Source organism: Platalea leucorodia (genome assembly GCF_965183815.1).
Source record: "Platalea leucorodia genome assembly, chromosome: 9".
Taxonomy (NCBI): domain Eukaryota; kingdom Metazoa; phylum Chordata; class Aves; order Pelecaniformes; family Threskiornithidae; genus Platalea; species Platalea leucorodia.
Genome location: NC_138831.1, coordinates 29,413,172 through 29,557,350, shown reverse-complemented (window position 1 = coordinate 29,557,350; position 144,179 = coordinate 29,413,172). Strand labels below are relative to the sequence as shown.

Below are 144,179 nucleotides of genomic sequence, written 5' to 3'. Positions count from 1 at the left end.
GTTTGTTCTGATAGTTAGCTTGCTTTTAAAATGTACTCTCTATTTATCTCCCACTTACTTTGAGACATTTGTTATCTTCATGTGTTTCTGTGCTTGCTTACGAAGTTCTTTAGTTGTTAGTGTAATGCCTTTTTATAAATAAGCGTGTCACCCCTTGATCCCCTTTTAGGACAGATTAAACATATTGAACTCTTCTGTTACTGTAAGGTGTTTTTTCCCAGATCTTTACACTTCTTCCTCACTACACAGCTGCTTACAGTCCATGGTCACAAAAGCCCTGGGAGCTCATGCAGTCAGTCCTTTTCAGGGCCACTGCATTGTCAGGGTACAATCCCCTAAGCTGTAGATACTTCCATATTTTGTTTCTACATGTATGACCCTGCATATTGCTCTATTAAAACACTTTTTAAAATCATCTCAGTTTACCAAAGTGCTCTCTGTGTTGTGCTGACAGATAAATTGTTATTTATGACTTTGCTAGTCTTTGTTTCGTTCGCAAAAGGAATCGGCAAAGACTTTGCATGTGTGTGGATCCTCAGAAAGTTAGTTTGAATGTGTTTCTGTGTGTATTTGTGTGTGTGTGCAGATGCACATTTCTGTTTGCTTTGTTATCACTGTTAAACGTTGGATCCAGAGCTATTATTTCTGGTCCCTTTTTCCCGGATCAACTTTGAGAACAACTCTACCAAGACAGATTTTCTTGGAAATCTGATTTCCTGTTTGTTCCTGTTGTATTTTAAGAATAGGGGAGTCTAATTTTAGCTCTGCAAGAGGCCAGGTCATGAAGCTTTGCCAAATGGAAAACCTGTGCATTCCCAGGAAAGCAGTAACACCTACGTTTGCTAGGTTTCTGCATCACTTGTACAAATGGATGCAGTTTAGGTGCTAGTTTTTGTTAAACTGTGAACAAGGGAGTACTTTGATTCCACTCAGTCAATTTGCAGCAGTCTTTCCTTGCTCTGAAATACTGTCAAAATCTCAGTAATCCATATCCTGCCTCTAAAAACATGCATTCATTGAGTTTAAAATTATTTCCACTTCGTTTTGTGTTCAGAAGGCTGGCAAACCAGTGTATTATCTGGCAATTTGAACTGACGGTAGTAGTTCTCTTCTGTAATATATATCTGCAGCAGTACCAAGGTGAGTAAGTCAATAGAGTACTGGTCCATTTGGTCTCAGACTTTTTGTTAAACTAATGTATATGCTCCAGATGTGCAATCATATCTAGAAAATAGGTAGGGTGAGGCACATAATTTCTGCTGAAGTACAGAACTGTTCTTATGATGAGGGAAATTACAGGGTAATAATTTCTCTGGCATTATTGATATGAGGGCAAGAGAGAAGATGATAAAATCTGCTTGTTGATACTGGTTGCTAGGCAGAGCAGAGTGATAGTCTTTGCTTTTCCTGTTCAGATCTCTATGGCCAGATGTTCTTCATGTAGCTGTGAAAATGAATGAGTGAGGATCCTAGAACACAAAGAGGTACAAAACTGGGGGTCATTTTCTGGTTTGTCTCCAAGCATTCTTTGCACTGAAAAGATAACGTATATTGCTCAGTCTGTGCCATACCTCTGTCCTCTAGTTTAAAAATGGCAATGACACTACTCTGCTTTATGGTTGTGAAGAGAGAGAAGTAATGCTAAAATGAATTCACACTTGTGATGCATTCCTACAACAAGGGGATGGAGGGCAGTGTGACTCGATAGATTAAAGCTGCTTCCTAAGTAATGCTAAACTATTTTATTTGATCTCTATTAATTACAAAGGAATCCAGCTCCAATGGCATTGCTTATTGTGACTGTAGGAAAAGTCAGGAATCTACCGACTATATATTGTTTCATTCCCACTAGAATGTCTGTTTCCAAATAATATAGCAAATGGTTACAGTCAGTCAGACGCTGCTACTGTACCTCAACTCACCAAACATTATAGCTGTTCAGAAATCCAGGGTAATTGTGGTGCACACTTCGACCCTACTTGTCAAAACAATCAGTAACTCAGGGAGAGGATATCTACCAAGACTGCAGCATATTCCTGTGGGATATGGAAACTTCTCCCCTGTGTAACAGAGGACATGATTAATTCTGACTGTGTTGACACAAGAAGGTTATTGAATAGGATTTCCTTGTGAATGGGCAAATCCATTCCCAGCAGAAAACTGTTACAGAGATGTCAAACATACTCCCATTGTATTCTGAAAACCCACACCAAGGTTGCATAAAAACAGCTCAGGGTGTGTGCAATTAAAAGTTACAGAGAAGCATCAACAAACTTGTGCATTTTGTAGTATTATGTAGCTACAAAACAATATGGAGAAGACTCATTTTATTGAAGAAAAAGGTTAGCTCTACAGCTGCCCTGTGTCTCCTCAGCCTCTCTCTCTGTGTTTTCAATAGCAACCATCCATTAGTCTCTAAAACTCTGGGATTTTGGTTCGTGCTGCCATGTGTCCAGAGACTCTGGTTCCTACTCAAGGCAGTATATAATCACATTCCATATTTTAAGTGGCTTAACAGGTCACTGGCTCAGTCCGTGCTTCTCCAGACACAACTCCCATACCATCTGGAATGAGGTCAACCCACAAGGGAAGAACAGGTGGCAGGTTAAAGCTGAATGAGGCAGCCATGATGCTGCCAGGTAGAGAGATGTCTTCCTCAGTGCTTGTAGCCTCTGCTCTTCGAAGACACATGCCTACACTTGACAATTTAGTGAATCAGGAGACTGGAGGAACCTTTTCTGGCAGCAAGGGGAGAATTTATTTCCCCTAGTGTAAAATTTTTGCATGTCAGATGTTCACATCAAGGCCAGCCACAACATAGCTCGCTTTATAGCCACTGGAGAGAAGGAGACACTACCAGAGTGTCCAGCCCATTACAGATACAGATACACATGTTTAGGGTGAGGAGTTGTGCCTCCATTGATTATGAAGAGAGACGAGTAAATGACTTAGATCTACACTGCACACATCCACGTTTGGTCAAACAAATCATACATCTGAGTGATGCATTTGTCACTATTATCCTCTAGAAAGAAACTGAGGACCCTGACAAACCTGATCACTTTTTGCTTCAAAAGCAAGGTGTGCATCATCTTGACATTTGACAACAAATCTGCACATGTAGGTGGGTAACAATTGACCTGCATATACTTTTCCCCCTACTGAGAGGATGTAAGAACAAGTAAGTGACAGATATTACTCATGGTGCTCTAAGCACTGTTGAAAGATATTTTGGTGCAAGGTAATGGATATAGTATAGATGTGTAGAATTCCCACTGAATTCACTAAGATTTAAGTGTGCATTAAAACTGCTGGAGTGCTGCACTGACTAAGGTGAGCTCCCCTTAGACAGCCGTCGCCTTTCTGTTGCTCCATTAAGCTCACTATAGTCAGTGGAAAAGCTTGCAGCTATTAAAAGTCACAGAGAGGTAACTGTTACATCTCTATGAAGTTCTAAAATCCTCCTTTAGCAACTGTTGAAAAGGTCTGCCCATGACTCATAAAGGCTTCTCTTTTTTTATGTTTCTGGCAGCTACCTTTTAGTGGACGGAGCAGTGCATCCTTCTGGAAGGTATAGATAGCTATGAATACCATTTGGTATTTTTCTGGTGCCACAAGAGGACTAGATACATCAGCAGAAAGTATTACAGCAGTTAACAGGATTGGTGTGATTGCAGGGGCCTTCTTTACCATCTGGTTGTGTAGATTCCCTTGGAAGAGTTTACTGCTTATCATGGTCATAATACAAAAGAGTGCTTGATAGAGCACAAAGTCTCAGAACAAATAAGAAAAAAAAAATTATTTCTGCCATCTCATTCATATATTGGACACCTTCTAACTAGAATATAAAGAGAGCTCTGTGAAGAATCAAGACATTTTGTACATTTTCTTGCCAGAAGATGTGTTTGGCATATGGTAGGTTTTGGAATTTATTGATTAACTCTCTGAGTCCCTGCCACAGCTTTCTAGGAGCATCAAGCCCCTTAGGAGATTATCCGTTAAGATACTGGATGCTATTAGGAGTCTCATGGTTAGTGGAAGAATGATATTAAGAATCTCACTGTTAATACAAGTTCAAAAACTCAGTGCATAGAGCCATGGGAAAGGAACCAGTTCAGAATGTTTTCTGTCCTCCAGAAGTCAAGAATTAGGCTATGGGGTTTTTGAACTTCAAGTATTAACTAATATTTCATATATATAAGTGCTAGATGTAACGTACATCTTACAAATTCTTCAGTAGCAACTACTATATTAAACCCTGTAAATACATAAATCAACTAAACAATGTTATTATTTATGTTGTTGTTAGTGTGAAATCCGAGAATCATCCTTTTACTTGGACAGATCTTACTGATCAGGTAAGATATTTTCCAAGTAAAACATAAATTACAAATAAATTTCAGTCTTTGTTGCAAAGAATAAATAAATGAGCAAATATATGTGTTGGTCACACAGCACTGCACAGTTATAAGTCATACCAGGAACACAAAACACTATAACTGGAGCTGTAAGCAGACCTTTAAAAGCAGTGGATTTAGTCCTTAAGTGTTTAAAAAGTTAATGAAATTGTTATTTTCAGCATTGTACTTATTTTAGAATTTCGTGGGATTCCAGGTAGTTGCCTGATCTGTTTAGTTCTGCTTTCATACAGTAATTGGTTATATCATTCCTTCTGCTCCTGAGGTCTGGAGGTGGAAACTTCACAGCTCAATTAATCACAGCGTTTGCTATTTTTATTGTCATTGTGGGATTTGGAACTGGTTAGGGTTCTTTTCCTGCTCTTAGCAATGTTTGGACCCATTTGTGTGTGTGTGTAAGAAAATGCCCCAGGCCTAAAGAACCTGTACGTTCTCAGAAGCATAGTGACTGATATAACGATTTTGGAATGCACAGCTTTAAGCATTGGCTTCAATGATACTTAAGTACATTTGTAATGCCAAGCATAAATGCTACTTTTTCATCAACTTGGATATGAAAATAAGCATTTCTTGCTGGTACAACTTCTTTGAAATACAATAATTTAACCTTCAAATATTTGCTTCTTGTTGTCTGCAAGGCAAGTTCTCACTTAAGCAGTTAACCTGTCTTCAAGAGAAAGGTGTTGGTGACTGAATGGCTGCTTATTTGCAGTGAATCTTTTCCAAAGCATGGTCAACTTTTGGTCTGAATATATGGGCTTCAACTCTGCTCTCAATCTCACTGAGTAAATACACAGAAATTCATCCCAGTATCATCAGTGGAGTTACTCTAGAGTTTCTTATATTAAATCAGTTTTTTTAAAATTCATTGTTCTACCTTCTGTGGTGGCATAAGGAATTCAAATTGCCTTTACCATCTGGAGAGGACGGTTGGATCATTTTTCCCATGCAAGTGAACAGCCCACTGGTAGAAATCTGATATATTTTAAGTTTGCCTCTCTGACTGGGCTTGTCAGCTGCAGCAGTTTAAATACCATTTCTTCAACAATATAGTTAAATCTCAGTGTTTTTTTCATTTGAGTCTCAAAATATTTGGTACTTCTTGAATGCAGCAGCTTCCAAATGTACAAGGCAAACATCACAGATTCACATTGTTATTTATTTTAGGGGGTGGTGGTGGAAGATAACATTTGTAGCTGTAGAAAAACATCAAGTGAATTATTAGGCAGTGTGGAGGGTTGACCCTGGCTGGACACCAGGTGCCCACCAAAGCCTCTCTGTAACTCCCCCTCCTCAGCTGGACAGGGGAGAGAAAATACAACGAAAAGCTCATGGGTCAAGATAAGGACAGGAAGAGATCATTCACCAATTACCATCACAGGCAAAACAGACTCTACTTGGGGAAATTAGTTTAATGTATTACCAATCAAACCAGAGTAAGGTAATGAGAAAATAAAAACTAAATCTTAAAACACCTTCCCCCCACCCCTCCCTTCTTCCTGGGCTTAACTTTACTCCCGATTTCTCTACCTCCTCCCGCCAAGCGGCGCAGAGGGACAGGGAATGGATGTTGTGGTCAGTGCATCACATGTTGTCTCTGCCGCTCCTTCCTCCTCAGGGGGAGGACTCCTCACACTCTTCCCCTGCTCCAGCGTGGGGTCCCTCTCACGGGAGACAGTCCTCCACAAACTTCTGCAATGAGTCCTTCCCACATGAACTGCTCCAGCGTGAGCCCGTTCCACGGGGTGCAGTCCTTCAGGAACAGACTGCCACAGCATGGGTCCCCTGCGGGGTCACAAGTCCTGCCAGCAAACCTGCTTCAGCCTGGGCTCCTCTGTCTCCACGCGTCCACAGGTCCTGCCAGGAGCCTGCTCCAGCACGCGTTTCCCATGGGGTCACAGCCTCCTTGGGGCATCCACCTGCTCCGGCGTGGGGTCCTCCATGGGCTGCAGGTGGATATCTGCTCCACCGTGGACCTCCATGGGCTGCAGGGGGACAGCCTGCCTCACCATGGTCTTCACCACGGGCTGCAGGGGAATCTCTGCTCTGGCACCAGGAGCACCTCCTCCCCCTCCTTCTTCACTGACCTTGGGGTCTGCAGAGTTGTTCCTCTCACATATTCTCACTCCTCTCTCTGCCTGCAATTGCTGTTGCCCAGAAACATTTTTTTCCCTTCTTAAATATGTTATCACAGAGGCGTTACCACCATTGCTGATGGGCTCGGCCTTGGCCAGCAGCAGGTCTGTCTTGGAGCCAGCTGGCATTGGCTCTATTGGACATAGGGGAAGCTTCTAGCAGCTTCTGACAGAAGCCACCCCTGTAGCCCCTGCACTACCAAAACCTTGCCACACAAACCCAATACAGGCAGTCATTATTTTTAAATAGATCTCTTGGTTTTGAAGTGATAATGCTAAAGTAGAAATTCTTTCTGAAAAGATACTGAAGCTGTAGCTGTAGCTTCAGTATTGTGCAAAAGCTGGTCTGAACCTGAGCGAGGCTGTGAGGGCATCCTTGTACACATGTAGTAGATGGTAGAGAAGTGTGATGGAAAGAGAAGAGAGAATAAGATGATCAGGTGAAAGGAAAAATATTCCTTAATAACATTAACTTGCTTTCTTTTGGAACAATGAGGTAGGACAGGTAAAGATTTTGGGATGCCATTGACAGTCAAGGAACAAAACTATTCATTTTGTACTGACTCCCAGCATATTTCTAGTCCATGTTACTCAGCATCTCTTGTCTTATGCCACAAATTATATCCACGTGGGTTGGGGGAAGGAGCAGGTAGACTTCTGCTGTGTTGTGAAATTCCTGGTTTCACTTCAGAAGGTTTCTTTCTGTAGCTGCAAGGAGTAATTTCTTATGATAGCTATAGATTCTTTAGAAAGACTAAGTCCTTTCCACAGATTCCAAAAACAAGCAAATTCCTGGTATTCTGGATCTAAGGAGTGGGTACATGGAGGCTGCATGCAGCTTTGTTACACATGTCTGTCTATCTGAATTGCAGTGGATGTGATGTATGAATATCTAAGTGAAATTTTTTTTAAAAGTGTGCTATTTAGATTGGGCATATATTGTATAAGAAACCCTGCCACTGATGTGTATTTCTTTGTTCATTACCTATATACAAACATATACATTTATATAAATGTACACCTATACATGCATATCTATATAGACTCTGGAAATGAAACCTCAGTTATGAGCTTGGTTGCCAATCTGCCTATATGATTAGAAGATAGAATGGCTGAGACTTCACATTACTGCCAGAGATGGATCATTCTATTTTCTGAATGCTGCAATTTGTGTAGTTCAGTATTGTTTCTTGCATTATGTCTCACTTGCGGTCTAAGAGTGCAGTTAGGGTGAGATGTGTTGTTCAGCAGCTTGAGATTGCTCATTGTTAGTACTAGTTGGGGGACTTGCTTTACTGTATCCCAAGTCAGTAGATGCCTGAGCTGCAAGGGAAGGTTTCATGTCATTCATTTGTTTGCTGTTTAATGAACATCACACTTCAGACTCCTTTGAAAATGCTGTTTCTACAGCCCCATCTTTGTTTTGACCTGAGATTAAATACTGGGCCACCACTCTTAAGTTCAGCTTGAGCTGAAAGACCAAGTCAGAAAAACAAATACTTGCTGGTGAAGGAGGACAAAAGGAAATGTATATCATACTCAGACTAGTGTGGTGTACCAAATATTGTCAAAGCTGGACAGTATTATTGCACATACTTCAAGGCTAATATAGACCTCAAACAAACTTGAAAGAACCCCAAAAGCTTCACTTCGGTGGGGAGAAAAAAAGTGAAGATACATGGTGTAGAAAATGGCTTTTTATCCCAGTTTGATTATCAACATGGTGCCTCTTTGTCCAAGACATCATCATCAATTACACCTTTTCCCCCCAGAGCTGTTTGTTTACTGTAAAAATCTATTTTCAGAGCTATATGTAGTATCAACAACAAGAAGAAAGGCAAAGAAACCTGACATTTTACCCTTCAGGTACAGAGAAAAGGATCTATTAGTGGTAGGGGATGCTATTTTAGAAGCATTACCACTGTCCCACTTATTCACTGGTCTGATCCATCCATCTACCTTTCAAAAACCTGTAACAACGGCAGGAAAAAAAGCCTTTAGAAATATGTGCGTGTCTTGCTCCTGTATAATTGGTGTGTTGGGTGACTGAGCTCAAAAGACTTTTTCCTTGTCAGTCTCTGTCCTAGTTCCTGCACTGCTGTGAGAGGCGGTCCTCACCATGTTCCTGCTGTGTGTAACACAATGCTCAAGCACAGCTGCAGAAGACTTTGGGTCCCTCTGCCGTATATTGCTGTCACTGACAGCAGGAAGGAAGATGAACTCTGTTGAAAAGCATAAATGCACATAGTGCCTTTTTTAACTGCAGGGAAAAGTGTCATTTATTTCTAACTGCAGTGAAGGATTTAAGTACTGTAAGGGCCAAAATCCCTGATCTGTGTAAGCCCTGCTCCACACAAACTTGCTAAGGCTTTTGGCTAATTTTAAGGCTCCATGTTTTAGGGGCAGGGTGTGAGGGAGTTTGAACAGCATGAAGTTTGATCTAGTTTAGATTGTCCATCGAATAGTTCTAGAAGCTGGAAGTCACTAGAATTCAGTGCACAAATCCTGACCTTCCTTTTATCTAGGTAAACTTAAGAACAAGGAAGCAAATGGCTTATGAGTATGTGTGACAAATAATCCTTATAGAGTTAGATCTGCTCTGGCTTTAAGGCAGTTTTGTTTCTGGAGATCTTCCCCAATGTGATAGTTACACTTGAAATTTGCTTTGCTTAGTAACTGTCTAGCATTTAGACTGGAAACTAAGATAGTGTAACCTTGGGGAAGTCATGACATTGCATATGACCCTATTTGCAAGTTTGGGATATTAATCCTCTTCTTGAAGAAGTGCAAGAAAAAGTATATTAAGTTTCCTAGGGTGAAGGCTGCTGGGAAAGTCAGCATCATTGCAATTCACATGCTTGAGTGAGACATGACTACAATTTGCTGTGAGCTTTGCAGCATTAGCAACATTTTCTTCATTCTATTGTACTGAGATCTTATAATTCTATTACTTTAAAATCAATATGACATGAAGGCAAATCACCCTATGGAATGGAAGCGTACTTCAATGCATACACTCATCCTTTTTAATATCTTTAGACAGGAGTACATCCCATTGGAAGTAGTTCATGCCTATGTTGTGAAAAGCTTAATGTGGGAAATTGAGGCACTCACATCCTTCAGATTACTCACCTGTTCAAAAGCTTGTCCCGTTTTTCAAACTAAAACACTTCCATTGAATATGTATGATTTTCATAATGGTAAATATTTAGCAGCCCTGAAGAACTCCAGACTTTTACACATCTATCAAATGACTCAAGAAGAAAAACTTGTCCTATCCTTGCATGTGCCACTGTAAGGGAGAAAGTTTGCTTTCCATGGTTCATGCAGTTCTTAATAGGCAAGCCAGTTTTTGTCTGGGAACAGAACTGAAATCACTTAATGCTCTCTATCCAGTAATCAAGAGAAGACATTGGTTCTGGCTCTCTACTAATGTGAGCAGTGTGAGCTAGATTTGTTCTTGAGGCTCTGGTTACTCTCTAGTCGCTCTGTCTTCTTTCTAACCCTATCTGAAATTCCTAAGACACTCTTTATCATATCCACCATCCTAGATAGTCCTGAGACTATAATTTCATTTTGTTACTGACAATGAATTACATGATGAACGTATGCAAAAGGAGAGAACTATGAATGAGAAAGTAATTGTGGAAGAATTGCTTTTTTAATTCCACGCACAAGCATCCCTGTCCCTCTCATCCATACACACCTTGCCCTCATGAAGAGGTTATAGGTGAAATTACTAAGTTTCAGGGAGCAGCAAGAGCAGGGCTGTTCCACAAGGAAAGGCAAGCCAGCAGCTGAGGGAGACCACAGCACAGGCAGAGGCAGCGGCAGCATCCTCACCAACGGGGCACAGTCCCACAGTACCTCAGCTGGGCAAGCAGGAGAGGGCTGGTGACAGTAGCAGGTTCCATCAACAGTCCAGCCATCTTCAGGCAAAGAACAACTGAGGTCCAAGGTCAGTCCAGGAAAGCCAAATAACAACTCAGGGACAAGCATGGAAACAGGTACGCCTACAGTGTAGCTCAGGCCAGGACTGGGTGCCCAGGCCTGAGCTTGAATGGAGCTCCTGGAGCAAAGAGCAGAGGTTGTTTGGGTAGGGCTGGTGGGGCAATTAAGGCCTATTGGTGCACTGAGGACCCTGACACTACCAGGTGAATAGTGACCTGTCTTTAAAAGATTAGCACTCGCTTTCCTGTCTCCTCACACAGTGCTGGCTGGCATTGTGAATGCAGAGCTGCTGCTCCCTTCATTCGAATGAAATGAATCTACTAAAGCCAGTCGCAGCCTGACCATTGCAAGCAATTTATGGTAAAGCAATTCTATTGTTTTCCAAAGTGTCATCACAAGCCAATTTGAAATCCAGGTTTATCTTCCCATTTCTTTAACTGCTGTTTCCTGCAAATTCACAGGATAGAATAAATGAAGAGCACATAGTAATAAATTACTCTTGTTGAGGCTGCTTGGTGTCCAAAACACTGCAGACAGAAAGAGATGTCACATCATTGTTATGGTGACAGTGAAGTCAGTGAAGGATGATCCTTCCCCCACCCTCAGCTCTAGTCATGAAAATTCAGCTATCATATCTCTTTAGTCCGTGATGTATGCCAGCTGCCACTCATTAAGCAGCAGTACAGAATTTGCATCCATCCCTACCACAAATGATTTACTAACCAACAACTGAGAACCTTTTCTAAAGGAAATAACTTGTTTCTACCCTCCTTTATGCATACAGCAGCTTGAGTCAGGGCTATCTTTTCTTCCTGAATTCGGAACTATTTATTTTTAAGGCAACCAAATAGCTGACTTATTCCTAACCACTCTAGTGTCTTCATATCTTACAGGCTCTTCCATGGCCTGCTGCTGAGCTGTCCTTTTAGACATTGTGTCTTGGCTTCTGCTCCACAGGATACTTTGCTCCAATTCGAGACTAAAATATTAGGCTATTCCCCGAAAGAGAAAGTAATATTTCCGTCAGATGCTACAGCTCACTGATAAGTCCTTTCAGTCCCATACAGGAGAAGTACTACAGAAGTTGCTCATTAAGGGAGAAGCTATGTTTTTCTCATTTGGTGTTGTTGTGAGGTGCTGTTTAGTCATGGGCCCTGTGCCTTGGGCCTGCCTGAGGCATTGCATCTAAAAAAACTGTTTTAAAATATACTTTGCATCAGATTCCTGAGAGTTAAAGACGATCTGACAACATTTAGTGCCATAACTGGTCTTCTTTGTGTCCCCTATTTTAGCACATTCTTAGTAAGAGAGCTTTGTGATAATCTCTCCCTAATCCTGCTGAAACCTGATTTTTACTAGGCTGCCAAGGGCTGTGATCTGTAGAGGTCGGATTTGGCATATAGATGCACTCAGGAGCATGGTCTTTCTTACACCTGACAGGGTCTTCCTAGGAAGATCACTCTGATTCTGAGCCTCCTCTTTTTGACTCTTATTTTTGACTACTAAGAAGAGTCTTTGAAAGCAAGGGATTCTCCCACAGATAAGCCATGATCGACTTACAAGCCTATTGGTCTCCCTTTTCCTTTTTGATGAGAAATGAGCCCTACTTCTACCTTCAGTTTACTGACAAAAGAGAAGGTGGCTGCCTGAGTTACAGCTTACATCCTGCAAAAGGCGGCAAATGTTCCTATGTAGGTAAATACATTGAGTCTTGTACCAATTTGAACTAAACTACAACCAGTGGCACAAGAGCAGAGAGGTGCTGCATCTTTTTGTTCTACCAAGACATCTAATTTCATAGGAGAGAGTATAAATATTAACAAATAATTGGTGTTCCAGTTAATAAAGGAACCCATTTCCCCTCGTCCCAGGAGCAGACATTAATTTCTGTAGAAATCCAGCAATCTCTGACCCAGAGAACAGATCTGTTCACTATTTATGACCTGCACTGAACGGTTTTCTAAAAAACTAGAGAGTCAGGGATTTGATTTTGAATGATTCATGAAAATCAGAAAACAGTCGATTCCCAAGAAGGTCTGATAAGTATTTCACAATTGCAGCAGCATCCTCACAGACTTTATTCCTGTTGTTCAGGTAACATCTTTGAACTCCTTATTAGTCTGTGGTTTCTTTCTGTCTTGCCCATAACCTTCCTGACTGAATCCAGGGACAGGCAATTCTGTCATTGTCTCTATTAAGCTCACAGCATTCGTTTCTGAGTTACCACAACAACAAGGATTACGTGACAAGCAAATGAAGAACCAGTCAGATAACGGAGTTTTTAAAATGGGGATTACTGGCACTGAAGAAGTAATGGCCTCTTTGATGCTGTTACTATCTATAGCACAAATCCTTCTCAGTCTTTGGACTATTGACCTGACACACTGAAAAGGCTCCTTTGCAGCCCCTATTGTCCAAAGAAAGGAAAAAGCCTTGAGCACAGACATCTTCAAGGCACAGGGAAAACACAAGGCCAAAGATAAGCTTGGTAATTTGAAGGCATTTTCTTTCTTTCGAGCACAATCCCAGTGCTTTAGCAGAAACTGATATTCCGATTTTATCTGTGTTGCTTTTTCTCTAAGGTGTGCACTCAATACTTTGTAATTTCTAAAGATATCCCGAGCTGATCTCCTCAGGGCCAGAGCAGGAGCCTTGCAAATCAGCGTCTGCTGAAAAGGACTGTCTAATGAGATTTTGGAAAAAAACAGTTGTCCCTGACACTTAGGCCATTATACCTCTTGGAGTGTCTACAGGCCTCTCATACAGTATGACTGGATATATACCTTTGCTACCCAAGAATAAACAATTTTGGATTTTGGAATAGCTAGGTTGATTGTTCTTGGTTTGGGAGATACCAGTTAATGGCAGTGGAATAATTTGTAGAACAGTGAGAATTTTTAGCCTTTGTCCATAACATAATCCCTGCAGAGCTGTTAATGTGAAGAGAGTCTTCTCTGAATTCTGCAAATATGAACTGTTTGTGCTTTCATCCAGAGATCTCTTGAGTTTTTTTACAAATAGTTTATCAATCAGGTTCATAATATTGTGAGGAAGAAGGGGAATGTAATTCTCCCTATTTTACAGATGTAAGGTGAAATTCTTTCCTGAATTAGGGCAACATTATGCTTTATAGCAGAGGTGTGAAGACTGCCTGCAGGAAATTAACAGGTGTAGCTATGCTTCACATATGTACACACAGACACACACGCTCCCTTGCTAGGTTCCCTGATTAGTCTCTGGTTTTGTGAGAGCTCTGTGGGATATCTGGCAATTAGCAAGTGTTGGACTAGTTTCAGTTTGCTCTAACTTATGTGGGTAAAAGAAAACTGAGGGGTAAGGTTGAAGGCTACACTTGTATAGAACTTACCTCCCTTGGTTTTGACTCTGCTCCTCAGCTGCATTCAAGGACGGGCACATGGAAACTAAGAATAGTGGGACTCATTCAAGTGCCTTTTTGTACTGATACCTTATCATCACTGTCACCATGAGTCTCTCTTACATAACAGATGCTGTCACTCAGTGCATGAACAAGCCTCCCGCTGATGCTAACACATTTGTTATGTTACACTGCCCAAGTTCACAGAGGCCGGTGCTTCTTTTTTCTTGACAGCCCATTGTTGCCTGTTTGCAACTAAGGACTCAAAGGAGTTGTCCAGGAACTTGAAGTAGGTGAAGTGTACTTCTACAGCGACTTCAGTGTTTTTCAGGGCAACTGTTCTGTTTCTGTGCTCCAGTTCTGTATATCAGAGCTGTTTAGGCATAGTGCTCAAGACCTTCATTGCCACAAGTTTTGAACATTTCTCTCTTATCAGTTACACTGTTCATGTAGCAGCAACATCTCACTGTTGGGAAGCTCTCTTAGGCTTTAGCCTATGCTGCCTTTACTCCATTTCCTTTCCCTTCCTTCTCATTATAGTGCTTCATAACAAGTAAATTTCCCTCCCCCCTTGTATTCAAACCCTTCAGCTGTTGGTAGGTGGCTATCACGGGCCCCCAGTCATTGTTGAGCCAAACTATACATATTTAATTTTGTTAATTTAATCTTTCTTCACAAGTCAATCCCTTCAGCTCCCTAATTACTTGTGTTGATCTTTTCTGAACTCCCTACAAAATCTCTCAATGTCTTTATGATAAAAAGGACCCCATCACAGAAACACCATGTTATGGATGCAATTTTACCACAGTGGCAAAGAAGACATTTTACTGTTTCCTTGTTTCATAATACAATGCCGCTGCAGATTCTCCCTCAAAATTGCTTTGTTTTCTCTTCTTTTTTGCTTATATATTTTAGTGAAAACTTACCTCCAATTTTCTATTTATCCTAAGGCCTCAGGTCTTGCCCATGGTTGCACATAGTACATAGGACTTTGGGAAGCTATTGGCCTTAAGTTATTTAGAAGAACAATCCAACTTCTTTTGATTGTTTTTTGTGTGTGGGAAGGATGGTGGTCTTATTTATCAGGGTGGATAGAGCTAGTGGCAGGAGTCCCTCAAGGCATACCAGTTTAAATAGAACTAAATTCAGGTAATCAGTCATGGCCAGAGCTGAGAACAGGAGACAGGAACTCTGGTTACTCATTTTCTGCATCAGCCTTTGACCTCACACCTCAGGTACACAGGCACCTTCCTGACTGAGGAAAGGCCCGTGTCTGAAACTGCTTGCTTTTAACTGCCCGTGGCAAGCTAAACAGAATCAATTATAAATTTATGTTTATCTAGTGTGCAAGCACACCAGAGCTGGTTGTCTGCAAGCAGTTGGAGGGAAAGCAAAGTTTATTCACAAAAGCAGCTATACACATTCTAGACTGCACTGTGTGAACTGATCTGTTTAGATTGGAGCTGGTTTAGGTGTTATCATCTCTTACATAGATAGTGTCAAGGTGAAACTGTGCAAATAGAAAATTAGTTGAAGTATCAAAGTGTCGTAACAGAGAAACAGCGTTGGTATATTGAACTGGGTTGGTACTCAGGAGACCTTGGCCCTACACCTGCCTTCACCACTGAATGACTACATGAGCATGATTAAATCACCTTCCCACCCCCATCCTCTCTTTCCTCTCTGACTCTTTATCTAGAACATCAACCCTCTGAAACAACAGCTGCCTGTCAGGGTATGTTTTAGGCAGTGCCTAAGAGAGCAGGGCCTGGTTTCAGCTAGGATTCTGCTTTAAATCACCATAATGAAGCCTATCACAATAGAATAAGCTACAGAAATAGAGCAGAGTGATAACCCCCTCAGTAAGTTATTTGAACTACAACAGGGCTAAATCCCACAGAATCTGCTGAGGACAAGACTGGCAGCAAAGGGAATTTAAGTAATGTAAAACATGTATGAGCTAAGATACACTGGGACAAGAATAGATGGCCATAAGCTGGCCACAAGTGAAATTTAGGCTGAAAAGTAGGAAAAGAGCTTTCTAAGCATCAAGCCAGGGATGTTCTGGAAGTGTTTCCCACTAAGGAAGCTGGAGGCAAAAGACCTAACTTTTTGTACTAACTATAAATGCCCTCTTTAAAGTTTATTAGTAACAGGATATAGGGCTTGCTTAATACTTCATTAAAACATGGGCAAGTCATGAAGTTTACGGACAGGTTCCTACTTCACATCTTCCTTTCTCAAAGCTGTGTCAGATCTTCATTCCTTCTCTGTTCTTTTCTAGCTTTAATTTCTACGATGAATTTCATTCAGTTAACTTGAACAAGAATCTAAAACAAATTTGTGAAATAAACTAAGTTCAGATCAGAGAGTTTGACCTGTCCATTCTAAACCTGAGAAACCGTGGCTTCGCAGTGAGGACTTTTAACAGGACTTTTGTTTGGAGCACATTGCCATAATGGAGATAATTTGTCCCTTGATTGCATCAGTCCACTTAAGGAAGTTTGCAACTTAAGTGTACAAGCAAATGCACATTCTTCACTATCAGTAGGAACTGAGTCTCTGCTCCCCTGCCTGCCACATTTCATTTATGCAGCATGCTCCCTAAGACTTGCCTGTTTCTTAAATAGGTCAGTCAATATGTAAAGTGGAATCTTAGCTGGTTATCGCAGGTGAGAAAATCAGTGTCTTGGGTTTCAGCACAATCTGCTGATACAACCTGGTGGGAAAATTACTTCAGTGTAAAAAGCTACTTTTGTGAAGGAACAAAGCAGAGAGGAATTTGAATCTACTTCAGAGTAGCTGAGAAACTCTGCTTGGTATCTGCCTGCCCTTGTCCCATCTCACAATGCATTTGCTCTAAAGCATATAGCAGCAGAACAAGCCCAATACTTCTTGGACTGTAAAATCTCAGGAATTCTGCCCGAGTTCCTCACTGTTACTCTTGGGCCAGTAGCATGTCTCTGACAGGACTGCTGGATGTGAAGTCCAGTCAGAGCCAATCATGACCTCAAGGCCCAGGCAACACTTTTTTGTAAGAAAGAGCTGGGTTTACAGCATCTTTTTCCAGAAGGTTTTGCAGGGTAATGCTGACTGGCAGGCAGGACAATCTTACATAGAGCCTGCACTTGAAGAATTAACACAGTATGTGGAGTGGAAAATACAGTCTGGATCAGTTGTTTCTGTTTGAGGGCTTCCTTCAGTCTGTGATTCACTGCTTTGTCCTTTCTCACATGATGGGTCGTCCTGGAAGGCAAATCACAGTTGCTCTATCCTTTTTTACAGGGAGTTATGTATGCTGCTGAAATTAGAGTCCTGAGACTCCTATAAAGGTACCATCTGATACTGCCCAGTCAGAGCCCAGTACAGAATGTTCTTCAGGGCTTCCAGCACTTCTTTCTGAAAACATCTCAGCAGCTTTCCTGGCAAGGAATCCCTTCCCTACCTTACCTTGCTATTTTGTATGCTAGAATGAACCTGATCAAAAGGTTACTGCTACTGAAAGAGGGAAGCTTTATTTCCCCAGCTACCTCCTACGCTCTGCTGCTTTTACTGCCTCTGGCTCTCATCAGGTGCTTTAATGAACTGATCTAGTCTACTAATCTGTCAGATAACTAAAGAAGCAAACCAAAAAGATAACACTTTTTCTGGATTAGAAATGTTTGTTTACGAAGGTCCCATGAGTGCAAGGAAAGGGGAAGGGAGAGCAGAGATGGAGGATGAACAAAGCCTCTTCTCTTTCAGCATCTGCCAGCTGGTAGATCCATGTGTGAAACCACAGCTGTAGTTTCATCCTATTATTTTCTTAAACATTAGGAAAAATTGAAAACCTAGAACCAAATTTCGTGGTTCAAGGAGATCTCTCTCCTAATTATGCAAAAATAGCTAGAGGGTAATGATCACAGACCACAAAGCACATGGATGTAGTTTCTCTTGTAATTCTAGTTCTAGGTATATTTTGGCAGAGTTCAACCCTTAAGAGTGAGTATTCTTCTCCTTGGGTGGAATCTAGGCTAGGCTCATATATTAAAGGAAAAAAGAAGAACTAGCTTGTCTCAGTGAAACACAAGGTGGTGACTGTATGTCTGTAACGCTGTTAGAACTTCAACTTGTTATTCTGGATGCATGCTGTTCTCTTCTGCTTCATACTTAGCCTGGTTTCATCTGTCTGGAAGTGGCAACTGCACAGGTTTCATCAATGGATTGAAAGGTTGTCCAGCTTCACTGCGAGTGCCAGCCTCAGAAACCCAGTTATATGACGAGTTCCTCGGTTACTCACAGCAGCTAACCCTGCCGGAGCTGCGAGAGTTGGCTGGGAGAACCATTGTTCTGCTCTCTAGTGGTAGAAGCACAAAAAAGCCAAAAATGTTCTGCTTCTTCAGAGCAAACTTATACATGCATGCCTTGTTCTTACAGTGCAGACCTGAAAATGGCTGCCAAATTCCAAGTTGGTAACTTGGAAAATGGTAGTATCTAAACTACCCAAAAAAGAATTAGTTTAATCCAGTATATATGTATATGCATAATGTTACCTGAGAGTGTCAGAGCAATCTTTATGCTGAATTCTGGAAGCTTTTAAAGTGAGAACTTTTGTTCTCTTAGGAGCCCTTGCAGAAATGATTTTGCAGAATGAAAATGTCTTGCTGCCATTAGCAGTAGATGGCCCAGGACACACAGTTGCTCAGTTTGGTTACAGCCAGTAGATAGCAGCAGTAAGCAGACTCACTCACCAGTTTGCTGCCACTTTGTGCAGGGATAGGCAGAGCAGCACCTGGTAAGCAACAGATTCTGTTTCACGCCAGAGTTGAACAGCCCTGTGACATGGTTCGTTAGGGAATAAAAGTGGCGTGTGAGGCCGTCCTGCATGCTGAAAGAAATTGGCGGCCTGCTGCAGTTGGTCATCAGCATTGTCTGCCAGGGGCATCTCAAAGGCCACTCCTGGCAATTCATGGAAACACAGGGAGGTGCTGCCTGAACATGAGCCAGCAGCGTGCTCAGGTGGCCAAGGTGGCATCCTGGCTTGTATCAGGAATAGTGTGGCCAGCAGGACCAGGGAGATGATAGTGCCCCTGTACTCAGCACTGGTGAGGCCGCACCTCAAATACTGTGTTCAGTTTTGGGCCCCTCACTACAAGAAGGACATTGAGGTGCTGGAGCGTGTCCAAAGAAGGGCAACAAAGTTGGTGAAGGGTCTAGAGCACAAGTCTTACAAAGAGTGGCTGAGGGAGCTGGGGTTGTTTAGCCTGGAGAAGGGGAGGCTGAGGGGAGACCTTATTGCTCTCTACAACTACCTGAAAGGAGGTTGTAGCGAGGTGGGGGTCGGTCTCTTCTCCCAAGTAACAAGTGATAGGACGAGAGGAAGCGGCCTCAAACTGCGCCAGGGGAGGTTTAGGTTGGATATTAGGAAAGACTTCTTCACCAAAAGGGTAGTCAGGCATTGGAACAGGCTGCCGAGGGAAGTGGTTGAGTCTCCATCCCTGGAGGTATTTAAAAGACAGGTAGATGTGGTGCTTGAGGACATGGTTTAGTGGTGGACTTGGCAGTGATAGGTTAACGGTTGGACTCTATGGTCTTAAGGGTCTTTTCCAACGTCAATGATTCTATGATTCTATGAGATGTAGCTCCCTCCTTGGGAGAGCAGGGGTCCTGTAGCTAGTCATAGCTAACCGATCTCTTGCAAGGGTCTCTAAGCAGGTGCATTCTGTCTTTTCAGAGAGTGGAAAACTGAGAGATCAGCCAGTAGAACTGGAGGCAAAACTAGAAATGAAGTCCTTACCCACCTCCCTACCTGTTATGTCAGGGGTGGCTAACTGATTGTTTAATTGTGGCTCATGCGTGTCCACTGAGGACATCAGCAGTATTACACATCATCTGTGATCCCTTATGCTGGCATAGCCACCATGATCTGCATGGAGTGATCTGTGTAACTATCACTCCACCTGAGGCTGGGGTCATGTAGCAAAATAGTTGAGTTCCTATTAAGTTATAGGTGAATCTGGATTTTAAACATGCAAACATTTAGGAACAGTGATGTGTACTGGAGCCTCTTGACAGCCCTGTATAATAAAATAAACAAAAAGTTCTCTTTAAGGCTTGCTTTAATGCAGGCAACTCAGAACAGATGAATCAGTGCTGGAAAATTGCAGATTATTCCTTTCTCCTTCCCCATCCAGTGGAAAATAAGGAATATAAGCTTCTTCCTACAGTCACCTGCTGACATGTGAGTAGTACATGGTTTGATACCTGGATAGGCAATCCTCAGCTTAACTGCCTCAGTTGCTGAAGTATCCATTTTAATCAGTGTTGCACAGCACCCTCTTCTGCTGAGAGGTGATGAGAAGTGGAAATCCCTGGTTTGTCTCTCTTTTCCTGTCTCTGATAGGCATTTATATACTGAAGAACAAGGTAAGTATAAAAACTCAATTACAGCAAATAGGGGAGAATCCATAAAGGAATGAGAAGCTGGCAGCCGCACAGATGGGGGTTTATCTCCGCAGCAGAATCCTGACACACGACATTACAAGAACATAGAGTGCTCAGATGAGTTATGAAGATTGATATTTATGATGATGACTTTCAATTGTGTTATTTAAAAACCCCACCTATTTTGTAATGAAAACCTGCTGGCAAGATCTGATCAAAGAGGTGAAATTGCAGGAAGAGTAAAATAAGATCAGTAAATCAAATGCTTTAAATCATCAGCGAGGCGCACTACAATTAGGGTTGAATTCAAGAAGGCAGAATTCTTGGAATTGCAAGCATAAATCCCTGTCATGCATGTGCTGCCATTTCTTCTGGGAAACACATGCTCACCTCTAGCATTTCCAAACTGACCTCTGTCAAGGGCAAAAAGATAACAACTGTCTCCTAACATAATGATTCCCGTTGACTGCGGCATGTTTCAGTTCAACAGAGGCTACACAGGCTTTGAGGATCCCCATTTTATTACCTTTGGAAGGCTCTCAGATTTTGTGTTTTCACATCGGCTTTTACACCAACTTACATAGAATATAGTCTGTGATGTTCATCTGCAGAAGTGGCCCAAGGTGCGTACAGTCGGGTAGGAGCAGAGAGACCAGGTGGCTGTTGGTGGAGGCTCAGAGACCTTCACTGACTTTGCCTGGGAGATTGTTCGTTGTTATTGATCTGAAATGCAAAACAACCTTGAAACAGCAGTGCTTTCTACCTTTTCTGACTACAAGCCTTGTCTCTTTTTTTTAAATTCCACTTGCTCTATTTGTCTTACGAAAACTTCCAGTTCCTAATCATATACTTGCCAGTGTACGATATCTGCAGCACAGGAATGAAAGGTGAATAAGGTCCTCTGAATAATGCAGACAATCTCTTGTATACAGCATTATTATCTCTTTCCTTATACATTGAAAGAAAAAACAGTGAGACTATCTAGTCATAAAGTTCCAGCATGGGATTTCTTTTTTGGTCAGAGATGTCTACTTAGAACATTCATATCAGATGGAGATTGAAGTGGGTCATTCCAGTTTCAATGGTCGTGGTAGCTGGAAGATCAGATTTCATGAAAACAAACATATTTTGGAATGCATTTAGGGAAGTGCTTAACAAAAGCTGCTTTGAGTTCAGTGACAACAGCTGGATTTTGCTTTTAAGAGGCAGTGTTGAACAAGCACAAGTGGAGAGAAATAGCTTGTTCCAATGGACTGATTATGGGATGAGGAATTAGGAAATCCTGTATTTTAGTTCCTGGGCTGCCACTGCTTTGCTGACAGGCCTTGGTGAAATCTAGATTCTCTGTAGTGAACATCCTACTTATTTCATCTCATGTAGCCTTAAAACTTGCTTCAGTGAACAGTCACGAAGGCTAGCAGTTTGGTACAGTACAAATGGGCCTTGCTTAGAAAATTAAGCAGTGCATATGGTTTCCCTCTTTTAATTTTTAGTAGAGAGGAAAATACTGGTAATCGGCATTGTCCCAGCAGTGCACATGGGGGTGATAATATGTGTGAATTTCCTGTTCTCACTGGGGGAGAACACAGATCTAAGAGTACTTCGGTCTAGTTTTCCCCTATTTCAGGAAATGCTCTCTCTTTGGTCCCTTTATAGAGAGAAACTAGAATGAAACAGCGGATTTATAAAGAAAGAACCCCTCAAACTAATTTGGATTTTTGGGGATCTTTAGCTTTTTAACTTTCTTCATTTGTAATATGCTGCAGGATAACGATTAGGAAGTGACAGCAAGACGTTACAGGTTTTTAATTCGGGGTCCAGCATTGACTTTGTTGTGGTAATCTGGGCAAGGTAACAATTTTTCCTTCTTTCCCCTACACAGAAACTAGACAGAGGGTGCTGAAGTGACTTTGTGCACCTACTCTAAGTAGCATCTTTGGTGCAAAGTAGAGTGAACTTACTTTAGTAGCTCCATGATTTTCATTCTGTGTACACTGAAAAACTGCTAGAGGGAACTTAGTAAATGCATGGGTAGTTATTATTCAGTCTTCAGAATGGCTCCATCCAGTTCTTTAAAATGCCAGTTTATTAGTCATTTTACTTAGCTACAAGGCATTAATAAAACATGAAAGGCTAAAGCTAACTTCGTTGCACTTGGAAATCCATGCAGTATAGTTACACAGACTAGGAAATCTCATTATTTTGCATTCATTTTCTACAGGAAAATGAACGTTATGCATCAGCAAAGTTTACCATTTGTGGGTTTTTGGATTCACCATTAGGTCACACTGCCACACTCCCAGCAAGGTATCTGCAAGAAGCAGAGGCGACCCCTGAGAATCCATTGCGAGTCTTTCTTTGAAGCAGGTCCATATTGAAACTGGAATTGTGATGGTCCAACCTGGTAGAATCTCTCAATACTCAGCCCATAAAAAAAAAAGTCTGTATGTACTCCCATTTCATGTGGGCACAAGCATCTGAGAAGTGTGTGTAAACCCTCAGGGGATAATGACCCAAAGGCCATATGACACTGTCATTTTCCTTATAGGCATATTAGGAGTTCCATCAAGAGTATGAGAGAAGCCAAGGAATGGGAAGGAAAGGTATTATCTCAGCTTCAGGCACATGTGACTAACAGTTCCCCTCCAGGCTGATTTTAATCAGAATGCCAGAGCTGGCACTGAGAAGTATCAGAAGTGTAAGCAAAACACAGAGCTGAATAAGGAGGATGGTACAATTTCAACAAGAGCGTGGAGAGATCTTGGCTGACTTGCAAAGCTATGTAGTGGGATAAGACTCAATATTAAGCAAGCATTATGCTATTGCCGGATCAAATAAGCAATACACAATTCAGTATTCTCATCCTTTCAGTACAGTAACTACATGATATACACCTTCTGTGTAGACTAGGATTTACAAAAGTGAACGTTCATGCCCCTGTTCTTACTGCAGTTCTGCTCTGGAGGGAGATTTTCCACTCCCAAGTAATGGAACAGTGTGCATATGAGGGCTGGCTGACGTTTACAGAAGATGTTGGCAGGGACAGAATAAGGATATTGCAAGTCAGGTGCATTGTCAGGTGGGAATTGTGGCAATAGTATTGGCAGCTCTTAGAAAGGAAGAAAGATCAATCCATTTCTGTTTTATAATACTGGTTTTATAAAGGACATATGCAGCACTTGGCTGCGATCCTATTAAAAGTGAAGCACAACAAAATCTGTGAATGGCTAGCTATTTTTCCCAGCTTAGAAGGAAATTTTTAATAGTCAAATAGATCACTATAACTAAAACCAGAATCCAGAACTTCGGAGGACCGGAAACCTCCTACAGAACATGAACTTGGGTAACTATGATCTAGTTCAGTGTACTTGGGAAGTGTCAATGTGGCTTCTGTAAAGGGGAGTCCTAGCAGTTTACAAACCTCTGGGACATCTTTGAAGAGTCATCAATAAATGGAGTAAGGGTGATCTGATTTATACTGTCGTTTTGAATTTTCAAAAGGCTTTGGCGAATCCAGTTTTTGAGGAACCTAAGCAACCAAAGAGGATAAGGGAAGGTCCTAGCATGGGTAAGTAGTTGGGTAAACAAAAGAAACATGGTAAAAGTAAATTATCAAGCCTCACAGTAGTGCCAACAGAGTTCTTTAGGGATTTGTGCTGGGATGTAGGCAGTTCAGCATATTCATAAATGACCCAGAAAAGGGTGTGAGCAGTCTAGCCACTATTACTGGTCATTTGCTTTTCCAGTTTTCCAGATTTTAATGTAGAAAGGAACATTATTAACATTTACTCTAGCCTCCTGTGTGACATGATCTAGGACTAACCCAAATTAATTGCAGATTCAAGTCTTGTATCTGAGATTGAGCTAAAGCAGATCTCTTATTAAAAATATCTAATCTTGTTTTTAAAATTTCCTGTGACAGAGAATCTATGAAAGGCTTCATCATGTTAATCTAGAGGTTAGTTGCCCTCAACATTAAAAATTATTAACTTAATTCTGGCCTGAAGGTGTGTAGCTTCCAGGCATCATCTCTTTTGCAACTATGTCTGCTGGTGTGAGGATTCCTCTGTGTTCAGGTCTCCACCTCTCCATGTGGTTACTTACAGATTATTATCAAATAATTACTTGTACTTCCTTTTGCTTGACTAAAAAAGATTAAGCTTCCAGGATCTTTTCTGTTAAAGTATGTCTTCCAGTTCTTTTCCACTGAGCAGGATCTTCAGCTTAGATTTGGTGCTAACATCTACCTCAAGCAGCAAAGGCAGTCCTGAGTACAGTTTAACCACCTTTTGAGAGTCTTCTGCACTGAGGAGACCTTCCAAGAAAAGGGGAAGGACAGAATCACCAAAGCAGCTCTGATACCACCCTCCTGTAGAGCAGGGAATAAGTGCATGGTCAAGGGCTACACATTCTAGCTAGCTTAGACTAATAAATCTGCCTCTTGTGAAAAGACAAACTAAGCTAGCAAAGTCTTTAGACTACTTAAAGTTGCAGGAAGATGTTTTAACAAATCCTGTGTCAGCCCTAAACTTGATGGGAAGATGAAGTAATTTTGATTCTCACATTCTTTAGGTCTCACAGCAAGACTCAGTCTTCTGTATTTATTCCACTCCAGACTTCTCCCTGCTAGAAAAAGTTAAGCATTCTCTAGTACTGAAAAGTGTGGGTGGCAAACACCTGATCTGAACCTTTTTCCCTGCTGAGAAGTTTGAATTTAAAAAAGCAACAACAAAATCGTGAGCTTTTCCCCCCATTACTCATGAACTGGGTATTTTTATCACCACGCATTTCTAAATAAATCCTGTCACCTAATCCTGTTAAGTGAAACCTGCAAATCCAAGGAAGTAGAAGTCTGTTGCTCCACTGAAACAGGGATTTGTGAAGGGTTTTGCAGAATGGTGAAAAGCAAAGATGGAATTAACAAGCACAGAAGTGGCTAATTAATAATATATACATTTTTTCTTCGAGCAGACTTCGAACAGCAGCCTGTCAAGCATCCACTATGACATGAAGTTGCTTAGAAGAGGGAAAGTGGTATTTGTTGTTGTTCTTTAACCTTAAGTGCTTCCTCTGGGGGAGAGTATGCACTGAGATGTTGCCAGCTTCACAGTGCTGTTTAGTCTGACAGCCCTCTATGAGAGTAGCAGGAGAGAATGATTGCAGTGTCTAGGTCTGCTTTACTAGCTACTTCATATATATATGTATGTATGTATGTATGTATACAGTTTTTTTACAGCAGTAGCAAACAGGAGCAGCAAGCAGAAAGAAATGATTTTGCTAGTAACTTTCTGCTAGACACTGTAGGAACATGTATAACCTGGGAAGCTAAATGGACAGATGTCCTGTGTCACCTTAGGCAAGTTTTTTATGCCAGACCCAGTGAGGGATATAGATGCTCAAAGGTGTTGTGTATTGCAGTGTGTAACTCCTGGCGGCCTGACCAAGCCCAGAGTGGGACACTGAGCCTTTCTGTCCTGTGCCCTGGTGGCTCTCCAGGGACTACGGGCCGGCCTGTGTGCTGAGCAGGAAGCAACCTAGCCACGAGGGAAATGCTGACAAAATCAAGTAGCCACAAATTGCTTCTTGCCATCGTCTCACCACAGTTCAGCCATGTGTGGGGCTGCATTTACCTTCATATCATCTAGAACCCTGTCATAAAGATTTAAGCTGTTTTTAAAAAAAAAAAAAACCAACAGAACAGTGCTCACTCTTTTCTCCTAAATTGCAGCTGGTGAAGCAAATGCCACTTTCCTGTTCCCCTAGTGTCCCACAGGAAGCATCTTGGTGAAGTTGCTCCATTGAACAGAAGATTTAAGATTCCATCAGTCAGTAGGAGAGCACAGGAGGGAATAAGATTCTGTAAGCTAATGGTTTAGGGGAAAAACAGGAAGGCCTGACTTCTGCTCCCAGGAAGGTTTCTACACATCACATGGGAAAGGGCATTGTCTAAAAAGAAGACAAGAGTCCAGGAAGCAGCATCTAGAACTGCTGTGTATTGTCCTGCCCTTGCATTAAACTGCACAGAGCAGTAACATTAGATGCAGTGTGAAGTTTTCTCATTGATTTCACTGAAAAAAGCTTCAGCATTCACAGAAGAGCCAGGTGAGCAGGATCCCTCCCCCTCGCAAAAACACACGCGCACAAACACAAGACTACCATCCACTGAGACAAATTTATACAATGATGAACTGATACTATCAAGGCAATGGCCTCAAGTGTCTGTACAGCTTTGTTTAAACTCTTATGCAAAGGTCAGTGGAGTGTTGAAAACAAATGAAAACACAGGCTGCGAAAATTAATCAGCGGGGAGTCCCTGGGTGGACTTCTAGAACTGCCGCAGCATGGGGCAGGGCTGGTCACTCCCTGCCTGTGCAGAGCTGAGCACAGCCTTGCAGCTCAGCTCCAGGAGCATCTGGGCATCTGACATTGTTTAATCGGGGCCAGCTTGTGTGGCACTGTGGAAGATAAATACTTGCTTAGTCCTTAGTCTGTATGCCCGAGAACTAGGGAGTTGCCTGCCTGATAGATACTAATTAGTACAAGGGCATGCAGTCTGAATAGATGTGGCTGGCAAGGAGCATCCAGGGAAGGAGAAGCACAGATAAGAAAACACTGAATGAACCTCCTGCCTCCACCCTTCTGGGTTTACTGGGTATTTAATCTTTGTCAAGTGTACAGCACTTGCATATCCTTTTATTAGGAAGTCCAAATCCATTTTATTATTAGTCCAAATCCATTTTATTATTAGCCACTTGGGTAATACGTTGGTTCCTAAAATACCATTTAAAAAAGAGAACAGGAAAAGTGCATTTTCTCTTTTTTCTCTTCTACACGTACAACCTTCTTGTTCTCAAACCCAGCAGGTTTTGCTTTAACTTTCAGAAAAAGGAAATTCACTTTTTGGTAAAGATGAAGTTTTCAGAATGTCAGCTTAGTTGGTTGAGAACAAGAATGACCATAAAGAAGCTTATAATGGAAGTTCGTACCCTCCTTAATGGTAGCATTGCAGCACACCTTTATCTTACAGAAAGGCGAATGCAATGGAGATAATTCTCTCCCTGCCCTCTTTCTGTGTTCTTAGTTTCTTCTATTCCGCTTTGGATCCACCCTTCTTTGTCTTTTTTCCCTGCTCTCTCTCCTCTCAACAAAGCCTTCTCTAAAACTAAACAAGCAAAAAGGAAACGCACAGCACTGAACTGGCATTTGAAGACCATCAGACTGTTGCTTACTGTGCTGCTATATTCTGTTCCTCTGCTGTTTAGACTGGGAGTGGACTACCTTCCTCTGCTGGGGCTTTGGTATCAACAGAACTTTCTAGATGCTTCAGTAACACTTATAATTAAACAAAAGTAACAAATGACAGACAGAGGCCCAAACTGGACCTAGAGTGCTTTTTTGATCCAGAATTGAGGTAAAAGCTTGATTAGCAGAAACACAAATGTGCATGTGTAGACATAGGCATGCGCAAGCTCAGGAAATAATCTCCAGATTTAGGATAACCACAAGATCTTTCTGGTGTTGAGTGGGTTACATGCAGTGCCACTGGTTTCTAAAAGCAAAGCCCAGAGAGAGGACGCCTTTATTTTAATCTCATAGAACTATTTGTAGCCTTATCAACTGAAGCCTCTTCCCTTTCCTCCACTTATCTACTGGCCCACTGAGGCACTCGGCATTGCTGACAGTTGCAGACACTGCTGCTGAGCAACAGACATGGCGGTGGCACAAATGACTCTTTTCTCTTGCAAGATAATGGGAATGTCTCGAGGACTCAGACTGGCCTAACCTGGTTGCTTGTTTGTAGAGGCTATACTTGTGCCAGTAAGGAATGAAATGCAGACAGAAATACTGTATCTCCCTTGCCTTTGGCCTTGTTTTTATTGGCAGTGAAATTCTCCTGGATTGATGTTGCTGAGTGGGAGGGGTAACTACGTGAAACATCCTTTTGTGGGTAGCAGCATGACCAGGGGTATCTGTAAGGGGTAATGATAAAGTAGGATACTCTGCTTGAAGCTCTTCTAATGCCATATTGTTTAGATATGCTAGCTAAGCTTGCTTTTGCAATTTTGCTATCTTCAGGAGTTCAGAAATCATGAATAAGCATGAAAATGTCTGAGTTTGTTCTCCAAAATCATGAAATGACTTTTAGCTGCTTAGCTGAGGAAATTAAGCTCATACAGTCATGCTTTGTATCCATCAGTCTGCCAGTTCCCTCCTTCTAATATTTCAACCTGTTTGATGCTTTAAAACAAATTTGACAGAGGGATTTGGTCTCAAAGATAGTATCTTCCTACATGTTTGTGAAAGTAGGTAGCTGGAGTAAAGAGAGAATTCCTGTTGAGTCACAAAGTCATAGAATTAAAGGATAATTTAGGTTGGAAGGGACCTCTGGGGGTCTTCTGCTCAAAGCTGTTGCAGCCTACGCCACTGGCATCAATAAATTACTACGCATCAGGGAATCCATATATGACAGTACAATTATGAATTATAGAGGAAAAGTTTATATTGAATCCTGCACATTAGACAGGTGAGACTCCAGTCACAAGGCATAAATCTATGGGACATTTCTTTCATAGCTATTTTGCACACAGAGCATCTTGTTTCTAATTAGTCTCTTATTTCAAATTTTTAAATCTTCTGCCTGTCTTCAGCAATTTGCTGCAGGGAGGCATTAAGATACATCCATTAGGATTATGAGTTCTTAAATCAGAGCTGTATAAATGTTTGACAGGTGGTATGGCTGTGAAACTTTGGTTTGCAATCGCATCAACAACATGATGTTGAGCTTGTTTGATTCACTTACTGAGGAAGAGAAAGAGTTAAAGTCAGCCGTGACAGAATTCAGACCACTGAGAGCAGAGTCTGGACTTCCCAAAGTTGGGGGCTGCCATTACTGTTGTTGGAGACAATAGCACGTTTCCCTTCAAATCCAGCACTGCATGATAATCAAAAATAGTACAGTTCATGTAGACAGAAGATACATCGGCAGGGACAGACTTGTGAAAAGGGATCCATTATTCTTTGTGAAGCTACAGCTCATTAAATGCTGGTGAAAGGCGCTATTTTGAGAAAGAGTCGTTTGATAGTCACTGAACTGATCCAGTTTGAGCAAACCTCCCCATGCTGTCTCAACTCACTCCTGAATAATTCCAGATGAGGGTAGAAAAATAAGCTAGTTCTTGGGCTTTAAATAGAAATTTGATGGAATAGACATTTAGAAGGCAAATTTTACTGAAGTCCAAGATACAAGCTTAATGTGAGCATTTCAGTGTGAATATTGGAAAATTCATTGGTAGAGTTTAGACCATAATGTAAAAATGTAGATACTTTGTAAACTAAAAGTAATTGTGACTGAATCATAGAGTTGCTCTAATCTCAGCAGCTTCTCAGATTCTATGTAATTTCTCTTCCTTATAGCTTCATACCTGGTTACCTGTCTATTTTTCTATTTCTATTAAGTTTTCTATTCTCCAAGGGGAATATTAAAGGTCAGGTGGCAAGATGCTCTTGCTAATCAATCTGTTTCTAGCTATGATTTTTAGCCACTTACTCCAGTGAGGATTACCAGCTTTTGCAAAATGTCTAAACATCCTAAATATCTCAGAGGTTTATTTTCTGCATAGTCTGTAACTTCTTTCCATAGATACCAACATGGCTGATTCTTTGGATAACATTTCCTTTTTTGCAGTCCAGTGGCAAAGCTGTTTGTTAGTTATAAGCACATTCCCAGCAATCCCCCTATATCTTAGACAAGTGCTCCTATTTTGATCTTGGTTATAAAGGTGAAGAGAGAGGGATTGCTCCAGATTTGTTTACCACTGGAAGCTGGAATGAATACAGCTTCCCAAGTACTTTCTGATTCAAGCTTTTCTGTCCCGTTGTATATCTCATCTCTTGCTGCTGCCTTTCTTGCCAGGCTCCACAGTCCGTTGTTGTTAGGGTTCTGTTTAGTATCTCTCTGCTCCCACTGATGGACTTTGAACCATTGTTTCTCCCAACCCAAAACAATTCTTGTACAGCAAAAGTGGACTTCTTCCTTCCATCCTGACATCCAGCTCTGTGGAACTCTTCTCTCTCCCCCCTGCCCTCTGGGGTGACTCCCCAGAGTCCTGCATCCTGGCATGGATCACATTTCCCATTGCTCAGCTGTTTCCTTTATCCTGGCCAGATGCTCAGGTGCCCTCTTCTCTGGGCCTTAAATAGGTTTCAACATATGTTCCAGCAGTTCAATCCCCCACTTTACAGTTTCTAAAGGAACATGACAGAACAATAAGAAACCACTGGCTGAATTTCAATGAGTACAAGTGTGACAGCACACTTGGGTAATTAATAGGGGCGAGATAGGATTTGTGTATTTATGGTGATTATTTCTTTATTATCTTCTAGGTATGATGTGAGCTGCAGAGGCAGCGAGTGCAGACTCTGCCACTGAAACTCTGAGGTAGTATTTCCCTGTTTTGTAGTGTTGAATATTTCATGAATTTCAAACGCCAATTATGAGTTACTTGCTGCCTGCTAGGAACAATAGGCAGCTTTGAAAGGACTTGCTCCCATCCTTTCAATCTATACCACATGTTTGTTGACTCCTTTTTTATCTGAGAATCCAAGGGTTCAAGGGTGATGACTGAAACTCTCACCCAAGCAAAGGTGGTCTTAACAGGCCAGCATGCAGAAAGCTTGCATTGCTCCTTTCTGTACCCTGAGCTAGAGAATATCAGTTTTTATGGCTCTCAGTCTATTCTTCTATAGGCCTGAGCTCATTAGGAATGTGAGTTTTCACATTTGCATTGCAGCACTGGATTTTTATTAAAATAGCACCACATATATATGTACATATATATACAAGCTGGCAAAATTCCCTAAGAAACAAATGAATCTTTGGCTGCTTCACCTGCATTCTCCCTGCTAAATCCATTCCCTTTGTATCTATGCCAATTCTTGGAGCAGTATCTGACAAACATTGTTAAAAAGGAGATCATTTCCTTCAAAAACAGTTCTCCCTTTTTGTGGCAGGTGGGTTCTCTATACCCCCTCTGAATGTACTGTGCAGCCAATGATAGGCAACACTTAGTCCTACAACAGTCCTAGCTTTTCTGAAATGTTCTAAAAATGTGCCTATAAAGGTCCATTTGCTGACATGGAAAGCACTGCCATAATGCCAACAATAAATAATGTCCATGATAGTAGTTTCATACCATTAGACAAGGATAATTCCCAGCCTCCTGCACTTAGTTCTTGGAAGGCTCTCAAATAAAATATCATTACTTTGAAGTTCTCTGGACACAAAATTGTCATTGCATTTTAAGGACTGTAAAACTTCCTCTGAGTTTGGTACCTATAACTCCTGGAGCCAAGTTTTTAGAAGCGTTTAGGAACCCACACTTGGAGACAGAGTTACACAAGAATGCGCCTTCTGGTTTTTAGCACTTTGGGCTACCTGCTTTGGGCTGTCTGCTAGACAAGGCCTAGATTCAATACAGCACTTAGGTTCTTACTTCAGGTTAAGCTTTTTTGTTTGTTTGTTTGTTTGTTTGTTTCAAAATGGGTCTATAGTATTTGCTAAAATGATGTGCTTGAAAAATTGCTTCAAAACAGGTGTGATACTGAAGTGAAGCTTAATTCTTTATAGATGTAAAGGTAACAAACACGGTCCCAAAAAAATAACTTAAAAGAACTTCTCTGTATCTGAGGAATCATATGCATCGTATATAGACTGGACACTGGTGGCTGGGATGTGCTAGCCAGAATTCTGGGCACGGGGATATCTGCATGCTTCTGTAATTGTGCAGCAGTGTGCCAGCAGCTTGAGTCAGTCTTTGCACCTGATAATTTTCCTTCCTAGCTACAGAAGTGATAAAGGAGCATTCTGCTGCTTGCATGCTCTGTTGTGTTCTTTCCCCACTTCAGGGCTGTAAGAGAATCTTATTTGTGTCATCAAATAAGGCAGCACTCAGAGAATAACCCCAGAAAGTCCAGGAGATAAAGTGTGGGTATTTTCTGAGAGCCAGCTAGAATACCTATAGCTGAAAGAGGACGAACAGCTTGATTCCTTGAGCACGTCCTTTATTGCTCTGTCATTCTCTGGGAACATTAGGGACTGTGTTTGAGAAGCTGCATCAGTTTCAGATGTTATGCACCTCATTAATCAAAACACATCCTTTTGGAAGGCAGTTGATTGCAGCTTAGGCACAGAAGTGCTTACACCTCAGCATCCCTAGTGCCTGGAGGAGGGAAGAAGAAGAGGAAAAAGACCTTTAATGCTATCACTGGCTTAGTTCACATTATCCAATCTACAGGAGCATTTGAAAATTGAGACTTATTTCCCCCAAAAAGCTTGTTCTACCAGAAATTGTAATGAAAATAATAATATTAAATAATATTTGCACTGGGTAGCTCCACTGTAGAGTATTTCAAATGAGTCACAGCCAGTCGAGGTTGTGCCAGGAGGTGGGAGGAGAAGAGGAGCAGGTGAATGCTTCGGAGAAAGGATTCGAGAGAGAGCGAGAGAGCAGGCAAACAAAGATGAGGAAGCATGTGCTGTCTCTGTGTATGGTGAAGTCACTGCTGATGGCTGCATTTCCTTGAAGTAAGAGCTTAAGTAACATCCTGCTGCTTTAAATGCCAGAGTTATCTTAGGCCAGTGACAGGTGACTCCTGGAAGGGAAAAAGTGAATATTTGCTTATGAAAGCAGAAGCGCAGAGATCGGGTCAGGATTTCCTCACTGCTTGCAGTGGGCATTCGTTGCTTGTGTTCAGCCTCCCTGCCTGTCTGCACAGTTCACGTGGTTTCCTTTTCCTAGGAGGTATGATTTTAAATGTATAAAACAACAAACATTCTAGAAAGCCTCAGATATTGAATCTATGCAAAACCAGATGCAAGCAGTCTCTCATATGGCTAAACAGATTCTTGATTTAACTCCACTGGTTTCAAAGGCTTTGCACTAGTAAATAATTTGAACTAGTTCATCAATCTAAGAGCTTCTTAAACGTAACAGAGTAAATAGCCATTCCCAAAGAAGCGCAGGGCTGGACTGATTGCCACCTCTTTTCCTCCTTTTCTTCAAAAAAAAACCTCTCAAAGAACAAAAAGTAGGGAAAAGCCTGTTTAGCCTTTTTCCACTGCTTCGGCCTCTATTATACGAGGTGCACTGTAGCGAGCAGCAAAAGGAAGAAGGATTCCCATCCCGAGCTGTTCCTTTCCCAGGACCAGCCTCCCGGCAGACACGCTAGCCGCGGCGGAGCCGCAGAAAGTGCTGACTCAGGTGCCCACTGCGAAGTGGGTTTCCCCGTGTGGTAGGGAGAGCCCACGCATCCCACACACTCCTTCCTCGCCCTCCCAGTCCAGCCTCCCTCAATCCGGTAGGGGAGCTCTTTGAGATGCGGCTTGCTTTTTTTGAATGACTTCTACAGATACAACCCCGCAGGGGAGGAATAGCACCGTTTTGCATGTCTAACGGGGAAGCAAGGCAGCAAAGGAAAAAGAAACCTTCCAAACCTTCGGTGGTTTGCAGACAGGTACAAAACACAACGTGTTTCCCAGCAGGCAAACTTCTGCTAGAAAAGACAGGCACTCCCCAAGCCCCTGCTTTGCATGCAAGTGAGATTTTCAAGGTGAACCGCTGTTTTTCCTTTAGATTTGGATTTGCCCCTTCCCACAAAACCCCTTGTGTCTTCACAAGCAAACCTGCAAAGAGGCAGCCACAACTCCAGAAGGAGAAAGAATCGTCAGCATCTAAGAGAAAAAGGAATCTTCTTGTTCCGATTTTTTTTTTTTTTTTATGATGCTGCTATTTAAATTCACGGCCGCCCGGTAATTTTTGCCGTTAAACCAAGGATGGCATTAAGCCTGGCACTGTCGGCTAAAGCCGAGCCGCGGGTGACTCTTGCTCCGCGGCAGGAGTTCTGCAGCGCCAGGGCGACGCGGTCCTGGCAGCCCGGCGGCGGCAGCAGCAGCGTTGCGGCGCCCGTTCAGCCACACACACCCTTGGCAGCCAGGCGTTGCCCTTTTAAGAAGCCCGGGTGCTGGCTCAGGTAGGCAGAGCCTGTGTGCACTAGTCGCTCCTATGGCAACCCAATAGAATGGGATCGCTTCATGAATATTCCCAGGAGCAGGGGCTGCATGAGGAATAAGTGATGACAGTGATGTAAGCAAGCAGTGGCTGCTGCAGGTTGCAGTTCATTGTGTTATTGGCCGGCAGGTTGAGGAGTTTGAGGCACCCGGGCTTGAGCTTCGCTTTCCGCATGATGTCTGCCCGCCGGGAGACACAGCACATTTGCATCTCGAAGCCAACATGGCAAGGCGGCTGCTGCTGCTGCTGCCGCCCTCCCTCGCCTTCCAGCCAGAAGTGTGTGGCTCTCCTCTAGACTTCTTGCCCAGTGCTCTGGATCTGAGCAGACAGGGATTGCAGTAAGACTCACCAAGGGGAGACAAGCAGCAAGTAGCCACATCGGGACAACAGAGAAGGAAGGGGGGGGGGGGGGGCGCTTTTTTGCCTTCCCTCTTTTTTTTCCTGCCCTTCTGGATGCAGAGCCTCTGTTTCGATGCAGAGCCCGTGGATGCCACAGTCTGGTAAGGAGATGACACGCCAGTCTCTGGTCCCTGCTGTCCCTTGAGCTGGGGGCAGGGGCCTGGGGGCAGTGACGGTTCCCCTCCTTGGGCAGAACGGGGGGGTCTCTCCCTCTAACTGAGCAGCAGCAGCAGCAGCAGCAGCAGCAGCAGCAGCAGCATCGGCCATGGACAAGCTGCCCCCCTCCATGCGCAAGAGGCTCTACAGCCTGCCCCAGCAGATAGGACCCAAGGCGTCGATCATGGACGAGGAGGAAGACAGCGACAAGGACACCCGGAGGAAAAGCATCAGGCTGAAGCCACTGCCTTCGCCCTCTGCTGGGAGCACCCGGGCACTCGGGGGAGACCCCGGCAGAGGGGGGGACCCCGGCCTCCTGGAGACGGAGGCAGGCAGCAAGGGCGCCAAGACTAGCACCAACGGGGACTGCCGCCGCTTCAAAGGGAGCCTGTCCTCGCTGACCAGCAGGCACCTCCACGACGCGGCCGAAGAGAAGAGGCTGATCGGCGGGGAAGGGGAGCCGGCCTCCCCCAGTGAGGACAAGAGCCCCCTCGGCAGCGGGGAGCTGGAGCAGGGACTGCCAGCGCCCCCAGCACCAGCCTCCCCCCCGGAGCCCCAGCAGCAGCCCCCCCGGGCTTGCTCCTCTACCTCCATCAAAGTGGAAGGAGGTGGAGGGTGCGACCAGATCACCCCAGATGAGGAGCAGAGGCTGGGCCAAGCCGGTTTCATGCAGAGGCAGTTCGGGGCCATGCTCCAGCCGGGGGTCAACAAATTCTCCTTGAGGATGTTTGGCAGCCAGAAGGCCGTGGAGAGGGAGCAGGAAAGGGTTAAGTCTGCCGGGTTCTGGATCATCCATCCCTACAGCGACTTCAGGTACAATCCCCCCCCCCCGTCTTGGCCCACTCAAAACTAGCTGGCCTGCCCCTTCCCCTACCACGCTCAGACATTTCTGCACAGAGCACACACCCAGACGTAACTTTCCTTGCTAATTTCCGAGTCAGAGGAGTTGGGGGACACATCTGAGATCTGCTCCAGTCAAACAGTCTGCAGGTTTCATTTATATTTAAGCTTAATTTTAGTGTCCTCACACTATTATTAATTTTAAATAGTGTTTTTAAACCAGCAAATATCTTTCGCTTTGTCTTTGTATAAGGGAAAGCCTCTCCGTAAGTTCAATGTAAATGGGCAAAAATGTTCCCACCTGATGCACAACTCTAGACTAAAAGCGTGGTGTCTGCTACTTAACTAGTCCTGCATCTCCAGTTCAGAACGTATGGTCTGCCCGATTAATGTTTCAATTTCCATTTTCATACGTCAAAGTCCTCTCTGTTCTCCTCTCCCAAGAGTTAGGGAAGGATTTGCTACTGTTGCTGTTCTGTAGGGCTTCTTACTGCAGCATCGCTTGTCGGGAATTCGGGAATTGGTATGTGCAGGGTATAGCAGCATTCATTAAGAAGGAACTTAACACCTTCAGAGTCTTAAAGAGAAAGATTTTCTCTTTTGTATCCGAAAATCCTTATTTGCAAAATTAATTTGGATAGGGCATAGTTAACATTGTCTTTATGGAAGTAATGGCTTGCTTTCACTCAAACAGCAACATTTCCATGAAGGTTAAAAAGGAAATTAACTTGTAAACCCTAGAGCAAATTTTTGTATAGTTCTGTGTAGCAGAGGGGTTGTGTTTGGGTATTTCTGAGTAAAGTATTGTCTACTGCACAGGTGAATTGTCCTCTGCAATATGTATGTAAAGTACTGCAATCAATAATTAATTACTTAGTGCAATCAATGGCTAAGGTTTATTGCTTCAACTTTAATTACAACTGGCTTACATCTCACATTTAAAAGCACACAGTAGAGGAGCATTGTTCAAACACATATCTATCAAACTACGTGATTTTATTGAAGTCTTGGACTCTTCAAGAAACCTTGCATTATTCCCTAAAATGCAGTTAGCAAGATAATTGCAGGAAGGAGTTCCAGGGTGGATTTGGGTGCCCAGAGACAGAAACGACAGAAACCTCTTGACACTACCTTTTAGGGATTTAGCAAGCAGTCCGCACGCTTAGAAGATTCAGCACTGGCACTGAACAGATTCCTTGATATTTGCTTGGATTAACAAATGTTATTAGAAGGCTATGTGAATTGGAAGACTGCACTGTCATTTAAATTCAGTGCATTCAAGTGTCCCAAGTGCACAGCTGACCGAGCATATGAGGGTTTCCAGTAGCTACATCATGATACATAGTCCTTGCAAGTACAATCTTATTCAAACCCAGATTGGAAAGAGTATAAAATTGTCTCCCAGTTGTGACTGATCAAGTAACACCTCAGAAACGCAGTGAAATGTGAAAGTGATTAGCTTTAAAAAGAATAAAACCAATTTCATACTCTTGGCTATAGGTCTTTGTACTATTTGCCACAAGTCTGGAGTTAAAAAACTAACTACTGTGCTTTCTTGGGTTATTCTAGCAAGGTGTTCTCTGTGTGTTGCACCCTCAAGGAATTTTGGATTTAGTCTCTGGATTGTATTTGGATTTATGCAAAAGTAGTGTTCCGTTTGCATATTCTTTATGTATCTGTGTAGTGGATTTATTCCCTTCCATCTTTATGACTACATTTTCAGCGTAGAACCAGACTGGCAAACATCAGTAAAAGTACTGTAGCAGTAGCTGAGGTAACCACCTTGCCCAAGATGAGATGGTCCTAAGAGTTTGTTTTTTTAAGATTCCTAGCGAACCAGTGCTTATTCCTTAAAACAGCACAATAAATTATAAGGTAAGTTTTTATTTCTGAGGTACTTGGCTATAGGGCCACTCCTAGCCTTACAGAAAGGAATGAAAATACGCAAGCAAGCTAGACTCTCCCAAGCCAGATGATCATACTGAGTCTGCTAACACTCAGATGTTCATATGTATGCAGATATATATGAATGCATGTATGACTCGTTAGTATTAATAATAAAATCCTCCCAACTGTAGCTTTGCATTTGTGCAGAGAAAGCACAGTGAGTTCGATATCTGTACCCTGGTGCAAGACACTCTCTGCTTGGGGTCAGATTCCAGGTAGGCTGATATCTTGCCGCTTTGCGTTTCTCCTAAATTGATGCCAGAAGCCTAGCACACAGATATGTGCTTTCTCCCTACTATTATATATCAGCGTCAGATGGGGCAGTGGTATTGATTGTACAGGGAGACAGCTGAAGAAGCCAGGAGGAGTTGGATGCACTACTGTATGGTCAGTATGTTTATTTTCTGGGGAACTTTCTTCACCTGTTTCTAGGTCACTTGCAGCATATCTGTTTGAATATGACTGCCACTTAAAGAAAATGCGTGGGCTTTCATGAAAAATGACCTATGAACAATGGCTGCCTTGAAGGAGAAGAGTGGGAGCTTTCCCAGATTCTGTTCGGGTTTTGTATTCCCTCCTTCTCTGAATGCTACTAAAGCATCTCTCTTGGAAACAACTCACATGAATATGAATAACATTTTTTGACCTCTGAAATGCAGCAGATTGCACCAAAGAGCAGATATCATCAAAATATTTGCAAGAGCTATATCCTTGACCCAAAGGACTCTATTTTCTGCTTTGCAAATTACGCAGTGCAATGCGTGATTGCTCCTTGTTATAGATGGGTGCAGATTCTGGAGTGTTAGGATCTTGTAAGAGGCATGAGTCTCCATTATCCTGCACTTTGCTGTCACCAAAGCTGTGCAGTAGCATTTGCTGTACAAGTTTCAAGTTAAATATTTAAATATTTCGACCCAGATATCTTGTTTTCTGGGGTTTTTTTGGAGAAACCAGTTTCACCTCTGAGAGTGAGGTGCATCTCCAGGTGTTTGGGTAGAGCTCCAGACCTCATGACTCCTGTCTCAGTACGGCTTGAGATGTGAACTTTTGAATGGAACACTCCAGCCCTATTTACTGGAGCTTGATTCTGCTGTGAAATGACATTGGTGTAATTCCTCTGACTTCATGGAGTTGCTTCTCCTTCGCACAATGTGAGAGGAGTTCCTGTTTTAGAATAGAACAGAGGCTTTCATCATAGTCCCATTACATTATCATTTTAGCATCTAATATGGCTAATTCCAGCGACAAATCTATGACCCTCCAAGAGTAAAGCAAATTAATATAGATTAAGGCTCTGTTGATTTCTGCTTTTAGTCCATTGTGAGGGGAAAAGACACTAAATGACCTTATAAAAACCAAACTCAGTGCCCCTGAGTACTCATGACTAATGCAGTGGACTAGTTCTAGAAGCATTTAAAAGGTGTCTTAGCAATTTCTAATGAAAATAAGAATACTAGCTCCTATTCTGATGTGCAGATGTATATGCTAGTGGCTTGAGTGTATTTGCATCTGTGGTTGATCGCACATTGGTGCAGAGCTAAACTGTATTTCCTAGATCAAGATTTATCTGCAATTTTGAAAGCTTTTTCACTGGGTAGATAGAATTGTAATTTATTGCTTAGAGGAAGCATTGACCCAGTACAATTGGTTTAATAAAAAAATTCCAGACAAACAATGATCTATCTAGTTTGTAGCTGACTGAAGCATATTGGTTGTAGCTGCTACCCAGAATTGCTTGCAAAAAAGTGTAGCATGCTGCTTTTAGAAAGGCCTGAGAACAGATACACTATCTGAAGGACCAAAATAGTCCAAACAGTGGATGTAAATAGAACTGCACATTATTCACTGCCCAGTAATCTATTAACTTCTTCACAGAAAAGAGAAGCTGCTGCCTCCGTGAAAACAATGGAAAATATTCCACTCAGTAACAGTCCCAACTTCTTATTTCGGAATATTGCTTTCCACTGTTCTCCCTTACTTGTAATACGTGTCTGCAAACAGATCCTTTTTTTTTTTTTTTTTCATTTGCTTCCTCTGCCACAGCCTCCTCTCTGCTTGGGAACACGGGGAGATTTCTGTGGCACCAAAAGAAATAGATGCTCAGGTGTGATGTATAAGGTAGGGGAATTCCTGAAGAACAAAATCATTCGCTCCCCTTCGTGCTGCTCCAGACCTCTGAGCAGTGTCATTCAGACTGCCTTCTCGTGGGGAATCAGTGGGATTTACTAACTATAGTACTAAATACTGAACCCTGGTGGGATTGAGCAAAAATGGGAAGGATGCATGTTTACCTTTTCCACTCTCCTGAGTAGAACTGATTTCCAGAGTGCCTCACAGAGTGCTGCTCTGTCTGTGGAGATTGTTTTCATTTGTAAGCTTTTCACTATTTTGTTAGAAGGGTAAACAATTCGTGAAGCATACAGCACTGCTCACTGACTTTGGCAGTTCACTTAGGTGGGTGTTGCTCTCCCTGCTCTCAGACAATGACGCCCTTTTCTTTACCTGCTGCCCAGAATGCTGCTTCATGTGCTGGCCTTGCTTCATGCCGATCCACATTCGGAAGCTGCCCACGACAGCAAACTCTGATCTTGTGACTTGCCCAGTGCTCATAGCAAAGTAAAATGAAAGCTACCCATTGTGTGAGCCTTATGTACAGCAAATTGAAATTCTGGTTCAGTGAAACCTCTGCTTAGAGGGAAAGGTCGGGGAAACAGTTGCATTCGTAACAGAACCTGTGCCTGTCATTAGAAACAAACACAAAGTGCAAATCAGGCACAGGTTTATTGGTAGGCAGCTCATAGATTTGGCTATCTATCTTCTTTTCTTGTTCATGCTGATGGCAGTTGCCTCAGAATAGTATGGGGACACTGCTAGCTGAGGAAGGGGAGATGCTTTCTTGAAGTCAGATCTTTCTGTCTTTACTGCAGACAACTTTCCTGCCAATTCCCAGAGCAGTTTTGCCGGAGCAGAACAAGGGGATCCAAACAGGAATAATATGAGGGATAATACAAATCCCACTGAACAGCATGGATTGAACTTCTGTTGTCTTCAGTCGACTGTGAATCAGGGTGCAGGAGAAGAAATACAGTTTTGTGACCATGAACTGCACCAAACTAGTGCAGCCATACTTCCCATGTCCATAGGCAAGTCATCACATGCTTCATGCCCTAGTTCACATGTCATGAGGTGGAGGATAAAAAATCCCACGCTAGGCGATCAATGTGGGGATATAGTTTTTTGTATGAGACATGTTCAGATGCTACAAAAGGCAGCATTTGAGAACAAGAAGGCCTCAGTAAATGAAACACCTCAGTGTATCACCACAATATATTTTAAGACTATGATCGTATAATATTACAGTATTTTCACATATGTTCATGTGCAGAAAATGAGATGAAAGAGTATAAATAAATGCTAAAGCAAGCACTGAGATTTAAGGAAGTGCCATGATTATGATTTTCTGCACAAACTTAATTCAGGCCCTTCATACAAATCTCTGCCAAGAGATGAACACATTGTCTCTTCCACGGAAGCCCATGCCTCATTCAGTGCACACAGGGATGGTTCCTTTGTGAAAAACTATTTAAAATTTTCTCCATCTCTCCTTGTAAGATAGCATACCGTATTTATTTCGTCTTATTCAGATCGTATCTGAAAAAACAGGTTAATTTCTTCATGGCCTTTTTTTTTTTCTTTGGCACTTATAAAATAGTCAACTATAATAGCAATAAATGTTCATTTCACTTGCCAGCACTTTGGCTAGGAAACTGGTGCTATCATCCCTGGTTTATAGCAAGGTGGCAGAGACTCATAGAGATTAAGGTCAGAAACATTCATTAACTTGGTGTAGTCAATTTGAGGACCTGTTTTGCAGAGTACGTAGCATTACACAGCATACCTTATGTTCAGAGCTCTGCCTCTGTGGGTGCTTAGTAAGGAATCAGACATTGCTGTGACCCAGAAGACAAGGGCACGGAGGTAATGACTACCTGTTTTAAGGGTAATGGGTGCTTTAAGAGGATTGGGACATTCTGATTTGCACCATTTCTTAGACTTGCTTGGTGAGCAGCCAGACTGAGAAATAGGCATGCCGATCCCACCCACCCTCTTCCCAAGCCTCTGATGTTTGTTAGTTTATCTGTTGTTATAGAAAAAAATCATTGCTGTAAACAATGACATAGTGTTCTCTTTAATCATCACCTAAGAATATTATTCTAATTGCAGTTTTGGATTGAGTGATTTGCCTAACACCTCTGCAGGAACTTTTTGGCAGAGACGGAATCTCCAGGGCACCGCTCATCTGCCCTAGCCATCACATCTCATTCTGCAGTTCCTTATCTCTTTTATTGCAAACCTTCCAGATTGTGCAAGAAATGAGCTCCTATAGAGAATCTCTTTCCTGCACACATCTGCCTCAAGCCCTTCCTCTCCTCTTGAATAAAGCATGAATTCCATGGAAAGAACTGTTCTGAATCATGTAATGACTGTAACATAATACATACATACAGCTAACCTCCATTCTGCCATTTCATAACCTGAGTTTTGACTTTGCAGTCTAATTTTTAATACAGTGGTTTTGTATAGTTGTTAAGGTTTTAAAAAACAAATCAATCCCCATCCTCATCATAGTAATATCTCTGGGTTCATTAGCAGGTATGGATCTTTTTGAGGATATGCTGCCCTGCCCTCTGCTCCGAATTAAGCAATGGCCATAGCAGGTAGTTAGAGCAAAAGAATAATGATGCACCAGGTTCTTGGGTTACTCTCCAGGCTTCGAAAGGAAACATACGCTGCTTATTACAAACTCTCTGCTTGTTTTCTCCCCAGTACCTAAGCCTGACGCCTTCTGCCCCACTCTCTCCAACCTGTTGTTTCCCCCATCCCTCACTTCAGGTTTGTGTTTCTTATCCCACCAGTCCCATCTCCATTTTTTAGGCTTCTCATGGCAGGTTTCTTGTCCAGCCAGTCCCAGGTCCTAATACCCAGCTTATCATGTGATCACTGTTTTCCACCTCACCTTAGTTTTTATTAATGCGTCTTCCCCCGCTCCCCGCAATGTTCCAGTTGCAGTATGTTGTATGTAAGGTATGCACCTTACTCAGTCCAGTTCCCTCCTTTGCCAGTCTCCATCTTTATCCTTCAGTTTTTTTCTGGGTGAGTGTCCCCAGATTAGTTTCCTCTCCTTCTATATATTCTTAGTTGCTATCGTCCCTCTGACTCTTCAAACAATCTGTTTTCTCACTCCCTGCTTTCCTTTCTGATTTAAGAATGGATTATTTTGCCTAGTAATTTAAAAGCCTTCCACATTATCCCTCATTCCATCCTTGGACACTACCAGCCCAGCAATGTTTAGACAAACTCTACCCATTTTTTATTTTTTAAACTTGAAATACCTCAATCATTGGAGATAAGCATTTAAAGTGATGAATTTGTATTGAAGCACAATCTCCGCTGCATTAGTGTGAAACAGATTTTATTTGAGGGAAAAATGTGTTTTCTAAAAGTGTTTATTGGTAGGCACACATAGAATCAGTGTAGGACTTTTCAGTGCTATGATAAGCAGGTAAACTTAAGTTTTCAATACAGTGTTATTTTGATTAGGTAACTATGCTAAGTGCTTTCTGTTGCACTGAGTTTTTTCTGCTGTGGAGTCACTGCTGCTGCACTGAAATCCATTTATTATACAGATAAAAGAGCGATCTTTGTCTGGAGATAACATAGTGTCATTTTAGCTTGAAACCATTGAAATTTGTCTTTGTTTCTGATGTGTTATGAGCATCTCATTAGCAAGCCCACGAATCCCTCAGTTTGCTCCTGAAACCAACTATCTGAGCTCTCATCTCTGCCAGAGCACAGATTTCTTCCTTTCTCTTATTTTTGAAAGCTGTATTGGTGCCAAGGCAGTTATAGGTCAATTGAGTTATTGTTGGTTCTAATTGGCACTCTAACAAGCTATTAAATCAATTTACCTACAGATGAATGTCACTCAAAAAGAAAGGTGCCAACTCCTTTTCTGTCTTTGAGAACTTAAAAAACATTTCCACTGATGCGTGTAAGGGAAAGGCCAGTCCATAGAGAAGTGGCTAGTGAGAACATAAGTTTTCACCCCTAAATATTTACGCCGTGAGGTCCATGGCTGAACAGGGTCCAGGCTGTTCCTGTGTGCGGAGGGGTGAGACTATTTCCAGAACTCAAGGCCAAGAGGAATAATTAAGAAAATCACCAACTCTGATAAATGCTCTTATATCCCTTCCCTGGTTTGTAACAGAGCATGGGTTTATTTCCATGTGGAGAGACCTACATCCTCTTCTCCTCCTTTACTAGTTCTCAGTGTCCCACATGCGTTCCTGTGACTGCTGATGCAGGTGTAGTATCCACAACCGTCGTTCAAATCAGGCAGCACCTGGCTGGTGACATCATTACCTTTTTGGTGTCCAGTGGACTATAACTTCATGAGATTTACTTGCTCTGTGTTACAGAAAAGTCAGAGTTATTATGGTGAATAGGGTTGATTTAAGTTCTGTTCCGAAACGTTTAGATAATCTCTTCCTCTAGCAGCAATACAGTGCTCATTCCCACAGTACCTGAGCATTTCTTAGTGAGACAGTTGTAAAACAGTTGCTCTTCAGCCTACAAGTCAGGACAACGTTTCTTGACCAAGTGGCACTGCAAGTTCATCCTGGGGTCTCCAAATCAAAGCTGGTTTATATATGACAAGCAGTAAGAATTGCTCAGGTATCCTTGCTTAAGTGGGCAATATTTTTTGGTGAAGCACAAGGCAGATGAGAACGCAGCTTGGCTCTGTGCAGCTCTACAGCTCTGCAGTGCTGACAGCACTAAAACCAGGGTTTTGTCAGCAGACAAAGCAGTTAGGACTCCACAAACAAAGAAGAGAGAGCAGATGTGTGCTGCGCTAACAAGGTGCTATTATAGAGACCTTTTTCTGCCCCTTTTCTGTGTTGAATGGTTTGCTATCTGGGAAGTCCCTTTACAAATTGAAATTCTTCATTCCCTGCAGTATATTCACAGTGACTGACATCAAATATGGTCACCCAGTATTAGCACCAGACTGTAGTAAAGCCAGGCAGTTAACTCCTGAAGAGATGCTGCCTGCAGCAGGGGAAGACAGTGCCAGTGAGAGCAAAGCAGATGAGCATCCAAAGGGGAATTCCAAGGTCAGCTTGAGGGCCCACCGCTTGGACATTATAGGGGCAAAACTGCTTCCCCAGCGATGCGCAAAAACTAATCTAATTTGTGGTGACTCGTCCAAATGTGCTAATTAAGGTTTTAAATCTCTGCCTCTTTGGACGGAGAGGTTGTCTGTGTTTATGCATCTATTGTTAAACAGCTTAGAGGCAGGAGAGGTGCTGCAGGTTGCCAGCTGACTCTAGTGTAGGAGCTATAACTCCTTTTTTTTCCTTTTCACAGCTGTGCTCAGGGTTCTTGTGACTGCCAGGAAATCAGTAGTTGTACACTGGGTAACTCCTCATCCCTGTATACAGCTCCAAAGAGACTGTATGCAGAGGAACTCTGATGGGATTCAGCTTTCCTGGTGAGAGCTGCTGAGCACTGTTACAGTCTGATGCTCAGTTCCACCCCCTGCATGTTTGAGGGATGGAAAACCTAGTGAAGTGCATTTGGATTTGCCTGAGTGTGAGAAAGAAATGTCTTGCAAAGTTATCAGCGCTCTGAAGCTTGTGAGGGAGATAACAGCTGCATTCCAAAGACTTGGGGACTCCACATTAATAAGTCCCTTCCTCCCAGCCGTTGCTTCACACGTGATTTCAGGGCAAGATGCTAACTCATCACAGCGCTAACATCATTGTTACCCAGTGCAATCTCTCATCTGCAAAGGAGTTGTGTGTGCACGTGCGTATGTGCGTGTCTCTGGGGGCGGGAGGAAGTGGAAGCCCCTAATTACCCAGCCCTGCTCTGTGTGTTCTTTCACCTCTGTCCACCTTTGTGACTCGGCCGGAGGGATGGTGCAGAGCACAGGGGTGTGGGCTGAGTGAGCACAGTGACATCTTGGCTCTCTGCTGAGAAGCAGAAGTTGCATTAGGCATAGTGCAGCAGTGCAAAGGTGACGTTTCGTGGCAGTGTCAGGGTTTGGACTAGCTCTCCCAACAGCCAAAATGATAACAGAAATGATAATGATGACTGACTTTATGTAGCTTTTTTAACAATAGCAAAGCCACTTTCATTAAGCACTAATTCTTGATCTTTCCCCCTTTGCTTCAAAGCACTGATGCATGCACAAGTTATACTTCTATTAATAACAAGAAGAATATTTTTTTCCATCCCTGGTTTTCTGTGAATTGTGGGGAGGATGGAGGAAAGAACAAGTCTAGTCTACAGATCATGGTGTGTTCTCCTTGATGCCTATACAAACTATTTGTATCATTCTCCCATGCTCATTTAACTGTAGATACGCTTTGAATCATAAGCAATATATAACAGATTGAAGGACAAACTGGAAGACAGGTCAGGCATCTGATTTTGACGAGCCATCCTGAACAGAAAACTCTGTGCCTTGATTTCTCCAACTTTGAAAAAGGGTGATGGTACTGCCAGGGGCCATGGAAGATGCTATAACTGACTAGATGTCAGCAAGGGTGTGGTTAATATCTACAAGGCAGTTTCACGAGAATTTCTTCATGATTATCCTTTTCGGTGTACTGCTCTGGGTTTGGTTACATCTCTTGTCCATCTTTTGTTAGGACCACAAAAATGAGTAGATCTATGTACTGTTAGGTGATCCATGTACTGTTAGGTGATTTCTGAATAATTGGTTCTTTTGTCTTGATAAGGAAACTGGTTACCAATGCCTGTACAGTTCCATGTGTGATGCTATATTGTGTGGCACATTTAGAACTAGGCTGGAAAAAGACAGAAAAGAAGCCTGCACGGGAAGGGAGACAAGATGAATTTTACCTTTTGTGCCCCTAAATGAGAATTGTGCAGCTCCTGCATGGGGTTTGGAGATGCTCTAAAAAGAAAATGTTCCATCTTTTCCTCACCAGTCATGTGTATTGCAAGGTATGCTACCCTTTTCTTTGGGAATATGTGGCTTCTTGACTTTAGTAAACACTCCTGAATAAAGGGTCTGGCACAGGAGCTGGCAAGATGCCTGTCCTTTTCTGTGGTGTCGCAGCTTTAGAAAACATCCTCTAAGACTGCTGACTGTTGAATCTCTTGGATAATCTGTTGTGACCTTTGGCTTATAGTGCAAACACAGGTGTGCTTCAGATCATGCCAGCCATGGTTAAGGTGATACACTGTGTATGCTGTGGTTAGAGAGCAGCTAGGTTTGTTCCACAGTTGGGAATTGGAACAAATGCCTGGGTCGAAGACGTACTTAAATCAAACTCCAGATTTGGCAATGACTGTTGGCTCAACCCTGACTGCATTTGGAAAGTTTCTGGTCCTCAGTTTTGCAAAACCTCATGTAAAGTTAGATTGTTCGGAGCTTCTCTCGGTGTGTTCCCATTATGACTGGGCTCCTCTGCTGTCTCTGTGCAGCACAGGCACTCCTCTCTCATCTACTCCTGATCCATCACTCCAATGGGGCAAATCCCTCTGGCTTCTTGTTGTCTACATATATTGATCGAAAGTTGGGCCGAAGCCTTCTTAACAAGGGCAGCTCTGCTGGTTGCGTGCTCCTTTTGCAGCACAAACAGGCATTTAGGCTAACAGTGGCAGATGTGGGTATGGCCTAGGGCTCCTGCTTTTGAACAGGGGATCTGGAAGCCTCATCTGCAAGTAAATTCACACAGCAAAATCTGCACTGCAGACAAAAAAAAGATTTGCCTTGACATCATCTGCCCTGCTCTGAGATCCGCAGTCAGTCAGGAGAGCAATGCACAGCTCCCAGCCTCTCTAGCTCAGTAGAATTAAGGCTAAGCTTCATCATGAGCTAATGCAAGCTGTTCCCACCCCAAATAATTGGCTGCTGGATGGCTTTGTGTCTGTCTAACCATTTCTGCATGTGGGTGGATGTGTTATATGTGTGTGAATGAGTCTGCTTTGGAAATTAATACATAACATCGGGGGTGCATCTAATAATACAGTATCTCGTGAGTGACGTGGCTGTGAGAAGCGTAAAACAGAACTAAGCATGTCAAACATCTGTACAGAGATCAATCTCCCTTGTACCACAGGATGGTGATTCCCACGTCTAGACCACCACTACCTCTTTTTTGCTCTTCCTCCCACCCTAAAACGCCTCAGATGTCTTTCCAGTCCTCTGTTTCCCATAGCTGAAATTTAAAAGCAGGAAAAAAAAGCAGTGAAATGTCTCAAAAGCTCAGTCCCCCAGTCAGCACAACCCTCTTTGCAGGGCAGAGCACCCCATGGTGAATAGGAAATGACAGAAGTGTTGGCTTGTCCATAGAGATGAAAGACAACGTCTATCCATGAGCATAGCTGTTGGAGACACTGATGTATAGAAGTCATACATGACTTGGGAGCTGGGAGATGTAACCCCTCTGGGACTTGGCAGCTGTTATAGGGTATTATTTTCACAAGGCTGAGCTGTTCTTAAACACTTCCTCTAGTGTAATCATCACACACACATTTTCTCAGTAATGGCAGGCCATCAGCATTTCTTTCCAGTCTTCTTAGATAAGATGTACAGAGACAAGCTGTGAAAGAGCTGAACAAGATGCCTTGACATTAGTCATTCACATTTCCTCAGCTTGGCCCACGAATAAGCTTTAGGCCTTGCTTTCTGTACACACCCTTGTGGCTGAGTTTTTTTCAGGAAAGAGTACCTCTTTCAGGTAAGTGGAAACTTGTGCCTGCCCCAAACTGGGATACTAAGATCTGTAGTCCAGTTCGGGAAAAAGACATATGGTTGGCTATACCTCCGGTTGTAATGGTTCAAGGTGGAGCATAGCTTTCCTACAGCTGGTCAGAAGAGCAGGTTTCTTCACAAGCTCTTTGAAAAATTGTTTTTTAAAGGAAAAATACATATGGTCCTGGTTAACTCAGAAAGCAGAAGGGAGGATATTCCAAATAAAGTAGTTTTGTAGTAATGTAAACTACCCTGATCATTCAAAATCCATGGCTGTTGACAGAGCAGAATACTAGCCTTTATAGGCAGCCAGATAACACTGCGAGTAATTTTAGTACAGTTTAAATGTTGTGCTTCAGCTTTTTTCGTACCCTGCCCTGAAGCAGTAGTTGTATGGTGTTCTGCTGTGTACTGCGTAACTGCTGCATTTCACCCCAGAGTTAGCCTTGCTACAGTGCTGGGTAAAATTATTTATCCACACATTGGGGTTCTTGTGGATGCAGAAGGATGCATTTCTTTGAAATTATTTTTTTTCAGTAGACGTATGGAGCCAAATTACTCAGTGAGAATCCATTGCGGCTAGACACTGGGAATCAGTTTTACTGCTTGCAGCTAGTTCTGGCCTGTCTCTTTTGTATATGTACCTCTAAGGCACATATGGGCACTGTGTCTAGCACTGTCTGAGACCTGCTAATATTACACTACAGTGAGAGATACCAGATTACATTCACATTGTGATGTTTGTGGAATGGATCTTCAAAGCAGGATTTAGTGAGGCTAGCTCTCTTTTGCTACAGTGGAAGTATTTTAGAGCACTGAATTTTCTGCTGTTCACCCACAAAATAGCTATTTCTGATTCAATGATGTCTTTCATAAAGGAGATCCCTAATTTACGATCTGAATATCTAATGAGCTAAAATGTTTTTGGATATACTTGAGAGCAGAGCTAATCTGCTGTCTGCCTTTCCTGGACTCCAGTGAAAGACCTTCTGCTGTTCCCCACTGAAACCAGGGAGGACGAAGTTTGTTGGCTCAAGTGACTTGCAGAGCTTTCTTCCAGGTACTCTCATCACTAAACCATCTTTATACTTCTCCTTCTCAGCCTTCCTGTGATCTATTGAGTGCCAGCCAGTTGGGCTGAGTCATATCACATATATTTCTGGTGGGATGAATTTGAAAGAACACAGAGGAAAACCCTAGCTTTTCCCTTACTACTAAGCTTACTTAAACAGAAGAACTAGATTAACTAAAAAGAAGAAAAATGTAGAAAGCATGTAATCGAGCATTACTGAAGTGCACAAGTCCCCTGCTAATTTACATAACATGCTAGTACATCCCTGCTTCTCCTGAAATCAAAGGTTAAGTCAGTGTCTGCTACAGTGGCCTTGAAATTGGGTCCTATATGTGTAGAAGTAAAAAACTAACAGTATATTTCATGTTTTAGAGAAGAGGGCCTTTGAGAATGCATCGTGTTGCTTCTTGGAAAAGCTGGAATTCATTAAGACACTGCTGCCATCCTAGGTACCCAAAACAGGGCAGGGAACAAACATGCCTCTAGGCACCACAAGCAAAGGATAAGACATGTCTTTTCTTTTAAGACATAAAATTTAAAAGTCTGGAATAGTCTTTTGTGGCTGTAACTTTCAGTATCCAAAGCACGCATAGGTTCTTTTGGGCTTTCTTCTTCCAGACTCTGGGCCAGAAGTACATCTTTCTAGATTGGGGAGGAGGGCTGTGGCATCTGCAGAGTGCCGTTGCTGATCTTGCAGTTGCATGTGCTTCTCTGGGCTTCAGGCATGAATAGACCCTGCCCTCACTGAAAGAGGAAAAGAAAATAGAAAGAGCTCTGTAATGAGTTCCTGCCTTGAAGTAAGGGGATTTAAAATTTGAAACAGGATCAGGTAGATTTAAAATATACACTTAACCTCATTTGTCAGTGGAATCTGCACCTTAAATAGGCAGCAAAGTGCTCAAATATCACTGCCTTGGAATAGATACCTGTCCCACTGTCCTTTTGGTAATTGTTTACTGTGTCAACAAAGCTACTTGCATGTTTCAGTTATATCTGAATTCTGTAGAAATTATATTGGTCATATGGCCAAAAATCCTTAAAGAGATTGTTATTTCTCATTCACTTTGTAGCATGTCTGAGCCCTGATGCTGAAGTGTAAGTACGGGGGGGGGTGGGGTGGGGGGTGTGTTTTCATTTTTTATTGAGTTTTCACGACTATCATATCTGCACTGTCCCAGCTGTTTGTAGAAATAGCTTTGTAATATTTCTGTGAAATAGCAAGGGTATTTATTCCGATTTTATGTCTGGAAACCTAATATACAGAGAAATGACATTATTTTCTAGAGAGGTGCTCACAGAATCTGAACTTGAGTTGTGTAGACAACACAAGTAGTTCCTCAGTGACAGGACTGTCCTACCTTTTTCTGCAGTGTCCCTCTAGCTTAGGGCGGAAACTGGCAGGCTAGAGCCTCCTTGTTATGTATTGATGGAAAATGGGCTGCATCAATCTGAATATATTTCTGAAACAACTTGTTTCTGGCAGGTTGTTCATTCTAAAAATATATTTATTTCTAATTGCTGAGCGGAATGCTTAATGAATTCTTCCTTCCCAAGAACAATTAATCAAAGAAGTGATTTAGGGCTGGCACTTGCTCCCCCAGGGCTCAATGGCTGTGTTCCATTGACTTAAATAGAGCAGATCAAGCCCAGTCCATACTGGAAAAGATTTATCTAAGCATTTTTTAATGGTGCCCATCACTATTTGTCTGGATGTCTCTGGCAGAAAAATACTGCATATATTGGAGGAGCAGCACTGGACGTTATAGTAGAGTTACAGCAAGCTGCTATGTTTTGCAATCAGTGTTTTCCTGTTTTGTATATTTTTTAGAGAGAGGTATTATGCAAACTCCCATTGATTGTAATGGGGATTTGGAATGGTGAGGGAAGAAGGGGCTGCAGTTACAACGTGCTCCAGAAGGTTTCTTGACTGGAACAAATGGCTGGAGAGGACCGCATGGCTCACTGAGACCCTGCAACATGGACTAGAGCTTCGATAAAGGAGAATCCCCTGAGAATCCCCACCACACAACAAGGAGGTGCCCTTTCTACAAGAGATCAAAAGTCAGGAATTTGCAGCATGTCCATCCATCAACATCCTGCATCTAAGGCAAAAGCCAGATATGTGTTAAGTGAAAATGCCCAGATGCCCTAGCACCTACTTCCTTTACAGGAGTGTTATGTAGCATGCTCCACGCCACACAGGAAGATGAAAAGCTAAAATGGCTCGTACCAATCTGATGTGAGGGGAGAGACCTTACATGCCCCGAATCTGGCCATTGAATTTTTTTCTGTATAATTGGTGATTCAAAGCTTTCTTTTTGGGTGAAGAGTGTGTCTGACTGTATCATTTCTAGGGGAGTATGTATTTTAAATGTCCAGTTCCTGAGTTTTCCATTGTCCTACCTCAGAGCATTCACCAAGTCCTCCTCATTTTTCCCTAAGTCTCCTGCTGTCCTTAAGCTTCTGCTGGGTTTCCTTATTTCAGTCAGTTCAATGCAGAAATGGTTGCGGGGACACCAAATAGTAGTTTCTCAGAAACTGAAAAGGGCTTTGCAGCACAGCAGCTACTTGCATAAGGAACTACCTTTCTGTGGAGGTGAAGTGCTAAGTTGTGAGCTGAGTTGAGTGCCCTTAAGACACTGGAGTGGACGTCAGGATTCCTGGTCTCTCTTCTTTCTGCTGTGGACTTCCATGTGAGTGAGGCACTCAGGAAATAACTGCCTCTCTGTGCCTCAGTCTCCCCAGCTGGCAGATGTTGATGGTGAGACTTGGCCACCTGCCATAAAGTACTTTGAGGTCAAAAGGGAAAAAAATCTCTTGTGAGCTACATACTGTTTCAGTACATGCAGTAATTAATTCAGCATCCAATGTTTGGAGGGGATTGTGGATTCACGTGGATGCCTTAGATAAGCATAGCCTTAGCACAGTATGTTTCTTCTGAGACCTAAAATAATCACAGGCAATTGAACTTTTTTTTTCTTTAACTGCTGCCTTTTTAGAAGGTGATTCATCTCTTGTCTGGGGTCTTGGATACCTGAATAGCCCCAAGATCCCAGCAGCATTAGTCTTTTTGAGGATTCATTGTGCTCCGATCCAGCCTGAATTGCCAATCCAGCCAGCTCATTGCAAACAAGAGTCTGATGTTAGCAGCAGGAGAGTTGGGGAGGAAAAATATTTTCTGCTTTTGAAACTGAAACACACATAGTCACTACCTCGCTATCATTTTAGATGTCTTACTCCCCTCCACCCCCATCTTCTCTTCCCCACAGAAAGAGGCTTATGGCTGGCACTTCGTGCTGAGGCTTGTCTGAAACAGTGATGCCAACATTAACATTTCCCACCAGGGCTGAAAGTTATGATATAAATCAGTGTTCTCCTTTTGATGCTCATGGAGTAATACTGAATGGTAGGAGCCAAAGTTTGGAAACAGTACAAAATATATACTCCATCCATCCCAATCCATGGCTCTTACACATTGCTCCTTTGGCATTTCCTCACCCTCTAACACTTGAAGCCATACTGCTGTTCACAGAGTAGGCAGAAAATTTGAACTAGAGTGTTTATAATCCAGAAGCAATGCCTGTTAAAGAAGGCATTTGACTTGGGTGTGTAAGTTGGGAGTGAACTCTGTCTTCCAGGACTTCTTACCCCTGTGCTACTTATGTAGTGGTTATCCACTAGGTCTGTGGTGAAGCGTCCTTGTCAGGGATGAAAGCTACATGCCCGGAACATGTTCTGTCACTCTGGCTTTCTCTCTCCTCAGTGAGCATGTGGTTTAGCAAGTTTTGAGCCTTTAGAGTAACACATCTTTGAATATGATCATTCCAGCAGATCCTTGGAAAACCCCAAACTACTTTCTCTTACCTCTTTCTGGCAGTTTTTTGGATTCCCATCCTGCCATTAAGCAGGAAGGAGGTTAAACTTTTCCTCCCTGCCCCATCTGGCATATCCAGGGCTCACACAGAGTGGTAGGAATAAGCATGCACAGGTGCTGAAGTCTGGCAGATGCTGTTGCGTGTCTCAGACATAAATCCGGGTAACTCTAAAAGTTGAAGAGATAATCTGAGAGAGCACATGTGCCTTATCCTGCAAGCACAGATGTATCTCACTGAGTAAATTGCTTCATGTAGCTGAATGACAGCTGGATCAGGCTGAGGTTTGATCCATCCTGAGGCACAGGAAGCCCTTCCTCTGTTTTTTGGTCTTTCACCATAAAGTAACTGGACGTAAATGGCCAGCTACTCAGCTAAACAACATACATAGTTGTTTCTAAGGCTGCTTAAGTCCACTGGTGACCTGCTGCAGAAATGGTTGTCCTGGTGGTGCATGGTTCAAGGGTTACAGTGGGTACCCCAAACCTGGGTCTCTAGGAGCCTCTATGAGAGCCTAGGTGTTGCAATAAGAGACCTTCTGTTTTACCCTGCTTTCCATTTGGGGAGCCTGGAGTTGTGATTCCTAATCAACACCAAGCTGTGGCATAGCAATACCTAGGAGGAACATTTTTAGCATCTTGGGTGGCTAGAAGTTTTTTTCTCAGCCTGGCAGATGATGTAGCTATCTGCTGCATGCGTTTGTCACCTCTTTGTGGCCTACCGCAGAACATGAGGGCATAAATTTGTCAGTCAAAAGCAACACAACAGCTAGCAGAAAGCAGAGCAGTGTCCCCTACACTGTCTCTGACTTTCTAAACAGTAATTCTTACCTAGTTATGTGACTTATGCCATCTCTCTGCCCTATTTTAGTGTTTAATTTTAGTAAACTTGGGTTCCTAGTGGTAAGGCTGACATCCTCATCTCATGTAAACTCATATTATGTCAAGAGACATGTCAATACAAAACAGTTAAGAATCCAGCCCGTCATCCTTGTAACTTACCAAGAAGATAAATTGGTGGAAGATACCTGTTGCATCAGTTGGTGTCGTATGTCCTCTGCCACTCTTGCAGTAGCACTTATTCTGAACTAATAGACATACGTACATATATATCTATATAATCTATATAGATGTAAAGTCTGTACCTGCAGCACTGAATCGTGTAAGTGTGAGTTGCTATTAATACTCTGGCAAGTAAGGGTGAAAGATCAGATTCCGAGAAGTAGGCTTTGAAATCTCCACCTCCGTGTCTCCAAGAAATTGGAGTCTGGGCACTCCAAAATAAGACACAGTCCCTTTCCTTCATATACTTGTGTACAGATCAGACCCTTGGCCCAATATTGCTGCTTTTTGAGACAATTCAGAACTCCCTAATGCAGATCTACCCTTCTAACAGACTGCCCAAACATTTGAATTTGAGTCATCTTAGATGTTGGATATGGGCCAGGGCCTGAACTTCATAATGTCACAACTTAGGCATGTCTTTAGGCTTTAGTCCTTCACATTCCACAACATAGTCATGATGACTTGGAAGATGCAGCCCGTATTGATCTATCCGTTCTCTACAACAACAACATATGGCACGTTTCCATGGCAATAGGTCCCCCTAAAGGGGCTTCCTTCCTTTCCTCGGTTTATTGGTCTTTTTCATTATTAAATCATCAGAGATAAATGCATACAGAGAAGGGTCAACGTCTGGATCAATGGACAGCAAACAAAGAGGAACTTTTCCATATTCATACAAGCAAGAGATTTCAGAAGATCAAACAATGCAGAATTACCAGGCCCTTAGCATGTCAGTCTCATGCATAATGTATTCTGGGAGCTCTATGAAATCAATACATATCTAAAACCTTGAAAACCTTTGGGATTCAGCATGGGGGGGCAGAGGAGGGGGGAATCAAGAAATATTTATGAGTGCAGTAGGGCGGGATATGATGAGAGGGTTAAGCTCTCTGGCCTGGGCTTTCTGCTGTGAGCGCACTTTCGGTTAAATGCTACAAATAGAAAATTGTACTTAGTTCTTTGACTCTGGAGTATGTAGTGTTGCACGTTCCTTCTGATGAAGTTTGATGAGACAGCCACGGAGTGGAATACCTCTTATGTAGTAACGTGGCTGTGTAGGAGGTAATCCCAGACCACCAGCAGCTGGTATGCAATCTTCCCTCAACAGGGAGCTCAAATGGCCTAACGTACCACCAGTAGGGAGAGGAGTCCCTCCAGACAGGTTAGAGCTTGGTTTGCCAGTGGTTGCGCTGACCTGGTTTCCTTCTAGAGGAAACGTGTGCTTATAAATCTCTCACTGCATCTGTACCATGTTGTCTTCCCAATCGTGTCTCCAGCCGCTGCTGCAGTGAACTTCCACTGCAGAACAATTTATATCTTTGATCACCTCAGTGGTGTTATGAGGACAACAATGAATTGACTAGGTTCAGTGTGTAAATGTTCTTCTTTGGGGCTTTCAAAAAGAGAGGGAATAAGCTTTCTACAGGTAGTACCCACAAAAATTTCACTGCTTTTGCAGCTTGTTCCAGGGGAATTCTCCATGAGCTAGTAATAGCTGCATCCAGGCAAGTGAGAAAATATTAGTAATGCTGTTTTTAGTTGGAAATGGGATGTGTGGCCTCCATACTCCAAATTTAGACCAGGAACAAACGAAGTCTCTTGTGGCTATCTCTGTTTCTATGTGTGCATTTCCCAAAGAGAGAAATGAAATCTTGTTTATTTTTACCTTTCTGGGAAGACTGAGTTCTAAGTATAGATTTAAGATATGGTTTAATTTGTTAGGACAATATCTGCAGGCAGGAAGGCAGCGGGCATTGAGGAGAGTGGTCAATTGACTACTTCGTGCGGAATCCACCATGACTTTTCTTATTCTTGTGACTTGTTTATGTTTCAGCATTTTTGGAAATGAAGTGCAGGAGGATATTGTTTCTGTGTGACACAGTATGTCTGCAGACCAAGGACTAGGAGTAAGTGTTTCAGTACGTTTGCATTTATCGAATGGCAGATTGCACATAAAACTCTTGAAAATGCTTATGCAGTTTCTCTTAAGCACGCTGCAGGGTTAGGTGGTAGATGTTGACTTTACAGATTAGATGTCCGGAACTCCCATTATCCCAGGACACATGCAAGCCAGGCAGCAGCACTGTAGCCTCTGTGAACTCTTTTGTCCTGACATGCCTCAGCCTGTAATGAAACGACACCCCGCAAGGTTTGCTCAGTCTCCATGAAACTGAGCTTAGCGATACCACTTGCTGTGTAGTTCACATACACCGTATGGCATTTGGAGGAACTTGAGTGAAAGATAGCACTATCTAGTGGTTAGTGTGCTGTTGTCTTAGCCAAGTTACTTAAATTCTATCATCGTCAGCTTCCCTATCTGAGTGAAAGTTAAATACACTTATGAGAAGGGGTGTCAGCAGCTCTTTGCGATAAGGTTCCATATTTTTTTTACATGCTTGAACAATACTTTTCTTAATGTGGTCTTGGTTCATGACTGGTGCACTTCAGCACAAAGATAATAAAAGGGCTTGGGTTTTCTGAGACAGAAAAACAAGAAACACAATGAAGTTGTCCCAACAAAGTCACAGAACATCAGGACTATCTGCCTTGGCTGATTCACAAAGCTTCTTTTAAACTGACTAGATGGAGGCCATAGAAATGCCTCTCTCTTGCTAAATCTAGTTTTTGTGAAGTACAATCACCACTAGTTTTTTGGTGGCTCCTCTAGCAGCTCCCATAGGCAATGCTGAGTGTGCCAGCTACCCAGAAGAGCCCTGGAGGGGAGTCTTCCCTGGAGGTCCCGGCATATGGCATGTTCTCCCTCCTTGCAGAGGCCAGAGCCCACGCAAGGCGAAGGCTTTGCCATTTCTCCTTAGCTAATACTTGATGAAAAAGGTAGCTCCCCTGGTAGTGAGTTCATGTTGCATTTTGCAGTTTTTCACCAGAGACAGTGAGAAGTGCAAGGTCCAAGGCTTTTATAGTCACAGCAATAAAAGCCTGGGCTTGTCTGAGGGAGCTGCCCACTGCAGTGCTGTCTGTGGTCCGCTCTGACTGCACTGGCAGCAGGGGCTGTGCCAACAGCTACCAATGCTCCGTCAGAGCATTGAGCTGTTTCATAGTTCAAACACGTTCCTTGGTAGATTACCTTGGACATAAGGTCTACTTTACTAGTCCTCAATTCTTTTGAATTCTCCTGTAAAAATCTCTGCCACGCAAATCTTCTCTTTAAGAAGCCTGACAGTAGAGTGGGTGTATTGTAGGTACTATCAAAGAACTAATAATTTAAGCTAACTCATATTGATATAATGCATTGTGTTTTGTAAGTTAAAGAAAGGGCATAATTCACAATGTACTATGTTATAATTGGTTAAATGCATCAGTGCCTCAAACGTGTTGTTTGCAAATTGTCAAGTATTGTAGCTGGAATAAAAATATCACTAAGTAATGTGTATATTTATATTTTTACAATGAAAAAGAAAGGAGATTTCCCCTTTGCTGCTAATGATCAAATTACAGTATATAACATGACTGGAAACCTCTTCTGAAACTAGGGAACCATATTTTCTGGATAGTAGTTCTACCTCTGAATAAGTTACTTAAATCTTTAGTATCTCATAGTCTATCTATTTGTAATATAGGATGATAATACCTTCTTAATTATGTCTGTTGGGATTTAATTAATGTATGGACATTACTTTGAAAAAATGCAGGGTGTTGATTATTGTTTAATAATGTAGTGTTAGATTTAAAAACTGATGATAGAGAAGCAATAAAAAGCTAACATACTACCTTGCCTGGACTGCAAATGCCATTTTAAAGTAAAGTATTACATAAGCAATAGCTTTCTTAATTTTCCACTCACCAAAATCCATGTAATTATATTTTAAGGTAATAATATGAGCATATGGGTTAAACTCGAAACACGGTATGGAATTCTGCACTGTTCAGTGGGGATTAGGTGAGCAATTATGTAGACTGGAGATAATCTAAGTCAAAGGCTAAATACAGACCTTGGAAAATATCTTGCCTCAAGTATAACTGACAGTTGAATTCAATGAAAATTTTGTCAAAGACAACACATGAGTTTTAAGAAATCTATCTGCAAAGCGCTCCAAGGCATACACCTCGTTTGCAGCGGACACTGTACTGTGAGATAGCCCTAATCATACACCTGCTTATGTAAGCACTTAAAATTCATCACTAGCTAATAGTCCATTTACTCCTGATAGGAAAGTGCAGAATTGTATCCTATCTTAGTAACTCACTGACACCGCTTACTCTCTGATACCCAGCTGAGGCATCATGATGACTCTGGTATCTAAGTTCAAAAGAAAGATGAATAGTTCAGACTACCAGCTGCACAGGGCTCCCAGACCTGCCTCCTTACTGTCATCATGAGGAGATAGTTGGAACATCTTCCTTAGACCCGTAGGTGCAGGTAATCTGAGTGTAGCCCTTAGCCACTGTATCAGCCCTGGGTGTATCTCCACTGTGTATTTTCCATGTACTTGCACAGCAGCAACTGGCAGCGAAGTTGAATTTGGTGCAGCCCATGTTCTGTCACAGACAGGGACAACCACAGCTGAATGAGAAGCAGCCAGAGCTGCCAAAGCAGGCAGCCAGGGAATTCTAGAGGAGGCTGGGACACAGCAGAGCTCTTTTCCTTGTGCTGTCGTAATGCATGGCTAATTATCAGTGCTCTCGGGCGTTTTATTCAGGATGGCAGAGGATACATATTATTTGCATAGATTGGTCAGAAGGAATTAAAACTGTTTGTGTTATTCTTTAGCTAGGTTCCCCTAATCATTTCGCATTATACAGCACGCAGAATATTTTTGTAGGTCATTTGACTCTTTTTTTGGTGGGTATTAATTTCAAAGAATTTTTCAAGTGCACAGGTATTTGAATAACTCCCTATAAAGAAATGGATTCTTCTAGCAAGTGAATTGTTGGACTCGGTAGCTGGTTAAGTGTCCTTAGTGTGTTTAGGAGCAGTGAATCACCATGTTCCTCCTATTATCTCTGTGAATAATGCAAAGTTTGTAACTCTCCAGTAGAAATACACCTACTCATATCTGGGAGAAGTAATGGCTTCCAAAGACAGGGAAGGATCTCTTCTGGCTTTTTCTCTTTCTCTCTCCTCTGTGTTCAGATACCTATGTGAATGGCTGCTTTCTGGAGTAAACTTTCCTCCCACCATTGCTGCTCCAGTCACACTGACATCCACTAATGCTCTTTACAAAAGATGATTCTATTTCTAGCCCGACTAGCGGTCCTGGGAATTAAAGCGCGACCTCTTTCCTGTCAGGATAGTTGCTGGTAAGCACAGCAGTGTCTAATTCAACATGCAATACAGGAGGGGGGAAGGGAGCTGCCACGCTGGAGAAAAGGGCAGATTTTCATCAGCTCTCTAAAGGAATACTGTAGCAATTCCTCCCCATGCAAAGCAGAGGATGGAGATGTCATTTGTGACTCAGTAGGTGGCACTCTGTTTCTTGAGTCAGCACCGAGCTAGTGCTCCTGCCTGGGCTTGGTAGAGCAATTGGATCTGTCTTTGGTTATGGTTTTAGCAAGATGTGTTCATTAAAGACCTGCTCTTGTAAGGTGAGGAAGGTTGGCCACGGTGTTTGAGCTAAATTCCATTGCTGGTGAGAATATCCTGGCTCTGTGGCATTTTCAGTTAGATGCATTTTTATTTTTCCTTCCTTTCTGTGCACTTTCAGGCAGTGCCTCAGTTCAACCCAGAGCTGATTGCCTTTCAGCAGAAGCTGAAAACATCCAAAAAGCTTTGTTAATTTAGAGATGAGGTTGCTCAAGTCTATTTTCTCTTGACAGTGCAAACACTAGAGAGCAAGAACCGAAGTTAAGGCCACAAATGTGCCCCACTCAGGGGCAGGTTTTGAATGCCATACTGACACGGTGATGCTGACTGGGCTAACCTCTGCAATTCACTGTTTTCTCTTCAGTTCATCACAATCCTTCCTGAGCTCGTGCCCTGTAACTGGTTACACTGCATCATGGAATAGTTTTGAAAAATCAAGGTTTATTTAATTAAAAAATGACATCCGAAAGCAATATTCCTAGCCTGCTGTTACATTATGCACTAGACAGAACAGGAAGATGATCTAACTTTCTGGTCAAAACCCACAAACTAATACCTATGAAGTGTACATACTATCAAATCAACTCAGTGACACCAACTATGCTTAAAGAACATATATTCTTGAAGTGCATTTGCCACACTAATTCTCAGACACATTCTGTTACAACGAAATAATATATTAGTAATTAAAAGATCAGAGGTAGCAGTGCATGTTAAAATGTGATTTTCAGATCTAAGAAGCATGCATGGAGTAGGATGTAGTATAAAAAACAAGTATGGTTGAACAAGATATCTGGTTTATATAGTGCTGGCAGTTCCCTGTGCTGTGAGCTGTTCAGTTGCACTGAGTCAACTCTAATAAAACAATACATTCATGTTTATTAATTTTTTATGTAGGCTTTTGAAAACAGGACGAGAAGTGAGAAGAAGACAGGATATCAGAGGAAGATGTCCATGAGATGCGTCTCTGTTAAACTCTTTTTCAAGCCATATGAATAGCTTCAGATCTGGTTAGACTCAAGAATCAAATTCAGGTCCTAACCCTTATTTAACCTCAGACTTCCGTGGACAAATCCCATTCTTTTAATTTTGCCATGTGGCTTCTCTATCTGCAAGACAGGGATAATAACTCTATCTGCCTCTCATGGGTGTAGCAGAGCCAATTTCATCACTGTCAGGTCTGTGGAATCCCTGGGTGAAAGGAACAAGAGAAATACAGAAAACATGGATTATTAATAGCTGGTGCTTGCCCTTACATACATCACATGCACTGTTAGTCATTCTGGCCAATAATTTACAGGGAGTGAAAAGATGTTCCTCAGCGTAAATACAAAATGACACATGGATGATGTTAGACCTCTGAGGTGTTGCAGTCCCTGAGAGCCTATTCAGTCTAAATGCAATGATGCCACCCTGAGCAGATTGTACTTAATATATGGGTAAAACTAAAATGTGCAGGAGCTGTGGTATCTTAATAGTTACGTTTTAACTTCTAGGCAGTTTACATTGTAAAGGCAGGCGAATTTCCTGTGCTGGAATTGGTGTGCAGACCAAATTGGTGGTGGTTTTCAGCTTTTTCTGCCTCCTTCATAGAGTCCAAAGGTTATCATCTCCTCCCTGACACCTGGGATACCCTTTTATTAGCAGGGGTGCATTGGACACAAAAGTTTACCTTCTGTGTTTTGTAAGTGATGGCTTTAAAGGTCAGAACTGAGGGGAGCCTGTGACAATAATCTTGAGTCACTAATACACCCTTGAGGAGAACTGTGGTTTAAGAAACACATGGCAATGAATTTTAGCACTTCATCTTTGCTTGTCCACATTGCAAACCATGATTCTCTGTGGGCAGTTCAGCGGTAATAGCAGACTGGGACTGAAGAGCGTGTGTGAAGTGATTTTGAAGATCTTAGAACTGGCATAGCAAGAAATGCTGTAAATCAGGATGCAGGACAGCTGACCGTGGTATGACCATGCTTGACTATAAGAGACTGGAGTGGCAGGAAGTGTTACAGTCAGGCTGAAAGCATTTTACTGGGGTTGTGTGTGTGGAAAACATCTTACTTAAGCTGTGAGCCATCCTAGCCACTGTTGTCATTGTCCCCAGTTGCCACTAAGTATTGAAATCACAAGCCAATGTAAAAATAAGAGGCACAGAAATCCAAAAATCTCTAAAGAAAGCCACTTACATTTACATCTCTGCATGTCTGGCCATGTCTGTCTCATGCCATTAATTTGAAACTTGGGACAAATAATTTTCTTTGTGCATATCTCCTTCTGTATCCCCTAAGGCAAATTAAAGATGTCTGGGACGTTATTTATTTTTGGTAATAATATACACACTGCTTCCAGACTTCCTGCTATTGTGCGATTATCTAGATTAATTGACTAGGAAAGCTGCAGCATTATCTCAGGCCCTTAATAAGGAAGACCACAACATGGATTTATACAGTATAAACGCATATTACTGTGTGTCATGGCCTTAGAAGCATATGGTCAAATCTCATTGCTGAGTGTCTACCAGCACCAACTGTACCTTTATACTAAGTGAAGGATTGCATGCTGCCTTGCCTGCAGGGGCATGGCACCTTGAGAGCAAGAAAGAGATAGTTGATGACATTTTCAGAAACCTTGTTAGCGGATAACTTTGCTCATACTGGAGTTAGTTCCCGTCAGCCTCTGCTGAGTGTTTCTGAGAACTGCTGGTGCGCTGCTGGCTTGTGACCCTGTCTGTACGTGTGTAATAGCTGGCATCTTAAATATGCTTTTAGGTGCTTTAAAGTGTTATGTGCTTAGCAGGGAGAAAGAATCTATACAGAGAAGGCTTTTAAGGCATATTCTGGCCTTTTTGTTTTCCTGCTGAGAGTTTAACAAATTGGTGTAGTTGCCTCGCTATAGTGATACTGTTCCACAGCAGCTCAGTCTGGACCAAGGCCCAGGCTTAAGATGAACAACTCTTACCAAAGCTAGATTTTGAGGATCTATTTCTCCTAAAACATTTCAGTGATTTTGACTGTAATCTGTCAGAGAAGCAGCACGTGTGTGTCCTTCTTCAGCAAACCCAATAGTTTCCTTCATTACATCACTGGAAATCCAGAGTCACTCTGTTGACTTCACTGCTATTGAGATGATTTGTTTAAAGGAAGGCTTAATTCTCTCCCTTGTGTTAACTTGCTGTCGCCTTTTTTATGGTCTAGGAAGTTAGGCTTATTTGGTACTCAAGAGATCAATAATAATATAAACACCATGCTAATTTGTGTGACTGACTGGAAGAGCCACTGCAGCTTTCTGAATGTTGCATCTTCAGGTTTAAGCAACCAAACCTGATAATTGGTTTGTTCTGTGTACTTTGCTCATTTGCTGTGACAAGTGCATCTTAATACAAGGTATTTATGATACCTCACGATATTACAGTAGCCGCCCTGTAGTATACAATGTAGAGCTGATGAAAACTTGGCAATGTGAAACCCCAATACATTGGCAGTTCTACATGTGAAACATTGGGGACTGGAGCACCACTATGCTGGGCAGTGAGGCTCCTTTGTGAGACTCCTCAACAAAGTATAAGACCCAGAAAAGTTTTTAGTCCGAACTCTGGGTGAGTTGTGGCAACATTGTGTGATTGTGTATCTTTTGCACTAATACTTGGGGAAAATCTTTTAAAAATCCCAAACAAATAAATTAGGAACTATATTCACACTGTGTGTGCCTTCAAAACCAAAAATGAATGTTGTTGTAAGGCCCACTGGATAATATTGACTTGTCACTAAAGTGAAGATAAGCTTCTTGGAGACTGTGCTTCATGGAACAGTAGTTAAATATTGTCATTTCTTACTTTAGAAATGAAATAAGATTTCCAGGCACATGACTCCAAGCTTTATTGCTTATTTCTGTACAACACAGGAGTCTACAGAGTGTGGGCTAAACTCCTAAAGTCCAGGCTCAGTGTAGACTTGGGTCAGCAAGAAATCTAAACTGAACACTGTAGATCACAGCACGGTCTCCAGTTCCATCCTGATCCCAATGCTATCAGTGCTAGCTACTTCTAAAGAAGGATCAGACAGTAGGAGCAAGCCCTAATGATTTTAATCCCACATGGCTGTATTGGCGTACGAACTCTGAGGCCTTCCAAATACTTGTTCTCTCTCTCTTTACCTAACAGTCGTTGTAGTAACTGCAAGTATGTCAGTCTCTTCTTGGGTGGCTCTGAAGTCCCGGTCGAAGTTTTCAAGTGGGCATGTCCAGCCATGTACTCAAGTCCTTTCTGCACCCTCTAAGCCAGAAGATGAATGCTCCTATGATATTAAGTACTTAATTAGCAGCTTGTGCGCTCTGAGTACATCAGGCAGACTAGCAGAGCATAGGGAATGAATGACAGTAGAGATGTATAAAGCACATTAGTTCTGTTGACCTGGGCTCCCTGATCTCGCACTCTATAGCTGATCTCACATGTCTCTGTCTTGCTGTCCAGGTTTTATTGGGATTTGACCATGCTGCTCCTGATGGTAGGGAACCTGATCATCATCCCTGTGGGCATCACTTTTTTCAAGGATGAAAACACTACCCCATGGATTGTCTTCAATGTGGTTTCGGACACGTTCTTCCTCATCGACCTTGTCCTCAACTTCCGAACAGGCATTGTGGTGGAGGACAACACAGAGATCATCCTAGACCCACAGAGGATCAAGATGAAGTACCTGAAGAGTTGGTTTGTGGTGGATTTTATCTCCTCCATCCCTGTGGACTATATCTTCCTGATTGTTGAAACCCGCATTGATTCTGAGGTGTACAAGACAGCCCGGGCACTGCGCATCGTGCGTTTCACTAAGATCCTCAGCCTCCTGCGGCTTCTGCGGCTCTCCCGGCTCATCCGCTATATTCATCAGTGGGAGGAGGTGAGCAGAGGCTGTGATGCACTTGCATCCTAAATCTTTTCTCCACTTATGCTGGTATTACACAAAAGTGCTTTCTTTGAATGCCCATTCTCCTACTTTATGCCAGTGTGAATGCTAAAGAATTGTGTCTTGAGTCTAATGCTTTGCTTTTAGCGGTTTCCCGAGAGGGCCTTCAGCATATTGTTACTTCATCGCTTGAGACTATACTATTTGCTTCACAATCATAATATATCTAATCTGTGGAAATGGTGCGTGGACTGGGAGGAGAGTAAGTACAGGTGGACCCCCTGCAGGAAGTGTGTAGTTATAGAGCTGCCTGAGTGGACCAGTTAGCCAGACAGCAGGGTCTTGCCCTCTCAGAGACCCAAAAGGTCCAGAAACAGTTCAGAGGGAAGGTCTAAAGACAGCTGATTTGCAGAACCTGTAGCATTTGTTTACCCAAGCATCATCTTCTTTTACATGCTTATCTCTTGAATAAATTGCTTGGTGACGTATTTATGACCTTCTTGCTTTCTAAATTCTCTGACACTATGTTAAGGGGAAGAGGAAAGAAGAGCAATCTGCAAACAAATAGGGTCTCTTTAAAGGCATAAAGGTCTGGTGAAAAGCAAGAGCCCCATTACCCCTGGACCCTGTGCTGTTCCCAGAGGAATTCCAATACGCAGGGTGAGTTGTCAGGTGTAATGTGAGTGAAGACACAACCTTAGAAGTAGCTTGAAAATTAGTCATTTTTTCCTGTCTCTGTGCTCTCTAAAGCAGAGAGAAAGCTCCCTGCAGCTTTCTCCACATGTCAGGAGCATATTTTCAGGACAAGGAAAGCTGGTCAAGGCAATTTCATCTTCCTCCCCATACTTTCTCTTCTGCTTTGGAGCAGATCCTGATGCAGAGCATGATCTAATGCAGAGTGTGCTCCTGGGAATGTGAAGGGAAAGCAGCCATGCAAGTCATGGCTAGATTGCACTGAGCTGTCAGAACACTAATTCATGATAGAGCTGAACTGTTTCCTCCTTCCAGCATCACAGACTTAGAGGGAGAGCACTGGTGCATACTTTACAAATTTCAGGCTTCATCTTTGTGGTGTTACAATTTGTGAATGCTTCACTTCCAGCAGAGCGTAATGCCTTGCTGAAGTTTGGGATGACATTGTGCAAGGTGCTGCACAGATCTATAGGGAGAGACGGCTACAGCCCTGAAGAATTAACTACTAGGTTAATTTGCTTCATAGCATAGGCAGGCAGGAAGTGCATAGAGAGATGCAGATAAATAAAGCAGAACTGTCTTTCCCGGTGTGACTCAGTAAGTCAGAGACTGAGCAGAGCAATGAAATACCCCAGGTCTGTTGTCTTGTCCCTTGGTTGCATTGCTTCCCTGTCCTCTAATCCAAGAACACTCAGGAAAGGCGAGTTGGTGGCTTAGGCTATTGTTAAAGTAGCTCCTTCATACAGATTTACATGTAGGCACAGCAGTGCAGAGCTCTGCGCTTGCTTGTCTCTGCTCCTTGACTTCCTTTCCATAAGGTGGCTGAAGAGGATTTAAGTATATTTGCTGTTGATTGTACTGAATTTGTTTTAAAAAAATAATGAAATGGAAACAAATCAGTGCCCTTTCCCTGTCTTGCTTCTCACAGAGTGTCACTGAGCAGCCATTTCTAGTTTCAGTCTTGAAATACAAATCAGTGGGGCATTTTGCCCTTTTGCTGCTGTCATGGGTACTGGGGGACAGCACAGCCAAGCACTCTCTGGATCCCCCCTGAAGAACAGACTCCCTGGAGTGATGCAGTGCTGCAAGTGGAAGGGACAGATGGTGTTGGATTGCAGTTTGAGACTGCAATGCAGACACTGTTATGCATTGCAGAGCCCAGCAGAGCAAACATGATAGTCTTTTTTTTCAAACAGGGCTCGACCCAAGCAGCAGTTCCCCAGAGAAAGTAAGATAGTAGGAGGTTTTCCACCTTCTCGAATGGGGAAGGGAAGCAGAGAGAAGGGCCAATCCCTTATCATTGGTGCAGTGCATGCTACAAAGCAACAAGGTGACAGGAAAGAGAAGTTCTTCATCTTTGCATGGGAGTAAATGGTTGTGCTCCCTGGAACCACACTGACAGTTCTTTCTTCCTCTTACTCTGAAGTGCCTACAGATGATCCATCTCTGGAAGTTCACGTTCATCTTTCCTCACTGCACAGATCAGCAGTGGTGATCTGGAAGTGTTAATTCCTGTAGGACAGAGCAGTGTTGGACTAGATTTTCTCTGGGTGTATGCAAGGAGCAGGTTGCTGTGCAGAGTTAAAGAAGAAGGAGAACTGTTGGGAGAGGGGGTTGCTGAAGACTTCTGTTCTCCTTTGTTCCCCCACACTATGCCACTCTGCATCTCATCTGCTAGGTAGTTTCCTTCTCTCATAGGCTCTTTACATATGATCAGATAAGCTAGAAAAAGAGTTATGAGTAGGGCACGCTGGTCCACTGGAGAAGAGTGTGTGTGCTAACTATAGGAATCTGTGTAGAGCAGTCTGAGGCAGAGTTAATAGAGGTGGATGGACTAGTCAGAGAGGGCATGTGCCGCGTTGTGTCTGGGTAGACCATCCCGGCTCACCTGTACTGAGCTGATGCAGTGACGTTTGATGGAGCAATCACTGCTGCCATGGGAAACGTAGCTCCTTGCTTATAACTAGTGCTGAGACTCTGGGTCCTGTATGAGGAGGAGAGGGGGATCCAGTGTACACAGAGCTGTTAATCTACTTACTCTGCCTCCTAGATGAACATTATGTCTGTGCATTACTGTAACTCTGAGTACAGGGATAAGTGGTCACTTCCTGAGTTCACAGTGAGCCTCTCTGTTTCTTCCCCTGCAATTGTCCATGCTCTGCATGAATTTATCACTCACCCTGCAGTGAGGAGAGAGCAGCCTTCTCTAAGGCTGCAATGCTGTAAAACAGCCAGCTACTCATCAGTTCCAGATCAATGCTAGTCATGAGTCTGTGGGCTCGAGAGCCAGTGGTTTGAAGTGCCTGCACTATTCTGGCTCAGCAGTGGACTACTCTGACATCCTCCCCGAGATCTGAAACAAGTGCTTTGAGGACTACAGCTGGGCAAACACCCTAAAGAAAAAATAAAAGAAAAAAAAGAAGAAAAACAATCATCTAATGCACGCATGTTCACTGGAGTACGAAAATAAGCTTAATTCCAAATGTAGCAGTTTCATTTGCATGAGTGGTCCAACAAATGAATTTACCAGTAGGACACAATATAAATAGAGTCATTTTGAAGTGTCTGCCATATCTACCCTGCAGTAGGAAGCTTGATTGCAATGTAGGAAGGCATACTTGCACTGGCTCAAGTCTAGCTTGCCTGAATATCGTATTATCAACTTCCGTGTCTGGTAGTTACCAAGTCCACGAGCAGAGATCCAGGAGGGCTGGCATGGTCTGTGTCTGGAGCTGTACTGCCAGGATTAGAACAGACGTGGGTACTCCAGTCATGCCTTGGTCATACCCAGGGGAGCGCTTGTCATCTCGGCCTTTGTACCACTCCAACAACTCTTCAGGGTATCTGGGTTGATTTGTGGTTCTTGACCACATGAAAATGGAGGCACGCTGTTGCTCAGAGTCCAGAGTTGGGCCTTTGCACTGTCGTCTCTGAGAAACTGTTCAGAGAAAGCAGACTCTGAACATTAACATCCTACAAAGCTCATCCGAAGGTCACCCAGCAGAAAGAATAAAAGCAGAATAATACCATGTAACCCATATACCCGATGGAAATGAACCAATGCAATTCAGATTGTGAGTGTTAAACGAAAAAAACTCTTTAGGTTTTCATAGGCAAAAATGATTGAATATTTTGTTTTTCTAAGAACAATTTGATGAACTTTCCCTATTTTATGCACAGCATCTACCCCCGTGTTTGGTGCCAGGATGCAGTAACCTATATTTAAGATCAAACTATTTTGATTTATGAACACGGAACATTTATTGGGACAACAGTAAAATCCTACTCCTATAATTCCAAATAGCACATAGGCTTAGACAACCAATATATTTTGATCTCAGAATCTGTGTGAGGGATTATGATGGGAAGGAAGGGAAGTAACTGGTTTTAATATATATCACAATGATAAGATTATTGTGAGGCGATTTTTGTCAGAAAAAAATTATAGTTTGCAATTTTGGCAGCTGAAACCTGGAGAAAAGGACAATTTAGTGATTTTCAAACTATTACATCAATGAAAACTTGAAAACTTTCTTGAATGCTGTCCGTTTCTTCCCATGAGTTTCCATATTACATAGAAGCTTTAGAATGGAGGGAATGCATCTTCTCAGGTCTGTTACTGGCCACAGATTACATCATCTGAAAGATGACATTGCTTTAAGAAGATTCGGAGATATTCAGACAACTGATTCAAAAGCTAGAGGGCCTGTGTGAAAGGACTAGGAGAGAGCTTCCAAAGACTATGAGGATATGGCTCCCAATTGGTTTTTGTCTTGATTTGAACAGCTAATTCCCTTAGTTTCTTCTGACCTGTTTGTAGCCTTCCTTAAATTAAATTAAAATAACGTGGCTAGTGGCCTGGAGGATGTAATGTTAGGCCAAATCCATAACTGATCCTGAGAGGGGAGGAGATGGGCAAAATGATTGTTATCAAGAAGCACAGCAGGGTCCCATTCCATGAGCAGTTCAAAATAGCTTAGCAGATTTTTTATCGATATGATTTGCAGTTCTGTCGTGTTAAATAGCAAGGCAGACCCATGAGAGTAACTCATTAAAACCTCTGGCCACCCTTGAGTAAAATCAGACTCAACAAACACTGGTAATGTGGAAGGGAGGGGGAGAATGGGCTGAGTTTCTTCCTAAATTTGCATTACCTCATTTCTGAAGGCAGCATTATCAAGCATTTGTCTTTAATGTCATTACAGGAGCTTATTAGAACCATAATGCAAGTTACAGTAATTTGCATTCTCACTGCACAAATTGACCCAAAACTCGAGCCTCTTTTCCTTCTAGAGAAAATCCCAGCTGCACTGGAATCAATGGCAAAAAACTCCTGTTGACATATTAGAAGAAGGTCATTCAAGATTTTACCACAGCCGTTTACATTGAACTGTTTTCACTTGTGCAGCACAACATCCTTGCAGAGGGAGGAGAGACAACAGAAGGAAACAGATGTTCTTCGTTCCTGTACAGACATTGCATTTGCCCTCACTTGCCCGTGGGCAGCCTGTGATCCATCCGCTGCCCTGTGCCGTGTTACCTTTCAGGAGAAAGAAACGTAAAAAAGCTTTTTGGTGGAATTTGTCTTTAGCAGGAAGTTCTACTGCTGTAATGCAAATTAAGCTTCCCACCTGGGCAATGGGAATACAGTTTCAAAGAGAATATAATAAAAAATAGGTTATAACGAATTATAAGGAGCCAGGCAAATATTTGAATAGCTGTGCAGCTACAGAGATTGCCATAAAAAGGAAAAAGCCTTTTATTTTTTTTTACAGTCACCTTCTGGGAGTGCTTAATGTGTCTTCTGTCAACAGGATGGTATGATATGGGGAATAAATGGTTTGAGGGGTTGGGATTAGGGCATGGAGCCATTAGTCTCTAGGTCAGTAGTTCAGATCCAGCTTGTAGCAAGTGAACGTCTTTTGCCGTCTCATGGATGTTTTTTCTCTGATGTGTTCTTAGTAGGCAGGTGCCTGTGTGACAAAATCGTCTAGGGGACTGGCCCTGGTAAGCCTCAGGCTCCCCATAGCAGCAGTAATGGGGTTAAATTCCCCCACACTTCTGAAGTGAAGTCCCCACTGACCAGGGTGTAAGGCGTGTTAATAAGAGGGCCTTGCCTGTGCCCAGCCTCTGGTTCTGTGTGTCACAAGGGCCGTCAGTCTGGGCTTTTATGCTGGAATGGAATTATAATGGTTTTCAAAAGAGATAGGCTGATCTCCTAATGAACTCTAATCACTGTGATAGCTGGTTGCTGCTCCATCTTTTCATTTTCCTCTTCCCTCAGACTCCTCCTAGCCTGCTCCTTACGTGTCCCTTCACTGGACACTGTTTGCCTTTCTCTGGCGGAGCTCACGTCTCTGTATTTCTCTGCCAGCACCAGCTGCCTGCCGCTCAATGCCCATATCTTGCCAGCTGCCTGTCATTTTTCTTCAGGCCATTGTTTCTGGAGGGGGGGTTTCTGGCAGGCTTTATTATTGCTGTTGTGTTACAATAACAGAGGGTCCTCAAAGGAGAAGTGCTGGAGTCTGGCATGAGGAGATTCCTCCTGCAATCAGTGTCATTTTCTAAGATTTAATACCATGGAGGCTTCGCCCTTTATTGATGAGGCATGCTCCAGCTGCAGCGATGTAGGGACCCTCGGCGCTCAGCATATTGACACAGCCTGCCGTGTTGCTGTCATACAGCATCATGGCATGCTTATGGAGGGTGTTGTGACCTACATCAAGTATGTTTGTAACAGGGAGAGGGGTCTGGAGAACCCTGTACTCTGACTGCAAAGCTTAAGGAAAACTTCTGGGAGCCTTTTAAATCACAGAAAAATCCTGTGAGCTCAAGAACCAGCAAGGGCAGTGCCCGTTTACCTTAGATGTGTAGGATTCACACCTCAGTAGGGCTGTGCCCCATAGAAAAAGCACTGTGAAGGCCAGCCTGAAAGGCCCGTACCCTCCATGGAGCTGGACTTGAGCACCTCAGGTTGTGTGTGTGCCCCAGCCAGCCTGCACAGTGCTCTGCATAGTCAGGGCTGAGCCTCATGTCAATATGTCATACGGTGTATATGTGATGTACCTATATACAGTGCTGATGTTAGGAACAGCTGATACAGCTTTTGAAGCCATTCAGAGGGAGAGTCCTGTTACCATTTGTGTTGCTGATCCAATGCCATATCTGGTTTTGTCTTTTAGCAGTACGGGAATCATGTTCTGCCAAACTCACCCAATACTTTAAGGCCCGTGTGTCTAAGGTACATTAGCCTTGGCAAGTGGTAGCAAATTAATTGCTCCTCTTGTTGAAGCTTCTTCCAGGAAGGCAGTATTGATTGCATTCATATCAAGTGAAAAACTTTAATGAGGTAGCTGAAGAGAACAGCATTTCCTCGCCTTGCTTTTTGTATTTAGCAGGACAGGGTTGGAAAGAAACGTGCCGAATCTGTGAGTTGTGTTAATGAAGCAGGAGCTTGGCCCAAATAGGACCAAGGAAAAAAAAAAATCAAGTTGGCTAGTGGGGGAGGAAGAAGAGGGGATTTGGGAGTGTAAGAAGGAGCATGGCAGCGTGGAGCTGCTTTTTGCCAAGAGAGATTGCAGTCAGTTAATTCATCTCCCCACAGAGCATCCTCATGCGCTCTGAGCCAGCCACTGGGCAAGGGGAAGTGCCAGATGGGGACCTGAACAGCTGCTCCTGCTGGAGTTGGAGTGAAAGGGAGAGCAAAGCTCTGCTAGGAGGAAGAGAAAAATACCCCACTCAGGGATAATTAAGGGCTTAGATTCTGGAAAAGAATCTGTATCTGAACAGCTCTTTAGATATGTGTGTAGCGTCTTCTGTCTGGTTTGCTTTGCTTGTCTCCCCCTTTGAAACTAGTGGGCACTCTGAAGCACCGCTGGACACCAGAGGAATCCATGGTAGTAGGCACCTACCTAGTCCATTTTATTCTAGTAAGTGGATAGGCCTGGTGGGAGACAACAACCAATTATCAGTACACCTCACTGTCTGTAGATACAACACCCTGTGGCAAGTGCTGTTGTGTTGAGGAGCTCAAAGCAGAGCAGAAGCCTGAATCCCTCTCCCAGACAAAGCTCACTAGGATGGAGTGCAGTATTCAGACCTCAGACTCCAGCACCACTGCTAGATAATACTGTGAGTTGAAGAATTCCTATGTGTTGCCATGCAAACAAGGTAGCCAAAGGCAAGCTTTTGCCTTTCAAAGGTGCTGTGCAGTGAGGAAGGGGGATAGCGCAGTGTCAGCCATGCCGAAAGGTCAGGACCCATCCTGCTGGTGGGGCTGCATGAGGGCTTAGCTGGCTGAAACGGCCTGACCCTGGCCAGCCTGGCTGGGGAAAGAAGGAACGCTCTTCCACAGGGCAGCAAAACCTGAGGCCAAGCTTTGGCTCTGAGCAATTCTTATTTCCACTCTAGAGAAAAAGTTGCCAGCTACAGTGCAAGACTCTCTGCAACACACCATGTGTGGGGCACTGGAGCTGGAAAGCCTCAGCCCTGAGAACATGTTTGGTTTTTACCCTTTTCTTCTTGCCAGAAATATGATAATGCAATGCAAACCAGCCTTACTTTCCTCACTAGTTTGAGGTGAAAGGAGGAAGAAGTCTTTCTCAGGAAGGACAAGCTTCACTCCTAAGCAAGGCACAGAAAAGTGCGAAGGTTTAATGGGCAAGAGCCTTATTGATGAAGTTATTTTCTGAGCACCGCTGTGAAAAGAGCTGTTTGGAAGACAGTTTCAGGACATGCAATTATCCAGTTTGCCAGCTTAATGCATTCAACTTAACCTCATTTTTGTGAAGCAGAAATCAATGTGGTAACTTTTTCAGAGCTGAGAGATGACATTTTTCCTTCTCTCATAAAGATGCATATTTTTAAGCTTCCTTTCTACTTTAACTCCTCCCTTTCCCAGCTTTGTTTAAGTGGGAATACCCCAAGGGCTAGAGAAAAGGGTGAGGCAATTTCCATATTCCCAGAGTCACATTAGAATGGAAAATGTTTCTGAAACCTCTTTGCAATATGGGCAGAATTTTCCTTATTGCCTTCTTGGAAAAGGACTTGGACGTACATCTATGACCTCAGTACAAGAACCTTTTTATTCATTTCATTCAAGCACCACTTCACCAGGGAAGAATTCTGATGTGTTGTTGACAGTGCTGATCTTCACCCCAGTTTTTCGTTCCAAGGAACGTGTGTCCCATGTTCTCTGCTCTTCCAGCGTCTGTCACCTTCTCTACTCCCACCTGGTTAGGGATATTTTGGTAACTATTCCTCCCTTGTGTCTTCTCCCCTTCCTAAGCAAGAAGTCCTGCAGAACAGCAGCTGCCAGAGCTGTGAGCTGGATAATGTCTGTCCAGAAGTTCCTCAACAAGAGTGTGCCATAAAATTGAAGACAAGAGAGTAATTGCCCTGCTTTTGATTAATATGCCTTCTCTCCTACCCCTGACATTTCCTGAAGTGAGTTGCAGCACACATATGGTATTCTAGTCTAGTGACACATGCAAAATCCTTGCAGAGTAAGGATAAAACTTTACAATAAAAATCTTCAGCCAAGGCTTACTGTGCTACCACCTTACCCATCGTGATTCTCTTATGTTCAAGAAAGTAAAAGTGCTTTACTTTTTTGATTCTTTCAGGTAAACGTGAGTTGTACCTCTCCCCCTCCTCCTGATCAGTACCCTGTCACTGGGTTTTTATCATAGAAGTTGAGAAGAGCATTTCATTGGGACCCCTTGTTTCAAGCATTTTGTAATGGATTGATGGCACAACGGTCCCAAAGAGCAGAGCAGCCAAGCCCACCCCAAGGCTCCCTGAGCAGCTCAGCGCGTGACTCAGCAGTGCTGCTGTTGGATGCACTGCAGCATTGGAGGGACGGGTGGTGGCAGCCAGCCACACACTGTGCAGCGCTGAGCTGGGTCAGCTGCAGAGGAGCCTGGACCATGCAGCACTCTCAGTTCTCACCTCAATGGTTCTCTACACGATCTGGTTGGTCAAGGGCAGAATGCAAGGTTATATTTGCATATACAGAGGGAAAGCGGAATGAAGACTGTAGACTGGCTTTTTAATCTAAATACAAAACTGTTTTCCCTGACAGTGTAAAATGGCAATGGTGACTCTATCTACCTTGGCAGAGCCATGTAGCAGGCAGTTCCCAGCTGAACTGATGGTGACTGTATCTTTGCCATTTGCTCATCCAGTATTTATGAGGGAGAAACCAGAAATCAGGGAGGGCCTGGTCACAGGAAACATTCTGCCTTTTGTGACAGCTGGAAAAAGAAAGTGAGAGATGTGATCTGAAAATAGAAATACCAGAATTATTCTTCTAGCTTCCTTCTAGGCTTAGGATAAGCCATGTGCCTGTAGTCCCACAATGTTCCTTTCCGTAAAATGAAGATAATAATGTAGTCACCTCACAGATCTTAAATAACTGCAGTTCATTCACGACTCTGAGGTGCCATTAGGCCTGGGATCTGCTCTGACATAGACCCTGAGCAATCCCATTGAGATATGACATAAACATATACTTCTCCGCTAAGTACCCTTTGGCTGGTCCTGCCCCCAGGGCAGGGGGTGCACTGTTCCTACTCTTCTCTAGAAACAGAGCCCTAACCCAAGGTGGGACATACATATCTTTATCTTAGCACACCCTACTGGCTCATGTGGCTTTTCATTATTCTGTGTTGTATCTAATATCCTCTCTCTTGACCTGCTGACTTGGGGTCATCAAGGTAGATGAGCACAGAAGAGGATGGTATCATGGTTACTCTGTATGTTTAATCCCTGAGGGTTAGGAGAAGGTTGGGGAATATCATAGAATCATAGAATCATTAAGGTTGGAAAGCACCTCTGAGATCATCGAGTCCAACCTGTTAACCTAACTGCGTGGTCCACCTCTAAACCACGTCCCTAAGCACCACATCCACACGTTTTTTGAACACTTCCAGGGACTGTGATTGCACCACTTCCCTGGGCAGCCTGTTCCAATGCCTAACCACTCTCTCCGTGAAGAAATTTTTCCTAATATCCAGTGTAAATCTCCCCTGGCACAACTTGAGGCCATTTCCTCTCATCCTATCACTCGTTACTTGGGAGAAGAGACTGACCCCCGCCTCGCTGCAACCTCCTTTCAGGTAGCTGTAGAGAGCAATAAGGTCTCCCCTCAGCCTCCTTTTCTCCAGGCTAAACAACCCCAGCTCCCTCAGCCACTCCTCATCAGACTCGTGCTCCAGACCCTTCACCAGCTTTGTTGCCCTTCTCTGGACATGCTCCAGCACCTCGATGTCCTTCTTGTAGTGAGGGGCCCAAAACTGAACACAGTATTCAAGGTGCTGCCTCACCAATGCCAAGTACAGGGGCACGATCACCTCCCTGGTCCTTCTGGCCACACTATTCCTGATACAAGCCAGGATGCTATTGGCCTTCTTGGCCACCTGAGCACACTGCTGGCTCATGTTCAGGCGGCTGTCGACCAACACCCCCAGGTCTTTTTCCACAAGGCAGCTCTCCAGCCACTCCTCCCCAAGCCTGTAGCGTTGCACAGGGTTGTTGTGACCCAAGTGCAGGACCCGGCACTGAGCCTTGTTGAACCTCATACAGTTGGCCTCAGCCCAACAATCCAGCCTGTCCAGGTCCCTCTGTAGGGCCTTCCTACCCTCCAGCAGATCGACAGTTCCACACAACTTGGTGTTGTCTGCAAACTTACTGAGGGTGCTCTCAATCCCCTCATCCAGATCATCAATAAATATATTAGCCCTCAGCCTTGGGGAACACCACTCATGACTGGTCGCCAGCTGGATTTGACTCCATTCACCACCACTCTCTGGGCTCAGCCATTCAGCCAGTTTTTTACCCAGCGGAGAGTGCACTTATTCAAGCCGTGAGCAGCCAGCTTCTCCAGGAGAATGCTGTGGGCAACAGTGTCAAAAGCCTTACTAAAGTCCAGGCAGACAACATCCACAGCCTTCCCCTCATCCACCAAACGGGTCACCTAGTCATAGAAGGAGATCAGGTTGCTCAAGCAGGATCTTCCCTTCATGAACCCATGCTGGCTGGGTCTGATCCCCTGGTTGTCTCGCACATGCTGCCTGATACCACTCAAGATGATCTGCTCCATGACCTTCCCCGGCACCAAGGTCAGGCTGACAGGCCTGAAGGATCCTCCTTCCGACCCTTCTTGTGGATGGGTGTCACATTAGCTAACAGTCAACTGGGACCTCCCTGGTTTCTCAAGTTTGGATCCAGCCAGGATAGATCATCAAGAAAGGATGATGGTCTGTGCAGTGTATAAGTGGATTGGGAGTAGAAGGAGACAGGACAGAGGGGAAATCTTGAGTTAAGGAATGAGTCAGGTGTGGGCCAGGAGCTGAAGACAGCTGGAGACAAATTGGAAAAGAAGTGACTTGGTGCAACGCTAGTGGAGGAGAGTCCAGCAACACTGGGGAGCGAGCTCAGGGAGGGGAAGTCACTCTGCAAAATGCTGCCCAGCGCTGGGGTGTGCACACAGCCATACTCCAGGGAGCAGGGAGCAGCTGGGAGTCTGCCCTCGCGTAGGATTACTTTAGGTCTGGCTCCACTCTCGGGTGGTGGAGCCTGTGGAGGGTGAACTTTGAGAGAACCTCTCTCTGCGCTGGCAGTGACAAGCAATCAAACAAGCAGCAGCAGCGCTTCCTTGTAAACACTGGGGAGAAACTGTGAGGATAATGTCCCTTAAAGCAGCTGACAGGCCTGCTCTTCCTCAAATCCCTGGAGGGGGTGGAGAGCAGTTAAGATGCAGCAGCTGTGTTTGTGGGTTTTTTTTTTCATTTAGATATTTTTTTTTTTCACCCAGCAAACTGCCGGGTGTTAATTCCTCTTGATTTGCTGTGTCTCAGTGCAGCCCAGTTTGGAGAGACTGTCCCTCAAATAGGGTTGATTAGACTCCTCTCCAGTATGCATCACTCAAACATCCCCTAATTCCACTTTATCCCAAGAGTGCAACTGGCTTTTCTGATGCTACAAAGAATTAAGCTGAAATTGTGAAGTTAATTATATAAACTTGGTGCAGCCAAAGTCCAGAGACCTCTGTCAGGGCCTAGCAGTGATCACCAATGAAAGGTCCTCAGCAGAGAAACAATTTCCAGTTGTCCTCTCGTCACCACCACTCAAAACTGGTCCCATCTACTGGGCTCAGCTCTAACTGATTTCTGCAAGTAGCAGGATGTACTTAGGGGAGATATGTCAACATGACCACATCACTAAGAAGGCTTTTCCCTTTCAGTGCTAAAGGGATGCAACACTCCCACCTCCCCCAGATTCACCAATCTTATAAATCTTCCCTGAAAAGTACAAGTGGTGGGTCAAGGGAATTGTGCCTCTGCTACACTGGAACGTTGTTGTAGCACATCGCAGAGGTCAGAAAAGCTTGGTAGCAGCCCTGACAAATGGCTTGGCTGGCAGAGCCTTACCATGGCCCTTACCTGGCCTTATGTGCCACAGGGGTATCATCTGAAGAGACCATCTAGAGAAAGCCTAGCCAACTGCACACCTCCCAGGGGCTCCCTGCAGGCTGGCAATATCCCCCACAGCTGGAGGGGGATATTCTTCTGGTTGGTTTGTGTAAATGTGTTGTAATGCACTGATGAACTTTGGGTATCATCACATGAGCCCAGCACTTCTTCAGTCTCCCTATATCTCCCTATATCTCTGTCCCTGCCTTGTTCTACAGCATCCATGGGAGATGCAAAGTGGAGCCACTAATAAGTATTGGGGAGCTTGTGCCATGATCGCCTTCCTCTCTATTTCCACATTACTCTTTCATGCATAGAAAGGATTAAAAGGGCAGTCATTTGCATACAGGTGGAGAGAGGAAAAAAATATGTGTAATTCAGGTTGGTTGTATCTTCTCCAGCAGGCTCTTCCCCCTCCCCACAGGCCTGGCCTGTGGGTGAGCCTTGCTCCTGGGCACTCCGAGCACTTCCACAAAGGTCTGTTTCCTGCCAGGATGTGCAGGCATCTTACCAACTGCCTTTTTCAGTCGATAAATCACCTAAAGCTTGTAGGTATGACGAAGGACAGATAGATAGAAACTTATCCCTTTAGCTCTCTTCCCCCCAGACCTGAAAGACATGTTTGTAAGTTGTCTCGAGCATAAGGCAGACTCAGTCCAACTCTGAAATGTGAAAGAAATGTGGAGGAAGGCCAGCAGGGTGGGAGGAAAGCAGAATGAAGAGGGCTTCTGTGAAATGAGACAGTAGAAATGAGAGATGGGGAAGGCCTCCTGCATCATCTAGTCTGTCCTCGCACAGAACTGTCTGTTTGATCTTAAAGGGCTATTGTCAGATAAGTTTTAAACGTGTCAAGTATCAATACCTTGTCACTTTTTCTGAGATGTTCATCTTGCAGCATTGTCTTGTATACTGTGCATGGGATTACTTACTTCCCAATGAAGCAGATTGCTGTGCTTAGCCAGGGTCTGACTGTGCTTTGGCCCACAGAGAATAAGGGAGCCAGAGAGTGGAGAGCTGGTCTTTGCTGTTGCCGGGGGGGAGAGATTGGCTTCTTCAGCATGGAAAGCAAAAGGAGAGATCTCTCTCATATCCACTATGAGGGAGAGGGGTGAGCATGTAGCAGTCGGCATAACAGATTGCAGCTCTGTCCTGCTTTGCTGCCTTAAACAGTGCATCCCATGAGTGCATGTGGGTAGAGTGCAGCTATGCTTTAGGGGAACTTGAGGGAGAACTTCCTGGAGCTTCTCTCATGACCCATGGCAATAATGTTGCTGTAGAAGACATGCAAACACATGCTGCTGCTGCTTCTTATATACAGATTTTTGCCCCTCTCCTTGCCCTCTTCAAGGTCATTTTAGCAGCTAGCAGGGAAGGAAGAATGCAGCCCATTTCAGGAAGATGGAAAAAACCCTTCAGTTTCCATCCTGGCTCGCTGTGAGTGCTGGGAATGCGGACGATGAGGTCTGGAGCCAGGCTGGAACATGTTCCTCTGGCCTTTACCCTCTCCTTCCGCCCCCCTTCCCGAGGCACAGCATGCCGCAAGCTCCTACAGGAGATGGTTCCTTTAAAAGGAACCTTATCACAAACCACTCTCCCCTTATCTGCAGCCTTCAGATGTGGACGTGCTGCACAGAGTGCTGACTGGGGACCTGCAGCAGCTGGCAGCAGCTTTCCATCTGCTGCTGAAAAGAGGAAGCTCTCTGGACCTCCCTCCCAGCCTGTCTGCAGCAGTGCATCCGCTAAACCAGCCATGCACAGTCATGGGAGAGGCATCCCTTTTACTTTTAAAGATTCACCAGCATTGCAGAAAAATGCATATGTATCTATCTCTGCTGACTTTGCTGTAGTCTGGGTATCAATAGCACCACAGAAGGGGGATCTTACATGTTAGAGCAGGACCATACCCCGACTGAATACTGACGGGCCTTGGTGAGATTTGCATAGCCCCTGGGGAGGCTTGTACTGCTTCATCTCCCCTGCTCTTTGTATTCAAGCAAACCTGCTACTGTGGGCTACGAGTCCACCACAGCAAGCTCCTGAGGGTGAAAGTGTTGGACTGCTCTGCCATTTCCTTGCCTGATAAATGTTGCCCCAGTCTGAGCAATTGCCGGCTGCAGGATGTGCTGCTCATTTCAGCCTTTCCTTCCTACCTCTGCAGCCTCTGGCCAGCAGCAGCAGACGGAAGGGAAGCAGCCTCAGAGCCCAGCATTTGACCCTGATCAACTAATGGGGGTGAGGGAAGGGAGAACAGCCAGTGCTACAATCAAGTCATTTGTGTGAAGCAGTGCCTCTTTTGATTAGCTAGCAATTTTTCTGGTCATTTAGAGGCAAAGTTGCCTGCATGTGTTCCCTCCTTCCTCAGGGAGACGTGAGCTGTAGGACACCACCCCAAAACTTCCTGTACTGTTTTGGAAGGGGGGAGAAGCTATTCTGTGGAGAGATCTTTCAAATAAAAGAGGGGGAGAGGATATTTCCACAGTGATTGAAGTGGAAAGACCAAGCTAAAAGGAATGGAACATATTTTGTTCCAGACAAGGTATTTCCTCAGCATGAGGACTGGGCATCAGCATCCCACACAGTGGCTTCTTGCTCCCATCATTTGTTTGCAGATGGTCCAGAGCTTACCCTGTCTGACAGCTAACAACCAGCTCCTTTCCTCTGAGGCTGGCAGTTCAGTGCACTGTGGGTTATTTTTTGGAGCCGGGAAGGTGGGAAGGTTGCACCGATGTGCCAGCTTAATTGACAGCTGGCACAGAAAAGGGGATGTGCTGATGGATGGTACGCAGTGGCCAACTCCAGATGCCAGCACTGGCATCAGAAAAGTGGAAGGAGAAAGGGCCAGGAACAAGCCAGGGTGGTGGTGGGGAAACAAGCCTGGGACATAAACATGTGAGGGGGGTTAGTGCATAACTCTGTGTTGAAAGCCTGGGAAATGTGGCAGACCAGGTGGCTGGCTGGGAGGCTTGACTGTGAGGGCAGCAGAATGCTCCAAGTCCTTGGTCTGGAGCCTCCTGGGAGCAGGACAGCAAGCTGTGCACTTTTCTGCTTACTGCTGGAAAGACTCGAAGCCAGGTGCAAAGGGCTAAGCTCCCTGCAGTTGGTAATTACAGGAGAGCACTGTCAGCCAGTTCACAGGCTGACCAGGGAGAGATCTTCTTGATTCCTGGAGCGGTGGCAGCTGGAGGTCATCTGTGGTCATCAGTTCTAGTGGAGACATCCTTTCATCTTGCGTACATGTGTATATTTGCGTGTATAGGGCTGACAACTTAGCAAAGCCCAGCTGGCTTGCTGGAGGGTGACGGGACATACTGGCCAGACGCTTGTCTTTGTGGCTGGCACGGCCGGTCCATGGCTGTCACTGCTGGTCTTCCCTTTATGTCTTTTGCGATGATAAGGATTTGCCAGGTCACCTTGGCTGTACTGAATCATAGCGAAGATATGCTGGGTTGAGCAGATCCAGGTGCAATCGCAGCTGCTCACAGAAGCCTCCTGTACTCCATATCAGCCCTGATTTCTGATGCACTAAATGATGTGGCTTCATACCTTTCCTTTAGCAAGGTAATGCTGCTAAAAGAGCCTTACAATCAGTATTTTCCCTTGATGTTCAATTTAGGATTTTCTCTAATTGCATCCCAGTACATTCTACTCCTTGCCCCTCACCTCATCCCTAATGATCCTCAGCACTTTCTTCCTCACCTCCCTCTTGACATCCAGCAGATCTGAAGAAGAGACAATTGCCAAATTCTTTCTCATAAGTCTTGTCAAAAGTGTCTGCCTCCTCCATGATATTTAGTCTACAGATGAGAGATGGGATCTGTAATGGAATCCTGATGTTCAGATCATTTCTTGTCTCTGTGGTAGGGAGAGTTACGTAGCTCAGATTCAAATACCAATCATTTGTTAAAAAGTTGGACACCAGTCTAATCCTTCCAGAGACTGAGGTGCCTGGGGTTTTAGGGAGATCCAAACTAATAACTGGGATATCAGATATCTGTTCCTGACTCCCTTCCATTTTCAGTCTTCCCACTGGGGGCTGTGAAATATTCGATCCCTCAGATTATTTTGTTTAGTGCTCTTTGGAGTGCCCACACCCATCTGCATGCTTCAGAGCAAATTCTCTTGAGGAAGTCACCAGTTCATAGGTGGTCACGAAGAGAAACTTCACTGCAATTCCCATGTCCCAGTAGCTGCCCACCATGTGCACAAAATTCTGAAATATGATGGTGCTGTGAATCCAACAGATATTCTTGTAAGTTTAGTGAAAGGAGGCGAAGTTTTCTGTTTTGTGAGATTTCAACTGTATCGGACCCAGAACTGGGAAATCAGATCCCATGGTTCTGAATTCATGCTAAGCCCTAAACTGATGGAGCAGGCTCGTATCTGGGTTCTTCCACTCAGGCTTTGAAATTTGAAGAGTTCAGGTTTGATGCCCTGCATTTGCTTCATCCCATGCTCCGTTTAACCTTGTCTTTTTGAGGCATCCCACCACCCCTTCTCAGGCTGCTGAGATGACAGCAGTCTGAGAAGGAGTCAAGTTTGCCTGAAGCTGGGTTTCAAAACAACCCAACTGTTTCTTACCCCATGTTGCTCTAGCAGAACTTCTTGTCTGCAACTTAACTCCCTGTTCACTTTTTGGAGGGGAAAGTACCATAGAAACACAAAGAAAGAAACAAATAGTATTATTTAAAATAGGGAATGATGTTAGTCCTAGTGCTAAAGCTTTCTGAAGCGAGTACTTTAATGTTGGCTAGGAAGAATGTCCCTACTGCCCTGCTGGTTCTCCTTGCCTGATCCCATATGTTGCAGCTGCTCCTGGTATCTACATCCTCTGCCTGACATGCTTGTGTCCTGATTCACATTTCTTGCTCTGCCAGAGCTTTATGGGGTCAGGGATCTGGCTTCATTTATAATCACCGCTGACACTTAATAATAATTCTGCCTTAGGTTAGAAATGCTTGTGGAAAAGACACTCATTATAGTAAATGCAAACCACTGAAGCACTGCACTGATCCCTTCTCCATCTCTTCTTACAGCATGGCCTGCTCTGTAGGGCAGAAATCTAGTCCTGTGTTGCAGTTTTACCACTCTATTAGTACTCTTTTTGGGGGGAGAAAAGGCAATGTCAGCCTTTCTCAGTTCCTGCTGTCACTTCAGCGTGAGTCTGAACCACTTCTTGAGTCCCAGCTTGTCTGGTATCTGCACTGCATCTATACAAGCACACATCCAGACACGGGCTATACCATAGCTTTACTTCTTCCGAGGTGGGGGGGCCTGAGTATTTTCTGCCCTTTTGCATAGCTCTCATTCATGTGGTCTGGAGAGATCCAGTGTGACTGAGGCTGAACACCATCCAGGAGCAGGTATCTTGAGATACTCAGCTCTCCTAAATTCATTGTTGATACTTTGAACCAGTGCTACAGCTACAGCCACTGCTAGGGATGGAAAAGTGTGTGCTGCGAGGCTGGCTCCACATACCTATTGCTTGCTTGGAGTCCATTCTTGCTTTCCAGTGTAGATACAGCCTCTGTGTACATAGTCTGTAGCCTTTGTAGACACAGCCAGTGTAGACATAGCTCTTGTAAAGCCTAGTCAGTCACAGAGGTAAAGCAGATTCTACCCTGGACTTAATTTCTCTGAATAAATATTCAGAGGTATTGACAAGGGAGGCTTTGCTGCGGCAGCATGCAGTGAGCTGCCAGGGGATTGTAAAGAATGATCAATGCTGTCATTTTTATGTACTTCATTTCCCCTGGTAATTTTTCAGTGCTGCTACCGTCATTTCTTCTGCCCATTTCTTCTTACACTGATGGGGGCAAATGATCCTACTGCTGGACTGGGGGCTTTCGCAACAATGAGGTGTCATTAAATCGGACACAGCAGAAGTTGAAGAATGATCCAGACTATAGAGGGCAAGGCAGGAGAGGTCGAATGAGCAGGTTATGAAGTGAATTCCCAAAGGACTCAGTTTCTTTTAAAACTGAAAAAGAAACCAAGCAGAGTAAATTTGAATGCTTAAAACAGCTCCATTTCTGTTTCATAGTATAGCTTCTTTATAGAAGCTTCTTCTGTATAGCTTCTTACTGTCTGGTTCTCTGCTGGAGTGGATAAAAAAGCAGAACTGAGATTGGGTGAGCACAGGGTGGAGACAAGCACTAACAAATAATATAAATGGCCATCGTAGGATAACTGAGTATAAAAATATTCCAATTTTAGTTACTTGGGCTACTTCTACACTGTAGGAGTAAAGTGAACTCAGAGAAAACTGATGAGAATGATTGCGAACAACCTGGAATAAATGAAAAGTTTGACATTCTTTCCTTTAAGGGAACCGATTAAAAGAAAAAGCCTGTAAAGTAATAAGCGAGCTAGAAAAAGATGAGAGCCATGCATATTTTTCCTGCCATATTCAGCAAAGATATGGAGCAGTCAATGGAATTGAAAAGGCAGTAAATTCCAAATGCATTCAAAGAAATACTCTTTCAGACAGCGTGTATTCAGACATCGGAGCTTCTTCCACAGACAATACAATTCAAGGGCAGTTTGGCTGTTTATGTGAGCTATAAGTATATCCAGAGTTATAAGGTAGACAAGAGCTTTGGAAGGTTAAAAAACACTCCCGCTTCCAAGTTTAAATCAATCTCTCACTATTACACATTCAGGTGAAGTGTTCCAAGGAGGTGGGTTATCATCCTTCTGCCTGATGTGAGGTTTCTTATGCCTTGTTCTGAATTAACTGATCCTCGTTGCTGCCAAAGAGAGCTTTCTGGAGCAATTGGGCTCCGCATTGGATGTGGTTTGACCTTGTTCAGTTGCAGTTTCAACTGAAGTGGGTGAAATTATGCTTTGTGTACATTGGTGTGAAGGAAGCCAGGCTCACAGGCCAGGAGAGGAGTGAATCGGGAGAGAGTGGTGGGTCCCATTCCCACCAGGATTAAAAGGAAGAGTTGAGTAGATGCAGCAGCAAAGCTGTTTCAGAAGGAAAATAGCAAAAATTGGGCCAAAGCAAGTAGCTTTGTTTAAATAATTCTATCATGCAATGTCCTTTTTGGAGAGAAATACCAATAAAGTACTTTCTGATCACACGATGCAACAAGAAGAAAAGGTTTCGTTAGGACTTTGTTAACATTTATGTGAGCATCTTGCAATGCCGTGGTGGTGTCTGGGTCTGTTCCAGCACTGACAGACAGGGACCTAGTGTTGAAAGTCTCTTCCTTTTCAGGGGAAAAGGATAAAAACCTGCCTGTGGAAGGGTGTGGCCTTTTAAAAGCACTTACTAATATCTTCCTCTTTTTGGATGGTTGGTTGGTTGGTTTGCTGCAAAGAAAGGGTGTCAAAGTTTGAAGATTCGATTCAAGGACAGAAAAGCCCTATACTGTGAATAAGAAGGGGGACTCCCCTTTACATTATCAGCCTGATGACATGCCTCCAGCCTTCAACCTCTGAGTCACAGCTGGAGACAGAGGGGACAGCAGCACTTTATTATAACACCCTTGTATTTTGCTTGAACGTACAACACCCCTGTCAAACTATTATTATTACTATTACTATGGTTATTATAATATTATTATGTTATACCCCTAAAAGAGCTGTGCAAATCTCCTTCTTCTCCTGGCCTGCAGCTCTGGGGATTTTTGCCTTGATACCTGTCATCAGGCAGCATTTCCTGTTGGATTTCTAATTAAAATGGCAGCCTTTAGGGACTATGTTCCTGCTGAGCATATATTAATGGAGGTTTAAGAATATTTTAGGTAGAGTTTAAATACTGCTTTTAAACATCTTTGTTCTGACTTAGTTAATTTTTCTACAATCAGCCAAAGCATCTATATACAACCACAGCGGGAATTAATCTGTCATACTTCCATAAATATAATCTACACTGCTTGTTGGTTAAAAAACAGTTTTCCCTGCTCCAGGTTCATAAAGAAAATAAAAAATGCACTCAGCCACTTCCCCCCCTTTGCTCTCCTCCTGGGATCAGTGTGGCCTGCATGCATGTGAGGGTAATGGCTGTATTTCCTCCAGCAGCTCCTCTTCCTCTAATTTCTCTGTGTCTCCTCTGTGAAGGTTACGGGAGGGTACAGGTTTGCTGAGGTATATTACTCAGGGAGCTATTTTCACTGTGCTGTTCTTTCAAGAGATGTCTCCTCTAAGGTGCATGTTGTAATACTGAAAAGGTTATATTGCTATTATTACTCTAAAAGAGTAGGAGGGCATTTGTCTCACTGTTACTTGCCTTGGGCCGGATGCGGCATGTGTGACACACTGTATGCAAATAAATTTGCATCAGTCTGTGCAATGATATCTTTTGGTGCTCTGCTGGCAAACTGTTGAGGTTCCCCACAAGATGATTCAGATCCTTGTTGGAGATATTCAGACCAGTCTTCATCAAAGCAATTTAGGAAAAAAAACAAGCAGTAACAAAGCAGTTTAAGTTTGTGCTACAAACAGCAGCCTACCAGTTATGTTTCTTGTCTTCTTCTCAGGTATTTATGCTTCCTTCCCCCTCAGCAGCCTGGCACACCTCTCTTCTGAATTAGTCTAGTGCTGCAGTCAAAAATTTTTATTACTGTGGCCTGAAGTGCACCGGTCATTTCATCTGCCATTTCTGAAATGTTGCTAGCAAGAAAAAGAGTGCCCAAAGTGGATCAATGGAGGCTTCGCAGGCAAATGCTTAGCGCATCTGAAAATCGGGCCATTGTGCTGAGCATCCTCAGTCTGTGAACTTCAGTCTCCTTTAAAATACAGTGTCCACGAGTTTGCAGCCGGAGGAGCTATCATTATCTTCGCTCACACTGTCTGCCTCATGGCAGATGAAACCATTCAAGTCTCCAGGCCTGCCAGCCTGGTTCCTTTCATGGATGTTACAATCACTAACAGCATAAAAAAAGTCAAGGGTGGAAGTTGTGCTTGGTTGCCGTGGTTGTAATCGAATTAAACTGGAGGATTGAGTTAGGTGGAAAGTACTCAATTTCCCTGCAGAACGTGAACCATCCTGTCAGGCTGATCTGTGCTATAAGCAGCAATAGGTTATGCTTTTGTACATAAATATAATCAAACGTAACACACTACCAGCCTCAGTGGGCAAATGCAGCGTGCAGAAATTTACATTATCGTCTCTGTTTAAAAACAGGAGAAAAAAACTTGCCATCGCTTCAGTCGACAGAAAGCCTGATCCTTTAAACAAGTGCTAGCTGCAGAGCCGAGATCAGTGTGAAAATATGTGTAGCTGCAGTTCTTTTAAAGAGCCCGTAAGACTCATTTTGGCTGCTACCCTGGTCTCTGTGCACTGCTTCTATAGGTCCCCCATACGGAGGTTTAGGTGTGGAGCCATAGGCCATATTTCTGTAGGGAAAGAGCCTATACATAAACTATTCTGCTTCCAACCACTCGAGCCTATTCTAGCATAAGGTGACAGCCTCAGGTGTGTGTACAAATGTTGACATGCTTATGCAGAGGGAAGTGTTTTGAAGACAAATCACCAGGTGCATGCTCATTCAGTTTCGGGGTGTGCATTTTTTGGCCCACCTTCTTTCAGTGCACTATCTATCTTTTACAAATATTTGAATAGGGATCAATAGAGGGTTAATATGCATGTGCTTTTCTCTCTTGATTGAAATGCAAGATGCATTAAAGAAATACTAATTGATCACGAGTAAATTGCATGAGTTCTGTAGTTCCTCAGCAAGTTTGCACTTACTGGGCAGGATCTAATGAGTTTATGTTATATCCCAGGTGGTAATCATGAATCCGTAAGTATGTTAAGTGACAATCTTGGATTTTTAAAAATCTGTTCCAAATTTTAAACTAAAAAATTCAAGTGTGACTGAAAGAAATATGAAGACAAAGGTCACTGCTAATTTCTTTTGCGACAGCTTTCTCTCAAATGTGAACTAGGGCTATTTTACAGGCAGTCTGAATTTTGAGAAGATGATTTTCTTTCTCATTTGAAAGGTCTGTTCTGTTGATCTGATTTTCTTTCTCCTGTGTTCTGGGTGTGTGTTTATGGATACAAATACAGCTGGCAGTCCCTAGTTCTCTGGGTCAGGCTCTTTCATGTGTGTAAATGGAGATGGGGACGCACTGTGGCAGACCAGACATTCATTCAGTCCACTCTCCTGCTCTTAATAGTGATCAAATGCTTCAGAGGGAGCATGTGATGAATTCCAAAAAAACAGCTCTAAAATAATCTGCTCACAGGTAGATTTATTCCTCAGGGTTTTTTTAAGCACTGAAAAGGAAGAATATAAACCAATTTTTAAAAGTTATTATTAGTCAGCCATTTATTTACTTAGGCATGTATTTAATGTCCTGCCAAGTTCCTGGCCTGAAGGATTCCTGTGGCAATGTATTCCACAGGCTAAACTGCACATTGTTTGGAAAAAAGAGGATTTCATCTCAGCAGCTGATCCTTCACTTTGATCAAAACTCCTCTTGTCTTTGGGTGAAAGAGGATAGTTAAGAGCACTAAGCCTATCTCATGATACTGATGTCTTTCTGGGATACTTCTGTCTTACCTGCCTATCACCATTTCCTCCCTGGACCAAACTGTCCCAGAGGGTTTCTGTAATTACTTTTTTTTAACTCCTACCTGTTAATCAGGGATCCTCAAACTATGGTAAAGCTATCACTTAATGGAAGGCAAACAGCTTCAAAACAGTGTGACGTGGCCCTGCTTTGGGACCTGATGTTGCTGCTGGGAGGAAAGAAGATTGGGATCCCCTTCCTCAGGACACGTATTTATACATTTTTTTAACTTCCTTGCTGAAAAGACATCCATGCTCCAAGGGAAAAGGTGTCACTATCTAGGTAATAGCATAACCTGATCAATATTGCCATTAGTATTTTGTCTCATTACTTGTCCATGCTAACTGTTTTAATTGACTTTGTGCCTGGTAGCTCAGTGCACTCAGGGGGTGCTTTCCCACTTAGCTCAGTGAATTTTTGATCAGACCACAAAGGAGGTCCTTGTGATAGTCTGCAGCCTAGACTTACCTACCTCATCTGAGTCATCCATCGATTACCTCATCTTGCTGTTCAGCTGCCTTTTCCAGCAATGAATACCATCACTGAGTGCCAGTCCAGCACAGAGCCATAGAGCCATGTGGACCAGCCTCTCAGACCACTCAGTGCTCCTTCTTAATGCCATTTCCAGGCCTTGGCAGGCTTCACCTCTTACCCTGTGGTAGCCACAATTTCCTCACACTAATCAAGCCCAAGTTTCAAACCAGTTATGTTTCTTGTCTTCTTCTCAGGTATTTATGCTTCCTTCCCCCTCAGCCTCCCAGATATTTCTTTCCCTAGGCATATCTATGTATAGCTACTGAGCTAGACAGACCTTTTGCCTGATGACTGTGGTCATTCTTAAACTTCCAAAAAAGCCTGTGACCTGTTTCCAGAAGTGATTCATTGCTAGCCTCTCAGAAGAACTACAATTCCCAATGATGCAGATAAGAGCCATGAGAGATTAAAAAAAATGCCTAGGCAGGTAAGATATCTAATTCCCACTGAGAGCAAGACACCTAACCTACTTACAGCTCTGAGGGCTTGATTTTTTTTTTTCTCTTTTTCCAAAAGCATTTAATTATATCAAGAGATACTGCTGAAAACCTGAGCTGTAGGCATATGAGAACATAAGCCCCATTGAAAAGAAAAGGGGCGCTTCCTCCAAAGTCATAGAGGTTCTTGAAAAAGCCCTGGCCCCAGTCCTTGTGTTGCTGCTCTGGGACACATTGCTGGGAGGTGAAAATGATTATCCCCCTGCACTGGAGGCACCGGCCAGCTCCTGTCCCTGCTAGCTAACATCCATGGGAGGCTTACAGCTTGGTTCAATGGAGGCAGAATCCAACCCTAAATGTTTTTTTTCTAGGTATTTAAAGGAAACCGTGCAGGAAAGACAGTCGTTTGAGTTGTGCTAGAAAATATTTTTAAAAGTCTGTGTCACGTTGCCGTGGTGACAAAAGTTCTTAAAATGATGAAGATTAAAGTCTAGGCTGGGAATGGTGGCATGGTGAGGGGAAGGGGGGCTGTTGTCATGACAACCTCAACTCTGAGAGTGCAAGAGGCAAAACACATGGTGGTGGCAGGATCTTTGGGGTTTATATATATCTAAACATCTGCCATTTATGCCAGCTTTCTCAGTGCTAATTAGTCCTGCTATTTCACCTTTCTCTGCTGTAAATATTTTCCAGTAGACACAAGTCTCTGAGGGAGAAGGCAAGAAAATGTTGGGGTTTTTTTCCTTACATTTTTGCACGGGCTTTCTGCTGTTCTCTGTCTATGGCCTCTCAGCTCCTACCTGGAGCAGAACTGTTAGCCAGAAGCAAGCTGCCTGGGAAGAGTTAAATCATCTTGGGATGGGGTAGAGGCTTGCAGGCTTGCGTCATGTTCTTACAGAGCTTTAACAGCACCAGGCTGCTGCAAGATCACTTCTCCCTGCCCTGCATGCACGTACACACTCTGGCTTTTCTTGGTGCTGAAGTGGCTGTTTCTGAATGGGAAGGGTGCCTCCTTGGGCTCTGGTTAGCAGCCACAATAGATGGGTGGTGGCTAGAGCAGGAGGTCAAAGCTGGCATCCCTAGATTTGGCTCAAAACTTTGCTCTCAGCTTCCTGTGCAACCTCTGGCAAGTGGCCTTTTCCTTTTATGTGCCTCATTTTGCACATCTAGAATAATGGAGATCACACATTCACTGGAGATATTGAAGCATACCACATTAATGTCAGCTGAGCCCCTTGAGACCTTCAGATGAAAACTGCCACAGCAGCAAAAAGGATTATTATATTTTAAGTGTAAAATCTATTTGGATATCTCTCTTAACACCTGGCACTCAGTGCACTTCCCTCAAACTCGCTGTTCCAGGCAGCCCTGAGACAAGCGCACTCCACAATATCTTCCCCTGTGAGCGTTAAACCTAATGAATCACAGACCTGATTCTCCTCTCGCACTGACTCAAGGCAGCATCAGCAACTCTGCTGACATTGATTATGTCATTTGGTGCAAAGCAAGCATAAAAAGAGAATCAACCCCAAACTCTTGCCTTCATCTAAAACTTGATCTTCTGGCTATAGTTTTCCTTGCTGGCACAGCAAAAAGCAGGCAAAACCAGATCCCACACCATCTCAAACTGTCAAGTGCATCCCTGAATCTGCACACTGCTTGCAGATGTATCTGTGCACCACAGATGATTTCCCATCTCCAGTCCATCTGCTGTGTGCTGGCTGGTGCTTTCAGCGTTGTCCCAATACAATCTGGATCCCAAAGCTCCCTCCCTCCCATACCATTGCGCCTTTCTGCCAAACACATTGTGATTAGCACAGCCCAAAACTGGCCGACCCAAAGCTAATCCTTCATAAGGGACTCCTGCTTCCCAGTACACTGTGAAGTTGTAAATAAGCCCAACAGCATTCCTTTACGTAATTTTTCTTCCTTAACTAAACCCCTTTTCAGCAGGCCAGCCTGAGCAACAGTTGCCTCGGAAATTTGGAGTTTATATCTTTGTATATTTTAGTGGCAAGAACAGCATTTTGTCCATTCTTCCAAAAGAACCAAATGTGTGGCCTGGTGAGTTACTTGAGGCAGCAAACATTCTGGAGTAAAATTAGTTCATGTGAAAACATGACAGCTCAAATGTGACATCACTGGGAGAATAAATAGAAAGTTGGGGAGGGTGAGGAAGGAGCAAGTAAAGGGGTTGATGATGCATTTCCCGTAGCAGCATCAGGAGAGGGAAAACAGCAGCTGAGATCTTTTGTGTTGCTATGCTGAAACTTTGTGTTTCCCAATGGTGTGGGTTTACTCAACAGGCTGGATTTCTTGGGGAGCTGCCCTTTCTCTCTCAACTCTGATTTCTTGTGTGTCCTTACAGTGTCTGAGTTGCTCAGGGGTTTTGGCTCTGTGTGCGCCTCGTGTGTGCTCATGGCTTCCATGCTTCAGTGCTCTAATGTGCATAATGCTGTGTGTGCCTGGGGGAAGCCCATCCTGTGAGCTCTTCGTGTTGTTTGTCTCTCCCCTCGCTTCAGCCTCCCAGGATGGATCTGCACATCAAGGCTCCCAAGCCCTTCCCCTCTTACATGGGTTGTGTCAGTCAAGACTCTTGCTGAGTGTGGAGAAGGTGACATTTTGCCCCTTGCCACAAGAATTGGCACTGATTCATGGTAACGATCCCTAAATGAGCAAAACCGCTGGTTTTTCAATGAACTGCCTTTAGTTTGCATGTTGGCCAGAATGAGTAAGAGCTTAAACTGTTGTCCAGTCAGTTTTTGTAACTAAACAGAATGAGACCCAGTCAGTGATTAGATAGGTGCAGAGACACTGTAGCTGATGATGCAGGGACTTAGTACAACCACCGTACTGTAATCTGTCTAACAGTATTTTAGGCTCAGAAAAGCTCTTCACAGCAACCACCTATCCCCAGTATATTGAGAGATTAACACTTAGGTTTGAAAAGGCAGCTAATGCCTCTATGAGGAAAATGTGTCTTTACCTCTGTTATCTACAAAAGCCAGGTAAAGAAAGGAAGAGTGAAAGACATGTCAACTTTCTTCCCCATAGTCCACAAATACTCTTCTTAAATGTAAGTAAACACTTATTTCCTCACAGCAGAACAACCTTAACTCTGACCCTGGAGCACTCAGAATGACATATGATACTGTTTTGATTCTCTTTTGAAATTTGTATTTCCTTTTAAGGTCTTTGGTTTTTGTAAGCCGTAAATTAAGAGTAAATTCTTTGCTTTCTATTAAGCTGGAGCAGTGTCACAGCTACTTGATTATCCACAGGGGATTTATCACAGTTGTATATTAACCATAGTGTGGATACAGACACCATCACTGGCTCAGGACCAGCAGGCTTTCTTAGTTTAGATGCAGTGCTACAGAAATACTGCTATGTTGCTTATAGAGGTAGTGAAGGGCAACAAGCAGTTTCACTGCTTTCCTGTGGTGCAGAGTCTGTTCATAAACCCTGTGGATGGAAGTCAGTTCTGTGTAGAGCCAGCGTTCAGCTGAGCGAGTGTGGATGCTGTTAGCTCTCTCTGGCAGGATGTTTAGCTCCAGCTCAGCCGTGCTGGCTCCAAAGAGAATCATTAGTATGCCTCTGTGTTGTGGTCCCCAGACCCTCAGAAAAACCCATTTGTTCCAAGCATAGCACCTCTGGTACCTGCAGAGCCAGTAGGGATGTGCAATCGTGCCCCAGCCTGCAGGGCTTGACATGTTGGGGAGCTGAGCGCAGAGACAGAGGCTTTGCCGGGGCTGGCCTAGGCCTGGCAGGGCTGGTGCAGAGTGTGCCTGGACTGAGCTGCCTCCCTGCACAGCAGTTGCTGCAGTGTTCTTTCAGTGGGCTCTCAGTCTCGGAGCAGTCCAGCCTCCACGGCCCTAGATAGACAGACACACTAATGCAAGTCTCTTTCAAGGATCTGAGAAATTCTGGTGACCTCTCAGTTTGGATAGCCACACCAAGCTGTGTGCCAACATAAAACAACACACCTAATTAAACATACAACTTCGACTTCAGTCAAAGCCCTTGTTTCACTACCAGAGCCAGGCCCCCACTTCTCCAAGGTGTCCTTGATTTCTTCCAGCTCAAGTGATCAGGTTAGAGGAATCCTGCTGCAGTACAGAGCCAATTGAGGAGTATGGTACAGAGCTATTTGGGGCTGACAAGATTTCAGATTCATACTGATAGGATCCCGATAGCTTGTTCTGTATAAGTGGGATTTCCAAGATGGAGCTCTTATATAACTGGAGATGACTTTGTTGAGGAAAGTTTTGGTCCTCCCACTTTTCCAAGCTGTCCTTTCAGAAAGCGTTGCAAGGTGTCCTTTGGCTAGAAGGACAGAGCCGACTTCATAACAGGGATTCTGAAGCCACAGCTTGGTTTGTGCAATCAAGAAGCAGGGATATTAGCTCTATCAGAGAATACCCTTGGAAAGAGGTGCTTTTAAGCGTGAATCCATGCTTTGTCCTTCTCCTCCTCCTCACTCCCTTTTTCCAAATCACAGGCAGCAGAAAGCACAAGCAGTTCCAGGGGCAGAAGGAGGTGTGATGCTCTGGGACCCAGCCTGGGTTGTGTTACAACAGGACAAGAAAGCCCTGAGTGTTAATGAGGAAAACCAGAGAAGTTCCAATTACCACTCACGTTCCTCTGCTTGTGGACCCGCTATTCTAGAATGTTTCTTCCCCACCTCTCCCTGGTGAGCTATAGACTGCTTTAGGGCACTGCAGCACTGGCTTAGACATTCTCCAGCACACTACTGGAGTTAGTATTCCCTGCAACACAGGCACCTATTTACAGTAGGAGCTGCTTCTCAGTGAAAGGTGTTCGTTCACACCCCTTCACAGTCATTCTTGTGTGCCGCACAGTGAGTGTTTCTTATTTTTCTCTTGCATGTGAATGCAAATGTATTCCAGGGAGTGGGCATAAGCTGGTAACTCCTGACATCTGAAATTGGATTTGTCTCACCTGCAGTTCAGACATTTACAGTTGGAGTTCATTATCTAGGCTTACTTTATGGGCAGCAGAGAGAAACAGGAATTCCCAAGACGCAGCGCGTCTCCTTCTCAGGTAAAGAACGGCCACAAACCAGATGTGCCACCCTCTGTGTGTGTGTTTCCATCCAATGACTCTAATGAGATAGTCTAGATCTCAAGGTCCAAAGTAGGTGAGCTGAATCCACCCTTGCGGTAAAGCAGTTATTGTCTCTACCTCTATGGGAAGTTTGTGTCAGCTCAGTTGTGATCCTTCCCTCTAGTCAGTGCTGGGCATTAGAGGGCAATCCCCAATGGCCACGGAGCTCCTGGCCTCTCTGAGCTCTGTGCTGGAAACAACCGTGCACTACAAGGGCAGATGCACCCCAGTGTTAATACAGAGGCAGGACTCTCCTCCCCTTTGTGCTTCAGCACTGGGTCCTACACTTACAGGTGGGTTACATGATGGGTGGTGACCCAGCGGCGAAGGAAGACCTGTGAGCCAAGATGTACACACACTCTGCACAGAGCTGCCACTTCTCAGCTGCCAGCAAATGTGTGTTATTAGTGCATGAGAGGAGGCAGCGGGGCCTAACGGCAGAAGCAAACACACTCATTTATTCCTGTTTTTTGGAGGTGCACCACAGAATAGAGGCTTCCTGCCCTAGCCTGACTAGAATAGATCCCAATTGTCATGTAAGAAGCTCCATATCCATTCACTTTTCCCCTAAACCATCCATTCCCTCAGGCTCTTTGCTCTCTGATTTTAATATATTAAAGGAAGAAATGCACTTCCTAAATCTGACAGGGTTTCTTCCTGTCCCTGGCTGGAGTTCCCTGGGTTACAGAAGGGCTGGAGCTCTTTGAAAAACACATATAGGTGGGAGAGGAAAAGTCATTAGCACAGTAAAACCCTGGCAATACAAAAGATCCATTCAGAGATCCTTCTGCAAACTGCTGCTCTGGCTTCATTAAAAGCATAGCCCGTAGCTGTCACTCAAATAGGCTGGATTCACTTTGGGTTATCTAAATGAGAATGATCATTTCTGCAATGGAAAAAAAAAAAAGATGAAACCAGTAGGAATTATTCTTTATGAATTATGTGCCCAGCTTTCATACTGACCTAATGAGTCAGCACTGAGAGCTGGATTTCCTGGAACAGCCTTTCATGCTGGATTTTGGATATTTTCTTCTTTTCAGCCCAGAAATACTGCTAGAATGGCCTTTCTCACACTAAGTGACACTGTGGACTCCAGCTGCATCTTGGATGCAGTGGAAATAATGGAGTTTAGAAGCAGTTATCCAAATCATTCATCCTTCTGGTTTCCAGCATTCTTCTGTGGCTCCCTCCCAGTCTGGATTGAGCATGTCAGCATCTCTCAATGCGTATGACCTCATGGCATCCTGATTAGGCAGGGAAGTGTTAATATCTGGTGTGGAAACAGGCATTCAAATTGAACAGCTCCTCTGACAACAGAGTGATGAGCCAATTTAGGCAGCTAAACTGACAAACCATGATTCCTTTCTTTTATAACAAAAGTTTTCTGTCCTTTTAGCTGCTTAAACTGACTCAGTATGGGATCAGAGGAGCCCAATCCCTGGTATAGGCAAAGATGGCAGGTACATACTGCTGTGGCTGGTTGGGAGGAGCAGGAGCAGCAGTCAGAGCAGCAAGGAGTGATATGGACTTAGCCATACAGTCACATAGCATGCCTATGGCCTATGCCCTGCTTCAGGTACTTCTCTGAGAGTCATCTCCCCCTGTAATCGCCTGCACCTCCAGAGGTGATTCCCAGGCGGCTGAGTCACCCGCTGCATGCCCGTCTTCTAGACTGAGGCTCAGGGGAGCCCAGGCAGTGCTCTGGAGGTGTTCAGCACTCAGGAAGCACTAGGTGTGCTGCTCCCTGCAGTTTCAGTCACTGCACTATCAATTTTCATTAATAACACAGCAAACTGAAAATTACTTTGCTATCTTATATAAGCCTGTATCAGGGTCTCTGTGCCTTTTGGCCCACTGCCTGGTGCCCTGTAAGAAAGTTGTCTTTACAGGTTTATTTTACATCTGAAGAACTGACAGTTAATCCTACTACATCCCTAAGGAAATGGTGAGCTTGGATAGGTGTCGCTGTGTGCTCTGCATGGCTCACTTGGAGGTCAGTTTTACAACAGCACTGGGAGTTACACTGTAATGAGAGAATCTTAGAATCGTTTAGGTTGGAAAACACCCTTAAGATCATCAAATCCAACCATTAACCCAGCACTGCCAAGTCCACCACTAAACCATGTCCCTAAGCACCACATCCATACATCTTTTAAATACCTCCAGGGATGGGGACTCAACCACTTCCCTCGGCAGCCTGTTCCAGTGCCTGACAACCCTTTCGGTGAAGAAATTTTTCCTAGTATCCAAACCAAACCTCCCCTGGTGCAACTTGAGGCTGTTTCCTCTCGTCCTATCACTCGTTACTTGGGAGAAGAGACTGACCCCCGCCTCGCTGCACCCTCCTTTCAGGTAGCTGTAGAGAGCAATAAGGTCTCCCCTCAGCCTCCTTTTCTCCAGGCTAAACAACCCCAGCTCCCTCAGATGCTCCTCATAAGACTTGTGCTGTAGACCCTTCACCAGCTTTGTTGCCCTTCTCTGGACACACTCCAGCACCTCAATGTCCTTCTTGTAGTGAGGGGCCCAAAACTGAACACAGTACTCGAGGTGCGGCCTCACCAATGCCAAGTACAGGGGCACGATCACCTCCCTGGTCCTTCTGGCCACACTATTCCTGATACAAGCCAGGATGCTATTGGCCTTCTTGGCCACCTGAGCACACTGCTGGCTCATGTTCAGGCGGCTGTCGACCAACACCCCCAGATCCTTTTCCACCAGGCATCTCTCCAGCCGCTCCTCCCCAAGCCTGTAGCGTTGCACAGGGTTGTTGTGACCCAAGTGCAGGACCCAGTGCAGGACTGAGTGGTGTGGTGACAGGTCAGAAAACAGAAAGTGTGACCACGCAGGGCTGGAGCAGCAGGGCAGGGCTGAGGTACAAGAGCAGAGCTGCAGGTGACATAGCAGAGAGGCTGTGGGCCGGAGTGGAGGGGCTATGGCAGGGCTGTTGGGGAGTCCAGGACTGAGAGAGCAGAAGGGGCTACAGGGTGGGGTAAACAAGCTCTGTGGGAAGCTTCAAGCTGATGTAGCTAGATTAGGACAAAGCTGATTGATTGAAATATACCCTGGAAACGAGTACCATCCTACAGGTCAGGGTAGAAATGCAGGAATAGAGCTGGGACATGCAGCCTCATCTGATTCACAGTAGTCTTCTTTGCTCCTCACATTCCTCTGCTTTTTGTTCCCTTCCATTAAATCCAACTAGGACATTGTGTCACCAGATTGCAGGCTGGGCTGCAAAACAGCGAGGCTGTATGTGCCTTCAAACCATGGGGAGGCCTCCTGAGAAGGCCCAGCTACAGCAGCTGACAGCAGTGAGTCTCTCTGCTTCATTCACACACAGCTGTCCAAATATTTCACTCCTCCTCTACCAGAAACAGCAAGACTGTGTGTGGGGAGCAGTGATTAACGTTTCTCTAGACAAGGCTCTAGGGCAGGACATGTTGGCAGGGCTGGGGTATGGCCATCAGGCCTCCATCCATCCCAGCTCTGTCACAAATTGCCTTGGTGACACAGCAGCATGTGGAAGAGGATGCCAGATGTGTTTGGAGTCTCTGTTTTCAGGGTAATGCAGCAGGCTTCTTTAGCTGGAAGCCAGCACACTGTGAGGACTAAGTGTATGGTCCTTATTGGATCCAAACCATTGCCCAGTGGCAGTTTGAAGGTCAACTTTCTTCATGAACTGTGTTAACGGCAAAGGAGGCCAGAAGGTGGGCAGTGTGCTGAGCCATACAGGGCCAGCCACGCTCTCCAGAGCCCATCTCTCTTCACTGTGGCATGTTGTAAAGTAGGGAAAACGAAACATAGCTCAGGATAGCAGTCACTGGCATGACCTGTGTGTCTAACTGTCCTCACAAAGCTGGGCATAAAAGAGCCAAGCACCGCCAATGTCTCCACAACGCACCACCTGCAGTAAAAAAATAGTGTCCATTAAGTAATTCTTGACTGCATATGCAGATTTGATAATAGAGCACCTGGATTTCTCAGTGTGTCCTGCTTATGACCAGTACTACGCGCAACATGGCCATAGACTCCCTTTGCGTTAGAGAACTGACTGCAGAGGTGTGGTTGCTGTTGCCTGTTTACAGGTTTCTGGGCTTCCTTGCTAAGAACTGCTATACCGCTCTGCCATGTTTCTCTTTTCCTTGCCCACCTTCATGTAAGACTGGAAGTAATATGGCAGCAGAATACAAGAAATACAAGAAAATACTTGAATCAGATCCTCTTCTAGAAGTCTCTGCTGAGTCTGAGGCCATTCTTTCTTGCATTTGAAACTTGCAGAGACTGCATCTGACATCCAGTACAAAGACAGCTTCCACCATGGGTCAATATGTAGCATATATTCAGCAAGAGCAGAAATCAAAGAAGGGCATTGTAGTTAAAAAGATGTGATGATAGAATTTATTTCTGAGGAGTGGCTGATGTTCCAGAAATATTTGCAACCAACTTATTTTATAAAGTGAGTTATGGAGCTTTTAATGTAAATTAGAAGGCAAGATCAAAGGGCAAGAGGGGTGAATGTGATTTTGTATTTTGTTTTTTAATCTGTTTTTCAGCTGGTTCTGCCTGCATACTGTGACTGACATAAGCTGAGCTGATGCAGCCTTTTCTGTTACTTTAGCAAGGTTCTTGACCCTGATACTGCATCTAATTATGTTGGGTTGGTTGTCTGGGGAGCTGCCATCTAATCTGCTTCCTGTTGGCCCCTGCAGATCTTCCATATGACCTACGATCTGGCCAGTGCAGTGGTGCGGATTGTGAACCTGATTGGGATGATGCTGCTGCTGTGCCACTGGGATGGCTGCCTCCAGTTCCTTGTGCCTATGCTGCAGGACTTCCCCGACGATTGCTGGGTGTCCCTCAACCGCATGGTGGTAAGTGCCTGCCCTGCTTGCTCCCTCACAGTCCTAAACCCAGGCCCTCGGTCACAGCACCACTATTTCAGTGTCAACCTCCCAGCACTAACATGGCATCCCCCAGCTTCCCATTTCCCCCCACCTCCTTTTGGGGCCTTCCTCCGCCATCCAGCAGGCGCTTGTAAAGCCAGGGCACTGTGGGCATGGAGGCTTCTTGGAGGCAGTCTCTGCAACGAGACAGTCTGGGGGCTCCAGAGCAGGAACCAGCCCCAGCAGAGCCTGCTGCGGGCTGCCTGCAGCAGAAGGTAGGAGCCAGGCTCCCCCTCCTGGCAGGAAACAGCAAAGAGCAAGAATGGAAACTGCTGGGATCTCGGCATACTGAGCCGAAGGCAGGAGGCAGAGGGGATCCTAGAGCCATAGCTGGGTCTGATCCGTAATTCCCATTAGTGATCCCAAGGAAACTGTTAAGCCTTCTGCTCCATATCCACTTGAAAGGTCGGTGTGATCACCCACCCTTCTGCCTGTGGAGCTACACAGTATCCCATTAGAGTGGGCTGAAACAGACTCTGCCAAGACACAGTTCAGCCTCCTATCATGGGATAGGAGCCAGACTTCCCAATAATGTCCCAAGCAGTGCTGCTCACTCTGCTGTTTGCATACGGTAAATGCATGGGGAGTTCATGGTACCTTTCAACCATCTCACTGAGAGTTCAGGATCTTTTATTCAAAGGGACAATGTCCAGTTGATTAAGCAGCAAAAACTGACAAAGCTTAAAAAAATGCCTCTTATTGCAGCTCTTAACCTCCAGATTCCCCCAGCCAATTTCTTCTTAAAAGAAAAAAAAATAATCAGGCACTCGGGCAGAACAGAACAAATGTAAAAAAGAACTGCCAACTTCCCATGCCTCCCACATGCAGAGCTGTGGGCACATGCTGCCCATGCTTGAGAAGAGTGAGCATCCATAAAAAAGTCATGTTTGGTGTTTATTTATTAATTTCTTCCCTGTGCAATAATCATTCACTTCCTGCTGTTGAAAGGTGCCAGACTGACAGTTCTGGAGACTAGAACCCTTTTTTTATCTACAGCAGAAGAACAACCCATGCAGCAGCTGCCTGGCTGCCTTTTTATTATTTATATGGCAGGGGCAATGAAAGATTAGGGCTCCATTGTGCTTGTGCTATTCAGGTTCAAAAGGACATACAGCTCCTCACCCTGGAGAGCTCAGAGGTGCAGACAGAAGTCATCCCCATTCGATGAAGTGACTAGGCCATGGTGCCCTTGCAGAACAGCTTCAGAGCAGCAGATTTGAACCATGTTTCCTTTATCCTAACATTTGGGTGGAGGCGGCTGTCTGATGGCAACAACTTCTATTTGCTTTTCCCATCCAACCCTGGGGGAAGAGGTAAAAGCTAGGGTTGCAGAGTTAGAAGCCTGAGTAGCACACTTGTCTCAAAGGTGAGCAGATGAGAGCTGCCACACAAGCTGCAAAGTGACCTGAAGAGTCAAAACAACCAGGTCTACTGGTAACTGGTGCATGGAAAACCTTCACAGAAGGCAATAACTAGCAATGGCAGACACACATAGTGAGAGGAAGAATAATCCAGTGACTGGAACACTGACTGAAAGTGGGACACATGGGTTCAGTTTCCAACTTCATGCTGTGTGATCCCAGCCAAGTCAGATGGGAGGCTCCGAGAGTTCTCCCTCCCCAGATGCTTCTGAGGATAAGTAAATACTGTAATGGTGGGTATCTAAAGCAGTCTGAGAGACCTGGGATTGTACTGAGTAGGTTGCACAAATGCATGGCACAAGCTAATGCAAATTGGCTCTTGGACACTGTCATGGTTTAACCCCAGCCAGCAGCTAAGCACCACACAGCCACTCGCTCACTCCCTGCCCTCGGTGGGATGGGAGAGAGAACTGGAAGGGTGAAAGTGAGAAAACTCATGGGTTAAGATAAGAACAGTTTAATAACTGAAGTAAAATAAAATAGAATAGTAGTAGTAGTAGTAATAATAATAATAATAATAAAAAAATTACAATAATAATATACAAGTGATACACTATACAATTGCTCACCACCCACCGACCAATGCCCAGCCCGTCCCCAAGCAGCGATCACTGCCCCCCAGCCAGCTCCCCCCAGTTTATATACTGAGCATGATGTCATATGGTCTGGAATAGCCCTTTGGCCAGTCCGGGTCAGCTGTCCTGGCTGTGCCCCCTCCCAGCTTCTTGTGCCCTGGGCAGAGCACGGGAAGCTAAAAAGTCCTTGTCTGGTGTAAGCACTACTTAGCAACAACTAAAACATCAGTGTGTTATCAACATTATTCTCATCTTAAGTCCAAAACACAGCACTATACCAGCTACTAGGAAGACAATTAACTCTATCCCAGCTGAAACCAGGACAGATGCTTTTCACTCAGAGGCTGTAAAGCCAGAAAACCACTTGTGTAACCCAGTGGAACAAAGAGCTGCAAACATATTGGGATAAGAGCCTGATGAGGAGGGAAACAAAGCTAAATTTATATAATCTAGAAAAAGAGTTACCTGGGCCAGACTATGATCAGAGCCTATAAATGACCATCAGGGTCACTGTGTAGTAAAAGGATAGGGTCTTCAAAGGTGGCAGGAGACAGGACAGAAGAAGAAAAGGTTTAGCCTAGGCACCTTTCTTAGCCAGAAGTCTGAGGAGAGGGGGGAAGGACACATCCCACAGGCAGGAGGGCTCAGCAGATTCTCCAGGAGGGGCAGGGTAGAACGTTTCTATCCAGAGCAGAGCTTTACCAGGCAAGGACTCATGCTGCAGTACTTGTCTTCCCAGCCTTGAGAGCCTGTGAAGCTGGGAATTAGACTTGCCTTGTGTGATTTTTTCCACTTCTCCTCTGCAGCTAAATAACCTTCACTTTTTCCACTTAATAAAAGTGAAAAAAAAGTTATCTCAGTGATTGTCTCAGAAATGCAGCCTCAGGAAACTGGGATGAAGAACTGGAGAGATGGTTATATGCCCCACCTATAGTTCAGGTGGCTTCCTCTCCAGAAGCTGTACAGGAATATGCCAGCCCCAAAATAGCTTGGTTTTAGAACATGTAACAACAAGAATAATTAGTTCTTCTGGAATCAGATAGTTTCTTCTCACAATAAGGTTCTGTTCTTTAATCTCCTGAGAAGGTTTCCAGATGTGTCATCGGGACCAGTGATGGATGTGGATGACATGATTAGTGCAACAATTTACATATAGTCTATAGTGAAAAAATAGGAGAGGCCACTGAGTCAGGAAACAAGAAGAAACCAGTGGTCTGGGCTGTTCTCAGACTTTGGTGCCAAGATCTTGATGATGGTTTCCAGAATGGCTCTGTTTGAGAGCTGTGATGGTCAGGGTTGGGAGGCGGGAGGCCAGGATGGCATCTGCCTGTGACAGAGAGTCAGTAGGTTGGATTTTGGGACATTCTGTACTGACCTGGTCACAGCTTTGAGGAGATAAATATACTTGGTGCACGGCTGCCCTGATTACACACAGGAGCCAAAAAGCTGGGATGGAACCACTGTAGGAAGAAAAGGAATCTTCTGAAGCTGCTGCAGCCAAGGGGAGCTGAAAGTGAAGTGCCAAATGCTTTGGAGGCTTTCTCCTTGGGTATGCTGGTGCTGCTCTTCCACCACTCCAGAGTATCCCACATAGCCACTTGGCAGTCCATAAACCCAGCTCTGATTCCAACGCAGAATCACCTCCCATCTGCTTCCCGAATGTTTGATCCTCTTCCAGGGGACCTGTGAAGGGTCTGGTGTTGCCAAAACCATATCAGGGGCTCGATAAATCCGTGGGTCCAATTCACCTTGGTGTTTTCTACATGCACCATGTTTCATCTTTAGCAATTGTAGAAGGAGTGAGTCTCTGTATGACTTCTTTCTGAACTGGCTCTGAAATGGCAGGGAGGGATATTTTCAGTATTAATTGCTCAACCCCAATCTCAGGGGCTTCAGCATTAGCTTCCCTACAGGGCACTTTATTAAAAAGAGAAATGCTTGTGAGTCAGCTGCAGAGCGGCATGTGTGCGGGTAGCAGCATCTCCCCAAGACCCTTGCCTGGCAGCTCCTCATCAGAGAAATCTGAGCTCTGCTGAGACCTGAAAGCTGCTGGAAACACGTGGCTTGCTCCCTTGGGTATCGTGCTGAACTGATAAACCCTGCAGGAAAGGCAAATATCCCCGTGTCAAATGCAGCGACCTTGCATCGGAAATACTAATCGTCTTCCCTTCTACCAAAAGGAGAGTAGCTTTCCTTTTGAGCTTAAAACCCCCTCCCCACCCAGCAACACATTCTTGTAGTGTTGCTGATAGAAAGGAGGAGGAGAAATGGATGCAGCATGTGTTATGGAAGACAGAGCAATCCTGCATAGATGTCCTGTGTGATTCCTAACTCCCCTCAAGCCTCTGGTCTAGCAGATCCCTCCTACCCTCGCTCAGCAGGCATATGAAGCTGTGCAGTGGATTATCACGTTTTATAAAATCTGTCAGGGAGCAGCAAGAGTAGGGCTGCTCCATGATGGGATATGAGCCAGGTGCCAAGGGTGACTGCTGCACAGTCACCAACTAGGGCACGATCCTACCAGTCCGAAACGGGGTGGTCAGAGCAGAGGTGGTGATAACAGGGTGCATTGACCATTCCAGTGAAGGCAGGATGACAGTCATGTCCAGGGTCTTACCCAGGGAGTCTGGTTAGGAGCAGCAAGAGATGGGGTCAGAGGCAAGGCTGGAAACAAGGCTAAAGCATGTGTGCAGGGCGCAGGGCTGGGCACAGGTACAGCTAGCTCAGGCAAGGTCTAGGTGTCCAGGCCTGCGCTGAAATGGAGCTCCAGGAGCTACGGGCGCATTGGTGGGGGTCTCAGGCAAGGCTGACTGGGGCAATTAAGACTGGTGCACTCAGAGTCCTGAGAAAATCTCTTCTGTTAGGTAAAGGCCATGCAAAGCTCTCCTTGGAAATAAGGCCAGAACAGGCAGGTTCTGTCTGACGTGAAGTTTGACCTATCATCTCCATTTCTCGTCCCACTATTCCCTTGCTTGAAACTGGATCTGAAGGTTTGTTTTCCCAGCCCAGCAGTTACAGTGTTGTCCAGGGGAGGGCAGTGATGTTCAGAGGCCTTATTTCGCAGCTTGACTTAAGTGGCGTGCAGTAGAAAACCCCAAGTAACAACTCTGTGGCTAGATAAGATCACTGCTGAGACAAATGTGGGAGTTCACACGATTGAAATATGCCCTTTCACTACAGACAGCTCCTTAATACTGTGAAATGTTAGTGGTATAAGTCAGGCATAACACTGTGCCCATAGGGACATACCCTACCCTACAAGACACCATACTGTTTCTTTAGGTCCTTCCGTAAGGTACTGCAGAACGCAACACTGCCTTTGAAGAGTTCCAGGAATGTGTCTCCAAGTATTCAAGGGTGGATCTGAGCAGAGGCATTGCAGTCCAGACACTAATCCCAGAGAAACCCTTATAGTATTGCTAGTGTGGATGTTAAAAACAAGCTAGTCTGAGAAACCACTTCAAAGTAATTTTAACTCCCTTTTGCAAATGCTCTTAGTGCCTGGCATGTGTCTGAGATAACATCCCTCTTGACTATGTTCAAGCACAGATCTGTAGCTCCATTTTAGCTTGCTTTGAGATTTGGTTAACGAGGAGTCATTTTCTTTCTGCAGTTTAAGGCCTCATTTACCTACCCTAATGGGCCATTTTAGCCACTCCAGTATATTTGAAGTAGTACAACCCTCCCACCGTGGGGACTGGCATAGTGGCATATTGAGTATAGGGGTATGGCTCTTACAGAAACAAGCTCTATCAGTATAAGGCACTGTGATGCTAGTAAACTTGTGTCCACAGTACATCTGGAACCACTACTACTAGTCTGGCTTAAAGTAAAGTACTGCATTCTTGACCTGCCTGCTTATTCTGTGGAAAACAACAGAGTGTAGAGCAGGCCTAAAAACTAAAGATATACTGAGACCTATAAGCAAAGAGTCATCCCATAGACTGTGCCATGAGGATGCCATGCTCTTTACAGATGCTCAAAGAGCTCAGAGGTTGTGTAATTGCTCTGAAAGCTTTCCCCTTCATGGAAGTGTCTCTCTTTCAGCAGTCCTTGATCTCTTCTCCCAGCAGACCACATTGCTCAGGATTTTTTTTTAAACACTCTGTGTTTTCCTCCAGCTCTCACCCCTCAGTCTGTCATTACTCAGTGATCTCCTCAGTCTGGCACGAAGCAGGCTGTCCTCACAGGCAGCTGTGCTGCTGATGGGAATTGGGGTTGTGACTTGTAAGTGTAGAGCTCCCAGGGAGCCAGAAGTGTTTCTGCAGGCTATGGGGGCTCAGTGATGTTGGATGTTGTAGTTTTGGATGACTAATTCCTACAAAACACTGGCAAGCTTCCTCGTAAACAGCACTCCTGAGCAGCAAGTTGCTGGAAGAATGGCTTTTAAAACTTGAACCTGCCTGATACCCAGATGTTTCTCTTAGGCTCTGATCATTCGTGGCCATGAAAGACCCTGGCAGCCAGTTTCCTGATCTATCAAATTCCAGCTCAGCTATTCTTATTCTGTTTACCAAAATTCCCTTTGGAATTTCAGCTTGGCATTTATTTTCTCCCTGCTCTCAATTCTGTTGTGGAGATGTGCTGCCCTGTTAAACTACTGCCACACTGAACTCAGAAGGCAGCAGCATTTCTGCAATGTCCAATGAGAAATGCCTGCATGGGAAAGGAATTAATTTAACAAGGAAGGGATGGGACAGGACACCTGCACTACCACCTCTGCCCCAGTAAAGCTATGAATGTGCTGCCCACCTTTACAGGTCGTGCACCATTTTAAGAAAAGGTTAGTCAAGTGTGACTGCTCTTGCCTGTTGTCTCAGGATGACGATTTCCCTGCTGAAGCATGGACAATAGATGGGCTAAAGCCGTAGACTTTACAGCGTTTGCCATTCTGTAAGTGCAGGGGCCACAGCTTTATGACTGCTAGTACTACAGGGCTGAGGGAAAGGGACTGTGGCTCCTGGAAATGGTAACAGTGAAGATGCAGGGATGCCTGTGTAAGGTGTGTGAGATGCTTGATGTCTGATGATCAGAAGTGGGTCTGCAAAATGACACAAAACCTGGGTGGCGGAAAAATGGGCCCCTCACACTTCTTTGGTCAGGACTCCAGGAGCCACAGCATTAGGCATGGGTGGGGCAAAGGAGCAAGCAGATTCACTCCTTGGGTGCTTACACCTCAGGCAGCCCCCATGGTCCAATCCTTCCTGCTGCCCTGTACAGGCAGCAGAGTGCAAACGCTCATTGCCTTCATCCGTAGCTGGCTCCCCTTTGAGCTGCGGCTCCTCACATGCTGGCAAACCAACTGCATAGCCAGGAATAGAGACACCAATGGCCACGTTGTGTCTTGTCTCTCTCTGTTGGCTCAAGGTTAGTTTTTTCCAGTGCAGGAGGTGAACAGGTTCCTGCTTTGTTAGGGAAGTGAGCCCAGACAGGCTGGCGCCAGCAGGGAGCAGTCTCTTCTGGGGCTGTGAATGTGCTGCTTCTTCTGTGTCTGCTTTGCTGTCACTTCTGTCGCTTTGCCCTTCTTGTTGCAGTGTGAACCAGGCCTGTCTTGCATAATGTAACTGAATATGGCCAGGGTAATGCTATCCCCTGTCTTTGCCCATGTGCTTATCTCCTAACCAAGCATTAACACTCTCCAGAGGTTCCAGCTCTTTGCTCACAAACAGCAACAGTACGCTTTGCTTCTGTTTACTACTTGTAAGCTTACTGAAAAATTTCCATCAACATTAGTGACACTCAGAGAGCTGTTTGCAGAAAGGTCATCAGCCATCCACCTGATTGTGATTAGATCCCTTCAAGGAGGTGTCCAGTAAACTCCAGAGCTCCCAGCATTACTGGTCACTGGCACTGAGGCTGCTGCATCTCTCTGAATGGAGTTCACAAAAGTATTGCTTGTCTATTTGACAAGCCACAAACCAGGCCTTCTGTACAATGACCTTCTGAGTTGCCATGGTATATGTATCTGCAAAGCTATATCCATAATGTTAACACCTTCCTAGGAACAGAAAGAAGACTGATGAATGTACAGGTTATGTACTGCAATGAATGTCACTGTAGCAGAGGTATTTTTTCACATACCTTGTAATAGCAGTGTGTGATGACAGTGCATTTACTTTACAAGGTTTTGTGGCAAGGACTTGCTAGCATATAATACCCACAGGACAGTAAATGTACCTCGAGATGTTCCATGAACTCAGGCTAATCAGAATAATCATGAAACTTATGCTGTTTTTCCTCCCTATCCCATGATGTAATTGCTGAGGTGCGTCTTCTGTTAGTTGGAGTGGGAGAGCACAGGGTGTCCAAAAAAAGCCATTGACTTCAGCTGGCTTCTCACAGTGGTTTATTGCATATCTCAAATGAGACCATTTGTAGTTTTCTCAGCTCCTTGAAAAAAGTCCTGTTTTACACTGAGAAGAACTTGCTGTCTGGACATTATCATCCTAATTTTCTGGCCTTCCCATCTCTTCAGATAATGACCAGAGATCCTGACCATTTCCTAAATTGCTGGGGAGTGATTTTCCCCACTCTAAGATCTTGCTGCTGGCAACTTTGCTCAAGCTCTCTTTTACCAGATATCTGTTAAAGTCCATTTGCCAGTAGAGTAATCATTTGCTTCAGTTCCTTCTCCCACATGTGGGTCATTTTGAAAATATCCCAATGCATCATCTCAGTTTATCCCAGGTTACCAGTGTGTCGGACTGTCTGGCTTCCTTTCTGGAAAGTATTGCTGGAAAGAATACATGGCATCTGTAAAAACCCTGGCCAAAGTCAGTTAATGATGTGAGATGACTAAATGTGGGCTTTTTTTTTTTTTTTTTTCTCCAATCAAGTGTGCCCAGCACTTCCAGCCATCAAAGAATTAAATTGCTTGTTTAACATATAGAGGTGCTTTAAACATGGACTTTTGGGTCTAATGTTAGGTATCCTTTTCTGAAATGTGTTCATCTCAGAGAATGTCTTGTGCCACTGCTAAAGCTTTGTCTGTCTATCTGTCTCTTTAGAATGACTCCTGGGGGAAGCAGTATTCCTATGCGCTGTTCAAGGCAATGAGTCACATGCTCTGCATTGGGTATGGGCAGCAGGCACCCGTGGGCATGTCAGATGTGTGGCTCACTATGCTGAGCATGATTGTCGGTGCCACCTGCTATGCCATGTTCATCGGCCATGCCACAGCCCTAATCCAGTCTCTGGACTCCTCACGGCGTCAGTACCAGGAGAAGGTAAGGACTGGGCTTTGCAACCCTTATGTGACCCAGGGGTGGTTTACGCACTGTCTGGAAGAAGCCAGGACTGTCAGTGATCCATGTGAGAGGCCAAAGGTGCGGCGTCTTTGTCACTACGGCAGTTTATTGGTAATTCATACCCATCCGTTGACTCAAACAGACCCTCAGGAGGAAATAGATGCAAGATCAGATGAATAGTAGTAGGGCGAGTGGGTGATTCTTGTTGTCTCTGACTGTCTTTTTAGATCAACATTATCGATGTCACTGGTATCTAAAATTGTAAGTCACTTTTTCCTTTCCGAGATCTTGTTTCAAATCCCAAGTGAATGTTCCAGAATGCACAGCTTTTGTTTAGCAAGTACTTTCTTTAAAAATATCCAGATTATTCACTTCAGTGCTTATGAGTGAAACTACGTAACAAACCCCAAAGCACAGATCAAAGCTCAGGAGCACCAAACAGGTTCCCCAGGTAGCTATCGAATTAATTGCACAGTTGTTGAATTGCATAATGTAGGGCACAGACAGAAATGTCACAACTGATCAGGTTACCACTGCAGCGGCAGTAACTGGTGGTGGTGGGTTTAAGGTGATCCTGTGAGTTTGTAAGATGGTAAGAGACAAACAGGGTCAGTCACTGTGATTCAGCTGATGAGGGGTGGCTCGTGGAATTGCATCAATTCCTTCCCTCTTTCCATGCCTTCAGTATATTGCTATCTGTACAATGGCATTTTGTTATCTAAAGCAAAGGTGTTGCTGGTGCAATGATACTTTTCCCTCTAGGACAAAGACAGGCAAAACTTCAGCCTTCAACTTCTGGTTGAACCAGTAGGCCTGCACCTCCACAAAACAGGAGAGCTAATTGAAGAGTGACTGTGTACAACTAAGAGCAAGGGCCTGGGTGGCTCAGAGGTGAGGAAGGGACTTCATTGCAAAGATAGCAGGCTACTTTCAGGCATCAACAGAAGCAACTGACCTCAATTAGTTGGGCTGAGGATGCCATAGGCAAGGAGGCGTTATGGTCTTATGGATACATTCGATCTGAAGGTTAAGAAAAGGAAGAATTAGTTGCTAGCCCTATTCTGACCCTGCCAGGTGCAGTTAGATTAAGTGAAAGGGTAGCTGTTACTCATGTGGGTAAACTATGGCTAGCATGCACAGGCTAGGAGAATTTTAAGTTCAGGGAGGAGATGGGAGAAAGGATTTGTTAGATGGCCTAGGAACAGGTTTGAGACACAGGGATTAGAATGCTGGGCCACAGAAAGAGAGTAGGGCAGAGAGTGAAAGCAAAGAAGACCAGAGGCTGAATCATGCTTTGAGGCTAGGGAAGATCTTAAACCACAGCTACAGCTAAAAGAGGGAAAAAGCCCAGGAGAAGAAGTGTGGAGGACTGGGATGCAACTAGAGCACTGGGCTTTGTAGAGAGTTTTACCACTGTGTTACAGATTGGCTGGACTAATTCTAATTGAGAGCAAGGCATGCTAAAGAGAAGGACACTGCAGCACTAGGAATGCAAGCTGATCAAATCTGTGTATGCAGAGTATTTATTCAAATGTGTTTGAAGTAGCATAGAAGTCAAGGACTGATTTGCAAATCTAACCACCTGGTCAGCCTAGCTGCAGCCAAGTTTACACCTGCAGGACTGGGCACTATGATTTTTTTCTCAAGCCAGGTCTGAAGACAAGGGCAGAACTTGACCCTGGAAGTTGGATTCCAGGCAGTGCTCAGGGCAATCAGTCACCAGTAAGCCAGCAGGGACTGTGGTGGGGGTGACAGAAGTGTGAAATGTTAAAGCCATATTAGAATGTGGAGATGTGAGTGAGAGGGTTAATAGATCCAGGAGAAATGCTTTGTGACAAAAGCAGTGGGTAGAGGATTTAACAAAGGGTGTATTCCATGTGTAGTGGTTATAGCAGGTTCATTTCCCAACGTATTCTCCTAGGATTAAAGCCTCAGGGGATTGAGTATGTTCATTTTCCTCTTGCAAATGGGACAAATGATGGCCTAAAAAAAATATGTATTTACTTTCTGCATTCCTTAGCACTTGAATAGCCATGATTAAAATGAGGCTGCTTCGTGATTTGCAGCCCTGCAACTCAATTTAGTACAGTCCTCATGGGACAATGAGTCTGTTGAAGCATATTATAAGCAAAGGATCTCAACAAGTTTGGAGGTCGATTGGTAGAAGCAGACAGCAGTTGGGAGACCTCTGCTGAGTACACCTTGGGGCTGCAAACAGGGCTCTGCCTCTCACTCAGGCTACAGCGACTTCAGCAGCTGTTCTGGGAGCGGCCAAAGAAAGGGGGGACAGTGGGGAGGGAGAGGAATAGCAGAAATAACATAGTAGCAGGACAGCAGGTTATAGGTAGTAACTGTGCTAACAGACTTTGCTTTGTGTAACCTTCAGGACAAGGTTCAGGAGTGAGTTTGTGGTGAAGTTTCAGATTGTCTAGATCTCTGCCAAACCAGCTTGTTCTTCCCTCGTACAAACACGGGCTTTTGAGAAGAGGATTAAAAGCCAAGATGTGCTGTCTGTTGGCTTCAGTAGCAGGCTTGTCTCACTCTGAGTTGGATTCATTGAACATTTGGACATTCAATCCCTGTCCTGTCTAAATCTCCTCCTGTAGCATCTGACTTCATGCTATGCTGGTTTCTGCAAGGCAGGGAAGCTGTATAGGATCAGTGGGGTGGTAGGAAGCATGGAGAATTTGGAGAGGGAAGTTGCACCCTCCAAGGCAGTGTAGTGCTGAGGTTTCTGAGTACAAGTGGAGAGTCCCAGAGCACTCACACCAGCTCAGGCACTGGAAGTGGCACAGCCATCATCTAAGTCTGTCTCTGTGCCTCCCTTAAAAACCTCTGAATCAGAATATCTCTTTAGATCTGGCACTCTGAAGTGACTGTTTTATTTCCAGTTCCAGAGGCAAAGTTAGAAGGGACCTGCCTGTCCCATCTTGCATTGCAGAGTGTGTTATGCCCTAAATTACTTGCCCATGGTCACAGAGAGAGTCAGTGGCAGGACCAGGAGATCACTCTTATCTCTTAACCTCAGTCTGGTGTCTAGCTCCAAAATATCTTTGCACCCAAGATTGGTGTCTATTTCCTACCTGTGAGAGAATATTACTACAAGTCCATCCTGAAGGATTCTGACAGAAAAATTTCCCAAAGTCATGTTGTTCAGTTACATATTACAGATGAATCAATCTGACAGCTTTGACCAAAGAGGGGAAGCCTCACATACCCATTCTCACCCAGTGCTCCCTGCCACTATTCTCAGCCGCGCCGTTTCACTCTTGTGCACCACCTTTCATACTTCTCAGACCTTTACTGAGCTGATTTCTTTCTTCCAGGTTAGTTTTCTGCCAGATTAGTGGGTTGAATTAGCTTACTGTAGAGTCCAGTGAGTGCCAGAGCTGGTGCAGGGTGCTGGTGGAGGAGGTCCATAAGCAAGAGCAGAGGTGCAAGGCCCTTTTCAGCTATACACGGATCAGCTCAAGCCTTAACATGTAAGTTCATCATTGACTGTGAAATTACCCCACAACCTGCAGTAGCTGTGGCTCACAAGAGAGGAAGAATCTCCTGCCCAGGAGATGAATAAACTAGACTGGTATGCAAGTTATTTTCATGCTTTTTGCAGGTCCCTCTGTTAATTTCTTTCTCTAATCCTAAAGCTCAGCTGGATTAATATTTATGTCAAGTCACCACACACACACACTCTCATCCTCCCCAGCAGACTCTGTTAACCTTGAGGCGTTTGGGAGCAGTGATTATGCTGCTTACTGCAGCCACGCTCCTTGGAACAGAGAGAGACTCTGGGCTTCACTCTCCCATCCCAGCAGGATGCAAGCAGTGATGGGCATCGTGCAGAGGGGCTCAGCTCTGCTGTGTTATCTTCTCAGGTACGTATGGAAGAATGACTGATGAGAGGTAGGAATTGCTGCTGTCAGCATTGCAGAGCCCAGCAAAGCTGTAATCTCTCCTTCCAGAGCCTCATCTCTCCTCAAGATCTGTCTGCTACACAGGCATTCCCTCAAGCTCTCTGCTCTCCACATTCAATCCCCTGCTCCTCCTGCCCCCTGAACCATCACTATCTGAACTATCCAATGAACCCTGAACTATCCAATGCCTCTTGTTCTTAAAATATGTATTGAAACTGGGTAGATACTTGCATATTCACTTGTCATTATTCTGAAGAAGCACCTGCTGCAGCACAGTTGCAAGTGGGCAAGCAGGTAACACTAAAGAGACAATCACCTTATAAATCCTACAGAAGCACTAATGACATCACCTCTCAGTTCCTGAAACAGCCCTGCTTAACCATCAGCACAGTCCTTCTTGCCACAGTTTTATCCCATGGTCTGGCTACCCAAGCAAAAAAGCACTTTACTGTCCAACTATCAACGTTTCAGCCCGTCTGTCATCAGCCTGAATTCAACAAAGAGTAATTGGGAAAAATTTAGTAACTGTACAGGCTGAAGCATAACAACTGGAATGTGCCATCTCTGTTGGAGACAAAGCAGATGTTAGACCAATATTCGTTAGAGAGGAAGTGAGACACTGCCATTTTGCCTGCCTACTACAATGAGAGCTGAGAATTTGTCTTCTGGGCTTAGTCAGTCCTTGCCCTTTCTTGGAGACCAGCAGTATAGAGTCTTATTAGGCAACAGGTTTAAGGAGTGATTTTTTTAATGGTATGTAATTAAATTGTTGAACTCACTGCTACAGGGGTGCTGTGGAGGCCCAAAGTTTGATTATCCTCAGAATATTTAGACAAATTCACATAAGGAAAATCTTTCAAGTGGTATTGAATGCTAAGATGCAGATACAACCCCTGGCAGTGGGTATCCCTAATCTGCTTTTGTCAGAAAAGTTAGGAGCATATGGCCAGGATCTGGATTGCTCTGTGCCTCTTTTATTCTTTCTCCTCTTCCTCAAAGCACCTGAAACTGTCAGAGACACACCACCAGGTGAGAGGAGCCCTCAGCCTGACCCTTCATGGCAACTCCTGTGTTTTTAGGCCATTTTACTGTGCAGTTTGGTGTTCTGAACTGCCTCCAAATGAGTGTGTGCTGGGAATTTGTTGCGGAGATCCTAGCTGGGGTCCTGGATACAGTATAATCACATTAGTCTGGCAACATGCCCTTGCTGATTAGCCCCCCTCCACCCCTCCTTTAAGCACAGCTAATTAACCCAAGTGCAGCACTGTACCAAAGCTATATTAATTCTTGTGGCTCCAGGGCTGGCTTAGCCAGTGCTGCCTTGGGGATGACACAGAGCAGATACATTAAGATAACTAGTGTCAGCTGCTCTGTTAGCATGGAGTTGGGCGAAGACCGCCATTATTCCCACACCTACTCTGCCACAAAGCTATCAAATGGGAGATTTCATGTTCATTACCACTCTGGACAGGATTTGAAGTGCCATTCCCATGATGATTGATCACCAATGTCTGTAGGTTCTCAGGTGGCATTCCCAGATTCTTGAAGTCCAAAGGGGTTATGTAGAAGTCCCCTCCTGAGCTAACACTTCAGTTCTGGATGGCAGGAAAGCTGCAGAGCTCTCTTACTCTTCTGGTAATGTGTGTGAAGGAGAGGGTAGGGAGTGTGCAGCACTCCAGAAGTTAAAGGTGTCTGGCAAATTTAATCAAATGCAAAATTTAATCAAATTTCCTAATTGGAAAAAGTTTGGAGAACCTTGCTTTATCCTGTTATGACTGCACTAGTTGTGTATTACCTCAGTTTGTTAAGAGATGGCCTCAGAACTATTTTGTCCCATGTTACTGTCAATCAAAGCATTTGGGATTGATAAAAAGGCTTATAAATGATGTGCTTTATTGATTGTATTTAGATGCAAGGGCTTCTGATGTGTACTGAGCTCAGTGTCTCAGCAGTGCCTCTAGGTATTTTGTTCTGTATCAGGACTGGGTTTTCTGGCTGGTTTGCAGTCCAGAGTCAGCAAGCGAAAGGAGCAAGGTTAGATGCAGCTCAAGTTAACAGGAGAGGTCCAGCTTCCCCCCTGACATGTTAAAGAATGGCTGGAATAGCAAAGGGTCCCCCATTCCCACCTTCTGTGCATACCCACCCACACGTGATAGTAAGTCTGAGGAGGCTGCTAGAAAATTGCAACCTGATGTAATTGGGCCCTCCTTTGAGTGAGGATTTGGACCAGATGACCCCCAGAGGCCTCTTCCAACTTACGTCATTCTTTGACTCTGTGATTCAGTCTCTAACTGCTTTCAGGCAGTGAGCAGTCAGGATTCAATGAGAATGGCTAGCTCAAGATTGTGCACCCAGTGCTGCAAGGCAGCTGTCCTTTTACAGATACCACATCCATCTCGATTTTAGAAGAATGTTTGTAAGAAATAGGTAGAGGGGTGGTATAAATAATGATTTGTTCAGTTCAGCTCAACCAAAAAAATCAGAAATTTGGGTTGATTGTTTTAAGGTTATTTAATCCTTTTCATGAAAGAATCTCGGGTTGGTTATAAAATGGAAATGTTTTCTGAATGAAAACCTAATGGTTTCTTTTAAAAACATCTTGCAGTGCAAATTGCCTTCCCTTTATGACCTTAACTAAACTGGGGTCGAGTAGTTTTTGTTCTTGCAGAAGAATATTTCATTGGTGAACTTAATATTTCTTGAAACTGTTTACCCATGTGTTACTAAGAGAAGCCCCGTTTTGAAGCTGTAAAACATGTCTTCTAGATATCTATGCGGTGGCAATCAGTCAGAACTTAAAGCAGACAGTTCAGTGCCCAGGTGTGTGAGTGTGCCCATCTTAGGGTGGCAGTGCCTACATGGAGCGTATGACTGCGATGAAGTGGAGGGGTACATGCAGTACCCTCTCCATGCTCACACGAACAAGGGAAGGAAGGAGTCAGCAACATTGCAATGTCTTTATAGCGCATCTTTACAGAAGAAGAAATGAAGCTGCCATGTAGATTGCCTTCTGTCAGCAGGTTTACGTTAGGGATTCGTCTTGGTTTGCTGTATCAGAGATACTGTGATTATAGCTAGGATTTTGACATCTTATTTCTGAGAGCGGAAGCCAGACAAATAGTTCTGTTCTTTGAGCAACATCGATGACAGCTTGGTCTTGGCAGTATGTTTGTGCATGCATGAGCACTGCATGTGTTGTCATGGAAAGGAAAGTGTTCTTGCCTCAGCAATTCTTCGTATCCCAGTATGGGATTTCAAACTTCATTATCAGTTTTGAAATTCATTTTGGCACTTGAACTGTAAATAAATAAATAAATACATCATAATGCGAAGCGCTAAGCCTCCCTGCTGAGCTGTCTCTCCTGGCAAAAGGCTGCTCCCAGCAATACTGATTGCAAATTGCATAGACTCACTGTTCCCTTTTCCCCATCTCCAGCCTTTGTCTTGTGGCAGATTCTACCTCATCTCTCTCATTCTGCTCTTCTGATGAAAGTAATGTTGATCTCTTTTTCCCCATCACACCTCCGGATATGTGGATCCAGTGACACAACCTGACATCTCCAAAATATCCTGTGATATGAGTTTCACAGTGCTTAATGAATAATAAAATATTCATTGACCAAGTCCAAAAGTTTCCTGCGCTGGACTTATGCTAGGATGTGACCTCTCAAACCCAGCAAGGCATTCTCTTCAGGTGCCTTTCCCAGGCTGGAGCTAGTCATGGAAAACAAGCTGTTTCTGTAGCCGTGATTTGTTTGTATGTAATACATTCATCATCGCACCACCTTCCCATGATGCACAGGATTAGACCTTAAGGCTGAGCACCTGTAAGAGCAGACAAACAGGGCATTGCCCACAACATTTAATGCAAAGAGATGTGTCACAAAGTTCTTGGATCTGCTCTCCTAGGGCCCCTGAAGTTAGCAGACATTTCCATTCCTTGCAGCAAAGCCAGTCCATGTCCTCTGGGTGTGTGACTGCAAGCTCAGCGCTACGTGCTAACGGCACCATCCCCCGTGTTGGGGTTCCCTGGCTTGCGCTGTGGCCACTGCAGCAATGCAGCCAATGGGAGGAAGTAAACAATAATTTGATCAGGCTCATGATTGACCCGACTCAGTCTGTTGACATCTCACAGCCCAGAAATGGGATTGTCTGAAGCATAATCCTTGCCTGAATAGGTACTGATTAACAGCAAGGGGAGGCAGCTACAGCAGTTGATCCTTACAGCCATCCTCAATGTAATGAATGTTGTATAGAAAGTGGAAAAAAAGCTCCAAGAATTTTCTGCTAGTGTCTGTGGTCTTTGTAACACAGCAAGAGATAAAGAAAGAGCCTGATTCTAAGTAAGATAATTTCTGAAGGTATCACTGCAGTAAGGGTAAAAGTGTTCCATGTTTTTCAGCATGTAACATGCAACACCTAAAAGTCATCTTCTGTAGAAACTGAGCTAGTGCCGTGGTACAAAAATTAACCCAGTCTTTGGAAGAACTCAGAACCAGGACATTAAGAAAGCTTTTTGCAGAATGGAGGTAGCAATCAAATAGCTTCCAAAGGTGAAGAGTAGATGGACGTGTGTTTAAATTTAGCTTGTTAATCAGAAAGTAAAAGTAGTACTGATAATGTTTGGTGCTGTGCTAGGTGTGGTCTGAGTTGTTCTGGTTGAATTGATATTGAAATAACCACCAGTTCCTATACAATCTGCTACAATTTGCCTGTACCACACTCTGATCCCTGCCCCCACCTCTCATGCAGGCACCCCAGCTGTCTTTCCACTTGATAGTTCACTTAGAGTTTCCTTTGGTTCCTTCTGTGAAGGAATCCAGCTCCTGCTTCAGCCTCATCTGTAAGTCCATCCTCTTGCTGCCTTGTGGCTGGATGATGTGGAAAGGACAGCATATGCCCGAATACAGCTCCTCTCAATCACTTTCCTATTGCTATGGAGAAGACATCCCTGTGCACATTTCATTTTATGAATGTCTATATTCTGGCTGGAAAACAGCAGGTCATTGCCATGAGCATGTATGCAGAGCCAACTGTGTTCATAGGTGTTGGCAGACTCAGGATAAACTGTAGTAGCCTGCACCAGTTACAGTTCTCAGCAAAATTTCAGGAAAAGAAAAGAGCAAAATTGTATAAGCTAGGACTGATGCTAAATATGATCAAGCATGGAGCTCTGCAAAGGGAAACCAACAAAAGTCACACCAGCATGATTTTATGATTTTTATGATTTTATTGTGTTACAAAAGTTCACTTTTCTTCCCTTAAACCACTCAGTCCTGGAGTCATTTGACTCCATGAGAATGTGTGTTGTGATCATTTTGAGTAAGAGGTGGATTGTAGGTTGTAGAACAAATCCTGAGGATGGGAATATGAATGGCTTAAAAGACAAAAAAAATGGAACTCAGCATTTATTTGGTTTTGATGATTATTAAATGCTGGGGAGCTGCACTGTTTTACTCCTAACCGTAGGTCAGAGAAAATAAAACAAAGATGCAACTGTGTCCCATCAAGACACTCCATCTGGTGAATCTCATTACTTGATCTTTACCCCTGTGAAGCACTAATCCACTTGAAAGAGCCACAACATTGTACGTCTGCTTAACATTTTATGGCTGCTTATGTGTATCTTAATCCAATCTCACAGGATATCTACTACAGCATTCGAAATACTGTCAGAGCATCGTAATTTTTCACTTAATTAAAAATGCATTACTCTGCATGATTCTCCTTTTTCTTACACAAATGCATCTCTGTTGACTTCCATGGAGTCCAGATGTGGAGACTGTGACCAAGATTAAACTCTGTCCCACAGTGATTTCAGCCTGTTTCTGGAAGGATGCAAGCAGTACAGCTCTGTATAGGAAATGTATATATATCTTTGGACAGAGGGAGATAAGCATTCCAAGTGCCTTCATTATAGTAGGTTATGTGTGCATGCCCATGTCGGTAGGCATACTGTGAAAGTGTGTAAGTAAGTGTGTTTGAATTAACTGAGATGCAAAAATAGAAATCAGTGTTTCTCTGAAGCTCTGAACAGTGATGTGTGTGGACGAAAAGAGGACTCAAAGAGGTGTCAGTGTCAGGACTGGGATGGGAGCAGCTCTTCTCAGATGCAGGATCTTTTTTTATATTCAGAAGTAGGGCAAGGAAATGGTCTAGCCTTTTCAGCCAGTGATTTATTATTACCAGAGAGAGGAGGATTCATGATAGAGATTGAGGGCATGGAAGGAGTTAAAAATATTTAGTTCCGTTTGGACTGTGAATGATCTGAGCTTTGGTAGAAGGGGAGGGGAGCGGTAAAACAGCTAGGGAAAGTGGCCAGTTATAGAAGGAAAAATACTCAGCTAAATGGTTCCCTTTTCATATATTAATACCTCCTTCAAGGGCTTATTTGAGGAAAAACAGACTTAAGAAAATGAGTTAGGATTTAAATGGACTTGATTGTCTTCAGAGAGATTTAAATAATTCCTAAAGGAGTCTTTTTAGTTGAACTCAGAGACCACTAATCTCTGCGTGTTCCTCTGAGCACAGGTCAGACTGAGGACATGGAGACAAGTAGGAAGACTGAACAGACAAGTACAAGGAAGAAAGGAGGCAGAAGGGGGCTGTCAGGTTAGGCCTGGCCACATCTGAATGGCACTCAAAGGGGCGCCAACTCAAGGGGGCATGAAGTGGCTTTAGAGAGTGCCAGATCTGCATGGTATCACGCCCTCAGTTAAAAAAGGAAGACCTGTAAATTCAGGGCTATCAGGCAAGGTCTTTAATCCCCATGCACTCTGCTGTTGATGTTCACCACACGATTACCATTACCCCTTTGCTTTGTCCCATTACTGGGTGTTGCTGGTGACCTCAAGAGTGATCTCATTTAGAGCTTAGAGCTGAGAGACATGTACATCCCACTACACTTTGAAAGGCCCTCCCTCATGCAGTTTTTTAGTGGCCTTTTGGTTAGTCACTGTTGATGCCTGACACTGCAGGAGTGGTGGCCTTCAACCTGGCTGAGCACCTCCAAGGAAAGGGGGAAACCCCACATGAATCTTCAGTTTATCAAACATGGAGAGAAGGGGCTGATGCTTTCATTTCTGAGCACCTCTGCAGACTCCATCTCTGTGCAAGGGAGAGTAAAGAGTCCACAAAACTCTCCAGCTGGCATGGGTAGCACTAGCAAAGACAGGGAAGCCAAGATGTGTACCTCTTGTTAACTATGACAGAGAATTATGGTTTCTTATTTTACAATTTTCTTTTATAACCATGTTTTTAATTTGTAATCAGAAGCAGAACCTTTTTTTCTGGTGAAGTAAATTTGTCCTGTTTTTACTCTGAGCCTTATCTAGGGACAGTGATTGTAGGAGAATCTGACAAGCCCTAGGGACTTTGCAGAACAGTAATTTATTGCTCTTTGTTACAAAGCAATAAATCCATGTACAGTAGTGAATAACCAAAGAGTCTGAGTTGCCCCACCCAACCTTTGCTTGTGAATCTGAGAAGCTGGGGATATGTTACCCAAGAAGCAAAGGTCAGTTGAAGATTGATTGCAAGTGCTTATGGTGGAGAGAAGAGCGGTAGCAGGCAGGTGGCTGGCAGCAGGTGATGAGAGGCATCTTGTGACACTGGTCAATGTTCCAATTCAAGACATATTGGGCTAAAACTGAGAGTATAAGGTGATCTTTTTCGCAAATAATTTATTCAACAAAAATACAATGTTAAAACAAGCAGAACTGTTTATGAATTTAGGATAAATATAATAAACCTGAGTCAGCAAAAGCTAGTGCCTAATGATTTCCCTTTCCGTAATGAGTGTTCTGCATGTCCTATGTCCAATTTGCCAGGTCCCATGGATGTCTCAAATGCTGCAGTGCATCTCCAGTGGTAGTAGACAGCTATGTTTAAGCATCTGAGCCAAGCCCTTAAACTTTCTGCATTTAAGAGCATAACCTGCAAAATCCTCGATGAGCTCAGACCAGTGAGTTGTCCACACGTGAGATATTGGTTTCTGCTCGCTTTATCTTCCTCATTCACGAGCTGCAGACTCCGTGCAGCACCCAGCACAGCGCCGCCTGGCACAGCACCCTGCCAGTCTCTCTGCAGAACTTCAGCAATCCAAATAATAAAGTGCAGTGTTCATTGCCAATTCTCTGCCTGGCTCCCTGTGGGGAGGTGGTGACTCGCTTGACTTTGATCATGCTGTAGTGATCATGAATATTTACAGCCAGCTCCTCTGCTGCTAGCTACAGACAAAAAGCTCTGGAAATGCCAGGAAACCCCGAGTGTCCCCTCTGCCACCTTGGCTTCTTAGAGTAATTCCTTCTCCTCTCTGGTGCAGATCAAGTTGTTAGCATGCAAGGCAGTGCCAGCACAGACTGTACTGAGAGCAGAGTGACACTGGGGTGTGCAGGGGAGGTCTGTAATGAGCAGAAGTTTGGTAATTAAGCACTTCAGCACAAGCTGCAGTAAAGGGACATTCAGGGACAGATTTACCAGGGAGAAGAGGGGAAAGAGGGATGGCGAAGGGGGAGCATAGTCCTTTTGTCAGCATTATTTAGTATGGTACATGCTCAGTACCAGTGGGTGGGAGCATGACCATTGCAATGCACACACCTTGTCCCTGCAGCACCTTCAAGGCAAGTGGACCCATTTACAGTCCTGTGGCCTTGAGGAAGTGTCATTTGCTCATAGAAAGCACCATTCATCCCCAAATACTGCTCTGGCATCAGTCAATGTGCCCTTGTATTCCCTTCTGAATGACATGATGGAAATGTAAATAATTAGGTAAAAATACAGACAGGTAAGATAGCATGAGTGCATGGGGCAACAGGGACCCAGCAAAAGGTGAAAAAAATCTGGACCTGTGCAGCCCTAAGTGGGAAAGCAAAGGTGCCATCATAGCTTGGCAGACGAGAACACAGAGGAGAGGAAAAGCAGGCCACGGGTACTGCAGCTTCAACCGAATAACTGTCAGATTTCTTTCTGTGTGTGTCCTTCAGTTTGTCTATGACTGTGAACATCCAAGGCAGGACTGTGTTCTGCTGTTTTGTACAGTGGGTTCTTCTGCTTGGCTGAGGCCTCAAGGTGCTGCACATCACTTACTGGTCTACAGCCAGCTGCCAGGTCATACACCCAGGCCACCATTCTGCTGTGTGCCATGGAAAAACCTTCTGTTGAGGGCACATTGTACTTCTTGCCCTTATTCTGCACAGGGTTTGGACAGTCTGCGCTCAGCGTTATTTGCTGAGAGGAGATTCCCAGCTGAGCACTTCTTACTCATCTCTGCTCCCAGTTTTTGCTGTGTGTGTAGGGGAGAACAGGCACCTGGGCTGCTCAGCACCCAGGGAATGAGGAGTGTAACTTGCTCAGGATAAGTTTAAAGGTTAAAATATGGGGCAGCTATTTGGGGAATACAACAATGGTGTCTGCAGACTCCCCGTGTGTTCAGACAGTTGCTCTCTCCTGCACCAAATTTGTCTGCCTGGGCCTGGCTTGGCGTGAAGGAAGCAGGTATGGGTACGGTCTAGCGTGTGCTTGTCCATGAGCGGGCACCATTTGTGGCATGGCCTGGTAATTCCTTCTCTTCTTCTCTCCCCTGCACAGTACAAACAAGTGGAGCAGTATATGTCCTTCCACAAGCTCCCTGCAGACATGCGGCAGCGAATCCATGATTACTATGAGCACCGCTACCAGGGGAAGATGTTTGATGAGGAGAGCATCCTAGGAGAGCTGAGCGAACCCCTCCGAGAGGTAAGGGGGGGGCAGTGAATGGGCAATGCATGTTCCTGTCATCTTCGGCAGCTGTGGAGCTCCCGGTGTGCACTCTCCTGTCTCAGTGCTGTGCAGAGGACACCATCAGTTGATGGGAGTGGTGGGAGGCCAGCTTTCCCATTAGCACTGGTTCTGTGTGTGCTCTAATGTCATGCCCAGCAGAGACAGCACATCCATGTGTCTCAGCAGCCATAAAGGCACCATTTTGCTTGTGGCTGCACCTGTTCCAGTGTTGTGCCCAACTTTCTGGGAGGGCAAGGCCAAGAAGAACATGGTCCACAGCTTGGCTACATCTGTGTCGGAGACAGTTTCATTCAGAGGGAGTGGCTGTCCTACCCATTGGTGTACGTCTGGTATTCCCTTGCCTTGGTCGCAGCAGAAGTCACTCCTGTGGAGAGAGAAACCCAGGCGTTTGGCATCTGCAGGACTCCTGCCTGAGTCTGTTAACTGCTGCAGCACAAGTGATGTCTGACATAAAGGCAATGGGGGCTGCAATATGCAGGCCCTGCCAACCACTCATCATGTGAACAGGTACATCTTGGCACCCTTCTGAGGCCATGGCAATGTCTGGCAATGTCCTCTCCATTGCCACAGAACCCCTTCAGGAGAGCACTCTGGAAAGTGCTTTTCTATTACCTCACCCTTCTGTGAGATCCCTTCCCTCCCCATGCTTACATGCACCACTGCCTGGTATGGCGTCTCAGTAAGCTCCCACCTTGTGCTCCTTAATATTAAGCTGGATCTCATGTATTTATATAAACCTCTATGCGGTGTGCTGGCCTCATCTGTCCCCCATCCATCAGCTGTACCAGCATATAGAGTCAAAGGAAAGGAGGAGTCTCCTCGCAGGACCCACACTTGAAAGGAGTCTCTACAGAAAGCCCGCTCCCCTACCTGAAGCCTAGCAATGCAGGTTCTCCATAGTATATGCCTCTAATATGTTACCCACAAGCACCAGAAGCGGCCTTCCTCCTGTCTTTCCCCCAGGTCTCATACCTCCATAGGATAGAGAAGAGCTGAGGATCTACCAGCCATATATTAAAACTAGTTCTGCCAAAGTCTAAAAGGGCAACCCTGAAAGGAACCCCAGTGAGGAGGAGACAGATGTTTCCCCAGCCCTCTTTCTTCCTGCTCCAGTCGTCCTGATCCTCCTTCCCTGCTTGGCTGGGGAGCATTGTGCTGAGGTGATTTACTCAATATCACTTTCTGCCACTTTCTGAGTCTGAGCTGACATGGCACAGAGCAGCTCCTGTGCAGTGGAAAGTGCTGTCATACCCTCCGAGTGACACCAAGCCACAGGAGGAGGCACAGTCCCTGCCTGCTATATGACAGCTGAACAGCTGAATTGGGTTTTCTTCGTCTGAGGTTGATGATCCAGCCCATGCCTCAGTGACTGGTGGGCACGTCTCCCTCCCCTCTCTTGACACTGTCCCCAGCTGCCCAGGATAATTCTTTCTCTGAGCGCCTTGGCACATTTGTGCTGCTTAATATCTCATTGACAAGGAAGGGCAACAGAGAATGTAGGGCTGCCAAGGTGAGTTATAATGTTTTTCCAGAGAGAAGCCCTGGGCTTTTTCATACAGCATTTCACCAGCGGTATGCACCTCTCACAGTCCAAAGTTTCCTGCAGAAAGAGGTATACTGTGTGTATTTGGGAGGTTGAGGGGTATCGTCCCTGCTCAAAGAGAAAGCATATGAATAAAAGCAGTGAAGCATGGTGTCAAGCTGTCAGCTTCAGCTCGCACTGCTACATGCTCTGAGCATCCAGAGGCCGTTCCAGCCTGCACTGGGGGAGTCAGACTAAGGGAACAGCATTTTTTTTTTTTCCTCCACTTTCTAATGTACAGGTCAAGTGGGGGATCTTCATAGGTTATTAGATGTTGACTAAATATATGTGTGTGTCTTTTCTGCTCCCTGTCCCATCTTTTCTCCCCCTTCCCTCTCTCTCTTCCTCTCTCTCTCTCTTTTGCATCACATCATGGTCAGGAAATCATAAACTTCAACTGCCGGAAGCTGGTTGCCTCCATGCCTCTCTTTGCCAACGCAGATCCCAACTTTGTGACATCCATGTTGACCAAGTTGCGGTTCGAGGTGTTTCAGCCAGGGGATTACATCATCCGGGAGGGCACCATTGGCAAGAAGATGTACTTCATCCAGCATGGGGTGGTGAGCGTCCTCACCAAAGGCAACAAGGAGACCAAGCTGGCAGATGGCTCCTACTTTGGAGGTGCGTGTTAGTGAGTCACCCTTACATAGCGATACCCACTGCGTCCAGGACAAGGTAAGTCCTGGATGCACAGGGATGGCAACATGTGGAACTGATGCCTCAGGCACCTCCTCCTCCACTCTCTGTCTCTGTTCATCTCACCTGTCTTGCAGCTTCCCATATCGTAAATTGTGCAATGGGAGATGACTGGGACTCATGGGCAGTGAAGGAGTCTAGATAATAAATAAAAACAAATCAGAGAAGGGAAACTTAGTTCTTGTAGGTTCATTTCTTTTTGCCCCAAGCAAACTGACAGATTTGTGAAGCTGAGAACCTGAAGGAAAAAATGGAGCATTCTCAATTCTCCAAGCACATTTGTAGTGTTGCCTAGTCCTACTATCTAGCATCTATCATACGAGGTACTGTATAAACATGGAGGAAAAAACATAGTCCGTCATCTCACCAGCCTGTGGCTCAGCAAAATGTCGTGAAGGTCAGCAAGCAAGCATAATGTATCAGCAGCAGAGCTCTGGAACAGTGAAACTAGCATGGGGTCAGAAAAGACTCTAAGAGAAGATTTAGGATATTGCTCTTATGAGTAGCACAGAGACACCCCTCCTATCAGAGCTCTGTAGAGATCTCACCGACAGCCCAAGACAGACAGTTCTCTGGCAGATACATGTTTCAGTACAAGCACTGAATGCACCACAATTAATGACCTACTGAGAGGGGGCAGAATGAAACGTGCCTTTTCTTCTCTTCTATAAGGCCTTTTCTTAATTAAAAATTCCTTATCATGCATTTCCTACACTCTTCTTAGACTCTTAGCTCCTGTGAAACAAGCTATCTGCACCTACCTGGAGTACAAGGATTTTGCATGTCCCTAGCAAGTTGGGTCAGTTTGCTGGGCTTTGGAGTTACAGCGTTGGAGTCAGGATACCCTGACTCTGACAGATTTGATTAAAATTGCCCATGTGTTTTAGATACCATACACACAACTCGTCACATTCAAGGCCGGCACAGTCTCATAAGATCATTTCCTTAGGAAAGCAGACTAATAACGCACTTATAACCTTGTAGTGCTGCTATATCAGTGCTTTGAGATAGACCCAGAATGAATCCTGAGAGTGGTGATGGTGGATTGACACCCAACATACAGCAAAGAGAAGAGTGCTGCCAGTCTTTAGGTCACACCGTCTGTCTTTAAGTGTCTGTCTTAGCTGCCCATACTCTGTGTGTTATCAGTGGAAAAGCAGGACTCAGGAGCTCTCCGCTGAGTGTTCAGGGTGTGCCTGTGCCCAAGTCAGGCATTTATGGTAGAGTCAAGGGCCTTCTGTTTTGTAGCCAGCTGAGCATCCTCCTAGGAGTAGCTGACTGCAGTGTAAACACACCAAGAGTTAGTAGGTGCCACTAACTTGGCTTTCCCTGACAATCTGTAAGCTTGTGGCACATCTACAAAAAACTTTGAAAACTTTGAAAAGACAAATGTTCTGGGTGTGGGGATCAAAATTACTACCAGGCACCAAGGCCCCAGGTCAGCACAGAGCCTTTACTACAAATCTGGAGAGAGAATTAGCTTCAATGAGAGCACGGCTTGACCTTCTGCTCCCAGTGCCCATGAGGACCTGGAGAAAGACAGCTTCTCTGCTCTGAATGCACAAATGATATCTTTGGTAATCCACCATAACAATACTTGACTGGCTAATTAGATCAGCAGAATCTCTGAGATGCAATTGTGTGTAGCAGCTGCCACAGCTGAGCCCCCCTGGCATTTTTAAATGTTTCTGCATAGGCAGAATATTACCATTGTTCATGTTTTCAGTGGGAGTGCAGGTAAAGTCCAGATAGTGAGGAGACTGGGCGGCAGGCAGGACTGCCTAGGAGCAACACTGCCAGGCCTTGTATTGCAGTGGTGATGGTGTCTATCCCCATGTTCTCAGGCTGGGTCTTTCATTCCAGAAATTTGCCTGCTGACCCGTGGCCGGCGCACAGCCAGCGTGCGAGCTGATACCTACTGCCGGCTCTACTCCCTCTCAGTGGACAACTTCAACGAGGTGCTGGAAGAGTATCCCATGATGCGGCGAGCTTTTGAAACTGTGGCTCTTGACAGGCTGGACAGAATTGGTAAGTAGAAGATGTAAGGGTCTCCTTCCCAGTACCTGTTGCCCTGGCACCCCATCTCCAGGCTTAGTCCTTAGTTCCTTTGCTGGAGTTGTGAACTGAAGGAGATCCCAGCCTGTCTCTCCTTGCCTGACTTCAGCTCCTGCAAGGAGCCCCATTCACTATCAGTTAAATCCACATCCTTCTCTCTCTTCCGCTCTCACACACACACATTTCTGCCAGCTCCTGCTTCCGTTCATTTCCCTTTCCAAGAGTTCTTTTTGAAGAACCGAGATCTGCAATCTGAGGCCATCAGGGCCATGCTGGTGAATTCACTAGATTTTGAATTTTTGCTCAGAATGTGTAAATATCCACAGTCTCCCAGATTCAAGAGAAAACAGACTAGACTGTGAGCCCAAAGTCCTGCAAGCAAACCCCAGTATTTCAGCTAAATGTTCTGTGGCAGAAATCATTGCTCAGCATGGGGACTTGAGTGTTTGTTAGAGTGTGACCTGGTTTTGCGGGGATGCTGGCTAGGGTATGACTGTATTGGTTATTGGTATTAATTTTTTTTAAGACAAAAACTAACACCCACGTTGATGAGGAAGAATATTCTTTTCTCGATGCACAATGAAATGCAGACCGTAATGCTCCTTTTTGGGACAGGTTTTTTTCTGGTCATAGTTGACAAGCAACTAGAGAAGCAGGAAGTGCTATAGGGAAGGGAAAGCTTTGAGCGCTTTCTGATCCTAAAGAGACTCTTGTGCAAAGCCATCAGCAAATCACAGCCACAAAGCACCTCCCCAGCTGTCCGTTAGAATCCAACTGTAAATATGTTCAGTAGAAATAGGCACCTGATTGAAAAAGACATGGAACAATTGATAAAAATCTAACCTCCCACAGCCCGAATTAAACACAATTAACCAAAAAGAGTTGAATTGTTATAGCTTATAGTGACCCATCCCAGCATGCTCTCCTGTCCTGTGGGAAACATCACCTGTGCTGCAAACATCCTTGTCTAACTAGAGAAGACCAGGATAATATTCCTTGGTCACAGCCAGAGACGTTTAACACAGAGAGATTAAGTGACTTATGCAAGGTCATGCAATAAGTCTTTGCAGAGCTGAGGACTGAGCATTTCAGAGTCCCAGTCTAACTTCTTTAGCTTCGTATTATACATCTCTTAAAACTGCATGCATTTTCATTGCTTTTCAGAATCATAAAGGTCAGTGCAGGTCTGAATAAAATGCAGAAGGCGAGGAGGATAATGGGGTGAGGGGGGCAGGGAATAAGCTGGCATCTCAGCAAGGGGTGCAGTGCCTCTGGGGCTTTTCATGCCAGGAACATTATATTCTGTGCATCTCATTACCTGCTGCAAATCAGAAAGTGTGACCCCTAAGGAAAAGGTTATGAGCTAAATATGTAGAGTTTGGCAAAGCCCATGCTAATGAGGCCCTAGTGTAAGTGGCAATAGTCCCATCACTTGGGTTATTTAAATTAGACTGAACAAACTGCTAAGAAAATGTAATGTCAGGCAAAACCAGGGATGGACGAGATTGACATTATCTCAAATTCTTTGGCTTTAGATCGTCAGTGCTGCTCAGCTTCCTAGCCTGATGTTCTCTGTGACTGTGTATACAGGTGGCAGGGCATCCTGTGCTCCTTGTCTTTTGCTCTGTGTGCCACTGCACACGTAACTAAAATTCATGGAAAATTCTGAACCAGCATAAGGAACCTCAGATGCTTTTTCCCCTAGGAGAAATTCCCTTCCACACAGAGCTGCAAAATGTCAACATAAGGTCAGAAGGTGACATGGAGCAGCTGGAGTAACAGGCCCTTTGGTGCAGAGCTCTGGCATTGTCCTCCCTTCCTTTTGCCATTCTGCTGACCTGAGACAACATCAGTCCCTATGCCATATAAAAGGCAGAGACCTTCAGAGTCATTCATTGAAAATCCTAGTGCTACCCCTGTTTCCCTGGCAATCAGACTTGAGAGCTGCCTCTTCTCTCAACTTTACATTCTCTACTATTGCAAAATAGCATCTTCATAGCGCCTTCCAACACTGTTGTGCCCAACAGTCTTTGGCTGGAATTTCCCAAAAGAGCCTAAGGGAGTTATGCACACCCTACTGAAATTAGGAGATCCCATGGAAATCCCTGTCTTTATAATTAAGGCATTTCTTCACCTTCCCTTGAAGTGTGCACCATCCAGAAAGAGCAGCACAGTAGCTGTATAACAGCATGTGACTTTTTCAGGAAGTCAAGATTACTGCATTCTGCTGAGACTCTCTCTGAAAGTAGAGGGATTATTCTAGAGGACTGAAGTTAAGGAACAGCAGTTCATGAAAGCCAGGTATGAATAGAAGCAGGACCATATTTTTGGTTCCTGTTACATTCAGCTCAGGATCTGTACACAAGATGGAAGCAAATGGGAGCCTCTTTCCAAGTCAGCGGTGCCTTCACTAACTCACTTTTACTCAGATGACAACATGTCCTTGAGAAGCCCATGCCTTATTGAGTACATGAAATGATTCAGAGGGCTCTATCACTGTTCTGGTACCAGGATAAGATCCATCCAGTATTCGCCCTGTGCAGTGAGGAATCAGGAGAGCAGGGAGAAAAATCTCAGTCCGTCCAGTCACAGTGACTGGAGAGATGTTTACAGGATTACCTGCTATACGGACGATTTGGAAAGAATGGTCTAAGCTTGTCTAGGTAGCAGGGAGACAGGATGAGAATGTAAGACCTCATCCCTTGAAGCAACAGGAGCAGTACTGGTTGACTGGAGGTGCGATGAGGCATTCGCTTTGCAGATCAAATGCAGTTTGAAATCCTGTGGCTAGGCAGAGGGGAAGGAGAGGGGCAGATGCACCCTGATCTGTGTGCCCCCATCACTTCCTGATGGTAGATGGGCACTGCAGCAGCATGAAGGGCACAGCCCCCCAGGGAGCTGTCAGCTACATTGATCGCTCGGCAAAGAGTATGTTGATGTATCCTTCTGACCTCTGTTGTTAATGGGAATTGATATTGGCATTCTGCCTATGCCATGCATGGCTGTGGAAGAAGTTTCCCAGGTGTTTTGCACTTGCAGAGCTCTTTAAAGACTGGAAGGGATTAGTTTCCATGAATTGACTAAGGCTGGGATTCTACAAAGATATTTGTCCTTGCTCAACTCTGCTCTCTGAGTAACTTCAGGCTCTAAAGAACTCCTCAACCTGCAGAATATCATACACATAACTCTCCACAGGCTCAGGGCCTGAAGACTGAGACTCAAGGAAATCAGGCTGAATCACTGATTAATGATCATTTTGTCACTGATTAAATCTTCCTCTTTTTCTTGTTCTTGACCAAGTTGTAAAATTCTTTGTAGTAGTTGTGTGTTGAAATGATTTGTTCATTTCTCCAGTGAGTAATTCTTTGTCTGACAAGCATTCGTGAATCGTCACAGTTTGTGATGTGTCAGTTAGTTACCTAAGTTGCATCATTCTCTTCCTGACTGGCTTTGAAACTGGCTTTCAGTGACCATTGAAGCTTCAAATTAGATTTTCACAAGTATTTGCACTTGTAAAACACAACCACTCAAATGTTCATTGAAAGTAAATACAATACAGGTCGTGAATATTGTTGAATCAAAATTCACTGATGTGTTAAAAAAAAATTGGGGGGCAATTGTTTTCCATTGTTTGTTGTGCTGTAATAAATACCATAAATATCTGTCATAAGCTTGCTTACTATCCGTATCAAGGTCACTGGTGAGAGCTGAAGGCATACTTAAAGACAGAAGAAGTTATTTTTTCATTTTCATCAGGAATTTTTCACCACATATTTTGAAATGCATACACTTTGAATGTCAGTTGCATATGTTTTGATACAAGGATCCCAGTTAACCCAGGATTAAAAATGCCTTGCATTTCCTCCAGGCATTGCAGATGCTAAAAAAACAAAGAAAAGCTAAGACAACACAATACCAGTCTCTAAATATAATTATCTAATATTATTGCAGTACAAGAGTGTCTGTTCAAGATATTACAGTGGTAGAAGTTTTAAAAGCTTTATTAAATAAACAAGCCACAAAAATAGCTGTTCCCAAAGCCTTTGACTGGGCACCCTATTTGTCAGCTCGTGACCACGCTTCTGCAATTGAAATCCTGTTGGGTTTGCAACCCCGCTTGTCTAGGTCATGACTAATACTCTGGGATCTGCTGCCTCAGACGAAGGTCTGGCCTGTGTTAGGCTAGGTGAGCTATGAATGAGAAGATCTGGGCTCTGTGCCAAGCTCTGCCACAGATTCCCTGTTTGTCCTTGTCATGCCTTTGCTCTGTGCCTCAGTTCCTCATCTCTTCTACAGGGAAAATAATGCTAACAAAGGTGGAGCTCAGTCTCTGAATGCTTCCTAGCTGCCTACTCCCTTGTGGCAGGTGCCATGTAAGATCATATGAATAAATGAAATGGACTGAAATGAAACAATATGTACTCAGCAAAAATTTTACACTGTATCCACGTTGTAGTCCCAGATTTGTTTCCTGTACACAGGTGAGTAACCCCCAAAGAGCTGCACATGTGAGATGAGCTTTAAACTGAAAGAGGGTAGATTTAGATTAGATATAAGGAAGAAATTCTTCACTATGAGGGTGGTGAGGCACCAGAACAGGTTGCCCACAGAAGCTGTGGATGCCCCCTCCCTGGAAGTGTTCAAGGCCAGATTGGATGGGGCTTTTGAGCAACCTGGTCTAGTGGAAGGTGTCCCTGCCCATAGCAGGGGGGTTGAAACCAGAAGATCTTTAAGGTCCCTTCCAACCCCAACCATGCTGTGATTCTATGATTTAGTCATAAAGAGAGAGAGAGAGAGAGATGCTTCTTATTTGAGGCTGCTGATACAGGCACAGGTGATGTAAGGATAAAAGTTCCTGTGGCCTAGTTATACAATGCTGGAGTGTGTGTGCTCTGGGAGAAAGCTTTATTTCAAAATCACATGGAATTCTGCCCAGCCCTTTAAGGAGGTGGAATCTTATTATCCAAGTACTGAGCAGGCGAGGGTATCAGTGGCTGACAAAAGATAACACAGGTTCTCCTGTGTTGTGTTCTCTCTCATCACCTGAATAACCCATGGCCATAACTGTTTATGAAGAATCAAGGTTCAAATACCACTACGTGTATTCCTCTGACTTGAAGTCCTCTCCCATCATTTCCAACATTATGATGTGGAGACCTGAACCTGACTTTTATAGTGAGCAGAGAGAAAAAGGCATTTAGAGTGTGATTCATCTTCTCCTAAGGTGGCTGTCTAAAATGGCTTAGGCAAATCACACCCTGGAAATGCTATCTAGCACAGATATGCAGGGTAGGAGCTCGGACTTAAGCAGGAATTGAATATTTGAATTTCTTCTTATTTGAAAATGAAGGCCCAGACTCAGAGTATTCTCTGTTTAGCCTAAGGAAAGATATCAGTGACTCACCAACCATGAGTGAATGCAAATTACTTCAGCTTAATTAAGGTGAACTGGCAACCCTGTTCACCTGAATATGAAGTGCCATTTCTCATGCAACTCTGGAAGGAAAATAAAGCCTAAGACAGCCCAATAGAAGGGATAGTGGGGGGTGGTGATGAGATCTCAGGAGACCTGTCTTTGATTTTGTAAATGACCTTGATGACATCAGTTTATCCCAACCCATGTCTGCCTTGCAGGGTGCAGGTTGTCTGGGAAGTTTGGTCTTCTAGGCTGGAGTCAGTAGTACCACTGATGGATAGTTGGCTAGCTGGGAGACATTAAGCAGACACGAGAGAGTTGGGAGAGTTATAGGAGATAAAATACATTTGTGCCCCATTTCCATAGGTCCCCCAAGTTACCGGATTCCTTTTATATTTAGAGAGCCATGTCCACAGCTCTTTCCTATCTGTGTCAAAATAAAACACCTGTTCAGATAACATTTTACCATTCCAACACCTTTTAAGATAATTATCAACCCCCTGTTTAATTAGATGAAGGAGGAACTGCTTAACAACCACACCTCTAGACTCAGGGGACTTTTCCTGCCTTGAAGGCAGTCCAGTAGCTATCTGCAACCAGACCACACTGCAAAGCACACAGCTGACAGAAAAACAGTGCTGGAATGTCCTGAGTCTTCCGGAATCTGTCCCTGTCACAGCTGTCAGCTCCAGCAGGGCACTGAGAATTGAGTGCAGGAGCTTTGGCTCCAGACGCAAGCACTTCTGCCACTTGAGGAGAAGGCAGCTCTTTGGCTTCGGTCTCCAGCGATAAGTAACAGCCAGGACACCATGCTTCAGGCAGCACAAGGCATCACAGACACTCCAGAATTATACAATTCTTAGACCCGTTCATGGATATTCACAAACAGTTTGCTCTAGATAGCTCTATATGCACAATTTTTTTTCTGCAAAGCTCTGTGTGATGGGCATATCTGTAAAGACTGGCAGGGAAGAGCTTCATTTATTTTAAGTTTTGCTTGCCTGTCGTGAGATTCATCAGATAACATTATTCACAGTGTATCATTTGACCTACAGCAGTTTGGCCCAGTTAAAGGTTGTGTTCTGTCTGTTAAAAGAGATGCCATGTGTTTTGGAAGATATCTATTCGGTTTATGGGAGAGGAGAAGCAATCACTGGTAGGCCTGAGCTGTACACAGAGGGAAGACCTCCACTTGGAAGGACAGACAATTTTAAATTTTTGAACTCATTATTGTTTGTTAAGATGGTAATAAGAAAACAGATTCAGCTAACCTCCCCAGTACAATGGGCTCTACACTGATAAAATTTATTTCCCTTTCAATGTGGCATTTGGCTTTCCTGCAATAAAACCCCTGTGTACAGGTTAACTCCACATAGGCTTGCAGAGGACAGAGCAGGGGAGAAGGAGATATTGTTGTACTTTAAATGTACCACCGGAGTTCAAAGGATACATCTTTAGCAAGAGGGAAATGAAATGGCCGTATGCAGCTGGGCGCTGCCTTGTGCGTATCGTGGCATAAGAGCACACATATGGCAACTACTGCAGAGCAGTTCATCAAGAACTGCACATCCAATTTGTAACGTATTTACAGGAAAAGTTAATCTTTCAGGAAAGTTAATCTGAATTTGTTTCTAGAGCAGATTTGTTAAGTGCACTGAACTCCTCTGTGGGTACTCTTAGAGTTGATCCAGCTGGCTTTGCTTTGCTTCCAAGAGCTACTTCAATTCTGAGCAGAAACCTTTACATGACAGTTAATACAGTTCAGTGTGGGTTAACTTACATTTAAGAGAAAGTCTGGCTTGAACAGGAAAAGAGCACATACACTGGGAGTTAAGAATGATTTTGAAATCTCTGTTCCAGCTAATTTCCCTGTATACACAGAATCTAAGACAGTGGCAAGAGCTGGTGCAGCGAGACCTTCTGACCAATATAGTCCCAGTGCAGAAGAGTTTCCCCAGGGCATAAAAGCAGCTGTGGCAAACTGCCAGTTACTGAGTATGTCTACGGTTTCTTTGCCTGCAGTTGCCAATTGCTGTATTGCTCCTCTGGGGATGATGGCAGCAAGCTGAATTACCACAGGAGACCAACTCAGGATATGGGTAACCCATAGGCAAGGGAGGGCAAAGACCACCTTCAAAGCTGCAGTGTGCTGTGAGCCCTTTGCTGCAACCAGTGATCCAAGCAGGGTGTTTAGTACTCAGTCGTATGAATAATAAGAAGCGAAGACCTGAAAGAAGTAACCATGTGGCAGGGGGCAGCCACTTTGACAGCAGGCCAAGACATAAGCCAGCCTAATAAAGTGAGATTATTTCAAATACATGCAAATTCAGAAAGCAATTTAGTGATCTGAATTCTTAAACTGCAGCCAGTGGGCTTAGACAGAACTGAAAAGAGAAATGAACAGAAAGTCACAGCTAATTTCCCCTGTGTCTGTGCAGAATTTTAACAACAGAAGGCTAATTTTGATTATTTGATAGAAGAATTATTGTTGAGTGCTGGCTCCTTTTATGAAATCACATGAGCCTTTCTCCCTGTTCTTTTGTGTGCTATCTACAGTTGAGGAAAATCTGACTTTGCAATTCTTTATTAAGGGAGCAACCTCTATTTGCTTAGTTTCCATAATTTTACATACCCCACTCCACTTCAAAGCACCAGTAGCTTTGCTATGAACATCTTCTAGGCTCTAAATATCTTCCTTTTTTTTTTTTTTTCTCTGTATTTAGCCTATTGTTGCAGTGAGGAAAATAGGGAGTTTTTAGAACCCAGAGCTCTCCAGTGATGATATTTATTTTTGTCTGACTATGGGAAAACATCATATTTTGTTAGGAGCTATACAAAGAGAACAAAAAAGTCACTTGTGCCATGGAGATCTTTTAGTCTTAAAAGTCCTCCACCTGACTGTAGCTCCATTAGTTAAACTGTCCCTCAGTCCTGTTGAGGAGCACATCCAGCCCAAGTGGCTGCTTGGGAGCCACCCAGTCCTCGCGTCATCAGGTTGTCACACACCACTTGCCATGCAGAAACCCAAGGCAGCTTCTCTCTCCACTGTAGAAAGGTAAGGGGCCTTGAGCTACCTCAGAGTAAGCAAGGGTGGAGAGTTGGTGCATGAGGTGGTTGCAGATGGCTCCTATGCCAGCTCTGTGGCATCTCAGTAAATTTGTAGGGTGCTTTTGGGTTTAGAAGAAATGCTTGGGTGGATTGTTTAACTTAGTACCTTAGACTCTGCTCAGCACTTTAATTTATGATGTGGGATAAACAACATAGAACGAGAAACTCTGTAACATACCACCTCCATGCTTCTGTGATTAGATTGAAGGGGAAACAGGAGTCCCTTTTCCTTTCTCCTAATGAAGCTTCTCACTGGCTTAGCAAGAACACAGGACCCTATTGCAGTTCACTGAGTGTAGCTGTGAGCTGCAGAACATCATTTCAATTAGCGTTACACAGAGCCAAACTAATAAGCCTTTCAGTCCTCTGCTTGCTGTCTTTTCTCCTCTCCTTTTGAGGCAGGTGCTGTGACAATAAATCCAGAGCAGGAAAAATGAATTTGAAACTAAAGCAATTTCATAAATAAGATGATGAGGAGAAATAATTTCAGAACCACCAGCCCAAACAAACTTGCTCCTACTGCCTCATTCCACTGTTGGCGTATGTTTCATGCAGGACCTTAGTCAGACCTGCCAGGAAAATGTCTTTGTCTCACCAGGACTCTGCTGTGTGCCTCTTCTCATCTGGTGCTGGTTGGAAGGAGGATTTTCTCCAGAACCAACTATTAAGACTTACATTGGTGTGTGGAAACATCATGTAAATGATGCAATTAATTAGAATGGTGGAACCAATTAATTTTTCAGTTTGCTAACCAATTGCAATTTTGAAAAATTATTTTGAAAAATTCCTCTCCCCTTCAATAACTGAAAGAGCATTTTCAGTCATTTTTTAAAATGTTCTGGAGCAGAAATTTGAGACTTTCTTGGCAAAATAGAAAAGAAAAATTCTATCTATCTAATGAAACAGTTAATAGATTCAAGCTGGACTCAGGAAAACAGTAAAGTGTAATATAATTTCAAAGGAAAACTGAAATGTTCTGTTTTAAAAACTTAAAAAAATAATCATTCCAAGGTTTTTGCTGGAATTTTTTTATCAATTTGACAGAAATTTAAGGAGCTTTGATCAAACCATTTCCAGTAAATAGTATGCATGTTTGGAAAATGTTAGCATATTCGCTATTTAGTGCTCTGCCAAGGAAACCAGAGTCTGCTGTTCAGCTCTTTCTGTGTTGTCAAGAGCTCCGGTTATGAAAACATCGGTCCCCTCAATTCATCTGTGCAGCTCTGATTAACATCGCTATGGGTTCTCATTTGAATTGAGGGCAGCATTGGAAATTGCAGGCTATTCAAGCACAGACAAGCAAATCAGAAGCCAAAGAGAGGTGACATGGAATTAAAAGAGTGAGATGAGGTGTAATGATGGAAACACAGAGCAGTTGCTGGTATTGAGCTTTTCAGAAAGCTGCACTAGCAACATCTGCTGTTTCTCCTTCTTCTACCCCTAGCCATTCCTCCTCACCCTGGTTTTGCTACAGTCTGTTATCAAGAAAGCAAATGTGGTAAGGTGGCTTTTTTTTGCCTGTCTGCTTTGAACTCAGCATGCCATCTCCCATCCACATCCTGACCTTGCAGTTGTGTGAGATAGCTACAGATTCCCCATGCTGGGATTTGTACCTTCAACTCCAGAAAGAGAACGATTACAGACCTGCAATCTGAGTCCTTTTACTCAAGTGTGCTGGACAGATTCTCTCTTACCTGTCAATTTTATTTAGATAGGTTGTTCCTTCTCTCCAGACTTGGAGCAGTTAGTATTTTCTGCTTCTGTTTAAGCAGCTCTTTGTGATCTAATTTGTTTGTGAGTGCGTATGTGATTCTAGTAGATACCACGTGGATATCACTCTGTGTGTGTGTGCAGCGTGACCCTCTGCATCATTCACTCCCTTTCACTGTATGTTCACTGCAGAAATGCTCTTAGGTTTAAAGGTGACGTTCATGCTCCCTCTGGTGTGCCTGGCTACATGAACAGCAGGTAAAACCAGGATCTGTCAGTTTAGGGAATATCCAGTGCTGTCTATTCCAGTCCGGTATACAATGAAACAGACATTACATGCATATCCTACACACGCACTTTTAGTGCAGGCAAGCTCTCCAGCCCCTGTAATGACATTAGCAGCTCAGAACACTGTTTACCTTCAGGACTGTGTCCTTCCAGGGCTGATGTTCCTCCAAGGTGAGAAAAGAAAGGCCAGTCCATACGCCTTACTGCTTTTTTTTGGAGGGAGTGATTAGCAGTAGGTAAAACACAAAAGCATGAAGCATCCTATAGCACTACCCACAACAGACACATCCCAAACGCACCAGTTGCAGATCCAGAGTCAAAACTCTGTCAGCATTTTAGTGGTTTGGTTTTATGGTGCAGTTCAGCCCGCTGTAGATTGCAAGCTTTACCCACTCCGAACAATCGTGTAGCACTATTGCATAGCACTCAGTTGCTAGAGCCACACCTTGTCCTTTATAAAGAGATAAACGCTTGATTTTAAAAAGTACAATGAAGGAAAGACCCTTAGTGTGTTCTTCCAGTGCTTGACTACTATTACAGTTAGATTGCTCCTTTTTTTCCTGGGCTTGTCTAAAATCATAATATCTCATGGGTCTTTCTGGAACTGAAGGGAATGGTTCTTAGCAGCTTCCTTCATCTGTGAAATTACATATAAATCAGTATCAAGTCACCTCTTCTCTGAGAGAAGCTGAATACGTTGTACTTATTCACTGATGTTTGTCAAGCCTGATTCTTGTGGATATTTTTTCTGTACCTTTTCATGCTTTGCAGCTAGACACTAGAACTGAAACATCATAATGTATGCTTTCCTAGCATTTTATGTGTTAGTGACTCGTATCTCTCTAACACTTTATAATTTCCTTCTTATTTGTGCAACAATTGTTTCACCTTCTTCTGGTGGTAGATTTGGAACTCAACTAGGTACATTCAAGACTCTACCATTTCAGGGTTACTTTTTAGGACACCAGGATACCAGCTACTCTCTTCAGAGTGTCATTAGAGTTCTTTGCTGGCAGATGTTTGATTTGACATTTGGCTGGAGTAAGAGGCGTATCCTTAAACTCTGACTCTTTTATCTGTTACAGATATAAAAGATACACCATAGAGTAAAAAAATCCCAATGATGTGGATGTCATCTATGCACAGAGATGTACTCACATCTGTAGACAAAGATCTGAGATCTGACCAGCATAGAACGGAAAGGAAATTCCTCTGGAATATCACTGGGAACTACTACCCAACATAGCAATCCACTCTTAACCATTCCTTCTTGGAAACTATCAGCTGACCAGTTTAAACTAGAATGCTGTATGGGACAAATTAAATATCATATTGTGGTCTTAGTTGGAAATATCAACAGTTGACTTATCTTGAAAGTTGTGATTTCTTGAAAGCGTGGAGACAAGTTAAATGGACAAGCCCTTGTTTGCAGGAAACTTAATTGACATGAGCTGTGCTGCCAGCCTTTAATTCTTAAAGCATGACATGATTTGGGGGTTAAAATACAGAAAAAGAGGCCCTTGCACATCCAGGCCTCCATTCCATACCTGCCGCTATCTCATGCTCTGTAAATCCACAGCAACTGGCAAGATGCAGTCTGTTTGCCCTGGTCCTGTACAGGAACTAGAAGTGATCAGACAGGAACCAGCAGAAATGAAATTTGAATCAGAGCAGAGGTTTGCTAATGGGTGTGGGGCCTGAGGATACATTTGGTTTAGGAGGAGCGTTAATACAGCTTGTGATCTGATCCAAACTGGCTGGTGCCTCATCTAGAGGTGACCCTTCTACACTCACCCCCTGAGCTTCAGCTACAAAATGAGCTGCGTACAGACATGCAGCCAGGTATGCACATGCACGCACACAGACACACACACACAGAACTTGCTAGGCTGAACCCTTCAAATCCAAACAGCTTCAGTAAACAAAAGTGAAAAGGAAGCCCATAGGTAGGTGCTGTCATCAATTCAAACTGGCATATGTTGTTAGGATAGAGGACGCTTGAAAAGGGAAGAAGAGGGATCTAATCCACATTAATTTTCTAAGAAAATCATTCAAATCAGCATATACCAGCTTCTTATAAATCGATGCTGGCACAGTTACGGATTTGCACTCTGTTCTGAGAAGCTGTTATGCAGAGTACCTGTCCACGTCAGAAATCCTCTCCTTTGAGAAGGCATTTGTGCTCTGGTGAAAGGGCATCACTGGCAGCATCTCGTTCCCCTGCACTGAATGGTTCTGTCCTTCAGTCCAGGAGAGTGCATCCCTTCAGTGCCAGGTGCACTCTCAGGCCAGACAAACTCATTATTCCACATTTTCCAGCCCATTGAAAGGGCAAAATGCTGAGCTAATATTTTTCTACAGGCTAGGAAGTCCAGCTGGAACATGACATTTGCTAGCCTGCAGTTTCCTTAACGTTGGGGCTAGAAGGGCATGGCCAAGTAAGATGGTAGCTGCAGCATGTCTGAGGTCTCTTGCTTGGGCCAACTGAGCTTTTCCAGCACGTAAAGTCCTTCTGTCTCTTATTCATAGAGAAATTTCCTTTCAACTAAAAACACATATTTGACTCCAGAGTGAACAAGTTGCATGAGACAGATGAGGAAGAGGTGTAGCTGAAGGAGGGTAGCTGAAGACTCAGGAGACTTCACTGGACTTACATTTTTGAGGTTTTCCTTTGAAAACACAGAAAAATTACAGCCTTTGGATTTATTTTCTTCTTCTAATGGAAGTTCAGATTATAAGGTGCAAAATGGGAATCTTCCAGATTCATAAGCTTTGCTACCAGTCTGCCACACTTATCAAAAGTGGCTTTACTGTCTAACTAAGAATATGTGTCCTGTCAGGCACATTTTTATGGGATCTTGAGGTTTGTTGATCACACCACAAAAGCAGAAGATGTGATGTTTGTCATCTTGTTGCTGGAGCACAGAGACTGTACACAGATCCCATAATGACAGTGGAGAGGAGACAGTGCCAACAATTCAAGGAAGGTCTGGCAGGAAGCTTTGAGGAAGCCTCCCATGCTTTGACATATCAGAATGACTCTTTCTCTCTTTATTTTCTCTACAGGCAAGAAAAATTCCATTCTGCTGCATAAAGTCCAGCATGACCTCAATTCGGGTGTTTTCAACTACCAAGAGAATGAGATCATCCAGCAGATTGTGCAGCACGACAGAGAGATGGCACACTGTGCTCACAATGTCCAGGCTGCCGCCGCCGCTGCTGCTGCTGCCGCATCCACACCCACCCCTGTCATCTGGACTCCACTGATCCAGGCACCCCTGCAAGCTGCAGCAGCCACCACTTCTGTCGCTATAGCTCTGACCCACCACCCACGCCTCCCAACAGCCATCTTCCGTCCTCCGGTGTCCGTCTTGGGTTCCTTGGGACAGCAATCCAACCAGACTCCAAGACAGCTGAAAAGGCTTCAATCTCTAATCCCATCGACTGGGCCTTCTGCCGTTGGCTCTCCCTCCAGTACTCCATCCCAGCTGCACACACCAGGAGCAGAAACCCCTTCGTCCTCTTCCTTCCACATCCAGCAGCTCGCAGGATTCTCAGCTGCTGCCGGCTTAGGCCAGTTCCAGGTGGGATCCCCTCCAAGTGGCTCAAGTCAGCCGGGTTTGAGCAGTGCATCCTCAGTGGGACTGAGCCAGTTCCAACATGCACCTTCTGGATCACCCTTAGGTACAGCTCAGCCCATGCAGCAGCAACAGCAGCAGCAGCAGCCAGCCCTTTCCAGCAGTGGATTTGGGCACTTCCAACAAGCCACAACTAGCTCCCCATCAACATCACTCACCCAGCTTTCGTCAAACTCACCCCCCAGTCTTCTCAACCAGTTCCAGCCCACCACAAGACCACTGCAGGGGGGACAGTTACAGCAGCTCTCGGGCAGTGGGACTTTGGGGGGAATGAATCAGTTCCAGCCCCCTCCTTCTTCCAACTCTCCATCCTCCAGCCTAAGCCAGCTGGCGCAGGCCTCTGGTGGGCCGTCCTCAGGCCTGTGCCAAACACATCCAAGTGCATTAGGATCTTTAACTGGAACAATAGCCCAGCTCCACCAAGAACGGCCGCCTTTTGCCTCCATGTCTCCACTACAACAGTCTGGTGTCGCCTCTCCCTGTTATACCCCTTCTGGCCTTAGTCCTCCTAGTCAGAGCCCAGTTGCAACAAGAACTTTTCAATGTGGCCCTTCTGGGGCCTCAGGCTCTCACGGATCTCTGCTCCTGCCTCAGACCGCCAGCCCACCTCCACAGATCCTGCAGTCCAAGAGCACACCGCCTGTGCCACCGGGACGTCTGAGCCAGGACATCAAGTTGATTTCTGCTTCCCAGCCATCTTTGCCCCAAGAGCTGGCTCAGACACTGAGCCAAAGTTCTCCTCATTCCTCTAGAGAATCTGTTTCCAGCTTCTCTCCTTTTCCTGGTGGAGGGACTGGACTTCTTGGGAAGCCTTGTAGCTCAATTCCTGGGCGTGTGACTTTACCACGTCAGATGTCCTCAGGTTCTTTACCACATCCGCTGGTGTTTGGGGCCAGCGCTGCAGGCGCCGCTTCTCTGACTGCTGGTGGGCGGAAAGAGTCCATAGTGCTCACAGGGGATCTGGAACCTGTCAGATCCAAACTGCCCTCCAATTTGTGAGGACTCCTTCTGAGAGCTGGTTATGTCAGCCGTGCAATTCAGTTCCTGATTAGACTTTCATGAATAATTTTTTCTCCCCCCCCCCCCCCCCGCCTTTTTTCTCCATTTCTTTTGTTTAGGTTTAACTGTGATTAGAAACAAACAAAAAACACATGAAAAACAACAAAAAAAGAAGATAACCAGGTATTCTTAGAGCTATAGATTTTTGGTCACTTGATTTTATAGAGTATTTTAATACATGGAACAAAAGGATATGAGCAAATTTAATCCAACGAGGTAACGCACAGACAAGGCATGTGCCTGAGCTGGAACATATGAATGATCAGCCATAGAAGCCACCAAAAAAGGTTTTCCTGTTGAGACAAAGATCCGAGGTTGACGTGGGCCATAAAAGGGACCATCAGGTCAGGCCTGTAGCTGGTGTTTTTAGAACAGCGCTGGTTGGCCTCAGCTTTGCATCGCTTTGCACCAGCTGTGAACCTGGCCCGCAGCACCTGTTTGTGGGGGGACTTGGATGGCTCACTGTGCGCATCAGAAAGTTTCACTTCCTCCCAGGTTTTCTCCTGTGATCAGCAGGTTGCAGAGGAAGCAAGAAGGGGGGCGAGTTTCATTAGTGCAGTCCCCTCTAGGGATTTCAGAAGGGCTGAGTTTTTGTTTGGACTCCATCTGAAGATGAAGGTGACCAGGAGATGGACAGGCCTGACTTTAGACGCTTGTCTCTTTCTTATTCCACTGATGCTCTAGTGGGAACAAGAAACAATCCCTTGTAAGTCACAGGGAGGGCAGTGAATATCCCTTCTGTATTTTTGTAGGCGTCATGGATGTGGGTTGTGGGAGAAGTCCCATTTCTCTGCCAGCACGCCAGGCAGCTGGCCTCAGCCAGCAGAAGAGGCCAAGCTTCAACCTCTCCATGGTTTGGAAAGCACGTGTGCTGCCTTCCAGGTTGGGGCATGCAAAGCAAGGGGAGGGATGAAGAAAGAGGCAGCACTTTAACCTTCCCTCTCTCATTTTAATGTTTCAGTGTCCATGGGCTGACTGCTTTGAAGTGAACCGGGTAGTATAAGATTGAAAAGTGGGGTGCAGTCACCCCAGCCCTCTTCCTCCTTAGCCCAGGGAAGTTTGAGCTTTGAGGCACTGAGGGTAATACTGGTGCCCAGCCAAGAATCCTCCAGATTTGCAACTATGTTTATAGAGTTAAACCAGATTAGACCAGAAATTTGGCCAGCCATGGTCCATGCTTCTCCTCTGATGGGGGAATTGAAATCGTTTGCTTGATTTCACCAGCAATAACAGCCTGAACCTGATTGGCTTTGGTCTCGCCCTGCAGTTGCAGCATCACTGGACACATCTGGGGCCTGCCAGGCACCTTGAGCTGGATTTTTTGGGCTCCCCTGATATAAGGCAGTCAGAGTGGGATGAAGACAGTAAGGGGCCCTTGGGTGCGCACAGCACTGAGAAGCTACAGCCTTTACCTCTACAGCAAATGTCTCCTTCTCTTTTACTTTAATCCTTTCTTTCTCTTTTGTAGTTCCTTAGGCCAAGAGGTGTCTCCAGCCACCTCACTGTAAAGAGTCAGGTGCTCAATTTTTTCTAACACGTGTTAGAAACACATGTCCAGCCTCCCTCTGTTTCCAGCTATCATGAGGTCCTTTCAGCCCTCAGAGGGAAAGCAGGACTTCACGCAGCAGTGCCAAAAAACTTACTATTATCACAGTAACGATACAGGTCCATATAACTCCCTCTCTTACCTCCTCCCAACCCAACTCTCTCCCAAAACACTGGCTGACAGTTGTTTTTTATACCGAATTGTTTGCAAAACTCTTGACATGTGCCTGTATCTTGAATGTTGCTGCAAGCATTCCTGGGCACTCCTGCTTCAATGTGCTTTGGTGGCTCAGAATTCAGATGTAATCAGCTTTGGTCTTCCTTAAAGGGTCAGGGGAACTCTAGAAATGTTTTTTCTACTAGCTACATACAACTATATATGTGTGAGTGTGTGTGGTGGGAGGGCTGCGTGTGTGTGTGTGTGTGTGTGTGTATAGATTTTATATATATATCTATATATACA

General features: G+C 44.3%; 1 protein-coding gene across 1 annotated transcript; it reads left to right on the top strand.

Moving 5' to 3' along the window:
- Positions 1-35,033: 35,033 nt before the first annotated feature.
- HCN4 (hyperpolarization activated cyclic nucleotide gated potassium channel 4) lies at positions 35,034-142,111 on the top strand (the record flags this gene model as incomplete). The annotated part of the gene is made up of 8 exons (XM_082321356.1): positions 35,034-35,737; positions 64,522-64,945; positions 99,449-99,610; positions 108,686-108,904; positions 122,428-122,574; positions 124,582-124,822; positions 126,761-126,925; positions 140,541-142,111. 8 exons carry the CDS (start codon positions 35,034-35,036, stop codon positions 142,109-142,111), a joined length of 3,633 nt encoding a protein of 1,210 aa, XP_082177482.1.
- Positions 142,112-144,179: the final 2,068 nt, after the last annotated feature.